General features: G+C 42.7%; 6 protein-coding genes across 14 annotated transcripts in view; 3 read left to right on the top strand and 3 right to left on the bottom strand.

The window, feature by feature from the left end:
- Positions 1 to 37,548: 37,548 nt before the first annotated feature.
- On the bottom strand, positions 37,549 to 39,541 carry LOC115158130 (protein FAM43A). The gene has a single exon (XM_029706704.1). It carries the CDS (start codon positions 39,296 to 39,298, stop codon positions 38,264 to 38,266), a length of 1,035 nt encoding a protein of 344 aa, XP_029562564.1. The 5' UTR covers positions 39,299 to 39,541; the 3' UTR covers positions 37,549 to 38,263.
- A 1,214-nt stretch (positions 39,542 to 40,755) lies between these two features.
- On the top strand, positions 40,756 to 47,988 carry lsg1 (large 60S subunit nuclear export GTPase 1). The gene is made up of 14 exons (XM_029706703.1): positions 40,756 to 40,954; positions 42,661 to 42,787; positions 42,897 to 43,017; positions 43,166 to 43,252; positions 43,948 to 44,034; positions 44,128 to 44,188; positions 44,344 to 44,520; positions 44,643 to 45,038; positions 45,161 to 45,262; positions 45,380 to 45,523; positions 45,767 to 45,890; positions 46,019 to 46,098; positions 46,267 to 46,437; positions 46,599 to 47,988. The coding sequence occupies exons 1-14, from the start codon at positions 40,862 to 40,864 to the stop codon at positions 46,788 to 46,790; spliced, it is 1,962 nt and encodes a 653-aa protein (XP_029562563.1). The 5' UTR covers positions 40,756 to 40,861; the 3' UTR covers positions 46,791 to 47,988.
- Positions 47,989 to 49,133: 1,145 nt separating this feature from the next.
- tmem44 (transmembrane protein 44) lies at positions 49,134 to 53,866 on the top strand. Of its 2 annotated transcripts, none has more exons than XM_029706702.1 (10): positions 49,134 to 49,339; positions 49,433 to 49,562; positions 49,678 to 49,765; positions 50,068 to 50,231; positions 50,338 to 50,424; positions 50,614 to 50,781; positions 50,917 to 51,057; positions 51,300 to 51,401; positions 51,521 to 51,667; positions 53,567 to 53,866. In XM_029706702.1, the coding sequence occupies exons 1-10, from the start codon at positions 49,161 to 49,163 to the stop codon at positions 53,699 to 53,701; spliced, it is 1,341 nt and encodes a 446-aa protein (XP_029562562.1). In that variant the 5' UTR covers positions 49,134 to 49,160; the 3' UTR covers positions 53,702 to 53,866. The 2 variants fall into 2 exon arrangements, with proteins under 2 accessions (XP_029562562.1, XP_029562561.1); XM_029706701.1 differs by having other exon boundaries at positions 51,297 to 51,401.
- Positions 53,867 to 63,697: 9,831 nt separating this feature from the next.
- LOC115158127 (probable cation-transporting ATPase 13A3) lies at positions 63,698 to 115,213 on the top strand. Of its 5 annotated transcripts, none has more exons than XM_029706698.1 (32): positions 63,698 to 63,895; positions 77,884 to 77,964; positions 93,204 to 93,288; positions 94,336 to 94,509; positions 97,851 to 98,030; positions 98,230 to 98,300; positions 99,856 to 99,939; positions 100,401 to 100,470; positions 102,092 to 102,226; positions 102,798 to 102,870; positions 103,196 to 103,327; positions 103,525 to 103,701; positions 103,866 to 104,023; positions 104,305 to 104,493; positions 104,682 to 104,894; positions 105,188 to 105,307; positions 105,497 to 105,514; positions 105,616 to 105,769; positions 106,042 to 106,287; positions 107,128 to 107,300; positions 109,945 to 110,073; positions 110,161 to 110,240; positions 110,381 to 110,423; positions 110,539 to 110,648; positions 110,781 to 110,877; positions 110,986 to 111,058; positions 111,488 to 111,665; positions 111,983 to 112,161; positions 112,335 to 112,423; positions 112,588 to 112,668; positions 113,652 to 113,744; positions 114,524 to 115,213. In XM_029706698.1, the coding sequence occupies exons 3-32, from the start codon at positions 93,238 to 93,240 to the stop codon at positions 114,734 to 114,736; spliced, it is 3,783 nt and encodes a 1,260-aa protein (XP_029562558.1). In that variant the 5' UTR covers positions 63,698 to 63,895; positions 77,884 to 77,964; positions 93,204 to 93,237; the 3' UTR covers positions 114,737 to 115,213. The 5 variants fall into 5 exon arrangements, with proteins under 5 accessions (XP_029562558.1, XP_029562556.1, XP_029562560.1 ...); XM_029706696.1 differs by having other exon boundaries at positions 103,193 to 103,327; XM_029706697.1 differs by lacking the exon at positions 63,698 to 63,895 and adding an exon at positions 64,012 to 64,112 and having other exon boundaries at positions 103,193 to 103,327.
- Positions 115,214 to 129,006: 13,793 nt separating this feature from the next.
- LOC115158951 (small conductance calcium-activated potassium channel protein 1-like) lies at positions 129,007 to 134,644 on the bottom strand. Its single transcript, XM_029708388.1, has 9 exons — positions 134,472 to 134,644; positions 133,001 to 133,577; positions 132,763 to 132,858; positions 132,228 to 132,646; positions 131,822 to 131,963; positions 131,335 to 131,445; positions 129,597 to 129,724; positions 129,400 to 129,469; positions 129,007 to 129,288 (listed from the first exon to the last, which is right to left on the bottom strand). The coding sequence occupies exons 1-9, from the start codon at positions 134,642 to 134,644 to the stop codon at positions 129,007 to 129,009; spliced, it is 1,998 nt and encodes a 665-aa protein (XP_029564248.1).
- Positions 134,645 to 138,980: 4,336 nt separating this feature from the next.
- Positions 138,981 to 144,179, bottom strand: part of LOC115158126 (coiled-coil domain-containing protein 124) — an 8,668-nt gene continuing 3,469 nt past the window's right edge. The window contains exons 2-7 of one of the 4 annotated variants that reach the window (XM_029706693.1): positions 143,918 to 144,047; positions 143,447 to 143,473; positions 143,158 to 143,341; positions 142,755 to 142,965; positions 142,545 to 142,650; positions 138,981 to 140,903 (exon numbers count right to left, since the gene is read on the bottom strand). In XM_029706693.1, the coding sequence (XP_029562553.1) occupies positions 140,702 to 140,903; positions 142,545 to 142,650; positions 142,755 to 142,965; positions 143,158 to 143,316 (678 nt within the window). In that variant the 5' untranslated portion in view covers positions 143,317 to 143,341; positions 143,447 to 143,473; positions 143,918 to 144,047 and the 3' untranslated portion in view covers positions 138,981 to 140,701. The remainder of the gene's footprint in view (positions 140,904 to 142,544; positions 142,651 to 142,754; positions 142,966 to 143,157; positions 143,342 to 143,446; positions 143,474 to 143,917; positions 144,048 to 144,179) is intronic. The other 3 variants (XM_029706692.1, XM_029706694.1, XM_029706691.1) reach the window with 3 other exon arrangements.

Genomic DNA, 144,179 nt, shown 5'->3' with positions numbered 1-144,179 from the left:
ACTGTATTACAAGGAACAACAAACAGGTCTATTTCGCTCCAGCAGCTAGCATAAACTGTCCGTACGCAATTCACCTGAGGGAACATGGCGGCTCTCAACACCTAACAAAATAAAGAGCTGGCTGTTACTAACCAAGAGATTGTTTGTGGAGAAAATTACCTCTGCCCTTGACTTGCAATTAAAACCAGTAAATTAATATCTTAATCTGCTAACTTCTGAAATGGATACCTACTCAACTAAAGTGGAAAGTTTGGAGACAGAGGCCAATGTAACAGAGCGGCGACTTCATGACCTGGAAACTGCGCAAACTAAACTATTACTGAACAAAAATATAAATGCAACAATTTCAATGATTTTACTGACTTATAGTTCATATAAGGAAATCAGTCAATTTAAATAAATTCATTAGGCCCAAATCTATGGATTTCACATGACTAGGCAGGGGTGCAGCCATGGATGGGCCTGGGAGGGCATAGGCTCCCCCACTTGGGAGACAGGCCCACCCACTGGGGAGCCAGGCCTAGCCAATCAGAATGTCATTTTCCCCACAAAAGGGCTTATTACAGACAGAAATACTCCTCAGTTTCATCAGCTGTCCGGGTGGCAGGTCTCAGACGATCCCGCAGGTGAAGAAGCCGGATGTGGAAGTCTTGGGCTGGCGTGGTTACACGTGGTCTGCGGTTGTGAGGCCAGTTGGATGTACTGCCAGATTTTCTAAAGCAAAGTTGGAGGTGGCTTATGGTAGAGAAATTAACTTTCAATTCTCTGGCAACAGCTCTGGTGGACATTCCTGCAGTCAGCATGCCATTTGCATGCTCCCTAAAAACTTGAGACATCTGTGGCATTGTGTTGTGTGACAAAACTGCACATTTTAGAGTGGCCTTTTATTGTCCGACGCACAAGGTGCACCTATGTAATAATCATGCTGTTTAATCAGCTTCTTGATATGCCACACCTGTCAGGTGGATGGATTATCTTGGTAAAGGAGAAATGCTCACTAACGGAGATGCAAACAAATTTGTGCACAAAATTTGAGAGAGGTAAGTTTTATAGAAAATTTCTGGGATCATTAATTTCAGCTCGTGAAACATGGGACCAACACTTTCCGTGCTATTTTTGTTCAGTATAGTACCACTCCCGTTTTGAGAAGACCGCCTGCGAGGGTGTGAACACAATTGGACAAGGAAGTAGGGCTCCCGTCAGGCTATAGTCTTTACAAAGCCAGGGAAAATTTGTCCAATCGCTCTATTGAACAAGGACAACCATATCTATAGGCTGCTAGAGTGATCGTGCAATCGGCCACAATGATTGCTGCAAAACTTAACTCCATTCATTTTTAGATCAGACAGCAGGCTCAATCAACCGATGACGTCATTGGTTGAACTCTGCCGGTGCGAAAAATTCAAAAATACCGCCTTGGTGCATAATTATGTCTCATCACTCATAATTAGGTAAGGAGACTTGAAAAAGGTTCCCTTTAAGGGATGTTTTTATTATGGTCTTTGTCCATGTAGGTGTCCCAGATAAAAGCAAGCAGCTTGTTACTTTTCCTGAAACTATATAGAGACCCACAGATATTCATGCATCCATAATAGTCTCTGAATTAGGTAACTACACAATCCATTATACCCGTAATGAATTACCGGTAGGTACCATAAAAAGAGCCATGCAAAACATTATTTGAAAATGTTCCTATTTATAGTTTCTTTGGGGAAATGCATCCCTCTGTACCAGATATGTTATATCACAGCTGTTGTGGTCATGTGCATTTTGTCCTGTTTTACCTTTATTTAACTAGGCAAGTCAGTTAAGAACAAATTCTTATTTTCAATGACAGCCTAGGAACAGTGGGTTAACTGCCTTGTTCAGGGGCAGAACAACAGATTTTTACCTTGTCGGCTCGGGGATTTGATCTTGCAACATTCCGGTTACCAGTCCAACGCTCTAACCACTAGGCTACCTGCCGCTGTAACTTATCCCAACTTGTGAGCCTGGGGAGACATCTATTAGTGTAACACCCTTAAATCTCTCTGTGTGTGTTTAATGAAAAGGTGTCGGTTCTGACACTCCTATGAAACAGATACTATATTCACTCAGCCGCGGGAATCACCCCCTGAAAAATCTGAACACAGAATCAGAAGATTATTCTTTTTTTTAAATATATATTTTTGCAAAAGTAGTGCACTGGGCCTTTAATAGTCTTGCATTAGTGGACCGATATAACCTTCTGTAGGACCAGCAAAATGTTTTCTCCAGCCTGAAAGCAATCAGATGTTAGCTATAAGAGTAGCATGTACTGTAAAGAACATTAGTCTTTCAAGAGATTTGATTCTGCATATTACAGTAAATGGTACAATTCTAACAGGAAAGAGAAAATGACAAATTCCTTGATTTTAAATTAACTCCAAGTGGCCATTCAGTCTCATCTGTGTGTAAGTGGTTTATGAGAACAGTGACAGGCCTCATCTGGCTCTTATGATATAATCTAGCTCTTAGTCCCAGAGAGAGGATGGGGGGGAACCTTTAGCCATGCTGTGCTAGGGGGTGATGGGCTCTGCTGAGAAGGGACCATGCTAGTCTGTAATCCCTGTGAAGTAGTTCAGCCTCCACGGCTGCTGCTTGCCTGCCACCCACTCCTCCTCCCCCACTGGTAACACAAACAAGCTCACTGTGAATGGAACTCAGGAACTCAAAGCAATGTTCTGAGGCACGGTTGTGCCAATAACACTTAAAATGACATTTTCTCTGGAAAGTCATGTAGAATTTCCCATCTCAGACTGAGTACTTGACTGAATTGGGGTTAGAAGTGCTGTTCTGGAGGAATGGGACAGCGAGCTTGTAAACTCCAGAGAATTCCAAACTGGGAATTGCTGGGAGATAGTCAGAGCACCTAGCAGCTGAGTACGTGTGTGTGTGTGTGTGTGTGTGTGTGTGTGTGTGTGTGTGTGTGTGTGTGTGTTATATGTCTGTCGAGGACATCTGTGTGAGTTCTTGGGAATGTAGCTTAAGCTAAGCATCTGCTGCGACTGTGTTGCTGGTGTATTGTACAGCTTGGGAAGTAAACAGCTCTGTTAGAAAGCTGCCACTCGAATGCAGCTAGCAATAGGCTACTAAACTGTATGTAGCTGAAAACCATACAAATCCTGTAATGAATTATAGAATCATTAATGCCAAAAACCCTGTTTATAGAGCTTTGTGACAGGATGTGGTACAGACAACCAACTCCTACATATTATATTCTGGTAAGAGCAGACTCTGTTTAGGTGCAGTGCAGTTCACCTGTTCAACTTCACATACAGTGCATTCTGAAAGTATTCAGACCCCTTGACTTTTCCACATTTTATGTTACAGCATTATTCTAAAATGGATTACATTGTTTTCCCCCCGCATCAATCTACACACAAAACTCCATAATGACAAAGGAAAAACAGGTTTTTAGAAATGTTGGCAAATTTAATAAAAAAAAAAAAAACTTAAATGACATTTACATAAGTATTCAGACCCTTTACTCAATACTTTGTTGAAGCACTTTTGGCAGCAATTACAGCCTTGAGTCTTCTTGGGTATGACGCTACAAGCTTGGCACAACTGTATTTGGGGAGTTTCTCCCATTCTTCTCTGCAGATCCTCTCAAGCTCTGTCTGGTTGGATAGGGAGCCTCGCTGCACAGCTATTTTCAGGTCTCTCCAGAGATGTTAGATCAGGTTCAAGTCCAGGCTCTGGCTGGGCCACTCAAGGACATTCAGAGACTTGTCCCGAAGCCACTGCTGTGTTGTCTTGGCAGTGTGCTTAGGGTCGTTGTCCTATTGGAAGGTGAGTGCTTTGGAGGTTTTCATCAAAGATCTCTCTGTACTTTCCTCTGTTCATCTTTCCCTTGATCCTGACTAGTCTCCTCGCTGAAAAACATCCCTACAGCATGATGCTGCCACCACCATGCTTCACCGTAGGGATGGTGCCAGGTTTCCACCAGACGGTGACTGGAGTCTCTGACAATTGTTTGGGCTTTCCTCTGACACCGCCTAGTATATAGGTCCTGGATGGAAGGAAGCTTGGCCCCAGTGATGTACTGGGCCATATGCACTACCCTCTGTAGCGCGTTACGGTCAGATGCCGAGCAGTTGCCATACCAGGCGGTGATGCAACCAGTCAGGATGCTCTTGATGGTGCAGCTGTAGGAATTTTTTGAGGATCTGGGGACCCATGCCAAATCTTTTCAGTCTCCTGAGGGGGAAAAGGTGTTGTCGTGCCCTCTTCACGACTGTCTTGGTATGTTTGGACCATGATAGTTTGTTGGTGATGTGGACACAAAGGAACTTGAAACTCTCAACCCGCTCCACTACAGCCCCGTCGATGTTAATGGGGGCCTGTTCGGACCGCCTTTTCCTGTCGTCCACGATCAGTTCCTTTGTCCGCTAGGGATTGCCTAAATAGGTATCCCCCCTGACATGGGCATGCTTTCATTGGGCATGCATTTGTTAGCCACTATAAATGCTTGATTACACAGTTTCTTCAGATTAGTCTCCAGTAGCAACATTTCCAAGCAAACAAAAACAGGGAGAAGGGAGAATCTGTAGACATGCTAAAAATAAAAAGGAACATACTCTTTGCCAGAATTCAGCCAGCCTTCACAAGACCATAACATATGCAAATATGTCCCCTTTGTGTTTTAAACCTCCAGCAGAGGAATGACATTTCTGAGTGCGTGTAATTCAGTTTCACTAGCATTTAGTATGTTATATGAATAGCCTTAAATTACAGTAATGTATGTCTGACATGATATGAACATGACTGGGCATTCAAACATATCTGTATCTATTTATCATCAGCAATAGCTTCTACCAGGTCTTCCTCACATCTCTGTTTTACATGTTTTGTGTCTAGAAAAGCCTCTATCAACCCTTGATACAGTTTGGAAGTCAACTTTGAAGGTTTGTCAGACTATAGCATCTGGCTTGTCCAGTGTTTGCTGCACAGAGAGAATAAAAATTCACCTCACCCCGTCACAGACTGGTCTTGCCTGGCAGCATGACCCTGCTGAGACCCCTGTCACCATCCGATCCTCCTAAAATGAGGCATCACAAAGAATTACCTTGGTGTACATTTGTACATTATCCAAGAATAGAATCAATGGTTCAATAATTTAAGGGGGGGGGGGGGGGGAATGCGGTCAGACAGACGTCTTTGGGGTGAAAATATTTTTGTTGTCCCACAAATCATTTGGAAACAATCCTCTTTTTGCTTTGTATGCAATTAGCCTACTTATTGTATTAAAAGCATATATTGTTTGCATTATTCACACAGAATTTGCTGCTTCAACTTCAGTAGCCTACCTCTCCTAGTTGGGCATGAGAGTTAATGCCCCTAGCACGTGTGGGCTCATTGAAAGAGATGGAGGCCTACATGGGAGGAGAATCACGTGACAGTTAACTAGCATATGAATTTAACTTAAATATTATTACACTGTAGTTGATGACAGTGTCTGAAAATAAATATTGATCATGGAAAGAAGTGGAGGGCGCTCAACCAACGTGAGTTGAAGTGCAATCAAAAAATGTAAATCATCATTGAAAAGGCACAACGCGCACATAGGTTAGGCTACTGTGGTGAGCGAGCATTGCACACTCAATTTTCAAAAAGTATTGATTACCCATTTATCTCTGCCTGCAAATCGTCCTCCTAAAAGCTATGCTATATCCTATAGGCCTATACAATGGTGATTTTAGCATGTAAATATTGGTGGGGCATGCCAGTAAAGCCACTAGACAACACAGCACAACACTAAACAATACATTAATTGCACTATAATGGTGACAAACGGTGCCCACAAACTGTTAGGGCCTACGAAGCTGTCCCAACAGCAGAGCTTTCTTTTCAGTTGTTACGCAGAGCGGAGCAGGTGATCCCAAGAGCAGACTCAGACGAGGAGACTGGGATAAGGTAACCAAGGTATTTATTGAAAAATATGGGGTGCAGGCCAGGGAAGCTTGGGCAGGTTGCAGGGAGCCAGGTTCCGAAGCTGAGGCTGGAACTAGGGGAGTTGGGGCTGGGTAAGCAGGTCCGGAGAGAAATCCAAGGAAGCAGTAGAGTGGGGGATCCAGGACAGAGTAGCAGGACTGACGAGATGTGGGACTGGACACAGGGACCAGAGTCAGAGCGGACAGAACTGCAGCGGAGAGGAAAACAGCGTCAGGCAAGGGAAAACAGGCACAACACAAAAACAGGATCTATGCAGGAACAAACAGTTAAAAACGCAGACTGACTGAGTAGAGGTTACGATCTGGCAGCGTGGAAGTGGCAGACCTGAATATTTGTAGAGGTCTTGATTATGGAACAGGTTGCAGCTGGTGGAGATTTGCTCTGCCTCCAGCACACCTGTCTCTGCCCACACAATCTCATACACACACACACACACACACACACACACACACACACACACACACACACACACACACACACACACAGACACACACACACACACACACACACACACACACAGAAAGAGGGAGAGAGCACTGGGGGAGTGGGGGCAGGGTAGGGAGACACAGGATGAGCAATAGAGGGTGTGGCATGGAGTGAATCCTTAACACTGCTACACCTGGCTATCAGCGGAGCCTTGTCTGGCAGCGAAACAGTTCATTCAGCCTCATTTACTGCCTTTAAAAAAACATAGCTGATATGGCTGACTTGCATAAATAAATGTGGTTTCCACTGACAATTGAAATGTACAAACTATGGCATAAGGGGATGACGAGCTGATAAGAGGCAATCCACAATTTTTATTAAGCAATTAATGTGCGAGCTAGGACGGACGTAGTCAATATAACTATTTGTTCAGCACTTTTGAAATGTACAGTGAAAGAATTCAGAATATGGGCCGTTCTTACAGTATGCTCCCTGTACACCAAGTCAGAACCGTAGGATAAATAAAGGTGGCATATAAGCAGACCATGAAAGCTCTTACAATACACGATGATGACATTTCTCTAAAACAGGCTATGGGCTACTTGTGCACCACCAAGTCAGAACAGTAGGCAAAATGATGTTTATTTATTTAACCTTTATTTAACTAGGCAAGTCAGTTAAGAACAAAATACAATGACTGCCTACCCCGGCCAAACCCGAAAGAGGCTGGACAAATTGTGCGCCGCCCTATGGGACTGTCAATCATGGCCGGATGTGATGCAGCCTGGATTCGAACCAGGTACTGCAGAGCCTCTTGTACTGAGATGCAGTGCAGTAGACCACCGCACCACTCGGGGTGAAAGGGACCAAATAATTAGGGTGAGGCACATGGGCTACAAACAGCTCACTACACAACAGACACTTAGAATTACTTCATTAACTACAGTATACATCGCCCCGGCATATTACAGTGGCTTGCGAAAGTATTCACCCCCTTCACATTTTTCCTATTTTGTTGCCTTACAACCTGAAATTAAAGCTAATACTTTGTAGAGACACCTTTTGCAGCAATTACAGCTGCAAGTATCTTGGGGTATGTCTCTATAAGCTTAGCACATCTAGCCATTGGGAGTTTTGCCCGTTCTTCAAGGCAAAACTGCTACAGCTCCTTCAAGTTGGATGGGTTCCACTGGTGTACAGCAATCTTTAAGTCATACCACAGATTCTCAATTGGATTGAGGTCTGGGCTTTGACTAGGCCATTCCAAGACATTTAAATGTTTCCCCTTAAACTACTCAAGTGTTGCTTCAGCAGTAGGGTCATGCTTAGGGTCATTGTCCTGCTGGAAGGTGAACGTCTGTCCCAGTCTCAAATCTCTGGAAGACAAACAGGTTTCCCTCAAGAATGTCCCTGTATTTAGCGCCATCCATCATTCCTTCAATTCTGACCAGTTTCAAAGTCCCTGCCGATGAAAAATATCCCCACAGAATGATGCTGCCACCACCACGCTTCACTGTGGGGATGTTGTTCTCGGGGTGATAGGTGTTGGGTTTGCGCCAGACATAGCGTTTTCCTTGATGACCAAAAAGCTAAATTTTTATCTCATCTGACCAGAGTACATTCTTCCATATGTTTGGGGAGTCTCCCACATGCCTTTTGGCCAACACCAAACGTATTTGCTTATTTGTTTCTTTAAGCAATGGCTTTTTTATGGCCAGTCTTCCGTAAAGCCCAGCTCTGTAGAGTGTACAGCTTAGTGGTCCTATGGACAGATACTCCAATCTCCGTTGTGGAGCTTTGCAGCTCCTTCAGGGTTATCTTTGGTCTCTTTGTTGCCTCTTTGATCAATGCCCTCCTTGCCTAGTCTGTGAGTTTTGGTGGGCGGCCCTCTCTTGGCAGGATTGTTGTGGTGCCATATTCTTTCCATTTTTTAATAATGGATTTAATGGGGCTCCGTGGGATGTCCAAAGTTTCAGATATTTTTTTATAACCCAACCCTGATCTGTACTTCTCCACAACTTTGTCCATGACCTTTTTGGAGAGCTCCTTGGTAGTCATGGTGCCGCTTGCTTGGTGGTGCCCCTTGCTTAGTGGTGTTGCAGACTTTGGGACCTTTCAGAACAGGTGTATATATACTGAGATCATGTGACACTTAGATTGCACACGTGGACGTTATTTAACAAATTAAATTACTTCTGAAGGTAATTGGTTGCACCAGATCTTATTTAGGGGCTTCATAGCAAAGGGGGTGAATACATATGCACACACCACTTCTCAGTTTTTTATTTTTAAGACATTTTTGAAACAATTTATTTTTATAATTTCACTACACCAATTTGGACTATTTTGTGTATATCCATTACATGAAATCCGAATAAAAATCTATTTACATTATAGGTTGTAATGCAACAAAATAGGAAAATGCCAAGGGGGATGAATACTTTTTGCAAGGCACTGTACATCATTTATGCATTAGCATACAATACATTTTTAGACTCACCTTGTTGTGCTGTGCTCACTTGAACAGGAAGGTGGTGCGGCAGTCCTTCGTGGGTGTCACGTCCTGACCAGTAAAGGGGTTATTTGTTATTGTAATTTGGTCAGGACGTGGCAGAGGGTGTTTGTTTTATGTGGTTGGGGTTTGTTGGGCTATGTGCTTATGTAAGAGGGGTGTTTGTTTTATGTGTTCCGGGGATTTTTGGTCTATGTTCTATGTAAGTGTATTTCTATGTTAGTTCTAGTCTTTCTATTTCTATGTTTAGTTAATGGGGTTGACCTTCAATTGGAAGCAGCTGCTCCTCGTTGCTTCTGATTGAAGGTCCTATGTATAGGGATGTTTTTGTAATGGGATTTGTGGGTAGTTGTCTCCTGTTTTGTGTCTGTGGACCTGACAGGACTGTTTAGTGTCGTTCATTGTTTTGTATACGTGATTTGTTTGTTTTTACTTCTTTTAAATTAATAAAGAAGATGAGTATACACGTTCCCGCTGCACCTTGGTCCAATCCTTACGACACCCATGACAGTGGGCACATTTTCTTATCAAAATTTGTCATCAAAGTCTGGCATCCTCTGAATTTATGGTCTTTTCAAGACAACTGGAATCATGACGTCAGTGATCTTCAGGTCGGAGCTCTAGAAAGAGGCCATAGTTCCCGACTTTGAATTCTGGGTTGGATGACCATTCAAAACATATGTTCCCAGTCGGAGCTCTTTTTCCCAGTTGTCCGAGATTTCCCAGTTCAGAGAACCAGTAAAAAGTTTGGACACACCTACTCATTCAAGGGTTTTTTATTTTTACTATTTTCTACATAGAATAATAGTAAAGACGTCAAAACTATGACATAATACATATGTAGTAATTAAAAAACGTGTTAAACAAATCAAAATATATTTGATATATTTGATATTCTTCAGTATGACAGCTTTGCACACTCTTGGCATTTGACATAAACACTTAAGAGGACCATTGGAAGACAACCTTCCATCACCCCCAGGTCCTATATCTGGCTCCTGTCCCTCTCCTTAGCCCAGTCTGCTCCCTGAAATAGCCTTCGCCGCCTCCTGGCTTAGGCACTGCTAGATTTGTCTCCCGTAACACTTCCTCGCCTCAGCTCATCGCAGTAATCAGCCAAGAGATAGAGGAGGAGGAAGTCGCAGGACAGGAGCCAGGAGTCAATAGCTTGGTCAGGACATGACAGGGTGGGCAGAGGAGAGGCAGACGACTGGAGGCGTAGGAGGGTTCGAGGGGAGGGGGTTTGGCTGTCTGACAACACAGGCTTGGCTCCTCTCCACTGGCCTGTCCAGACTCTTTCTATGTACGTTTTAAATTGGCTGGGGTTCTCTTAAAGTAACAATGTTAAGTCCATGTTTCTCAAAAAATGACAGATTATTTACGTATGTCATTAGAGACGTAGAAACGTATTCCTTGGATGTCATAATTGTTTAGACACCATTTGTTTAATTGTGTGTAAGAGGCATAGCAATCCAATATACTCAAAACAAAGCACTACTGTCTCATACTATTACCAGATATGCTATTGTTACTGTGTCTTAGCTTGGCTTAATTGTCTCTTCCTCAGAGTTTGCCTGGCAGGCATAGTAGCACTGTACAGTAACTCTCCATGGGCAGAAGAAGTCATATCTGTGTCCGGAGCAGCCAGCATGTCCAATTCTGACATTTTTCCCACTAATTTCTCTTTTAACCAATCACATCAGATCTTTTCACATTTTTTTAGGGCTGATCTGATCGTTCAAAAAAACTATTTGTGAAAAAAATATCCGAATTTGTCTGCCTGTCTAAACGCAGCATAGGAGGGTTGAAAGGTCAATACTGTGCTAAGGGTATTGCTGGTATTGATCAATATGCCTGTGCGCTTTCTTATTCTCTGAATTTCTTGAGATGATGCAGGAAAATGGGATGATGTTTCCCTATGGGAGTGTGCCGTCTCATGTGTAGCGTCGAGTGGGAATAGGTTGACAGAATGGGAACGTTACGGCAAAGTTTCCTTATAATTGGTATAGTATAGATTATTTGAAAAATGTTTTGTGCAATGCTCAGAAAATATTCCCGGAATAGTACGAATTTAGTTATGTCTTCTTGAAAATGTTTTTGGACATCTTTAGGCCTTCCTCTCCACACCATAGGTAAAAAATAAAGAGGGACACCCAAAATGTCTGTCCCCATTCTGTTTCTCCAGGGGAGTGTTGTTCTCTCACGTGCTGTGGTAATTAGAACTGAGGTGGATCAGAAAGGAGGGCCCTGAGACTGTTGACCAGCTTCTGGTTTACAGTGTGGGACAGATATTTATCTTAGCTGACATTGTCAGTGTGCTCACTACTCCTCCTTCTCATTAATTGTGTCTGAGACAGATGGGGAGAAATTGAGAGAGAGAGAAAGAGAAGCTGACTGGTAGAACTGCATTATTGTGTCACTGGCTTGTGAGTAGCTGACACACTCAGACTGAATCATCATCAAACTACTGTGAAAGTAACAGCAGATTTATTTTTTAGCAGACAGTTTCACAATACCGCAAAGCAAAGTTAAAACCGGTGTCATTCTGTAAAGAGGTTATGTGAACACTCAAGTACAATAATATATACACAATATTCTCAGGTGCTGCCACATTGTCATGTCACATTTTCAGGCATTGGAAAGTATCAACTGAATACATTGCTGTAGTATAACTCATAAAGAACTTTAACATTAGATGGCATACTGGATTGAACCAGTTCCAGTTTGGCGTATCAATAAGCAGTATCGTGCTGGAAAAGTACCAACAGAATGTTAAGTACGTCACCTAGAAAGTGGTCACCATTGTTCTTTTGCCTCACTCTGAAACAAAGTTGATGATAGTGGATGCCTTCCTTTTTTTATTATGGCTAAAATAAGAGGATAACCTTTACCGCTCCTGAATGATGTTGTTCCTTACATTTCCCTTGGCTTTTCTCCAACACTCTGTACTTTATCTTTGTGCTCTGTTCAAAGAATAGCTGAAACACTCCTTGTAAATTGGTTAATTATTTCCCAGGTCCATTGTTCAATCTCACTGGAAAGTATTGTTCTACATGGTGCCACAAATGAAACAGTGAATGTTATTTTGGATTCTTATGTCACTTCCTCCCAGTGTCTTCTTGGCCTGCAGGAAGTTCTAGTGCACACACGTGTGCAAATAGTCGCATACACTGCTGGTTATTTTTGGTCCACTGGAGTACAAAAGTAGACCTCATGGATTTAACAATAGGGAGAATCTGAGATCAAGAAGAGGAGACAGAGAGAGAATCTTGGCTCAAAACAAATATGGACTTTTTGTTCAACTACAGCATATCACCAGAGGCTCAGTTTAAACCAGGCTCACTGTTTCAATGATGAGCTAGAGATTGAATCGATCTGTGACTACTTTGAGTTTCGGGCAATTGAAGAAACTGGTAAAAAGCATATGCAGGCAAACTATTATCAAAAGTACATATCGATGTAGTCATGTTTCATGTAGTGCAACGGCGGACAAAAAAATAAACACTGCTTCCCTCTTAACGGCCCTTGTTCAGGGGAGAAGGAGGAATGGAAAGCATGGCCCATAAATCAGTAGCGCACACTCACAGGGGTCTGTCCTGTCTGTCCTGGCCCTGCTTCCATCCGCCATGACGCCTGTTTATCTTACACACTTCCTGCAGCTGGACACTGCTGGACATGTCTCAGAAACAGACGCGCACACGCGCACACACACACACACACACACACACACACACACACACACACACGTGCAGACCCACACACGTGCGCACCCTCACACACACAGAAACATTCCAGATGATAAATCATAGCATTGTGGACCTGTCAGAAGAGACCCAGGAGGCTATAGCATTAGCATGGTCAAACTGGAGGAACAACAAGACCAGCTGGGTTGCCTGTGGGTCTATGGCAGCAGCACACGCACACACACACAAACGATGGCTGCTCTCTCGATCACAGCAGCCCCATTATGCCTGCCTCCCTCCACAAGCCAGCGGCTCTGGGACAGGTCAAACACAACACAGCAAGCCTATATTTAGAAACCCTCTCCTGTTTTTCCTGAATATGCTTCATGTTTTGGTAGCGTGCTCAGGCATGTGTGATCCAGAGGATATACTCCCTGACTCTAAATTGAGCAAAGTACAGTAGAGTACATTGAGGGCAGTGGTGTAGTGGAGGGTATACGCAAGTATACGCTGTATACTCACTTATTTTTCAGTGGGAATTGCATATACTCACTTAATCCCCACTGATACGTATCAAGGTAGTGTAGCGGAGGTATACGCTTAAAGTGTTGATAAACTATTATTTCTTCACATTTAAGGCGCAGCAATGTACACATGGCAGTAGGCCTACACGTGAATGTTCCATAAATGCAATTTGCGGGATAACACAGTTCTAAAATGTGCACCACACATTCAAGCGGTTTCATGGACAGACAGAGGTGGAAATATCAGTTAAAAAGAGGGGGGATTTAAAGATGCAACAACTATCATGGCTTGCTAATATGATTAGGATATTGCCTTTGGTTGCAAGGCAATGAAAGAAAGTGGAAAGAGAACCAATCGAACAGGATACGCATATGAGTCTTTATAATAATAACTGTCTCCACGTTTTTATGGTGGGATTTTGGCTACAGGCGACTTTGAAGCAAGGTAAGACATGCCTCATAATATGAAGTAAAATGTCCAGGTTTCAAACAATTAAGGAACAGGAAAAATATAGCAATGATAATGATAGACCTAATTGTCTTCTGGTAGATGGAAAGGCTTTCCCAAAAACCTTCTCTATTAACGGTTAACTAGCAACAAAACAGTCCATGAGTACCTGTCAGAATGATATCATGATTGTTTGCATCAATCCAGTGGCCATTTCGTTTGCAAACTCTATCTCATGTGTTACAGAAACACCGCTAGTCTAACAGTAGTGCTAAGTGCCTGCACACTTGAATAAAAAACAATCAACATTTAATACATTTTTCCCAGACCTCAAAAGTGTTCTTGTGTGGTTTAAGCATTGTTATGGCCTCAGAGCATCCAATTTTGTTGTTTTTCTGAAGAACAAAAAGAAGTGTGACTTTGAGAACTAAAACCTGAAAAAATTGGGGGAAATCTTAAACCTGTGAATTTCTGATTCTGTTTATCTGTTTTAATAGTAGGACTACTATCAGCCTGGGTTGGCCTGACTGAAAGACCAGTATGTGATTTATAATTTTAGGCCATTCAGAGTTCATGTCACTGTTTCTCAACACAGTTTTCACACAGGGCACCTTTCCTTCGCCGGGCAGACCTAGAGTATACCCACTTCTCCAAGCACCACTACACCACTTATTGAGGGACACAGTCACTGCTGAAGACAGTCTCTGGGAACCTTTTCAATGACAGGACATCTTTATTTGGCATTCTTGCCTCAAAAGACAGTGTAATGGCCTCCCCCTTGCTCGGCACCTCCACCCTGACCTTGTGATAGCGTTGTTAACACTTGGTGAGACAACAACAGTCTCGGTGGACCTTAGTGCGCTCCTTGCTGATCGGAATCTAATTCCAGATTATTGTTGTTTTTCATCAGGTTAATGCATAAATACTTATCCCAGCTCAGCTTCTCTGACCTGTTTTTTTTAACCCTTCCCCCCCTCTCTCTTTCTCCTTCTCTCCCACAGGCACTCCACATGAAGGCCCCCTAGGGAAGAGAAAACTACAGGAAAGGGAGAGATGGAAAAGGAGGAGTTAAGTATACAGGCCCTGGGAGTGTACTTCTGAGGTATTTCAAAATACTGGTTTTGAAATGCTGAGAAATTGCATGGATTAAGGTCAGTGCCTGGAAGCCCTAGCCAGAGCCAGCTTGAGTTTGTCTACATGTTCTATATCTGGAATGATGAAGTAGGGCCCACCCAAATAGCTGGTGATAGTAGTGTGTTCACAGATACATTGTTGTGCTGCACTGTGCACGCCTGTACTGCCAAAGTCCCTTTGATAGCAGTCATAAAGATATATTGTGTTTTGTTTATAGCACCAGAACTACTCAGATAGAATAAAATGCCATTTTTATTACATAGCTTCACTTATTCTGAATACCTCACTAGCAGTTTTAAAGAGGAGATTGTCCTGATTTGAGCCATAATGAGATTAACTATATAGTGTACAGTACATACTAGTACATATACAGTACATACTAGTATTCGAACTAAGAGCTTACCATTCAGACCACTTGCTGTCAATAGTTATGAGCCAATGCCTCTCATTTATTCTCTATTCTCCTCTCTCTCTCCTGTATCTACCCACATGAAGAAGAAAAATAATACTATAGTATACTATGGTATTAATACTATAAATCATATCAAATCTAGTCCAATTTTATGGGTCACATACACATATTTAGTAGATGTTATTGCGGGTGTAGTGAAATGCTTGTATTCCTAGCTCCAGCAGTGCAGTAGTATCTAACAATTCACAAAAATACACACAAATCTAAAAGTAAAAAAATGTAATTAAGAAATACATAAATGTTAGATTGAGCAATGTCAGAGTGGCATTGACTAAAATACAGTAGAATACAGTATATACATATGAGATGAGCAAAGCAGCATGTAAACAGTATTTAAACATTATTAAAGTGGCCAGTGATTCCAAGTCTATGTATTTAAGGCAGCAGCCTCTAAGGTAGAGGGTTACGTAACCGGTTGGAACCCGGCTAGTGATGGCTAGTTAACAATTTGATGGACTTGAGATAGAAGCTGTTTGTCAGTCTCTCGGTCCCAGCTTTGATGCACCTGTACTGACCTCGCCTTCTGGATGGTAGCGGGTGAACAGGCAGTGGCTCGGGTGGTTGATGTCCTTGATGACCTTTTTGGCCTTCCTGTGACGGGTGCTGTAGGTGTCCTGGAGGGCAGGTAGTTTGCCCCCGGTGATGCGTTGGGTAAACCGCACCACCCTCTGGAGAGCCCTGCGGTTGCAGGTGGGGCAGTTGCTGTACCAGGCGGTGATACAGCCCGACAGGTAGTATTCACTGTAGTGTTTTTTCTGACTTTGCTGTAGTATTCACTGTAGTGTTGCGGACATGACTGTAGTATACTGTAGCTTTCTCCTTGAGGAAATCTACTGGACAAAATACTCAAAGAGCAAATGTTCCATAACCTGTAAGTGGTAGATACTGTAGTATAATATACTATAGTAATTACTGTAGTGCTTTTGTGGAATGTAGTGTTTTTGCGGTCATTACTGTAGTATTTAATGTCATGTTTTTGTGGTCTGTAGTATACTGTAGTATTTACTATAGTACTCTACAGTATACTACAAAATTATATAGTAAGTACTACACATGATCGGGGGATACTACAGTGTGTAGTATAGTATACTACAGTTTACTACAGAATTCTATAGTAAGTACTGTAGTATTCTATAGTAAACTGCAGTATTTTTTTGTGTGGATATATCTCCCTTTTACTCATCCTATGCATCTATCTGAATGAACAACAGTGTACAGACTTCTGTTTGACTATCAAGTGGACCTACAGTATCCAGGTGAGTGATCCACATGAAGGTACTCTGAGGCATTGCCAGTGATGAGCTATGCTGATAGCAGAGTGTGGGAGAGCTGAGCCGCCCAGAGCGAGAGATGTTTACCTGACCAGAGGGCAAGACAGGGTGTGGTCAGCAACAGTATACCACTTCCCTTTTTTCTCTCTCTCTTTCTCTCTCTCGACCCATTTATTCAGAAGTGTGAGTAAAGCTAGACTGAGTACATTGTTTGACACTGTTCAAATGGGTCTGATTCAACTTCACTATTTGCTGCTACCCATCTCTACATTTGTAATACTGTGCAATTGAGCTGGTTTCCCACGTCTATAAGGCGCCACTCTGTGTGATAGTATCTGTGCGTTAGTGAGATGATTCTGTTGAGATATGTTGACTCCTGTCTTGATAACATCTACCTGTAATTCAGCATGGCAATAATATCATATACTGATTTCAATGGGCATGCCTCACTAATCTCTGTAGGAGGGCACCTGCGCACGCGCGCACACACACACACACACACACACGCATGCAGACACACACACACACAAACAAACAAGCAAACACACGCACTGTGTACGAGGGACAAAACCAGTTGCTTGGGAGGCATCCAAGAGCCAGCATCTCTATTGTTGAGGAACAGTGTGTGTCTCCACCTGATGGATAGGGATGCATGCTCAGATTACAGATGCAGGTCATGAAACAACTACAGGCTGGGCATGTTCACTATAGAGACACGTGAACACAGCAGACCGAACATGTTGGTTACAGTGAGGCAAACCTGTCAATACAATGTAAATTACAATGTCTTAGTGTTAATTCCATGCGATGTGAAATGCATTCCATTACCCAGTATGCATGTGTGTGTTCATGTGTGTGTTCATGCATGCGTGCGTGCATGTATGCATGCGTGTCACGACTTCTGCCGAAGTGGGTGCCTCTCCTTGTTCTGGCGGCGTTCGGCAGTCGTCGTCGCCGGCTTTCTAGCTGCCACCGATCCACGTTTGTCGGGAGCTGGCCTGCAGGGACACCACCCTTACCCTCGACCAGCTGGTGGATTTATCCATCCGGCTGGATAACCTATTAGCCACCCGCGGATGTTCGGATCAGGGTCCGTCCATTCCATCCCCCAGCACCTCCGATCCTACACCTATGGAGCTCGGAGGTGCTGCTTTAAGGGTAACCGGAGGGGGGGCTGTTTCCTGCACTACCTGTGGCCGCAGAGGATACACTGCTGGTCGGTGCAGGGCACTGGTGGATCATCCCAGGTGAGTATGCACCCAACTCACCCAGAGCTTCCTGTTGCGCACATGTATATATCTATAGAATTTCCTGAGTTTTCCCCGCATTCCCAGCATAAGGCGCTAGTAGATTCAGGTGCAGCTGGGAACTTTATTGACCGTTCATTTGCTCGTAGATTAGGGATCCCTATTGTTCCTGTTGATGTGCCTTTCCCTGTACATTCCTTAGATAGTCGTCCTTTAGGGTCGGGTCTGATTAGGGAGGTCACAGCTCCCCTTTGTATGATTACGCAGGAGGGTCATGAGGAGAGAATTAGTCTCTTCCTGATAGATTCTCCTGCATTTCCTGTGGTGTTGGGGTTTCCCTGGTTGGCCCATCATAACCCCACTATTTCGTGGCAACAGAGGGCTCTCAAGGGATGGTCACGTCAGTGTTCAGGGAGGTGTATAGGTGTTTCCATAGGTGCAACTACGGTGCAAACCAGGTCTCCACCATGCACATCCCCCCTGAATATGCCGATTTGGCTCTCGCCTTCTGTAAAAAGAAGGCGACTCAACTACCACCCCATCAACAGGGGGATTGTGCAATAAATCTCCTGGTTGACGCAGCACTTCCCAAGAGTCAAGTGTATCCTCTGTCACAGGAGGAGACGGCGGCTATGGAAACATATGTCAGCGAATCTCTGGGACAGGGATACATTCGGCCTTCCACTTCACCTGCCTCCTCGAGTTTATTTTTTTGTGAAGAAGGATGGAGGTTTACGCCCGTGCATTGACTATAGAGGTTTAAATCAGATCACGGTGAAGTATAGTTACCCTCTGCCTCTCATAGCCAGTGTGACCGAGTCATTGCATGGGGCGACCTTCTTCACCAAATTGGATCTCAGGAGTGCTTACAACCTGGTGCGTATCCGGGAGGGGGATGAGTGGAAGACGGCATTTAGTACCACCTCTGGGCCCTATGAGTACCTCGTCATGCCGTACAGGTTAATGAATGCTCCATTCGTCTTCCAATCCTTTGTAGACAAGATTTTCAGGAACCTGCACGGGCAGGGTGTAGTGGTGTATATAGATGACATTCTAATATACTCCGCTACACGCACCAAGCATGTGTCTCTAGTGCGCAAGGTGATTGGTCGACTGTTGGAGCATGACCTGTACGTTAAGGCTGAGAAATGTCTGTTCTTCCAACAGTCCGTCTCCTTCCTAGAGTATCGCCTGTCCGAGTCAGGGGTGGAGATGGAGAATGACCGCATTTCAGCTGTGCGTAATTGGCCGACTCCAACCACGGTAAAGGAGGTGCAGCGGTTCTTAGGGTTTGCCAACTACTACCGGAGGTTTAACCGGGGCTTTGGTCAGGTAGCGGCTCCCATTACCTCACTGCTGAAGGGGGTACCGGTGCGACTGCAGTGGTCAGCTGGGGCGGACAGGGCTTTTGGTCACCTGAAGGCTCTGTTTCCCTTGGCTCCTGTGGTGGCTCATCCTGATCCCTCCTTAGCGTTCATAGTAGAGGTGGACGCGTCCGAGACTGGGATAGGAGCTGTGCTGTCTCAGCGCTCGGGTACGCCACCTAAACTCCGCCCCTGTGCGTTCTTTTCGAAGAAGCTCAGCCCGGTAAAGCGAAACTATGATGTGGGGGACCGGGAGCTGTTGGCTGTTGTCGGGCTCTGAAAGCATGGAGGCATTGGCTTGAGGGGGCTAAACACCCTTTTCTCATTTGGAATGACCACCCCAATCTGGAGTACATCCGGGCGGCGAGGAGAATGAATCCTCGCCAGGCAAGGTGGTCCATGTTTTTCACCCATTTTGTGTCCACTCTATCCTACAGACCAGGTTCCCAGAACGCTAAGGCAGACGCACTGTCTCAGATGTATGACACAGAGGAGCGGTCCACGGACCCCACTCCCATAATTCTGGCTTCTTGCCTGGTGGCACCGGTGGTATGGGAGGTTGACGCAGACATCGAGCGGGCGTTGCGTGCGGAGCCCATTCCCACCCAGTGTCCAGTTGGACGTAAGTACGTTCCGTCTGATGTTCGTGATCGATTGATCTGTTGGGCTCATACGTCACCTTCCTCTGGTCATCCTGGCATCGGTCGGACAGTGCGCTGTCTTAGTGGGAAGTACTGGTGGCCCACTTTAGCTAAGGACGTGAGGGTGTATGTTTCCTCCTGCTCAGTGTGCACCCAGTGCAAGACACCTAGACACCTGCCCAGAGGGAAATTACAACCCCTACCTGTTCAACAACGGCCGTGGTCATACCTATCAGTGGATTTCCTGACGGATCTCCCTCAGTCACAAAGAAACACCACGATTCTGGTCGTTGTGGATCGGTTTTCTAAGTCCTGCCGTCTCATTCCTTTGCCCGGTCTCCCTACGGCCCTACAGACTGCGGAGGCCCTGTTTACACACGTCTTCCGGCACTACGGGGTGCCTGAGGATATAGTGTCTGATCGGGGTCCCCAGTTCACATCAAGGGTCTGGAGGGCGTTCATGGAATGTCTGGGGGTCTCGGTCAGCCTGACCTCAGGGTTTCACCCCGAAAGTAATGGGCAGGTGGAGAGAGTTAACCAGGATGTAGGTAGGTTTCTGCGGTTTTATTGCCAGGACTGGCTGGGGGAGTGGTCGGCTTTCATCCCCTGGGCAGAGATGGCCCAAAACCCCCTCCGTCACTCCTCCACTAACCTGTCCCCATTTCAGTGTGTACTAGGTTATCAGCCGGTTCTGGCACCGTGGCATCAGAGCCAGATCGAGGCACCTGCGGTAGATGAATGTTTCGGCAGAAACCTGGGACGCTGCCCATGTATGCCTGCAATGGGCCATCAGGCAACAGAAGGCGAGCGCCGACCGCCACCGTAGTGAAGCCCCGGTATATGCACCGGGAGACCGGGTCTGGCTCTCGGGTCTGGCTCTCGACCCGAAACCTGCCCCTTCGCCTGCCGTGCCGGAAGCTGGGTCCGCGGTTTGTGGGGCCATTTAAAGTCCTGAGGAGACTGAATGAGGTATGTTATAGGTTACAGCTTCCCCCTGATTATCGTATTAACCCCTCGTTCCATGCGTCTCTCCTCAGGCCGGTGGTGGCTGGTCCGCTCCAGCAGTCTGAGGTGCAGGAGGTTCCTCCGCCCCCTCTGGGCATCGAGGGGGCCCCGGCGTATACTGTGCGAGCCATCATGGACTCAAGGCGTCGGGCGAGGGGCCTTCAGTATCTCGTGGAGTGGGAGGGGTACCGTCCGGAGGAGAGATGCTGGGTGCCAGTGGAGGACATACTGGACCCTTCCTTACTGCAGGAATTTCACCGTCTCCACCCAGATCGCCCTGCACCTCGTCCTCCGGGTCGTCCCCGAGGCCGGTGTCGGCGCGCTGCTGTCACGACTTCCGCCGAAGTGGGTGCCTCTCCTTGTTCGGGCGGCGTTCGGTGGTCGTCGTCGCCGGCTTTCTAGCTGCCACCGATCCATGTTTCTTTTTCCATTTGTTATGTCCCATTACGTTATTATTATTTCCCTATTTAACACTCTGGTTCTCATTATGTTTTGTGCGTTGTTGTTTCCTGGTTTTTGTGTTAGTCTTTTGTGTTAGGGTTTGTTATCCCTGCGTGGATATATTGGCTGATTATTTTTCAGAGTAAAGTACGTTATTTTACTCAGTTCTGTGTCCTGCACCTGACTCCGCCCTCACCTCTGCACAACTGACACTTGACAATGCGTGCATGTTGATAGTGTGCATGCGTTTGTGTGTGCGTGCCTGCATGCATCTGTGTGTGTTTGCTTGCGCAGATCAGATGTGTGTATTGTAATGGCTTGGGGTCAAGGCTCACCAGTGAATTGAAACAAACGAAACAGGAAGGAAGTGATGTGGGTTGCTCTCTATAACTGCCACTCTCCCTTTGTCATCACCATTTCTGGAAACTTATACATACCGTCTCTTTCTTTCTCCCTTCCTACCTCCCTCTCTTGTTTTTCTGTTTTGGTCACTGCAATAAGAGCTGTCCAATAGATTGGACACAGCAGAGTAGTCACACAACCAAACAGTGACCTCAGCCTCATGCTGAGTACCTTAGGGACCAGTGTGGGAGAAAGGGAGAGCAGAGAGGAACCCAAATATCACAAGATGATAGCTGCTGGGGCAGGAAATCACAGAGAAGACGCCACCACCATGGGCTAAAACAAAAACAAAAGCGGAATTCCACACAGAGGTTAAAAGTCATAATAGTTCTGTTGACCCGTATGTTTGGGGTCTACTCTCCCATGACTTGCATTCATCTATTCATTTATGCATTCCACAGAAGAGAGGAGAAAACAAACTATTCTTATCATAATTGGTAGATCTGAGCCTATCATGTTTTCCTCTCTGTTTTTGTTTCTCTTTGATTACAATGTCAATTGTGATGTCAATTCAAACCAATTAAATCGCTTATTCCTCATACCTCTGCAAATACAAAACAAGGAACCAAGTTTGCCCTCAGGCACATATCTGCCATAGTTTCTGCCATAACTCTCCTTGAGAACCAAAAATGTTTTTGTTGTGTGTCTGTAAGGCTATGGGTATGTACAGTGCCTTCAGAAAGTATTCTCACCCCTTGACTTTTTACACATTTTGTTGTGTTACCGCCTGAATTAAAAATGGATTAAATTGAGATTTTGTGTGACTGGCCTACACACAATACCCCATAATGCCAAAGTGGAATTATGTTTTTAGATATTTTTTTTAACAAATTAATAAAAAAATGTAAGCTGAAATGTCTTCAGTTAATAACTATTCAACCCTTTTGTTATGGCAAGTCTAAATAAGTTCAGGAGTAAAACAATTCTTAAGACACAAAATAAGTTGCATGGACTGGAATAAAAGTGTTTAACATGATTTTTGAATGACTACCTCATCTCTGTACCCCACACAGTAGCGACGCGTCATTCAGGGCGGCTGGGTGTCACGACTTCTACCGAAGGTGGCTCTCCCTGCTCGTCGTCACCAGCCTACTAGCTGCCACCGATCCCCTTTTCCCTTTTTGTTTGGTTTTGTCTGTCTTGTGTTGCACCTGTTTTGAGTTGAGTTCATTAGTGGGTTATTTAGTCTTGTTGTTCTAGGTTGGGTTTTGTGCAGGATTGTTTCGTGTTGGGTTTGGGGGTTACGTATTTCTCTTTATCTATTTGTGGACTGGCGTTTTATTCTGGACTGCGTTCCGGCCCTTTTTGGGGTGGACATTTTTGTCTGGTTGTGTTTTCCTTATTCATGCCTGTTATTGGTGGTTTGGACCCTGGAAATAAAATGCTCTACTATTGCACATTTGGTCTCCTGCGTCTGACTTCACCCCACCACTCCTAGTGAGTACTGACACTGGGGCTCTAGCAGAAAATAAATATATTATAAATAGTGTGCCTGTTTTGCATTAATGTGTTACATATCAGTTTGCAAACAATGTAAAAACAAATGACATTGAGTTCCTAAAGCCGCATACGAACATGGTCTCTTTTCTTTTTAAGTAAGGCAGCGCCAAAATGCAGGTGCTTCAGACGAATTCAAGCCCGTTGGGTGCTGCCATAGACTTACATTAGAAGTGCCCATCCAAGAAGGCTCAAGGTCATTGGCCACAGATAAAATGACGTCAAATCACGTTATATCTACCATAGCTTTGATTGGACTGATCATGTCAACATCATACTTTCAAAATCTTAGCTAAAAAGCTAGACAAGTAGTCATCATCATGAATCAAGTCGACAATCTGCTGGCAAATCCTTTTCAGTCCTTGTCATATGAAGAGAAATTATAGATAAAACGTATCGATGCTCATCGGCCATTGGACATAAACATTACACAACAAGTTGGAAATTGCTAATTCAACAATGAGTGCTGAGGCGCAATTGCAGCCTCGTGTTCAGTCCCAGGCTGAGTCACAGCCGGGCGTGACCGGGAGACCCATGGGATGGCACACAATTGGCCCAGCGTCATCCGAGTTAGGGGAGGGTTTGGCCAGCTGGGATTTTCTTGTCTCATCGTGCTCTAGCAACTCCTTGCGGCGGGCCGGGTGCCTGCAAGCGGACTTCGGTCATCAGTTCGACAGTGTTTCCTTTGACACATTGGTGTGGCTGGCTTCCGGGCAGTGTGTCAAGAAGCAGCTTGGTTCTCGACCTTCCCCGAGTCCGTAGGGGAGTTGCAGTGATTAGACAAGATTGTAACTTCTGGCTCATGGCATTGCATGTGAATGTTTATCCTTTTGTATTTTTTTACCCCCTTTTTCTCAACAATTTCATGATATCGAATTGGCCATGTTGTCAATCCAGCATGACTTCTGCCACGTTCAAAACAACTGGAAAATTGGAACTGGGAAATCTCAGACATCTGTGAGTTCAAGACAACTGGGAACTCAAAAAAAATAAACTATGTCAGACTGAAAAAATACAGAAAATAATTTTGAACTGTCATCCAAATCAGAATTCCAAGTCGAGAACAAGAAGGACCGTCACACCACATTCCTGTTCAAGTGAGCACAGCACAACAAGGTGAGTCCAAAAATGTATTGTATGCTGCTACATAAATTATGTAATATGCAAGGGAGATATGTATACTGTAGCCAAGAAAGTAATACTAAGTATATGTTGTGTAGTAAGCTGTTAGTAGCCCATGTTCCTCACCCTAATAACTTGGTCCCTTTCCCCCCTCATAATTTAGCCTACTGTTCTGACTTGGTGGTGCACATGTAGCCTATAGCCTGTTTTAGACAAATGTAATCATTAAATAATGTAAGAGCTTTCATTGTCTGCTTATATGCCCCCTTTATTTATCCTACGGTTCTGACTTGGTGTACAGGGAGACTACTGTTAGAATGGCCCATGTTCTGAATTATGTCGCTGTACATTTCAAAAGTGCTGAACAAATAGTTATATTGACTACGTCCGTCCTAATCGAAATTACGGATTGTCTCTTATCCGCTTGTCATCACATTTGTTTAAGCAAGTCTGCCATATCAGCTATGTTTTTTTAAAAGGCAGTAAATAAGGCTGAATGAACTGTTTCGCTGCCAGACAAGGCTCCGCTGATAACCAGGTGTAGCAGTGGTATGGTGCTGGGACTGCTGTTGGGACAGCTTTATGTAATTTGAAAGACTAACGTTACAGCATTGTTGCATTAGGTATTTGTTAAATTATATATTTTTCTTTATGATGATCGGGACCTATTAGTGGTAGTTTTGTGATAACTGCTCTGTGATTAAAATTTTGTGGGAAAAACACTGCTTTTCGGGTTCGTTTTTTTTCTCTAAACATTAACAATCCCAATTTAGTTTAAACATTCACACCCGTACAGACAGCACGAAAGGGCAAGAGATTACAGTAAATAGTAAACCATTAGATAGTATTGGTAGTCTAATATGGTCTTGTTGTGTCCAGAGGATTTTGGCCTCAGTCCTGAGTCTTTAAGAGGCTTTGAGTGGGTACCGAGTACCGACCATCTGTCTCCACCAGTCTCACATTCTGGACAGGGTCCTTCTGGGTATCTAGGCTAGTAGTGTAACTAGGGAGATTAGCCCCCGTAGAACCATAGGGCTAATTCATGTTGAACTAATATCTATTGCATACTACTTTATTATGTTCTATTCTAATAAACATGCATCACGATTTGTTGATTCAAAATCAAGCAAGCTGCTCGATTTCTCTGATGCCTCTTATTATTCATCATGGCTGCTGTTTATGTATGTAACTGCTTAGAGTAGATCTGTTGTGGAAATCATAGACAATAAGCACTCCTTCCTAGGTTTGTTTTGCAATACGAAAACATGGGGTGGTCACAATTTCAAACAAACAGAAAGGTGTAATGGAATCGCACGCATAAAGCTTACTTCATCATTCAATGTTTTCAATTATTTTCACTGCATCGGGGATAGCAATGTTCCCCGGGCGCCGAAGACGTGGATGTCGATTAAGGCAGGCCCCAGTACCTCTCATTAAGAAGACACACTTCAGTTGAATACATTCAGTTGGACAACTGACTAGGTATCCCCCTTTCCCATACACAGACGTTTTGGCTTTACAGCCTTCTTCAGTGTGAACCCATTATACATTTTTGTCTGTGTGAATTCACAGGGTTTACACACCGGCTAAGTTTCAGGGAGAGCGCGATGGTTCTGCTTAGAATGGTCACAATTTCACACATCCATCAACTGATGTGTCATCATCTCCCATAATGCCCCAGGGGAGTAAGGGATCATATGAGCTAGTTAGCCTAACCATTGACCAGTCTGCATGTAGCCTTCTGTGTAACTGGGGGTTTCTAATGATTCAAGCTGCTTTAGCTTATACAGTGCCTTGCAAAAATGTTCATCCCCTTGGTGTTTTCCTATTTTGTTGCATTACAACCTGTAATTTAAATGGATTTTTATTTGGATTTCATGTAATGGACATACACAAAATAGTCCAAATTGGTGAAGTGAAATGAAAAATATAACTATTGTCAAAAAATTCAAAAAAATAAAAAAACGGAAAAGTGGTGCGTTCACCCTTTGCTATGAAGCCCCTAAAAATGATATTGTGCAACCAATTACCTTCAGAAGTCACATAATTAGTTAAATAAAGTCTACCTGTGTGCGCAATCTAAGTGTCACATGATCTGTCACATGATCTCAGTATATATACACGCCTGTTCTGAAAGGCCCCAGAGTCTGCAACACCACTAAGCAAGGGGCACCATCAAGCAAGCTGTCACGTCCTGACCAGTATAAGGGGTTGTTTGTTATTGTAGTTTGGTCAGGGCGTGGCAGGGGGTGTTTGTTTTATGTGTTTATGTTCTATGTTAGTATATTTCTATGTTCATTCTAGTTTTTCTATTTCTACGTTTAGTTTATTGGGTTGACCTTCAATTGGAGGCAGCTGTTCCTCGTTGCCTCTAATTGAAGGTCCTATTTAGTAGGGGTGTTTTTTCATGGGTTTTTGTGGGTAGTTGTTCCATGTGTAGCTGTGTGCCTTACAGGACTGTTTCTCGTCGTTGTTTTTGTTTAAGTGTTTATTTTGGTTTTCTTCATAATAAAGAAGATGAGTATTCACATTCCCGCTGCGCCTTGGTCCCATCTTTACGACAGATGTGACACAAGCGGCACCATGAAGACCAAGGAGCACTCCAAACAGGTCAGGGACAAAGTTGTGGGGAAGTACAGATCAGGGTTGGGTTAAAAAAAAATATCAGAAACTCTGAACATCCCACAGAGTACCATTAAATCCATTATTAAAAAATGGAAAGAATATGGCAGCACAATAAATCTGCCAAGAGAGGGTGGCACCTCACCAACACTCACGGACCAGGCAAGGAGGGCATTAATCAGAGAGGCAACAAAGAGACCAAAGATAACCCTGAAGGAGCTGCAAAGCTCCACAGCGGAGATTGGAGTATCTGTCCATAGGACCACTTTAAGCCGTACCCTCCACAGAGCTGGGCTTTACGGAAGCGTGGCCAGAAAAAAGCTATTGCTTAAAGAAAAAAATAAGCAAACACGTTTGGTGTTCGCCAAAAGGCATGTGGGAGACTCCCCAAATATATGGAAGAAGGTACTCTGGTCAGATGAGACAACAATTTAGCTTTTGGCCATCAAGGAAAATGTCTGGTGCAAACCCACCATCCCCGAGAACACCATCATGCTGTGGGGATATTTTTCATCGGCAGGGACTTTGAAACTGGTCAGAATTGAAGGAATGATGGATGGCGCTAAATACAGGGAAATTCTTGAGGGAAACCTGTTTGTCTTCCAGAGATTTGAGGCTGGGACAGAGGTTCACCTTCCAGCAGGACAATGACCCTAAGCATACTGCTGAAGCAACACTTGAGTAGTTAAGGGGAAACATTTAAATGTCTTGGAATGGCCGAGTCAAAGCCCAGACCTCAATCCAATTGAGAATCTGTGGTATGACTTAAAGATTGCTGTACACCAGCGGAACCCATCCAACTTGAATGAGCTGTAGCAGTTTTGCCTTGAAGAATGGGCAAAAATCCCAATGGCTAGATGTGCCAAGTTTATAGAGACTTACCCCAAGAGACTTGCAGCTGTAATTGCTGCAAAAGGTGGCTCTACAAAGTATTGACTTTTGGCGGGTGAATAGTTATGCACGCTCAAGTTCAGTTTTTTTGTCTTATTTCTTGTTTGTTTCACAATAAAAAATATTTTGCATCTTCAAAGTGGTAGACATGTTGTGTAAATCAAATGATACAAACCCCACCCCAAAATCTATTTTAATTCCAGGTTGTAAGGCAACAAAATAGGAAAAATGCCAAGGGGGGTGAATACTTTCGCAAGCCACTGTAATGCTGTACTTAAGCAATAAGGCCCAAGGGGGTGTGCATAAGAACATCCCTTAGCCGTGGTATATTGGCCATATACCACAAACCCCAGAGGTGCCTTATTCTATTATAAACTGGTTACCAACGTAATTAGAGCAGTAAAAATAACTGTTTTGTCATACCCGTGGTATATGGTCTGGTATACCACGGCTGTCAGCCAATCAGCATTCAGAGCTCGAACCGCCCAGTTTCTAATATCCTATACTTCTCCAACCTTGATATTGATACATGTTATTGTAAACACAACAGACATATAGAAGAGACCTAGAAAAATGTCAGTCTGCTTCTCAGTATTGTCCGCTGCATGCCGCTGGATCAACATTGCTGGGATGTCTGTGGACAAAAGGCCCTGTTTTGTTTACATTCTCGTCTGAGACGACGCATGATATGGCTCCTTTGGTGTGCCAGCAGCACACAGTCCAGTACTGCAGCCGTGTGTTATTTCTCATATATATATATCTCATATCCGTTATGATTATAGAAAAGTTATTCTGTGGAATTGAATGAAAACTGCACTGCATGAAATTACATAGCAATTTTTGCATAGCAATTTTCTGATCACAGATTTAATCCACCGTGACAGTGACATTCTGAAGGACTGATAAGGGTAAGCGGGTGGAAAACGACATCCTCTCAGTTCAAGGCTTGTATCCAATCATTTCCATTGAGCCATTGTGAGAACCACGTCAGAACCAAAGTCAATATGGTTCCACATGGGCGCCAACTGTTGACACGTACATACGTTGGTGAAATAGCACAGATCGATGACAACAGCCCCAGTGCCCTACAGTATAGACCATCTTGGCTCGTCGGCCAGCATGGTAGTACATAACCATGTGTCAATACAACAATGAGGCCTGCCTATTATAAGGTATTTCCAATGGAATATTCAGCTCTGGTTATGTATAATCTAATCAATCATGAGAGTTCCTACAATCCCATAGTTACATAAAATAATCCCATAGCTAAAAACACTTAGGGATGGATTCCCAGATCCTGATTAAGCTTAGTCCTGGACTAAAATGCACTTTCAATGGAAATTCTCAATCTGGGTCCAGGAAACCTGACCGCGGTGGCAGATATACCCAGACTGTACAGTCCATAAAGATATGGTGGCATGTTTTCATCATCCCACGGTAATTGATGTGGCAAACCAGATAAACATATCCGTTCACAACAAATAATGAGTTTACAACTTCCACTAATGTTAAATAAGAGGGCACTGTACTGTTATGGGAAATGTTTTGTTACATCATGCAGCCAGCCAACAGAGAGACCTCCATATAGAAACAAATACATCTGTTTGGCTCAGTAGCAGACCTCCAAGGCGATCTCCCACAGTGGTGTGTATTCTTTACACATTAACACTATTCTCCTGTGTCAGCTCGACACACCAGTCGCCACTAGTCCTCATCTCAAATGATGAACTCTCACTCAGTCCCTCTGGGAGAGCAGAGTGGAGGCACTGTAGTGATGTAGCCGCTGCTTCAGTCTTCTGCCCATAAACATGCAGCTACTGAAGGAATTCATCTAGAGAGTACATGGGGACATTTTCTGAGAATCTAAGAGATATCTTCTAGGGTTTCGGGGTAAGTACTGCAATACGATAAGAAGATGCTGTACGTATTGTACAATTTTCACTGACTCCACTGTTTCCACATGGATGAACAGGTAGCATTTTGGGATATTAACATGGCCGCCGTATCCTGTTCTGAAAATGAAAGAGGTCGTGGACGGATTCTGTTTTGATGGGATCTCCCATACCATACAGACAAGCAGTATGTCAGTCAGTTCTGTGATTTTCCCTGCTCTCCTCCTGTTATTATTCAATTTACTCCCTGCTAACGGAAGGACAGAAATAACCATGCTGAAATCTATGACTCTCCTGGGGGAAAACATTTGTGTCAGAAGCAGTGGAAAACAAGAGCAACTGGCAGCCAAGTGGGGCTTTGGGGGCTCTAGTGTTTCACAGTCGCCCAGGGAGAGGGGCCACCACCACAGACATGGCTCATTACCGGGTGGCCATTATGGGGATAGGGCGAGATGTGCCTTTCCAAAAGAAGCTCCCTATGTCTCATACTGAAAAGTGGATGGTTCACATATTACACCTGAGAGCAAAGTGATGACAGATTTCGTCAGTGATATATCTATAATGTAGAAGTTGTGTAAGCCTGGTCCATTCTCAAGAGCGGCAATTGACTTTTGATAATAGAGTGTATTCTAGCTGATGCTGAAATCAGCTTGGCCTACCTTACTGTGTGTTTCATAAGATAAGCTTTATTCAATGAATGTGAATACTTGTTCATTAAACATGTCTGCCACCACGTTGATGTTTCTGTTCGCTCTCCATCAGAATGGCATAGCAAGCTCCTGTTCCTTTGACACCGAACCTCCAGAGACAACTCAAATCTACAAATGTGTTGACATGAAAGTGACTCAGTGCCATACACGATCTCTCTCTCTCTCTCTCTCTCTCACACACACACATACAATTTCCAGGCTAATGTCTCTCAGAGCTTATCTTCCCTCACACAGCCTACGAATGTCATCAGGAGTGTCAGATTAGATTGTCTTGTCTTTGACACCTGCCATGTCACTAAACCAGAACGAACAGATGTATTGTACCAGTGCCAGGGAGGGCCGCCAATGAGCAGCTGGATTACATTGAGTCAATATAGCCAAAGTTCGCCTTGATTTCAATCTAGCCTATACATACTATACTTCAAAATGTGCCATAATAGCAGCCTAGGATGAATTGTGGGAGGATCTGAAAAACAGAGTCAAAAGTTGATTACTGTAATTGAAGCTCCATTTGATTATAGATCTCCAGATTATAAATCAGACTCCAAAACAACTATAAAGTTATCTGCCCCCAGGCAAGCTCGTGCCTGCTGTCCAGGCTTCTATTGTCATAGTTCACCATCTGTGTGTGTCTGTGTAAAGGCGCATGCAGACGATGTGTGTTTTTGTGTATTGCCATTATTCAAAGGGTCACTGGTCTCTTCATAATGATCCAGGCCAATGTCGTCTCTCTGCTGTTGATGTAACAGGAGCTCGACCTAAAAGGCCACTGTTCCAAACATCACATGCATTATTTAACAACAGATTGATTTGCATGGCTCGAAACAAGTCCCAGCACTAGTTGTTCTGGTTCAACCTGTACTGTTATGTTCCACAAGCAGATGATTAGCAAACCTCTAGTTGTTCTGGTTCAACCTGTACTGTTAGGTTCCACAAGCAGATGATTAGCAAACCTCTTACGAGGTTAAATACAAGTAAGCAGTATTTATTGAGATCTTCCATGGAGCACACAAAAAATGTGTTTCTGAATTGCTGACGGCAGTGATGATTACAACATGGCAAAACCACTTGAGGAAAAATGTATGCAAGTCAAACATGAGAGGCGTTGAGATCTACAGTGAGCTCCAAAAGTATTGGGACAGTCACACATTTTTTGGATGTTTTGGCTCTGTACTCCAGCACTTTGGATTTTAAATGATACAACAACTATGAAGTTAAAGTGCTGTCAGCTTCTGTCAGATCTATAAATCGGGAGAACCGTTTAGAAATTAGAGCACTTTTTGTAATGAGTACCCCCATTTTAGGGGACCAAAAGTATTCGGACAAATGCACTTATATACAATACATTACCAAAAGTATGTGGATACCTGCTCGTCGAACATCTCACTCCAAAATCATGGGCATTAATATGGAGTTGGTCCCCCCTTTTCTGCTATAACAGCCTCCACTCTTCTGGGAAGGCTTTCCACTAGATGTTGGAACGTTGCTGCTGGGACTTCCATTCGGCCACAAGAGAATTAGTGAGGTCAGGCACTGATGTTGGGTGATTAGGCCTGGCTGGCAGTCGGCGTTCCAATTCATCCCTAAGGTGCTCGATGGGTTTGAGGTCAGGGCTCTGTGCAGGCCAGTCACGTTCTTCCACACAGATCTCGACAAACCATTTCTGTATGGGCCTCACTTTGTGCACGACTAAAGGCACCGACTAAATGATTACAATGTGCACTTCAATTATTTGGGGAAATGGGTCTGTGTTATAAAATAGATGTTCAATCTGCATTACTTGAACTTTGTACTGTTGAAAATACTGTAAATACAGTAAAGTACACACACTAAAGGGTACCATTTTTGTTGTTGTTGCAAAACAGGGTTTTTCAGGCAACTTCAAACTTCAAGAAGTAGGGCATTCAAGGAGTTGGTCTGACGGGGATTCGTAATGTCATCGGCCTCCCCCTTGCTTGAGAAACAATAGAGGAGCAATAAAGAACAACAGAGGAAAAGCCCCCCCCCCCCTATCATGAGGATACCCTGACCACCTATTGAGATGTGCCTTTTGTTAAGTAAATCAGGTGATACATTAGCTTAAAACGAGACTGGAGTAGGACTATAGTATATACAATTTGACAGGTTAGCGTGTTGTCTTGTTCAAACATGAGTGGTGTACTATTTAACAACCTGTTGATTCATATACCTTACAGTAGGTTAAACAAAAACTGTAAAAGGCCCAGTGCAGACAGAAATGTGATTTTTATATTCAGTGCATTTGGAAAGTATTCAGACCCCTTCCTCTTTTCCACATTTTATTACGTTACAGCCTTGTTCTAAAATATAAATGTTTTATTTTATTTTTTATTACAAATCCTCATCAATCTACACACAATAGCCCATAATGACAAAGCGAAGAAAAAAATGCTAATTTATAAAAAATAAAAAAAACATACCTTATTGACATAGGTATTCAGACCCTTTGCTAAGACACTCAAAATTGAGCTCAGGTGCATCCTGTTCCCATTGATCATCCTTGAGATGTTTCTACAACTTGATTGGAGTTCACCACTAGAAAATGTATTTAATTGGACATGATTTGGAAAAGCACACACCTGTCTATATAAGGTCCCACAGTGCATATCAGAGCAAAAACCAAGCTATGAGGTCGACAGAATTGTCCGTAGAGCTCCGATACAGAATTGTCTCGAAGCATAGATCTGGGAAAGAGTACCAAAATATTTCTGCAGCATTGAAGGTTCCAAAGAACACAGTGGCCCCATCATTCTTAAATAGAAGAAGTTTGGAACCACCAAGACACTTCCTATAGCTGGCCGCCCAGCCAAACTGCGCAATCGGGGGAGAAGGGCCTTGGTCAGGGAGGTGACCAAGAACCCGATGGTTACTCTGACAGATCTCCAGAGTTCTTCTGTGGGGATGGGAGAACCTTCCAGAAGGACAACCATCTCTGCAGCACTCCACCAATCAGGTCTTTATGGTGGACTGGCCAGACAGAAGCCACTCCTCAGTAAAAGGCACATCACAGCCCGTTTGGAGTTTGTCAAAAGGCACCAAAAGAGATCCATGATAAAGTCCTGAGCCCTCTGGAGCAGGTTCCCAGACTAGGGCGAAGGTTCACCTCCCAACAGAACAACGACACTAAGCACATAGCCAAGACAGCACAGGAGTGGCTTCGGGAAAAGTCTCTGAATATCCTTGAATGGCCCAGCTAAAGCCCGGACTTGAACCTGATCGAACATCTCTGGAGAGACCTGAAAATAGCTGTGCAGCAACGCTCCCCATCCAACCTGACAGAGCTTGAGAGGATCTGCAGAGAAGAATGGGAGAAACTCCCCAAATACACGTATGCCAAGCTTGTAGCGTCATACTCAAGAAGGCTCAAGGCTGTAATCACTGCCAAAGGTGCTTCAACAAAGTACTGAGTAAACGGTTTGAATACTTACGTAAATTGAATATTTCAGGTTTATATTTGTAATAAATGAACAACAAAAAAATTTAAAAAAAGGTTTTGCTTTGCATTATGGGGTATTGTGTGTAGATTGATGAGGGGAGGGAAAAAACGATGTAATATATTTTAGAATAAGGCTGTAACGTAACAAAATGTGGAAAAAGTCAAGGGGTCTGAATACTTTCCGAAGGCACTGTATATATTTACAAGAAAATATATATGGGGGATTGGAAATGATGCAGACAATTACATTGTTGGAAGCTACAATCGATCTGCAATATTAAAGCTGAGCTACCTGTCACGCCTGCTCCCGCTCTCCCTCTCTGACGCTCAAGGGCGTCAGGCTGCCTTTCATTACGCACACCTGTCACCATCATTACAAGAATCAGCGCTCATTTAACTCACCTGGACTCCTTCACGTTTTGATTGCCTTCCCTTTATCTGTCTGTTTCCTCTGATTCATCCCCGTGTCAGCATTATTGTTGTTCCGTTTCACCTGTCCAGACGCTGTCCTTATTCTGTTCCTGTCTGTGGTTATTAAAATGTTCACTCCCTGTACCTGCTTCTTGTCACCAGCGTCGATCCTTACATTACCCCCTCATTTTTTTTAAACATTAAAAAATATATACACATTTTGGTTATTTTTTTTTACCATTTTAATTGAAAACAATCACAGTAAGGTACTTAATTGTTACCCAGGAATGATTTGATATTGAAATACAAACTGCTGCATTGGACCTTTTAAGGTGAAGTTGTAGGTGACATTTGAATTTTAAAAGCCTATTTTATTCCTTTTATCAGTGAAAAAAGGTAGAGACAATAACATCTGCTCTCGCCCCACGAGGTTTGAATTAACGTATGTTTACATGCACTAAATGTCAACGCATCGTATTAAACTGTTAAATCAGACACACTCAATAAACACGGAGAGGATATTCAGGTTACCCTGAAAAACAAAAGAGGCAGGAACAAGGCTTGGCGGCCTTGTAAAGGCATCCGCATACTTGGTCCGGTTTGCTCCTAGCAGAACTCGGCTTGGCGAAGCTAACATCAGTGCCACGCATACTCCCTTAAAAAGACATTTGCTTAAAAAACTAGAAGAAAACGGAAATATTACTGTTTGTCCCTCTTGAGACGCTGTACAAAACAACCTACAGTAACACTTCCTAAAAATAGTCAGAATCAATCTAAGATAAATCATGAATCTGCCATTCATTTTGACATTTTTTCTGAGGTCTTAGTTGCCTGATTTTACATCTAACCAAGATGTTTGATGCAGCATTTCTCAAGTGAACAACATTGGCATGAAAACTAGTCATCTGTCGTTGAATGACAACAATCACTTAATTAAAGAATCCTTATTGTTGACCAATCACAGACTACCGAACTATGGCTTGCCTCAAGAAAGAAATGTGCGCTCAAGCAGCCGAACACCAAAACGAACAGAAACGTCACAAAATGTTATCATAATATATGCATTAACCGTTTTGACTAGGAAGCATATGGTAAGCTTAACAAAGAGTCCAAATGTAGCTTGCTGGAACTGAGGGAAAATATACAGTAGGTCACGGCTGCACTAGGGCGAAACTGTCTAGTGATTGCAAGGGGTACTTTAAAATAGAAGACTAATGGACAGTTTCCCTGTCTTTATGAGAGGTTTATAGACCTAGTTTGCAGTTGTCCACTAATAGCACATCCTGCTGGTTTATTATGTGGTGAGCATAGGCTGATGATGTCATACTGTCTGTGGTGTAATTATTGTATGGGAGACTTCAGTGAGACTGCAGCTAGTACAGATGGAAGCAGCACCACGTTGACAAGGGAAACTGTGTGGGTTGACACACTCTTGCTATTTCGATTCCCCCAGTAGTTTCCATCCACTCCCTGAAAGAAAGAAAGTGCAGCGAGTGACACAGCCTTGGTGTTGTGTCGTTTTGTCTTACTGTCCTAGTGACCACCATTGCATCAATTCAAAATGAGGAGATGTGTTGCTTTTTATAGGACCCATGAGAAATCATTGGCCCAAAGCACTGACTTCCCATTTCTAGAGCCATGGTGGGCCATCCAGGCTATATATGAAGTGTTGGAAAGGTCTGGGGGTGGTCAATGCTGATTTAGTACAATAGGCACTGTTCATATAACAAGACACCTTCACACATCACCTGGATTCTAAACAGGGAACAAGCTCACCTTTCTCGCCTCATCTCTAATTCAGTTCTTATTACTGAGCCGCAGCATAGGTAGAAGTGGCTGCCTCTGAAGTAGCATCTCTGCATGCTGTAGAGTGCTCTGGAGTAAAGCACTGGCAGACAGACTGAGGATAATGCTGGACTGAAGCAGCACTGAACTATCCCCAACTAGAATACTAATGTCCATATCAATACAGTAGTCCTCGCAGACAGACAGCCACAGAGAGTGGTGACTGCCCTCAGCTCCCTTCTCATGAAATCTGATCTTAAGAACACCATGCCCAGTAGTGTGACGACCCCGACAGAGCAGTGACCATGGTGGCACTACTGTGTTATTAATACCACTCAATGTGACAGGCAGGATCTGAATACAGTTGGTGGTATTCATGTGGGCCTGTTGCTATGCATGTTTGGTAGAGCATGGATGGGAAGCTTCCATGACAGTCCTTCTACTTATAGAAAAGCGGTAAAAGTAGCAGTGTGGCGGCAGTCTGTGAATGCAGATAGCATCCTAAGTGATACTGTAGGTCACACGTGTGTGTGTGTAACATAGAATTACGAATTGAATAGGATCTGTATGGAGCCTAATAAGAGCGTATTCTGTTTAGGCAAGACAACCCAGGCTGTAAGCAAGACTTTAAATATCAAACACGCTGGCAATTGGGCTAACATACAGACATGACTCAGATGTATTGATACATATTGTTATTTGTAAATTACGTACAGAACTTAAATCTGTTCCAATTCTGCAGTAACAAAATTGTAATAATAGATTAATAAGAATTAGCTTAGTAACTTGGGGCGGCAGGGTAGCCTAGTGGTTAGAGCGTTGGGCTAGTAACTGAAAGGTTGCAAGTTCAAATCCCCGACCTGACAAATCTGTCGTTCTACCCCTGAACAAGGCAGTTAACCCACTGTTCCTAGGCCGTCATTGAAAATAAGAATTTGTTCTTAACTGACTTGCCTAGTTAAATAAAGGGAAAATAAAAAAAACTCCTATAAATAGACTCCTTGGTCTTACATGAAATATTTTTTGGATGTAACACAATCTTTAATGATTTGAGCCCCTAGTGGTGTTGTGGTTTACCTGGGCATGTCCCTATGGTTGTACGACTACAATCATAATAACAATCATGAAACATTTCTAGTAATCCCCTAATTACAATGGTGACTGCAATACAGTGAGCCCACCTTTCAAAAACCGAGCTGGAGAGAATATAGAGGTGTTGTTTGAGGTGTGATTTGCACTGCAGGTGTCGACTCAACAAGTAATGGTCAACTACATGTAACACCCTCTTGAAACATTGTCACCAAAATAAACTGAGCAATGCAGAAATGTCTGTGTGAGAACTGACAGTTGACTAATGTACTAGAAATCATTAGAACAAGAGAGTATTTTTCCCTTTCCCAGAAAAAAAAAGTAGGCCATCAATTTTTTTTCAGTGTGAATGCTGATATGTTCCATTAACTCATTGCAATTCTAAACCCAGTGGTCCATGCGTCGTAATAATAATGATCTGACCTACATTTGGAGGGGGAAAGTTGAGGCATCAAATCACAATGGAAATGATACTGGATTCTTAGAAATAATGTACCAAATGAGTGCATGAACTATACAAAAGCCTGCATATTCTTTCTGTTTTTTATTGGTCTTTTTTTAGGTTCACATAAACAAACCACATTTTCTCCTTTAAAAAATAATGGATATCTGTATACACAACGCATTTACGATGTACATCTTAATACATTAGGGCATGTTTCTTTTGCACAGCAAAGATATGACATTATGTTTATGAGACCATATAGGCCTACGAGAAAACGATATTATACACATAGCCTAATAAACGTAATACTCGACTGAATTTAAACAACAGTTTTTAATTGTAGAAGAGAGTGAGGGACATCTAATTTAATCCATCGAGCCAAAAAGTAAACGTGCTTTTAAAATGTAAAGTTACATATTCGTGGACAATGTTGTTCAAGAAGAATGTCATTTCCACGAGGGAAATAGGTTGGGTAAACAAGCTCTAATACAAACCCTCTTATTGAAGAGTGGAAATCACTGTCCTGGTGCGCACTGCGAGTTTGGGGTTCAGTCTCAGCATGCAGTCCTCCCCTTTTCTGTAGACTATCCATGTTTCCCAGAATATCATTCAATAATAGCTGTTTTTTGTGCGTATTTTGTCCACAATCATTGTAACAACCCTCTTATATCCTTTCACGAGGAGCCGCAATACTACAGGCATTGCCTACACTCTCATTTAATGGACAGCGTGAAATAAACAGAAATTAAATTATTTGTGGAGGCAATTTTGGCTCCAGGAAAATGCAGATTTATTCATGTTATTTCCTGCATCTCCCCCCCTCGAATCCGTTTGAGAGCGAAATTGGCTCCTGGTTGCTTTCTATTGACGATTCGCTGCCCGTGCTCTCCCCGGAGAGGAGTCGGGTAACCCTAAAGTCCGCTTTTAGTGTTTGTACGTCGTTTCCAATGCACATCTCTCCAAGGTCACTGATAATCTGGGACAGCTCCTGTTTACCATTGCCCACACAATCGTCATTCGTGTCTAGAATGTCCTCACACTCAAAGAGCATTGCTTTCTCTTCCTCCTCCTCTCCGATCAAGTCCTCTGTGATAGAGCCCAATTTGGGTGCGCTCCTGCTGCGCTCCACCGGGGGTTTGTAATAACACTGTCCGTTTAGAAGCTTCCTGAGGGGCACAAGGGGTATGGTCTGTTCCCCTATCAGCTGCTGTTGCTGGTGCCTTGCATCGTCCCTCCTTTTAAGTCTTTTAAATTCAGCAAGCGCTGTCGCCGAGGTCTGGTACAAAAGTAGTGCCATGGCCTTTGCCTTCTCCGGCTTGGACACCAGCACCGCATGGCACCGCAGCATCACTGCCTTGTGCTTCATCTCATGCCTATATATCCAAGCGAAAATTTTGTGTAACCTTGGGTCGGCAACGCAATAGGTTATCCGGTGCAATAAATACAAATGTCCCGGTCTTCTCGCCTTGTCGTCCACATGCACCATCCGGATTCCCTGTGAGCTGATGGTCAGTTTCATCTTCGTGCCATTTTTGCCCATTTCGCTCTTGCCCCAAATCTTGCTCACAGCCACGTCCGTACAGCCTTCTCCTTTCGACTGGATGGTGGTGGCATTGCCCAGGTAGAGGACCGTGTATGTGGGGTCTTCGCTGGTAATTTTCACCTTTTTCCTTTTTGACTTGAACATGCTTCCAACCCTGTTCAAAGCACTCTCCGGACAAGACTTGGCAAAGGAGGTCAGCGCAGAGTAGTTCAAACTCACGGCATAACCCTTCTGCTTCGACTGTTTATCTTCATCTATCAGGTCGAACTTATTCTTCTTCCAAGGCAGCATTATATGGTTGTGTCACGTCCACAGAAAAAAATGTACAACTTCAGCGAACGTTTTACTGCAACTAAATCATATCTTTTTACTGACCTTTTTCATATAATAGCAACTCCAATACAACAAACGGTCAAGTTATCCTGTAATTCATTTGCTCATCCTCTGAAGACTTCTCCATAACCAAGACAAGTGCGCTATCCCATTCTGCGGTTACTGATTGCTGTGAGGTTGGTTCTGCTGTGAGTGGGATGGTCTACAGTGGATATATACTGGGTTGAACCATTTCAGTGTCTCTGCAGGGAACATAGAGGAGGAGACCAAAGTCAAACAGCTCTCCCTTGAGGATAAAATTGGCACTCAGAGCGCACTTACAAAGGTTTATTTATGAACTGAAATCATACGAATTTGGGAAATATAGGCTAATATACAAAACTGATAACAGCTTATATACATCCGACCTGTAAATTGCAACAATAATTCCGTTGTACCTACATTCACTCAGAACACAACGGGTATAACGTTTGTATCTAGTTCGTTTAAAAACAGAAACCTAAATGCAAGAGGGATACAAATCGAGCCTATACATAGCCTACCTAAAGTTTCATTATTTCAATCGTATAATACAAATTAACGCTGGTTTGCTGTCAATTATTCAATTCATGGCAATGCACCAAAATGTTGGTCCTCATCCTTTGTTTTATGCTGCCATCTGTTGGCAATGCAACAGAGTTTCCCCCTGTACTGATAACATGCGCTCAAGCCTCTTTCATTAGTCTGTAACAAGCTTAAAATAAAAATAACATTTAAGAATAAGAATGTTATAAGTAGGCTATACGTATAATTAGGCTAGAGTATAATTGGCTCTTCATGAAACACCCCCAAACAATAGTGTGGAATTTTCTGAAAATTATCCCCACAAAAAGGAAAAAATAACTCTATATATATATGCATGTGTGTGTGTATATATATATATATATATATATATATATATATATATATATATATATATATATATATATATATTTACTTATTTAAAGGCCTACAGTTATGAAAAATATAGTTTACAAATCTATCTGAACTAGTTCCTTGTGTTGCGCATGTATTGCAGAAATGTAATTATAAATATATTGACTAGGTTACATATTTAGAAAATAATACAATTTAGTATCGACATTTAGATGGTAGCACCTGTCACATGACCTTGTTTTTGGCGGAACTATTAATTGCCAAAGGATGTTTCCTTCAATGCATATTTGAGTGTTGGACACATCTTTTGGAATGTACCACAAATCCAAAGTCAATGCACAAATCATTACATTAAATCCTAATAAAAGCTATACAAATACACAGCGAGTTTGATTCAATAACCTCCAGGTTCAATAATCTCCAGAAATAAGTCTAATTATACATTAGAGAAAACATGATTAATCTCGATAGTTATTCGTCATTCTGCAATAAAGTTGGGAAGTTCCGTTTCACTTCCTCATGGGACAACAATTCTCACATGGGCTAAATTTTACAAAAACAGATTTGTGGTAACGTTAACAAGCAAGGCTAAACCCAAACCGAAAAATGGGTAAGAAGAAGTCTGCAATGGGGCTCGGGAGATCACTGATAAAGGAGAGACTCAACGCAGGCCGAGGCAACAAGAGGGGCGATACTTGGGTAACTTTAACTGTTACTATATGTTGATGATACATGTTTCAACAGCTAGCTAGCTAGTTAGCGAGCTAAACATATAACAGCAGACGCCTACCTCCAAGGGTTCTATCCAGTTCTACCTTACTATTTCGCTGAGGAACGTTAATTGGAGAAAAGCAGAATTTGGTGAATACTGACCTGTTGAAAATGAAGTAACTACAGTGCCCTTGGAAAGTATTCAGATCCCTTGACTTTTTCCAAATTTGGTTACGTTACAGCCTTATTCTAAAATGGGTAAAACAAAAAATGATCCTCGGCAATCTACACACAATACCCCATAATGACAAATCGAAAACAGGTTTTTAGATAAAACAACAGAAATATTTACATAAATATTCAGACCCATTGCTATGAGACTCGAAATTAAACTCAGTTGCATACTGTTTCCTATGATCATCCTTTAGTTGGTTCTACAACTTGATTTGAGTCCACCTGTGGTAAATTAAATTGATTGGACATGATTAGGGAAGGCACACGTCCCACAGTTGACAGTGCATGCCAGAGAAGAAACCAAGTCATGAGGTCGAAGGAATTGTCTGTAGATTGTGTCAAGGCAAAGATCTGGGGAAGGGTACCAAAACATTTCTGCAGCATTGAAGGTCCCCAAGAACACAGTGGCCTCCATCATTCTTAAATCGAAGAAGTTTGGATCCACCAAGACTCTTTCTAGAGTTGGCCACCCGGCCAAACTGAGCAATCGGGGGAGAAGGGCCTTGGTCAGTCTGACAGAGCTCCAGAGTTCCTCTGTGAAGATGGGAGAACCTTCCAGAAGGACAACCATCTCTGCAGCACTCCACCAATCAGGCCTTTATGGTAGAGTAGCCAGATGGAAGCCACTCCTCAGTAAATGGCACATGACAGCCCGCTTTGAGTTTGCCAAAAGGCACCAAAAGGACTCTCAGACCATGAGAAACAAGATTCTCTGGTCTGATGAAACCAAGATTGAACTCTTTGGCCTGAATGTCAAGCATCACATCTGGAGGAAATCTGGCACCATCCCTACGGTGAAGCATGGTGGTGGCAGCATCATGCTGTGGGGATATTTTTCAGCGGCAAGGACTAGGAGACTTGTCAGGATCGAAGCAAAGATGAACAGAGCAAAGTAGAGAGAGATCCTTGATGGAAACCTCCTCCAGAGGATTCAGGACCTCTGGGGCGAAGGTTCACCTTCCAACAGGACAACGACCCTAAGCACTCAGCCAAGACAACGCAGGAGTGGCTTCGGGACAAGTCTCTGAATGGTCCAGCCAGTGCCCGGACTTGAACCCGATCGAACATCTCTGGAGAGACCTGAAAATAGCTGTGCAACAACACTCCCTATCCAACCTGACAAAGCTTGAGAGGATCTGCAGAGAAGAATGAGAGTAACTCCCAAAATACAGGTGTGCCAAGCTTGTAGCGTCATACCCAAGAAGACTTGATGCTGTCTAAAAACCAGTTTTGTCAAATTGCTTTAATTATTTTTTCCCCCACTCAATCTGTGTGTAGATTGAAGGAGAAAAAAGAATTAAAGCAATTTTACAATAAGGAAGTAATGTAACAATGTGGAAAAAGTCAAGGGGTCTGAATACTTTCCGAAGGCACTGTACATGTTTTAATGGCTGTCTGTCTTATTAGCTGTAGCTAGCTAGACAATTTTCTGATGATTAAACTTGATCTCACATTGCCAGCTCCACACCAGTGAACTGAACGATGGCTACGACTGGGGTCGTCTCAACCTGCAGTCAGTGACTGAACAGAGTTCTATGGATGACTTCCTTGCAACTGCTGAAATGGCTGGGACAGAGTTCGTTGCAGGTAAATACTCTATTGCATTGACGTGACAAGTGATCCTTGAAAACGGTAATCTACAAGTACTTTAGACTGGATTCCCAGGATGCAACTGATGGATAAAATGTTTCCCCAGAAAAGCTCAACATCAAGTTTGTGCCAGCTGAAGCTCGGGCAGGATTACTGACAGCCGAGGAGACGGCAAAGCTGAAGAAGCTGCACGAGGAGAACAAACAACTCCTCAGAATTCCACGAAGGTGCAGTAAGCCCAGAGACTCCAAAGACATTACACTGTCAACATGTATTTTGTGTCTTCTTTCTAGTTGTCTTAGAAGTAGGAATTGTGCTAATGTTGCATTGCTTCTGATGTTCCATTACTGCCGCCTTTGTCCTGTCATATTTCAGGCCCCACTGGGATGAGGGCACCAGTCCAGAGGTCCTCCAGCAGACAGAGAGAGACAGCTTCCTGGAGTGGAGACGAGAACTGGCAGAGTATGACCCCCCCCCCCCCCCCCCCCCCCATTAATTGAATAGGATGTAATTGTTGCAAGTTCGAATCCCCGAGCTGACAAGGTACAAATCTGTCGTTCTGCCCCTGAACAAGGTAGTTAACCCACTGTTCCCTGGTAGGCCGTCATTGAAAATAAGAATTTGTTCTTAACTGACTTGCCTAGTTAAATAAAGGTAAAATAAAATCAAAAACAAAAACTGGCGAGCTCTATAATAGTAATAAAAAATGTAACTATCATATCTCAAAATGTAGTCTGAACCTGTGGAAACATGGAAGAACCGGGATCATTTGAAATGTAAGGGACATCGCACTATACACCACCTGAAAACGCATTCATTTCAATTTCATTTCATATTCACGTTTGGACATACAAGATTACAATCATTTGTCCTCATTTCATTTATTTAACTATGCTTACCTACCTATAAAAGCCATTGAAGCAGACCTAAAGTAATTTTTGTAATTCTATTATTCTATTATGGCATTGCTAGTATGACCCTCTTGACTTCTCAACCACCTGGTAGAGCGCTGTTACTTCCAAAATCATCAAGTTGGGGGGGAGAAAAAAAACAACTGGAAGTTCTTATGAGTTAGTAATAACCCTTTAATTCACCTTCAATTCCTAACACTGTTTTATGTCAGCAGTGCCTGGAAGTTTATCTATCTTGTTTTATAGGCTTGAAGAGGAGCAGAAAATGATTCTCACACCTTTTGAGAGGAATTTGGATTTCTGGAGACAGCTCTGGAGAGTGATTGAGAGGAGGTAGGAATCAGAGCTGCTTTGTCTTGTGACACTGGTTGTCAGCTTTTCGATGCCTTGTATGATGGTGGAAATGTTGTGAATTTTCCTCCGCAGTGACATTGTTGTTCAGATTGTTGATGCCAGAAACCCATTGCTATTTCGTTGCCCTGACCTGGTAAGTAAAGGGCCTAAGGCTGTCACATCAAACAATTGAGGCCAATTTTTCTTGAATGTGGGATGACATTGCCAGGTGGGGGAACCCACCCCACCAAACTGATAGAAGGGGAAACATTGCGGTATTTCACCCATTGATCTTCCTGGTTCCTGTAGGAGTGCTATGTAAAAGAGGTGTCCCGGTACAAGGTGAACTTGTTGCTGGTGAACAAGGCTGACCTGCTGACCCAGCAGCAACGGAGGATCTGGGCCAGATACTTCCAGAGAGAGGGCCTCCGCGCTGTGTTCTGGTCCGCACTGGTGGAGAACGAGAGGCTGGAGGCAGAGGAGAAGGTGAGGAGGCAGTCACATTTTAATTGGAAGGTCTTAGCCTGTTTAAAACCTGGTTACTTTTTTGACTGATGAAAGACAAGTTGCTAGGGTTCTTCTCTTCTGCCCTTGTTCATTCTCCACAGGGAATGGAAGTGGAGGAGCAGGAGGGTGAAAAGAGCGAAGCAGAGGATGAAGACGAGGGAATGCCAGACAACGACAATGTGAGCCAAAGACCGGAGGTAGAGGATAACAAGGAGAAGAATGAGGAAAAGAGCGAGGAGGAGGAAGAAGATGAGAGCGATATGGAAGGGGAGCAGTTTAAAGACTGCGTAGCAGAGGGAGATTGGCAGACGGCATCAGAGGGTGAAGAGGCATCAGAGGATGAGGAGGCAGACGACGAAGAGAGTATAGATGGCTCCACCCACGGCTCCTCCTTCCACAACTCCAGTCGCCTGCTGACCAAAGATGAGCTGCTGGCCATATTTAAGGCTGCTCACGATGGGCCAACGTTGAAAGAGGGCGAGCTCACAGTGGGGCTGGTGAGTACACACAGATACACACACTGGAAATCAATAGGCTCAAATGTTCCAGTAGGAGAACAGGTCTTGTGTTTGGAGTGACGTTTGTGGGATCTCAATTCTCCTATATACTCTCTGAACAGGTGGGGTATCCCAATGTGGGCAAAAGTTCAACCATCAACACCATTCTGAGAAATAAGAAGGTGTCCGTCTCAGTCACGCCTGGGCACACCAAGCACTTTCAGGTAAAGACCGGCTCTCTGATGTAGCCTGCTGGACCTCTAAAAAACGTGTTCCTTTGGTGACGATACATTATTTTCTTGTGGGGTCAAAGCATTCAAGTGTGCTTGTGTGTGTTCCAGACGCTGTACGTGGAGCCAGGTCTGTGTCTGTGTGACTGCCCTGGCCTGGTCATGCCCTCCTTTGTGTCCACTAAAGCTGAGATGATCTGCTGTGGGATCCTGCCCATCGACCAGATACGAGACCATGTGCCTGCCATCTCTCTCATATCCTTCAATTACCAACCCTACACACCACTCGTCTGTTAACTTGTGGGTGTAGAAGAGTCATGTTTATTGTCCCAATCAATAGATAATACTGGAGCAATCTCTTTCTGAAATACATTTGAGTCACGGCTAGATCTGTTTTAAGTTGGACGAAAATAGAGCTGCCCGTTTTACACCGGTAAAGGAGTTTTCAGATGTTTGATTGGGTGTTCAGTGTGGTTAAGGCCTTAACAGACCACTCACGTGTGTCAGACAATTCCTAGGGATGTGCTGGAGGGCACCTATGGCATCAACATCATCCGCCCGCGAGAGGACGAGGATCCCGACCGCATACCCAACTATGAGGAGCTACTGATGGCCTATGGATGTGAGACTATAAACCCTGTCCTTATTCAGTACAGCACAGTGTAGAACAACTGACATAGCACAACGTAAGCCATATGATATTGGAGTCCGAACAAGCCATTGGCACTGTTCTGATCGGTTCTCTTTCAGACATGAGGGGCTTCATGACAACACACGGACAACCTGACCAGTCGAGATCAGCCCGTTACATTCTCAAGGATTACGTCGTTGTAAGTTAACCCTCATCCTTCTCCTCCCGCCACCAAATACATGCTCTTGTTGTACAACTCTGGTTTATTAGGCAGAATAGTCTAAATATTGCTTAGTCTGTTTACCTAATTTCAGTAGTAGTAATGGGAGAGCAGCACCACTAACTGGTTCTGTCTGACCATCTCCAGGGAAAACTGCTGTACTGCCACCCTCCTCCCCACATCAGTGCTGCAGACTTCCAGCCCCAGCACAGCAAGTTCCAGACCGGAGATGCAGACGGTGAAGACTCCAAGATAGGCAACAAACCGAGCAAAGTCAAGAGGCACGAGAATCTGGTCGACAAGAACTTCTTCCATCAGGTACAGTAGAAGGCAACTCCATAGAAATTACATTAAAATGCTGAATTTGCAGAATTGACACCAAACTCAAGCCAGTCTAGGCAGATTACTTTATTACCATTGATTGTAGTGAAATGGGATAATTCAGATAGTAACCCCGTTGTTGTGTTTTTTTGTTCCAGGAGAATGTTCGGGCGCTCACCAAGGGGGTCCAGTCTTTCATGGGTTACAAGGAAGGCAGCGTAGGCCAGCGTGAACTGGTAAGTCAAGTGAAACCTGGCTTAGAACAGCCTGTGGGCAAACCCTGGAAGAAGCATGGCAACAGGAACAAGAAAGAGAAAGTACGCCGACTCACCAAGCACCTGGATGCCTGAAGAACATCTATAAACTGTTAGAAATCGCTGGTAGTTTGGATTGTTAACCCCCAAAGGACTTTCCAATGCAATTACACAGGAATTGGTATGTAGATACTGGTCAACAACAATAACCTCCATTGCACTTTGCAATATGGAGTAACGGGGAAAGGTTGCCTTTTGATATCAAACATAATTCAGGATATTCTGTGTAACTAATCATGCATTGCAGTGACAGTACATTCCACTATTACCAGAGCAGAGTTGGGGTCAACTCAATTCCAGGAATTTCTGCAACTGAAATTGAGCCTTACTCTGAACCAGAGGAAATTCATTGGATATCAATCAGTGAAGATCATTTTTTTTAAATAATGTTTGTTACAAGGTGCAGCCTATTGTACTTTACAGCAGGGATATTCAGCAGGGGGTCTGCAAAAGTATATAAAAAAAAATAAAATGCTTTTTTAAAATGTCAATGTTTTTATGAATATCGCAAGTAACAGAATATGTTTTACTTACATACCTACAGTAGAAAAGAGGAGAATCTATTTCTGATGATGTCAACTTTATTTATCAACTCCTAATATTGAGCAAATTACACTCACTGGAGTAACTGACATAGGAATTGAAAAGCACCCTTGAAAAGGCTACCAGTACAGCTGGTAAGCTTTCTTGACTTGGACATACATTTTTGCCAACACATGGCTAACCTTTCAGCGAAAACGTGTTTGGAGTTACCTTTTATAGTTAATAGGTTATGTTAGTTTACACTTCCACATCCAATTATAATGTGGCTGCTGGTAAGTTTTCTTGACTTGGGCATACATTTCTGCTAACCTTTGTTTAACCAGCTAAAGAGCTGCTCTTAGCGAAAATGTTTCGAGTTACCTTTCTAGTAATTATATTGCGGGGAGGTCCAAAAAAAATGGAACACTACCATATCTATTTCTTTTAAAATGAAGATTACTTCTCCTTGCCATTATCATTCACCTGATAAGACTAGACGTACTTTTTTTTTAATGGTATGATGGGGGACCCTGGGTCGCCGGTTTGCCCTGGGCAAGAAAAGATTGAAGACCCCTGCTTTACAGAGATAATGAACTAGTTGGATTCCCTATGATCTACAACCCGACTGCTACTTTGCTATACATTTATTTGAAGCAACAACAATTGTGTAATATCCCTGAATAAATCATTATATATGATGGTTTTCAAACGTTCATTTGTGGTGTTTTTGGCTCTCTTATGAGTGTTTGCAATATTTTCCCTGACTATGTGCTCAATGTACCATCGAACTGCCACAACAAACGCCTCAACGAGGTACTTGAAGCTGTAGCCAGAGAGGAAGAGGCGAAGAGAGGTTTTACTCCGCCCAAAATCTGGCCGCGAAAATAAACCCACGATGTGAGGAATTTTTGTATGGCGTTCAATGAGAGTCTGTCGAAATTGGGCAACAAAAACATAAATTACTAATTTGCTACGTGAGGCTTATTTGATCGAATAGAAGTTTCGTCATGGTTAGGTTGTTACAAATGCACTGATAAGTTGGCGCACGTGGCATTTCGGCAACGTACCCAGTAAACGACCACAGTATATCGGAGTTGTGCCTGTTGTCATAGAGCTAGATAGAGAACTCATCATGGGTATTGTCATTCAGTTTCCACCATTTTCATGTACTTAACTGGGTGGGCATTCCTATGAGTTGGGAGCATTCAGCAAATGAACAACAATTTACTTCTTTAAAATGGAGATAGCCTCAATGGCGCTGCCCATGCTGTCACAGACGATAATTGCACAGATACAAAGATGAATCCTCTATTTATCTCTATGGCCTGTTCATACGGGTATCTTCCCTCTCATTGGCTAGAATGGTCCCACCTGATCTCGCCTGCCTTCTATCTTTGAGGACAGGCATTTCCATTGTTTGAGCTGTCACTCGAATATCAATATAATAGACACTCTTTGCTATAGCTCACCTACATTTTTTTTCTCAAGAGAACTGCCTTTTATCTTTCAGTGTAGAGCAGAAATGTGTTCCTTGGTTTGCAATTGATTTGCTTTGTTGCACATGACTGGTGTACGCAATTATTCTTTAAAATGTGACTATCATATAAATTCAATTGACCGACTTTCTTATAACATCTACCTCCATTTTTTTTTTGTTTAGGAAAGGCATCAACATGCCCTGGGAAGATCATGCGTTTAAAATTGAACCAGTGGTCACCATTGGGCAGCGCTTTTGTGAAGTAAATTTGCATGTGATCAGGGCACAATTGCGCACATCTTTTACATACCTGTGCTGGGCACCACCTGTCGCTCGCGCCACTGACGCAGCTGGTCATATTTGCCATTCCATAGATTTGTTTTAGGTCAACGGCATAGTTAGAAGATATGGGGGTGGAAGCACAGAGTGTCATAAATGGACAAAGCAGAGCAGAAAGCCTTTCGTTTGACTTTACGTCTTGGTGGCGCCACGACATATCGACCTGTTTTTCAAACAGACAGAACGTTTGCATCTCGACCGGACTCGTCTGTTTGTCGGTGCTTCTTTTGTTAATATCATGTTTTATGTGAGTATGTGGGTAATTACGCATTTAAACCTGGAGTAAAGGCTACTTATTATAGTTGTTTTACTTAACTTTTGTCCGAAATGCTTGTTCAAGGGTGGTATGTCAGAGATGCAGAGGCCGGGACAGGAATTCCGGCAAGGAGGCAGCCTGTGTCCTCTACTGTTTCTTTGGAAATGTGTGCAGCACCGTCGGGGCATTTCTCTCTAATCAGCTGGCTCTTCAGGTGACAAAACGACATTCTATTTCCAGACGCTGTATGGGCCTATACTGTATAAGATCATGATTACCTACTACGTCCATCACTATATTCCATGTTTCTTCCATTGTGATTGTTTTAGGTCATAATGGGTGGTTTTATGGCAGCTGTAGAAGTTATTCATTTCATCTCCATCTTCCCGATATTTTTGTGTTGGAACACCAGAGCAGGTAAGCAAGAGGGTGGGTCCCTTTTACACATGTATCACTTTTGCCTTTTTTTCCAGAGTTGCTTGCAATATGCCTTTTGGTACAGCTTGTGCTTTGTATCCTGTCCTACAAGCCCTTATCGACACACGTGCACAATATGCATAGGCAAAACAGTAAAGAAATGTTTTATCTATAAAGCCGAGAGATACCAAACAAATGAGGCTGAAGAGAGGGCCTTGTGAAATATTTTTTTAATATTTCAATGGGCAACGTTCAGTCAGCAGAACTGCAATCCTTAACCTTCGCCCCCTTTTTCCCCTCAGAGAAGAGGCTGAGGATGATGAAGAGGAGGAGGAGGCAGAACTTCATGGCCGTGTCTCTGCTGTTGGTGGTGGGTGGAGGGAGCTACCTAACCTTCAGGACCAGCCATGGGCTTGTAGACAGACCTCTCACTGGGAGAAGACTTCTTCTCACTGACCTCCTGCATGTAAATGTGTAAATTCTCCTATGAAATCACTCTTCTATTACCTCCCATAAATTCCAGAGTGACCTTTTCAATGGCTCACTGACTATTACGCTGTCTTCTTGGGCAGGACCGTATGGAGGTCCTGGGATACATTCTTGGTCTGCTCTCTTTTGTGATTGCCTGGACCTCCAAGTTCCCTGACCTCTCCAGAGCAGTAAGTGACACCCCATCATAGTTCACGTCCATTCATGTCTGAGTTGCCCATACTTTGCTGTATTGTCACAACAGTCCCTCAAAGCCAACTGTTATGTAGTAAAAAAAAAACAGCGTTATACATAACATAATGCTCACTGCAATACTGCATAATGCCCATAGCACTTCAACCTCTACGTTGATCTTTTAGCACAGAGGGGAGAGTTCAAGGGCACACGTGTCCTCAGGGTTGCTGTGCTCTTTGGCCGGTGCCCTCTACACCTCGGCCATATTACTTTACGACACCCAGTATGAGTTTGTACTGAGAGCCATGCCGTGGCTCCTGGCGTCAACGTGCGGTGCAGCCCTGGATCTTGCTGTATCCTTCTCAAGCTTGTGAATATTAGTTCTACATTATGTGAATAGAATATCGGGTCATCTCCGTGAATGGACCGAGTTCTAATTGAATTGAACCGCAACCCCCCCTTCAGTTTTGTCTTAACTTTGTGGTCAGATCGTGGTCCTGTCCTGGTGTAGGAAGGGTACCCCTGAGCAGCAGCCTGGAGGGGGTTCTCCAGATACAGAGAGTCTCCTGGGTGGCTCCTCTCCCCCCACTCAGCACAACCCCAGTGGGAAGACAAAACAAAAACACCCAGTAAGTCTACAGTCCTGTCTTCATATTCCCGAGTTGAGGAGATGGACTCTGAATGTCTGATTAAATACTTACTTGTATAGAAAGTATTGGAATGAAAGACCAACTAAAGATCTTTAAGCTACAGAATGAAAGTCAAAATGGCAGTTTGAGAACTCTTTCATTCATATCCAGGCATTGCTTCACACAGTATTTGATAATCTTCTTTTTAAATAAACACCACTCTTATTTCCTCATGTGAGTTGGACTTGGATGGAGCTCCTCTCCAGGTTCTCTCCAGTAAAAATAATCTAAAGTTCGCTGATATGGGGCATTACATGGATGTCAACATTCAACCCGTGCGAAAGGTGAGGGTCAAAACTTCTTCAGAACGTCTGCCACGGGCAAATGTTTTTATTTTTTTTTTTAAACTTGACATACAACTCAGATTTGTACCTCCTTTACTTACATCAATGTATGATTTCAGGTGTGTCTGAAGGAGGTGACTCTCTCTAGGGAAGAGGGGGTTTCAGAGAGCCATCCCCTCAGGAGGACAGTAAGGGTAGTGCGAGTGGACGAACCCTGCACCTCCGAAACGTTCTCAGACTCCTCATCCCTCAACTCGGATCTGGAGGTCAGATGGAGACAAAAACTTTACTATTGTGTAAAATCATCTTCTACAGTGAGATATGGTCTAGGTCTTCTGAGTTCGTGAAGTGTAGTATGTGGTAGTCAAGAGATGTGAACTGTAAAACCACTTTCTGCCAAAAGGTGGTGATGGTGTTCAACCATCCTTCACACACTAGTTGCTTGGGATTTATCTACACGTCAAGGAAGCCAATCATTTTCTGTCAGAACACATTGCAGGCCTATTACCAAGTAATGAAGGTAAAATCAAGACCTTTACCTGCAAGCTCTTCTGAAGTGCTTTGCTTGCCAACTTAATATTTAACTTCATTATGCTCAGGTCTTCGCATGTGAACTTGCTATTCTGGTGCAGTGACAGTCCACTCATAACCAACCTGTCATCCTCATAATAAGGAAAAGTTTAGAATGATTAGGGTTAGCGTGCGATGTCTTTAATGCCTTATGGGAAATTAATTTTCTATTGGCACCCTATTTGGCCCTCACATCGTTCGAATAATGGTGCTCTCTGTGGTTTCGCAGAAAGCCAAGTCACAAAGGATGTCATTTAATCTGAAACAATTGCAAGTGGTGTGAGGGAAAACAATTGGAACTTTATACTATTCACCAAACAGGAAAAAGCAAATTATGTGAACCTCCCCTGGCTAAGTGCATTAAAGAGCAGTAGGGCCCAAACAAGGGTTCAGAACATTCTGTAGTTAACATGGCTGAATTGAGTCATTGTCATTTTGTCAGCAGTGGCATTCTATAGCTATGGGCTGTAGTTTGTACAGTATGAGGTTTTTCATCCGTTTACTTAACATCTCAAATGTTATTTGCCTTTGGTTAGCATTAACTATGGTCTGATAAAGGTCAGACATCCAGTTACTTAGTAATATATGATGGGGGGTTCAGTTCGTCCGTTTAGTTCCGTCGACACGTATTGCATAATCTTTGATCACTAACACTCAGACAAATCATCCATAAGTGGGGATGGGCTGGTAGCCTGGCACCTGGTACATGTGTTCCTTTAGGTCTGAAGGGCTGTTCTGGATTCTTTGAATGTAATGCCCCTCTACCTTCATTTCTATTATATAATACTAGACTGTCTAGGGCCATACAGCTGTAAAGTTGTTTGGTCTTATTTGGAGAACAAACGGGCTAAGTATTTAAAGCACTTAATTTACTACTGAATGATATTAAAATAATTAGCATAAACCATGATGTTGACAAACGCTTTAGGTCATTTTTGCATATCACTATTTGCTTTTATATTGAATTCTTATGAGGAAATAATAAAGGCATTTTGCAGTTTTCCGGCTGCATAAACTCACCACAGGGCTCTGTGTAAATGGTCTGTTTTTCTTGTTACTCTGAAAACAACCCCAGCCACAAGAAAGCTGATTGGAATTCCCATTAGTATTGTTTTTCTTGCTCATTTCTGCTGAGTGCTTGTTCGAGTTGGGTTGAGGTGAGGCGGAGGGTTTGAATTGTTCAAGATTTGCATTGTGGCCCCACTATTCTGCTTTAAAAAATCAAGGGTTGAATAGCAGGGCCATTCTGCCTCGGAAGCAGGCACAAAATGGTTGCCTAGTCTATAGGGGATTCGTCACTCAGCTCTGCTATTTTGGGAGCTGTTTACGGTCTCCTGTGTGTTGCCTGCTGGTCAGGGCTTGGCTCAACATTTTGTATGCTGCTCTCCAAGGACTGATTTATTTATTTTTAATTATTTTTTTTGGTTGAACGTGAACAAATTAACATTTTGTGTTTTTATTGCAGTGTAGAATATTTCCTTAGAGACCAAGAACACAATGTAATTAAGCGATAGACAATGTGTCAACCATAATGAATATGCATAATGGGTAAACGGTATCTCTGCCCAGTAACAACACAACTGTCTTCTCTCCAGTGGGATTTTGAAGACGCAAATGCACAGTGGAACAAACTGCCAAAAGAGCAAGAGAAAGTGGATGGGTTTCCCCTGCAAGAATGGCCAAAGAACCTGAGCCCAAAACCCATCTGCAGCTGTGGTGGCATCATTTGACAGGCTGGGAAGAGCGTATAAAGCAGAGTGGGTGAAGTGGTGTGATAATTTCAAACACTGGTGAATGACCTGGTAACACTTCCTCATTACATTACATTGTCAGATCTGTGTTTGGATTGTGAATATGAAAGATAATAAAAGTGCAAAAATGTATCTGCCATCAAACTTTGTTTTTGTCATGTCTTATACTCTCATTGGGTGTAATAAGTTATTGGTTTGTCTTCATAAGTGACCTGTGGAGTTGACATAACAATGTGGACATTGAGCCAGCTGGTTTTAGTTTCATGAAAGATTTAATTAATGGGTTCAATTACTAATGGATGCACTGTATGGCAGTGCATCTGACTCTCTTTGTAAGTTTGTCAACTACAGATGCTGTCATCGCTCCTCAGATGCTCAGCTAGCCTCAGACAGCTTTCCTGTAATGGGTTTGCACCACTCATTAAACGGATGACACCCAGACTCCTCATCAGCTTGGCTTTTGCATGGACTGCACTAAATAACGAGACCCATTCGGAATGGGTCACCGTAGACCACTCTTAATAAAACAATATCGCTCCATGTCCGCCTCGCAAGGTCAAGGGTTCACTTCCTAGATTTTCCTTGTCAGGCCAGGTTATCCGGGCTAAACTGGAAAAGGCCCAGCAGACCTGATTGGGGCCAGATTAGAGGACAAGGGGTCCTCCGTCCTTCCCAGTCGCTCCCAATACTCTGCCTGTCTGGCCCGTTTTTCTAACTAGCGGATAGTATGGTGCCAGAGTTCTTTTGACTGATGGGCATTCAAGTGACTTCCCTGGGTTCTGATAAAAGGACAATATACATGTTAGAGCCAAACGGTGAAGCACATTCTTCACATTACATATCCTTTGACATGCTGCTGAAGACATTGGTCTGTGACAAGAATGACAGGTAGCCAAGAAATGGATAATGTATAAACAAAAATATAAATGCAACAATTTCAATAATTTTAATGAGTTACAGTTCATAAGGAAATCAGGCAATTGAAATAAATTCATTAGGCCCTACGGATTTCACATGACTGGGCAGGGGTGCAGCCATTGGTGGGCCTGGAAGGGCATAGACCCAGACACTGGGGAACCAGGCCCAGCCAATCAGAATTAGTTTTACCCTACAAAGGGCTTTTACAGACAGGAATACTCCTCCAGTTTCATCAGCTGTCTGGGTGGCTGGTCTCAGATAATCCCGCAGGTAAAGAAGCTAGATGTGGAGGTCCTGGGTTGGCATGGTTACATATGGTCTGCAGTTGTGAGGCCGGTTGGATGTACTGCCAAATTCTCTGAAATGACATGGAGGTGGCCTATGGTCGAGAAATCAACATTACATTTTCTGGCAAAAGTTCTGGTGGACATTCCTGCAGTCAGCATGCCAATTGCACATTCCCTCAACTTGACATCTGTGGCATTATATTGTGTGACACAACTGCACATTTTTCGGACCTTTTATTGTCCCCAGCACAAAGTGCACCTATGTAATGATCATGCTGTTTAATCATCTTCTTGATATACCACACCTGTCAGGTGGATAGATTATCAAGGCAAACAAAATTTGAGAGAAATAAGCTTTTTTAGTATCTTTTATTTCAGCTCTTGAAACATGGGACCAACACTTTACATGTTGAGTTTATATGTTTATTTGTTCAGTACAAATGGTAGGCCAAATAAATGCTTCAGAGTTCAAGTAACAGACATCTCAAGATCAACTGTTCAGAGGAGACTGCGTGAATCAGGCCTTCATGGTCGAATTGCTGCAGCGAAACCACTACTAAAGGACACCAATAAGAAGAGATTTGCTTGGGCCAAGAAACACGAGCAATGGACATTTTAGATTTTTGGTTCCAACCACCGTCTCTTTGTGAAACGCAGAGTAAGTGAACGGATGATCTCTGCATGTGTGGTTCCCACCGTGAAGCATGGAGGAGGTGTGATGGTGGGGGGATACTTTGCTGGTGACACTCAGTGATTTATTTAGAATTCAAGGCACACTTAACCAGCATGGCTACCACAGTATTCTGCAGAGATTCACCATCCCATCTGGTTTGTGCTTAGCGGGACTACATTTGTTTTTCAACAGGACAATGACCCAACACACCTCCAGGCTGTGTAAGGGCTATTTGACCAAGAAGGAGAGTGATGGAGTGCTGCATAAGATGACCTGGCCTCCGCAATCACCCGACATCAACCCAATTGAGATGCTTTGGGATGCAGCCAACAAGTGCTCAGCATATGTGGGAACTCCTTCAAGACTGTTGGAAAATCATTCCAGGTGAAGCTAGTTGAGAGAATGCCAAGAGTGCAAAGCTGTCATCAAGGCAAAGCTTGGCTACTTTGAAAAATCTCAAATATATTTTGATTTGATTAACACTTTCTTGGTTACTACATGATTCCATATGTGTTATTTCATAGTTTGCCTTCACTATTATTCTACAATGTAGAAAATAGTAAAAAAAAAAACTCTTGAATGAGTAGGTAGGTGTGTCCAAACTTTTGACTGGTACTGTATTAACAAAAGTATGTGGACACCCCTTCAAATGAGTGGATTCGGTTATTTCAGCCACACCCGTTGCTGACAGGTGTATAAAATCGAGTACAAAGCCATGCAATCTCCATAGACAAACATTGGCAGTAGAATGGCCTTACTGAAGAGCTCAGTGACTTTCAACGTGGCACCATCATAGGATGCCACCTTTCCAGCAAGTCAGTTCGTCAAATTTCTGCCTCGCTGGAGCTGCCTCGGGCAACTGCAAGTGCTGTTATTGTGAAGTGGAAATGTTGAGGAGCAACAACGGCTCAGCCACAACGTGGTAGGCCACACAAGCTCACAGAACGGGACCGCTGAAGCACGTAGTGCGTAAAAATTGCCTGTCCTCAGTTGCAACACTCACTACCAAGTTCCAAACTGCCTCTGAAAGCAATGTCAGCACAAGAACTGTTCGTCGGGAGCTTAATGAAATGGGTTTCCATGACCAAGCAGCCGCACACAAGCCGAAGATCACAATGCCAATGCCAAACACACACACATCTAAGTAAAGGAATGGAATGGAGTTAAGTAAGAATATGGATGAGCAATGTCAGAGCGGCATAGGCTAAGATACAATATATAGTATAGAATACAGTATATACAGTCGTGGCCAAAAGTTGAGAATTACACAAATATTCATTTTCACAAAGTCTGCTGCCTCAGTGTCTTTAGATATTTTTGTCAGATGTTACTATGGAATACTGAAGTATAATTACAAGCATTTCATAAGTGTCAAAGGCTTTTATTGACAATTGCACGAAGTTGATGCATAGAGTCAATATTTGCAGTGTTGACCTTTCTTTTTCAAGACCTCTGCAATCCGCCCTGGCATGCTGTCAATTCACTTCTGGGCCACATCCTGACTGATGGCAGCCCATTCTTGCATAATCAATGCTTGGAGTTTGTCAGAATTTGTGGGTTTTTGTTTGTCCACCCACCTCTTGAGGATTGACCACAAGTTCTCAATGAGATTAAGTTCTGGGGAGTTTCCTGGCCATGGACCCAAAATATCGATGTTTTGTTCCCCAAGCCACTTAGTTATCACTTTTGCCTTATGGCAAGGTGCTCCATCATGCTGGAAAAGGCATTGTTCGTCACCAAACTGTTCCTGGATGGTTGGGAGAAGTTGCTCTCGGAGGATGTGTTGGTACCATTCTTTATTCATGGCTGTGTTCTTAGGCAAAATTGTGAGTGAGCCCACTCCCTTGGCCGAGAAGCAACCCCACAAATGAATGGTCTCAGGATGCTTTACTGTTGGCATGACACAGGACTGATGGTAGCGCTCACCTTGTATTCTCTGGACAAGCTTTTTTCCGGATGCCCCAAACAATTGGAATGGGGATTCATCAAAGAAAATGACTTTACCCTAGTCCTCAGCAGTCCAATCCCTGTACCTTTTGCAGAATATCAGTCTGTCCCTGATGTTTTTCCTGGAGAGAAGTGGCTTCTTTGCTGCCCTTCTTGACACCAGGCCATCCTCCAAAAGTCTTCTCCTCACTGTGCGTGCAGACGCACTCACACTTGCCAGCTGCCATTCCTGAGCAAGCTCTGTACTGGTGGTGCCCCGATCCCGCAGCTGAATCAACTTTAGGAGACGGTCCTGGCACTTGCTGAACTTTCTTGGGCGCCCTGAAGCCTTCTTCACAACAATTGAACCGCTCTCCTTGTTCTTGATGATCCGATAAATGGTTGATTTAGGTGCAATCTTACTGGCAGCAATATCCTTGCCTATGAAGCCCTTTTTGTGCAAAGCAATGAAGACGGCACGTGCTTCCTTGCAGGTAACCATGTTTGACAGAGGAAGAACAATGATTCCAAGCACCACCCTCCTTTTGAAGCTTCCAGTCTGTTATTCGAACTCAATCAGCATGACAGCGTGATCTCCAGCCTTGTCCTCGTCAACACTCACACCTGTGTTAACGAGAGAATCACTGACATGATGTCAGCTGGTCCTTTGTGGCAGGGCTGAAATGCAGTGGAAATATTTTGGGGGGATTCAGTTCATTTGCATGGCAAAGAGGGACTTTGCAATTAATTGCAATTCATCTGATCACTCTTCATAACATTCTGGAGTATATGCAAATTGCCATCATACAAACTGAGGCAGCAGACTTTGTGAAAATGTATATTTCTGTCATTCTCAAAACTTTTGGCCACAACTGTACATATGAGATGAGTAATGCAAGATATGTAAACATTGTTAAAGTGGCATTATTACAGTGGCTAGTGTTCCATTTAAATGATTTCAAGTCTGTATATAGGCAGCAGCCTCTCTGTGCTAGTGATGGCTGTTTAACAGTCTGATGGCCTTGAGATAGAAGCTGTTTTTCAGTCTCTCAGTTCCAGCTTTGATGCACCTGTACTGACCTTGCCTTCTGGATGATAGCGGGTTGAACAGGCAGTGGCCTTCTGTGACATCGGGTGCTGTAGGTGTCCTGGAGGGCAGGTAGTTTGTCCCTGATGATGCGTTGTGCAGACCGCACCACCCTCTGGAGAGCCCTGCGGTTGTGGGCAGTGCAGTTGCCGTACCAGGTGGTGATACAGCCCGACAGGATGCTCTCAATTGTGCATCTGTAAAAGTTTGTGGGTGTTTTAGGTGACGAAACACATTTCTTCAGCCTCCTGAGGTTGAAGAGATGCTGTTGCGACTTCTTCACCACACTGTCTGTGTGGGTGGAACATTTCAGTTTGTCACTGATATGTACGCCGAGGAACTTAAAACTTTCCACCTTCTCCAATGCTGTCCCGTCGATGTGGATAGGGGGGTGCTCCCTCTGCTGTCTCCTGAAATCCACGATCATGTCCTTTGTTTTGTTGACATTGAGTGAGAGGTTATTTTCCTGACACCACACTCCAAGAGCCCTCACCTCCTCCCTGTAGGCTGTCTCGTCGTTGTTTGTAATCAAGCCTACTACTGTTGTGTCGTCTGCAAACTTCATGATTGAGTTGGAGGTGTGCATGGCCACGCAGTCATGGGTGAACAGGGAGTACAGGAGGGGGCTGAGCCCGCACCCTTGTGGGGCCCTAGTGTTGAGGATCAGCGAAGTGGAATGTTGTTTCCTACCTTCTCCACCTGGGGGCGGCCCGTCAAGCCTTGCGAGGGTTAACACGTTTAAATGTCTTACTCACGTCGGCCACAGAGAAGGAGAGCCCACAGTCCTTGGTTGCTGGCCGTGTCAGTGGCACTGTGTTATCCTCAAAGTGGGCAAAGAATGTGTTTAGCTTGTCTGGCAGCAAGACGTCGGTGTCCGCGACATGGCTGGTTTTCCTTTTGTAATCCGTGATTGTCTGTAAACCCTGCCACATACGTCTTGTGTCTGAGCTGACATTTTTCCTATTTGATTGCCTTGCGGAGGGAACGACTACTCTGTTTATATTCTGCCATATTCCCCGTCACCTTGCCATGGTTAAATTCGGTGGTTCGTGCTTTCAGTTTTGCGCAAATGCTGCCATCTATCCACAGTTTCTAGTTAGGGTAGGTTTTAATAGTCACAGTGGGTACAACATCTCCTATAAACTTCTTGATAAACTCAGTGACCTTTTGTACACGTCCATATTATTCTTAGTGGCTATCCGGAACATATTCCCAGTCCGCGTGATCAAAACAATTTTGAAGCGTGGATTCTGATTGGTCAGACCAGCGTTGAATAGTCCTTAGCATGGGTGCTTCCTGTTTGAGTTTCTGCCTATAGGAAGGGAGGAGCAAAATGGAGTCGTGGTCAGATTCGCCGAAACACTAACTGCGAGCCACGCCTAATCGCCAAACATCAGTGCCCGACCTCACTAATGCTCTTGTGGCTGAATGGAAGCAAGTCCCCTCAGCAATGTTCCAACATCTAGTGGAAAGCCTTCACAGAAGAGTGGAGGCTGTTATAGCATTAAAGTGTGGACCAACTCCATATTAATGCCCATGATTTTGGAGTGAGATGTTCGATGAACAGGTGTCCACACACTTTTGGTAATGTAGTGTATCAACATGAATTATCCTTAAGACATTGGCATTTCCTTTCATATTGCACATCTATAAAGACGTATTACCATAGTCGTCTCAAACTCCTTTGACATGCTGAGAACAAAGAGAAGGTGCCAGGCATACAGAAACCAGCACAGCACACATGCATATTGTAAATGCAGGTCCTGAAACCAAGTCACTGCCAGTGCCTTGTATTCATTCTGATGTCGTCTGAGTGCTGAGCTGGCGTTCCCCAGCCTGTGGGCTGTGAGGGGCCAGGGCCTGAGATTTATTATTTTCCCTTCTGAGACTGGGGCAAATGACAACAAACTGTCTTGTCCATATAAATATGTGGAATTCTGTTTGCACAACTGACTGGGAGCAAGGATTAAAACATCTGAAGCAGCAGCCCTGAATGGGCTTTCTTGTTTTTCTTTAGGATTGTGAGTACGTCATAGAAGCCCATGCTTTGAGGGAAGATAGATATGGGATGTATTCAAGCTGGTCTAAGCTATTAGAGCTTTTGCTCACCATAGACTATGCATATGCTACAGTGCCTTCAGAAAGCATTCAAATCCCTTGACCTTTTCCACATTTTGCTGTGTTTACAGCCTGAATTTAAAATAGATTAAATTGATATTTTGTGTTACTGGCCTACACACAATATCCCATAATGTCAAAGTGGAATTATGTTATTTATTTATTTTTACAAATAATAAAAAACTGAAATGTCTTGAATCAAGTATTTAACCCCTTTGTTATGGCAAGCCTAAATAATTTCAGTATTTTGGGGAGGACTTAAGTCACATAAGTTCTATGGACTCTGTGTGTAATAATACAAAGCACTAAAGTAATACTGCAAAGCAATTCACTTTTTGTCCTGAACACAAAGTGTTATGTTTGGGGCAAATCCAATGCAACACACTACTGAGTACCACTCTCCATATTTTCAAGCATAGTGGTGGCTGCATCATGTTATGGGTATGCTTATAATGGTTAAGGACCAGAGTTTTTCAGGATAAAATAGAAACGAAATGGAGCTAAGTACAGGCAAAATCGTAGAGGAAAGCTGGTTCAGTCTAATGTCCACCAGACACTGGGAGATTACCCTTTCAGCTGGACAATAACCTAAAACACAAGGCCAAATCTACACTGGAGTTGCTATCCAAGAAGACAGTGAATGCTCCTGAGTGGCCGCGTTACAGTTTTGACTTAAATCTACTTGAAAATCTATGGCAAGACCTGAAAATGGTTGTCTAGCAATGATCAACAACTAATTTTACAGAACTTGAATAATTTAGAAAATAATAAATGGGCAATATTTGCACTATCCACATGTGGAAAGCTATTTTATACAATGGGTGTGTCTTATCCTGAATGCTGATTGGTTAAAAGCGCATTTCATTCAGTGTCTATTCTACAAGTTACCACTGGCTAAATTTATGACGTAAAAATGCCTATTTACTCTGTTTCATCTGACTGCGCAATCCACTGTTTCATCAGCCCAGCCAAGCAATTAATAAACTTGATCTGCACTATAAAAAACATATAGACATTATCTCACATTACTTTTAGACTAACATTACGTTTTCAACAATAGAGATTTGTATAAACCTTGCTGTCTGTCTCCAACATTTGCAACATTGTTTCAATATTAAAATTCGATTTCCAGCTGTCCCATTGTAATGAACGTGTCGGGAGTCGGGAGGAAACAGACAGGCAGGCAGCGTTTCTCAATCAGTCGAAATCATGAATCAGCTGGCATCATTTTTATGGCTATTTCAAAGAAATGTACATTGAAAAAAGATACAATGAAACGAAGTGCAGCTAGTTGCAGTCTTTCCAGCTTCAGTTTGAAGTGATTGTGTTAGCTGTGTTGTTGGCTAGCTCCTCTGAACAAGTGTCCTGAGGAGTGAGAAATGTTCTATGCCAGGTGAAATTGTGCTTCATTAGCTCATTGTTATGGATGTATCCAAATAAATGTCACTAGAAAACAACTTAAACAAATGCACTGGGGAGAATGTCTCCCCCACATTCTGAAATTGCATTTTTGTCCCCCCAAGTTTTATAATTGGAATGTGATACAGAACGAGGTAACGGTGTGCTTTAGGACAATGCAGACGCCTCCAATCGGTCGGATAGGCTGTTTGGAGTGTTTATGCGACTGGATAAAAAAATATATATATTTAGGTCCTCCCACTTCTAAAACCAAAGTTGCGCCCCTGTGCAACCGAACCGATAGAATGAACGACCAGCCGGCTTGGGTAGCAACCCTAGATTTGTGTCGGGACTATTTATTGTGGAAGGATTAAATAGTATGAATAAATTCAGCAAAATAACGTTTTTAATTAAAATATGTCAATCATTATTTGAATATGTTGGTAACCTGTTGATAAAGTGATAATGCCCTCGAAGCCGGTGTTTGGAGCATATATTGGCACAGTTTGCCGACCCTCGATTTAGTCTCGGACCTAACAATCCCCATTCCAATATATCCTCTAAACACCAGCTTTGAGGGCATTATCACTTAGAGATTTTCCCAGAAAGAATCATAGCTGTAATCTAATCGCTGCCGAAAGTGCTTGTACAAAGTATTGACTCGGGTGTGAATACTTATGTAAATGAGATATTTCTGTATTTAATTTTCAATACATTTGCTTTAATTTCTAAAAACGTTTTATTTTTGTCATTATGGGGTTTTGTGTGTAGATGGGTGAGAAAAAATATCAATTTAATCTGTTTTGAATTCAGGTTGTAATACAACATGTGGAATAAGTCAAGGGCTATGAATACTTTCTGAAGGAACTCAAATTCTTGGATGCATTCAGATTCAGTTCTCAAATTCAGTTCTCTAAATTCAGATTCAAAACCAGAGAAATCCTGGTCTTTGCCAGCCAGGAATGGTAGAGAACAGATAGAATAACACGCTCTCTGTGGTAAACATAAGCTTCTGGCAATTTCTGAAGCCAATGTGGCATGTTTAAATGTATTTTCTTCATATAAATGTGTCCAGCGTTTGAACCGTTTTGGCTATAAGCTATTATGACCCCATTCCTAAAAGCTTAGTATCTTGAAAATGGACGTGCCTTCTGTCCCCTCTATGATGACTACAGGCCGCACACATTTTGAGTTTAGGGTGTGTAATATCTATAAATGTTACCACTTTTGAGGTAAAATATTTTTTAACAACCATCCATTTCATAAATGGGAGACATTAGAGATGTGAAAAAACATGGTTGTGTTTTGTTCTACCTCGGGTAGGGGTATCTCAAAAACTAAAGCCCTTTTTGAGGATTGGCCACTAGCCTTTTCATGCTGTGGCTATGCATGCAAAGTACAAGCATGAATGAAATGTAACGCTAGATTGTAATGTTTAAAGACAACAAATGTGACCCAACGAAGTGAATGAATAGAAGATATCATAAGGGAAGAATGTGTGCCATTTCACCTTGCGTAGGTTCTCTCGTGATCTCATATCCTGTGACAAACATCCTCTTGGTAAGTGAGCCAGTTTTAGGCAGTTCATTCGACGGCTCATTCGCTCGCTCTTCCACTGAGCTGTCAAACACGTTAGATATTAAAATATAGATGGCCAGCTAGCTAAGGAACTATATGACTCTTCAACAACGTTTTCCCATTTAACAATAGCTGTTCTCGTCTTACTATGACTCTCAGGTGATCTTCAGAAAGTCCAGGTGGTTCTGGTAAGTGTCTTTATTAATTTCATTTGAGCCCTCCACATCACCCCATGTAGTGTTGGAGCGTGCTATATGGGCTAGCTAGCTGTTTATAAGAAAGCAACCGAGCCACAGTGCCAGTCATCCTCAGCCATGAGTAGACCTGGTCGGATTGCGTTCCCATGTGTATAATCAAATGGGGGGGATTCCTCATGTCGGTTGTTTGCCGTCTCTCCTGACCCAAGTAAGTAGTTTCACATTGACGGCTGAAAGAGTAGAGCTAGTGAGATACACTCATGATATTATCTGAAGAAAACAAGCTAATTTAGCTAAGCTTTGCTAGCTGGTATTGTATGCCGTTTATGACAGAGTTGGCTGGCTAAAATAACCAAGACGACAAAACAACACGACTATTTGCTTTTGCTACTAGCTAGCGTATCATCGCTGTCTGGTTCTGTATCTAATTAGTGGCTACTGCACTGCTCTCAGGCGGGCAGGTCTGTCGGTTTTGACTAGCAGAAGTGACTTCGTACAAGGTTAGGAGAATTCACGCAGCAGGTTAGGGGAATTAGTTTTAAGGTTTTAAAGCTTGGAATCCTTAGTTACTACATCCATCTTTGGACGTATAAATTAAAGATATACCCATTGATTCTTGACCATAACAATTAAATGCCTTATGAGTTTCAACTGTTGTACCCCATCAGAAACCAAAATATAAGCTTGTTTTACTCCAATGTTTGTAAACAAACACTGTATAGCCTCAAAACATGGTTAAAACTATAATTGTTATATCATGGATAGTCAGTCCTTGCATCCATAGCTCTGTCTATGGATTTGAATGGTTACATTTATCCAGGCCCATCACTCAGTTTATCCAGTAAAAAGCTATCTCAGATGGCTGGTTAGGGACTGTCAATAAATTTCACAATGTTAATTAGGCAATATTTTAATGTTGCACACCTTTTAGTTCTCATTACATGCTTTCAATATTTGTATATACATTTCTACAGTGTATAGTATGTTTGAGGTTTTTAAGTCATTGAAATTTGGAGCTATTGGAATTTTAACATATTGTCCCATGTACATTGTGTAATTTACAAATGTACCCAAACTAGCCCGATAGGGATATCCAAAGTCAAACCAAATTATGCTTGGGTTGCGTGCTTCTAGACTCTGAATTGATGATCACTTGGGTGCTGCCAGCTGTGAGCATGTGGGCATGTGTGAAACAAGCCCAACCTTCATTGACGTTGTGATGCAGTCACAACCACAAGTCTCACAACTCTGTTTTAGACGTGACTGACATCATGACCCAAATTATCCTATTTACAGGTAGTAGTACATTTTGACAATAAATGATTAACTCATATTGATGCCACACAGGCTATTTCCTAAATGAGAAGTTGAGTTTTAGTGGCAGTTGCTCTTTGAGGAAATTAGGGCTTTGTCCAAATCAAAGAAATTAAGTAAACCTCAGGATACAAGTGATCAGCCTGATCATATCACATTTTATTTGTCACATACTTGGTAAACAACAGGTGTAGACTAACAGTGAAATGCTTACTTACAGGCCCTTCCCAACAATGCTAAGAAAATATCAAAATAATAACACAAGGAATAAATACATAACGAGTAACGATAACTTGACTATATGCACAAGGTACCAGTACTGAGTGCAGGGGTACGAGGTAATTGAGGTAGAGAGATATGTATATGTTTTTATATAAGTGGTGCGCTGGTCAGCTGTTTGTTGACCCGCACCCGCCCGCAATTGCTAATAACCCATTCGCAACCGCCCAACTATATGTGAAAATCTGAGACTCGCACCCGACCATTACTCGCTAATATAGAAAATGCGCTGGAGGCTACAGTCAGACTGCGGAAAGATTTTGTTGACAGGGGGTGAATGATTTTTTTTTTGTGCATGATTTAGATGCGTTTCTGCTTATAATTTCCGACATATTGGTACTTTTTTGTTGTTAGTCATCTCTATAATTAGATGCATGCAGCTTCTCTTCTGTCATTATATGTTGTCCTAGAAGACTAAATAAACCCTTGCTCACCAGAATGTCATAAATCGTTTCAATCTAGTTGACATCGGGGAAAGTTTTCTGTCATCCCTTCTTCTTTTGTGGAGCAAAGGCGTTTAGGGACTGGGGAGAAAATGTAGTAACAAAAGACAACTGGGGAAGTTTACAAATGACATTCGCATTCTCTCAAGATGCTGAAAGAAATTATATTTCTTAACACCTGTTCTCAAGTTAACATTTTGCCTACATTTGGTGTATAATTTTCTGCAGGAGTTAATATTAAAGCTTTATGAGGTTATAGGTCTACAGTCAGTCAAGATTTCAGTTTCCATTTAACCCATCTGAACAGTAGGCTACAGTTTCCATGATGTGCCATCGGCCTATTGGAAGTCCCTAGCTGTGTTCAATTACCCGTACTACATACTTAATGAGTATATACTACATACTATTAGTTCATTTGTAAACGAACGGTATCCTTTCAGTTGAGCGTACTAGAGGTCGACCGATTAATCGGAATGGCCGATTTCAAGTTTTCATAACAATCGGTATTTTTGGACACCGATTCTGGCCGATGTTTTATTTAATTTTAGAATTTTTTTAACACCTTTATTTAAGGTTTATTTAGGCAAGTCAGTTAAGAACACATTCTTATTTTCAATGACGGCCTAGGAACGGTGGGTTAACTGCCTTGTTCAGGGGCAGAACGACAGATTTTTACCTTGTCAGCTCGGGGATTCGTTTTTGCAACCTTCCGGTTGCTAGTCCAATGCTCTAACCACCTGCCTTACATTGCACTCCATGAGGATCCTGCGTGGCAGGCTGACTACCTGTTATGCGAGGGCAGCCATGATTTGTATCCCATTGATAATGTACATTCCATTTTTGGGATGAATTGATTAGGATAATTAAACATTTCAGATGTGAAGATAAGTACCTCGTTACTTTTTTTGCATCTGGCTGCAGTGTTCAGGATCACAGTACAGTTAGAGCCCCTCTTTCTGACCTTGCCCTGTTGACCACCGAACTCTGCTTTCTGGAAAGCTCAAGTTAGTACAGGGTGTTCTTGCCAAACTGGCGATTTGGAGGTGGTTATGGAGGGCTTGAGAAGCGCGGCACCAGTCTCCCCCAGGCCTTTGAGTCGAAGCCTGGGTACTTTTCACAGGTGAGCTCAAAGACTGTAACAGGTCTGCCCGTGTTGATCCGGAGTTGGGGCGAGAAATATCCTGACATGGTGCAAGTCCCTTCAGTAGCCCGGCACTGTTTGCACTCCAAGCCCACGGGCCGCGGCACATAGAGGGAGGCCTTTCTAGTCCCTGCCCTGCGGTTTACCTCCCAAGGCCAAGACAAACCAGCAACCCCCATCACTGAAAGCGTAATGAAGTGCTTTAGATTAAAATAGAAACAAATGTGAAATTTTACGCAACGGAGTGAACTAGAGAATCAAGTTTTTCTGCCGAAATGGGGAGTCCGAACTGGTACCCTCGAAGACTGAACATCGTTGACGTGAAATGGCATGCTGAAATGATATCTAGTGAAATCATTCACTTAAACCTTAACTAAATCTTGTAATAAATAATGTAGAAATTGAGCAAGTTGAGGAGACTAAACTAGACGTCGACCGATTTATGATTTTTCCAAGCCGATACCGATTATTTGAGGTCGAAAAAGCCGATGCCGATTAATCGGACGATTTATTTAAAAATAAAAAAATAAAATAAATATATATATTTTTTAATAATAATAAAAAAATACGTTTTATTTGTAATAATGACAATTACAACAATACTGAATGAACACTTATTTTAACTTAATATAATACATCAATAAAATCAATTTAGCCTCAAATAAATCATGAGACATGTTCAATTTGGTTTAAATAATGCAAAAACAAAGTGTTGGAGAAGAAAGTAAAAGTGCAATATCTGCCATGTAAAAAAGCTAACGTTTAAGGTCCTTGCTCAGAACATGAGAACATATGAAAGCTGGTGGTTCCTTAACATGAGTCTTCAATATTCCCAGGTTAGACGTTTTAGGTTGTAGTTATTATAGGACTATTTCTCTCTCTACGATTTGTATTTCATATACCTTTGACTATTGGATGTTCTTATAGGCACTTTAGTATTGCCAGTGTAATACAGCTTCCGTCCCTCGCTCCTACCTGGGCTCGAACCAGTAACACATCGACAGCAGCCACCCTCGAAGCAGCGTTACCCATGTAGAGCAAGGGGAACAACTACTCCAAGTCTCAGAGCGAGTGACGTTTGAAACGCTATTAGCGTGCACCCGCTAACTAGCTAGCCATTTCACATTGGTTACACCAGCCTAATCTTGGGAGTTGACAGGCTTGAAGTCATAAACAGCGCAATGCATTGCGAAGAGCTGCTGGCAAAACGCACGAAAGTGCTGTTTTGAATATATGCTTACGAGCCTGCTGGTGCCTACCATCGCTCAGTCAGACTGCTCTATCAAATCATAGACTTAATTATAATATAATAAACACACAGAAATACGAACCATAGGTCATTAATATGGTCGAATCCGGAAACTGTCATCTCGAAAACAAAACGTTTTTTTCTTTCAGTGAAATACGGAACCGGTCCGTATTTTATCTAATGGGTGGCATCCCTAAGTCTAAATATTCCTGTTACATTGCACAACCTTCAATGGTATGTCATAATTACGTAAAATTCTGGCAAATTAGTTTGCAACGAGCCAGGCAATGAACGCAAGAGCAGTGACACAATTTCATGTTAGCAGGCAATATTAACTAAATATGCAGGTTTAAAAATATATACTTGTGTATTGATTTTAAAGAAAGGCATTGATGTTTATGGTTAGGTACATTGGTGCAACGACAGTGCTTTTTTCGCAAATGCGCTTGTTAAATCATCACCCGTTTGTCGAAGTAGGCTGTGATTCGATGAAAAATGAACAGGCACAGCATCGATTATATGCAACGCAGGACACGTTAGATGAACTAGTAATATCATCAACCATGTGTAGTTAACTAGTGATTATGTTAGTTTTTTATAAGATAAGTTTAATGCTAGCTAGCAACTTACCTTGGTTTCTTGCTGCCCTCGCGTAACAGGTAGTCAGCCTGCCATGCAGGCTCCTCGTGGAGCGCAATGTAAGGCAGGTGGTTAGAGCGTTGGACTAGTAACCAGAAGGTTGCAAAAACGAATCCCCGAATCCCCCCCGAACAAGGCAGTTAACCCCCGTTCCTAGGCCGTCATTGAAAATAAGAATGTGTTCTTAATCTGACTTGCCGAGTTAAATAAAGGTGTAAAAATAAATAAAAAAATTGGTGGCCAAAAATACAGATTGTTATGAAAACTTGAAATCGTCCCTAATTAATCGGCCATTCCGAATCGGTCGACCTCTCTTCACTGTGCCCTCTCTTCACAGTGCCCAAGTCCAGAACAGACTATGGGAGGCACACAGTACTAAATAGAGCCATGACTACATGGAAATCTATTCCACATCAAGTAACTCATGCCAGCAGTAAAATGTTGATAAAAAAACAGAAGAAAATACAGCTAATGGAACAGCGGGGACTGTGAAGCAACGCAAGCATAGACAAATGCATACAAACGAACGATAACATACCCATTATACACACGTACACATAGATTTTGTGTTAAAGGTCAAATCAAATGTTATTGGCCACATACACATGGTTAGCAGATGTTAATGCGAGTGTAGGGAAATGCTTGTGCTTCTAGTTCTGACCATGCAGTAATATCTAACAAGTAATCAACACATTTCACGACTACTACCTTATACACACAAGTGTAAGGAATTAATAATAATATGTACATATAAATATATGGATGAGCGGTGGCCGAACGGCATAGGCAAGATGCAGTATATGGTATAGAGTACAGTATATACATATGAGATGAGTAATGTATAAAGTGGCATTGTTTAATGTGACTAGTGATACATTTATTACATCCAATTTTTAATTATTAAAGTGGCTAGAGATTTGAGTCAGTATGTTGGCAGCAGCCACTCAATGTTAGTGATGGCTGTTTAACAGTCTGATGGCCTTGAGATAGAAGCTGTTTTTCAGTCTCTCGGTCCCAGCTTTGATGCACCTGTACTGACCTCGCCTTCTGGATGATAACGGGGTGAACAGGCAGTGGCTCGGGTGGTTGTTGTCCTTGATGATCTTTTTGGCCTTCCTGTGACATCGGGTGGTTTGTCTTGGAGGGCAGGTAGTTTGCCCCCGGTGATGCGTTGTGCAGACCTCACTACTAGAGGCCGACCGATTATGATTTTTCATAGCCGATGCCGATTATCGGAGGACCCAATAAAAAGCCGATAACGATTAATAGGCAGATTTTTTTTTTTTTTTTTTTATTTTTTATATATATATATTTGTTATAATGACAATTACAACAATACTGAATGAACAATGAACACTTTATTTTAACTTAATATAAGACATCAATAAAATCAATTTAGTCTCAAATAATGAAAAATGTTCAATTTGGTTTAATTAATGCGAAAACAGTGTTGGAGAAGAAAGTAAAAGTGCAATATGTGCCATGTAAAAAGCTAACGTTTAAGTTCCTTGCTCAAAACATGAGAACATATGAAAGCTGGTGGTTCCTTTTAACATGAGTCTTCAATATTCCCAGGTAATAAGTTTTAGGTTATAGTTATTATATGACTATTTCTCTCTCTACCATTTGTATTTCATAAACCTTTTATTGGATGTTCTAATAGGTACTTTAGTATTGCCAGCCTAATCTCGGGAGTTGATAGGCTTGAAGTCATAAACATGAAGAGCTGCTGGCAAATGCTGTAAAGTGCTGTTTGAATGCTGCTGCCTACCACCGCTCAGTCAGACTGCTCTATCAAATCATAGACTTAATTATAATATAATAACACACAAATACGAGCCTTAGTTTCCGGATTTGACCATATCAATGACCTATCATTTCGAAAACAAAACGTTTATTCTTTCAGTGAAATATGGAACCGTTCCTTATTTTGTCTAACGGGTGGCGTCCATAAGTCTAAATATTGCTGTTACATTGCACAACCTTCAATGTTATGTCATAATTACGTAAAATTCTGGCAAATTAGTTCGCAACGAGCCAGGCGGCCCAAACTGCTGCATATACTCTGACTCTGTTGCACAGAACGCAAGTGAAGTGACACAATTTCCCTAGTTAAATTAATGTCAGCAGGCAATATTAACTAAATATGCAGGTTTTAAAAAATGTAATTGTGTATTGATTTTAAGAAAGGCATTGATGTTTATGGTTAGGTACACATTGGTGCAACGACAGTGCTTTTTTCGCGAATGCGCCTGTTAAATCACCCGTTTGGCGACGTAGGCTGTGATTCAATGATAAATTAACAGGCACCGCATCGATTATATGCAATGCTGGACAAGCTAGATAAACTAGTAATATCATCAACCATGTGTAGTTAACTAGTGATTATGTTAAGATTGATTGTGTTTGATAAGATGCGTTTAATGCTAGCTAGCATCTTACCTTGGCTCCTTGCTGCACTCGTGTAACAGGTAGCCAGCCTGCCACGCAGTCTCCTCGTGGAGTGCAATGTAATCGGCCATGATCGGTGTCCAAAAATGCCGATTACCGATTGTTATGAAAACTTGAAATAGGCCCTAATTACTCGGTCGACCTCTACTCACTACCCTCTGGAGTGCCTTGAGGTTGTGGGCGGAGCAGTTGCCGTACCAGGCGGTGATACAGCCCGACAGGATGCTCTCGATTGTGCATCTGTAAAAGTTTGTGTTTTTGGTGACAAGCCAAATTTCTTCAGCCTCCTGAGGTTGAAGAGGCGCTGTTGCACCGCCTTCACCACGCTGTCTGTGTGGGTGGACCTTTTCAGTTTGTCCGTGATGTGTACACCGAGGAACATAAAACTTTCCACCTTCTCCACTACTGTGTCGTCGATGTGGATAAGGGAGTGCTCCCTCTGCTGTTTCCTGAAGTCCACAATCAATGAAGTCCACAATCATCTCTTTTGTTTTGTTGAGTGTGAGGTTGTTTTCCTGACACCACACTCCGAGCGACCTCGCCTCCTCCCTGTAGGCCGTCTCGACGTTGTTGGTAATCAAGCCTACCACTGTTGTGTCGTCGCAGCCTTGCGATGGTTAACACGTTTAAATGTTTTACTCACATTGGCTGCGGTGAAGGAGTCCGCAGGTTTTGGTAGCGGGCCATGTCGGTGGCACTGTATTGTCCTCAAAGCGAGCGAAGAAGTTTAGTTTATCTGGGAGCAAGACATCGGGGTCCGCGACGGGGCTGGTTTTCATTTTGGAGTCCGTGATTGACTGTAGACCCTGCCACATTCCTCTCGTGTCTGAGCCGTTGAATTGCGACTCTACTTTGTCTCTATACTGACGCTTAGCTTGTTTGAATGCCTTGCGGAGGGAATAGCTACACTGTATTCGGTCATGTTTCTGGTTGCCTTACCCTCATTAAAAGCAGTGGTTCACGCTTTCAATTTTGTGCAAATGCTGCCATCAATCCACGGTTTCTGGTTGGGGAAGGTTTTAATAGTCGCTGTTGGTACATCACCACCAATGCACTTGCTAATAAACTTGCTCACCGTATACATCAATGTTGTTGTTTGACGCTATCCGGAACATATCCCAGTCCACGTGATCAAAGCGATCTTGATGCGTGGAATCAGATTGGTCGGACCAGCATTGAACAGACCTGTGCATGGGACATTTCCTGTTTTAGTTTCTGTCTATAGGCTGGGAGCAACAAAATTGAGTTGTGGTCAGATTTCCCGAAAGGAGGGCGACGGATGGCTTTGTATGCGTCGTGGACGTTACAGTAACAATGATCCAGAATTTTTGTGAAATCTGTTATGAATGTATTGCAATGTTTTGAAAAATGTATAACTGCGTTAATTTTGCTGGATGCCAGGAAGAGTAGCTGCTGCCGGGGATCCATAATAAAAAACATACTTTTTGGGACAAGTCACTCACTCAACGCTAAACCTCGTTTAGATCTATTATTGAATAATGTGGCTATTGAGCAAGTTGAGGAGACTAAACTGCTGGGTGTAACCCTAGATGGCAAGCTTTCATGGTCAAAACATATAGACTCAATGGTTGCTAAAATGGGGAGAAGTCTGTCCATAATAAAGCGCTGCTCTACATTCTTAACAGCACTATCAACAAGGCAGGTCCTACAGGCCCTAGTGTTGTCGCACCTGGACTACTGACCAGCTATGTTGTCATGTGCAGCAAAGAAGGACGTTGGTAAATTTGCAGTTGGTCCAGAACAGCGCAGCACGTATCGCACTTAGATGTACGCGAATGGAAAGTGTCAGTAACATGCATGTCAGTCTCTCCTGGCTCAAAGTTGAGGAGAGATTGACTGAATCACTATTGGTCTTTGTGCAAGGTATTGTTGTTGAAGGTACCAAACTCTGTTCGAGCAAATGGTACACAGTTCGGACACTCATCTGGTACAACACAAGACGGACAACCAGAGTTCTCCTCACAGTCCCCAGGTCCAGAACAGAGGCTGGAAAACGCACCGTATTAAATAAAGCCATGACTACATGGAACTCTCTGCCACCCCAGGTAGCTCAAGCTAGCAGAAAAACAGTTTAAAAAAAACTGAAAATAATATTTACTGTGAAAAGACCCAGCCATTTTATTAATCTTGTATTGCACTGTACTATGTATTAGACCTAGATATTGTGTATGTACTGATATTTAGGCTGTGTGATATTTTAAATGTATGTTTGTCCTTGACTAATAATGTTCTGTACTATGTATTATTTCATGTGGACCCCAAGAAGAGTAGCTGATGCTTTTGCAGTGGCTATAGGGGATCCTAATAAATACCAATATTTATTGTTCCTCACAGGTATACTAGTGCTGGAAATTGCCAGGGACCTTGCGATACGATATTATCACTTAGGTACCAATACGATATCTATTGCGATTCTCAAAATTCTATATGTATTGCGATTCGATACTGTGATTTTATTGCAATTCAAAGTTCCAAACATATTGTTGCAAAGAGACGAGCCATGAGAACTAGTTTTGATCCTTTGGAAATAAAATTGCTGAAAACAAATTTGTCTCCCTATTTGAAAATATTGAGAACAAGCTATGAAGGAAAAATACTGGAGTTTTGGTGCAGGTACAGCCAACTATTGTCAAAAATATCCCTGTGTGTGTGTGTGTGTGTGTGTGTGTGTGTGTGTATATATATATCTATATCTCATCACTGGGGTCAAGGTTCCCGCCATCCAGGACCTCTATATCAGACGGTGTCAGGAAGTCCCTAAAAATTGTCAAAGTCTCCAGCCACCCTAGTTATAGACTGTTCTTTCTGCTACTGCACGGCTAGCGGTATCGTAGCGCCAAGTCTAGGTCCAAAAGGCTTCTTAACAGCTTCTACCCCCAAGCCATAAGACTCCTGAACAGCTAATCAAAGGGCTACCCAGACCCCTCTTTTACGCTGCTGCTACTCTGTTTATTATCTATGCATGGTCACTTTAACTCTACCTACATGTACATATTACCTTGACTAACCGGTGCCCCCGCACATCAATTCTGTACCGGTACCCCCTGTATATAGCCTCGCTTGTTATTTTACTACTGCTGTTTAATTATTTGTTACTTTTATTTTATTTTAATTATCAATTTTTTTACTTAACACGTTTTTTCTTAACTTAAAGCATTGTTGGTTAATGGCTTGTAAGTAAGCATTTTGCTGTAAGGTTGTTGTATTCGGCGAATGTGACAAATACAATTTTGATTTGATAACTGTATTGTTTTTTTTTTTTTTTTCCCCCCATCACTAATGTATACTCACTAAGGCCAGTGGGTTTTATAACTGTTGCATATGGACATTGACTTTGTGGACCTCCTTCCACTTTGAAGTCCTTATCCAGCATCTTTCTCTTTGAAAGGCACTTAGCTAGAGATTTTGCTAGTTAGTTCAGGATCAGAGGGAAGTCATGACCTCCCTCTTCTTCTTTGTATTACGACATTCATAAAGAGGGCCTCGGTTTGTTTCGAGCTAGTGCAAACGATCAGAATGGTCATCTGCAGTAGCCTAGTAGGTCTATTCAGTGCCAAAAAGCGTCTCTTATGTAAAAAAAATATTGCTTAATCTCTGGTAGGGTGTTATCAGCCGTTTTTCCCAGGCTGTAGGTCCATGCCACGGCTAATCCAGGAGCATGTGGCCTGACTTAGGGCTCCACGGCCGTTTGATCTCTACATTTTGTTTTTCTCTCCTCCATCAGTCCCTCTCTCTCTCTCGGCCTCCGGAGCTAGCCTACACGCATTTTATCTAGGGCTCTCCTTAACCTCCCTATCTGATTTCATCTCGTTTCCCCCCTCTCCCTTCTGGTCGGTGGATGAATGCCATCTCTAACGTCAGCTCCGTGGTCTTGTCTGTTATGAGGTATAACGTTTGTGCGGTCTCCACTCAGGATGACTTGAGTCCCTCATCTTGACGCTGCGGTTTTGGTAATAGCGGGCTCTGAGATTGAGTGAGACTTGACTGACTACTGCTTTAGACTATCGCTTAGAGATAGGGACTCCTACCGCAGCTTAAGGTGAGTTTGACTGGGTGAGTCATGTTGTTTTGACAGGTTGGGATTGAACCAAACGCTGCTCATAAAATAAATGGAAATGGCAAGGAGCTCTCTATTTGCCGTTTGTAAAAAGCTTGGTTTTATTAACACATTCCTGCCATTTGTTTTGGTTGTACAAACCTCCTTTTTACTTCACCTCTAGCTAACTTGGGTCTTTTTTCACTTGTGTATAATCAATTCACTTCAATTCAACTTTATTTGCATCTGTTTAACAAATGAAAGCTCATTTGAATGAATCTAATACCACAAAATGTACAGTCGAGAGGGACACATGAATCTCAGCCATGGTTTACAGTGCCATGTCTGGTACTTGGCTCAGCAGAAGCTCTATCAAGAGGGGGGTTCACACGCACTAGAACAAAAGCAGATGCAGGGGGTCCAGGGTCCTGACCTGAAAGCAGAGGGGCAGGTGACCACGGACTAAGCCCAAGGTCGCTGGCGGGGGTGATATACGACTAAATGTCAGCACGGCCGGGGACAAAGCCCAGCAACAATGCACTGTGAGTAGGAGGGGAAGTGATAAAGAAAGCATATTGAGCTGAGAGCACGACTGCAACAAACACTTCTCCTCCGAATTCTTCCATGAATTATGACAGCCCGTCATTAGGTCATGGGGTATTGTTAGCTTTTCTCTCCCAGTGTCCAAGAACAGGCGAGGGGGGGGGGGGGGAGAGAAGGACCGGAGTCTGTCTCATCCAAATTGCTGAGTTACAGGTTTTTGAATGCTTGTTTATCCTGAAGTCGAGTCTTTCATTCAGGTTGTTGTGAAACGTATGCAGTCAACTATGTGGGTGCCTGAATTGCTGCTGCCGACGAAGGCCTCCTTGATTCCAAAGAGATTGCTCAACCTCAGTGGTGTCTAAAAGCCTGACTGTCCACCGTCAACTGTTTTCATCCTGAGAGCAAACTTGCTCTGTGACATTTAAGAGAAAAGTGTTAAAGATGAAACAAACCTGCTACTCACTAATGCTTAGTTTTTTTCCAGTGGACCCTGGAACATGTCTTTTGATAGCTGGTTTCAACCCCAGAGTTTAGGCCAATTCCATTTTATATTACTGTCAATTTAGGGCTCATGGACAAAATTACAGTTAAGAAATGACCCATATGTACACTACAGGGTCAGTCTGTATGCTCTAGGCAGAAAGGTCAGTTGATGTATTTCTGTGTGACTGGCTGTGTTGTCTCCCATTTCACAGGTTAGAGTGGTTTGGTTTTGTGGGTAGTGCCTGGAGAAGTGGGTGGGTAGCCTTCAGTAGCCGAGTGAACTCTCATCTTGTGGTCTCTTCTTGCCTCCAGGCTGGGAAATGTCATCGGGTGTTTCAATTATACGGCAGCATCTTCTCTGAAGGCCTTCCATGTGTTTGATCAGGTGCTTTGTGAGACCTGGCCAAACTGGTGAACCGTATTCCAGGACAGGCCTGAGGAATGTCACACATATTTGTGTTATAACATTGCCCCAGACAGCTTTGTGAACTGATTTCACTCAGACAATTGTTAGAACACCAAGCTTTTTTTGAGCCCCTTGTAGAAAGGGCTTCTTGAAGTACGGCTACAAACTGCCTGTGGGACTGTGTGATTTATTGGCCTGTTATACAACATTGACTGTGGTGCAGGTTTGTCGTGATGTGCGGAAGTTGCTTAACCTTAACCCCGCCTGCCTACCAGTCTCACATGTTAACAGGAAAAGTTTGGCACGGGCAAATTCTTATTCTTCTCTCCAAACCGCATGTGGTGGTGCCAACTGTGGTCAAATGATGGCCTTGTTCTCGTTCTCTACATAGCATAACCACGAACCAGAGACGATGCTAGGTAATCAAATGAAGACCAACAATGCAGGGTTTACCCGGCTGTCGAGAAGTCTAATAATATCTGTGGTCATATCTGATTGAGGCCTACCAGGGGGTTCTGAACAGTAGCGTAGCTCACAAATAAATAAAGATTCTGTCAACCATGATGGTTCCTGCTGCGACGCTTTGAGCATTCAGAAACCGATTGCACGTTTTCAAGAGTGCACAGACAAGTGTTATTTTTATTTTGACAATTGACAAGAATCTGAATCCAGGGATGTCTCACACCTAAACTTTCAAAATGACTGTCGAAATGCTCAACATTTGTTCCTTCTGTTTTCAGTCTAAAGTCTCTTGTTTGACACACTTCTTGATTTTCTTCAACAGGTCAAACTTTTCAATGTTCCCAACTACTCATGCTATCAGCCAGTTTCCCTCTAGTCCCCCCTGGGTGTATATATATATATATATATATATATATATATATATATATATACACACGTGGTAAGATTTTAGAGAAAGGGTTCAGGGCCTTTGATCGAAGTGTCTAATGATGGTTCTCCTGTCTGTCTCCCAGGGGTCCAGGTTCGTGTCGTGAGAGGGCGAGCTACAGAGGGGAGGAGGAACGTCTGGGGGCGTCGCTGCCCGGGTTCTCAAGGTAAAACCTGGATCTCTTCTGATATCTGTCATGGCTCTCTAGAGTATGTGTGCCAGTCTGTCTGGCCATTAAGGCTCTATGTAAATCTGTCTGACCATTGAGACTTTAGTTATGTCACTGTTTGTACAACTCCCCCCACACTCTCACCTACCCACTCTGAAGTTATACAGTGCCTTCAGAAAGTAGTCATAACCCTTAACTTTTTCCACACAAGTTCTTTTACAAGCCTGAGGTAAAATGTATTCATATTGAGATTTTGGCACTGGCCAACACACAATGCCCCATAATGTCAAAGTGGATTTTGTTTTTAGAAATGTGTACGAATAAAAAAAAAAAAAATGAAATGCTGAAATGTCTTGAGTGAATAAGTATTCAACCCCTTTATTATGGCAAGCCTAAATATGTTCAGGAGTAAACATTTGCTTAACGAGTCACAAATTGCATGGACTCACTCTGAGCATTAATGGTGTTTAACATAATTTTTTATGACTACCTCTCTGACCCCGCACATACACTAATCTGTAAGGTCCCTCAGTCGAGTCGTGAATTTCAAACACAAAGACCAGTGAGGTTTTCCAACCCCTCACAAAGAAAGGCACCTATTGGAAAGATGAGCGTGTAAAAAAATAAATAGATAAATAGCCAGATCTTCATGCAAATATTCTAAAGAAAATATGCACAGTTTCCACCAAATGGACTTTCCACCACAAAATCAGTGCGTGATGACGTAGTGCACAGAAAATGTACTTTTCACTTAAGTTTTTGTGTACTAAATACCAAACTAAAGTTCAATGTGTGTCCATTTGCCTTTTCAACTCTATTGATAGTTTTGTCTAAAAAAAACAATTGCGTTTAAATAGCAAATGTGCCGATTCTGGTTTTGGCACCTGCACTCAAGCCAACAGCTCGCAGGAACAGTGCGGTGGGCTGTGCGGTTTGTCTCATCTACACAATGAGATTATTATGGATAAGTGAGAGAATATTTTTTGGGGTCAAGTGGCAGTCAAGCATCGATCATGTCACCAGATTAAGACCCTCGATATTTGTTGGAAAGGAGCATCAAGTTCATCACCGTGCACTTTCACCACCCTCTGAAGTTCATCACTTATTTCATCTGTAGCCTAATAAACTGCATGGTTTACCGAGTTGTAGTGGGAGGACCACACACCATATAATTGACTCCAAACTTACTTTGATATGGTTATTATATCAATTATTGGCGCATAAAGGCATTTCCACAGCCATTTCAACATAATACATTTTACAGATACAAAAAGATCCCACCGTGTCAAACGAACACCGACACTTCCTGTTTCCATCACCGCTGTCGTGATTATTATTTATTTTGAATACAATATGACTTTACTTACATAAAAACTGAGGATGGATACATGGTTATTGAATATCCCTTTGAGCATGGTGAAGTTATTAATTACACTTTGTGATGGGTGTATCAATACACCCAGTCCTTCCTAACTCAGTTTCTGGAGTGGAAGGGAACCGCTCTGGGATTTCACCATGAGGCCAATGGGGACTTTAAAACAGTTTAATGGCTGTGATCGGAGCAAACTGAGGATGGATCAACAACATTGTAGTTACTCCACAATATTAACCTAAATGTTAGTGAAAAGAAGGAAGCATGTACAGAATAAAAATATTCCATAATGTGCATCCTGTTAGCAATAAGGCACTAAAGTAAAACTGCAAAAAATGTGGTAAAGAAATGAACTTTGTCCTGAATACAAAGCGTTATGTTTGGGGAAAACACAACACATCATAGAGTACCACTGTTCATATTTTCAAGCATGGTGGTGGCTGCAGTATGTCATCGGCAAGGACTAGGGAGTTTAGAATATAAAAAAACCAGAATAGAATAGCACAGGCTAAATCCTAGAGGAAAGGCTGGTTGTCTGCTTTCCAACACACTGGGAGACAAGTGGAGGTCACAGTTCAGTTTGTACACTTGTTTACATGGCTGACTTACTGCAAATTGAGAAATTATGTGACTAAACTCAACAGAAAGAAGAAACTATTATGAATCCAAGATCAATGATATAAAGAATCCATATTTTCTTGGAGTACTTTAAATAAAATTATGGGCAGAAAAATGAATTCAACTCGATCTTTGTTGAATCAGATGGCTTATTCATCACAACCATGATGCTGCCAATTATTTACATTTCTTAATTGGCAAAATGGGCAAACTTGGGCAGTAAATACCAATAACGAACAGTTAGCCATCGTACTCATGTATAAAAATAATAATAATAATGAAAGAAAAGCATTGCAAGTTTGAATTTTGTAAAGTTAGTGTGGGAGAGTTGGAAAAATTGTTATTGACCAATAATGACAAACCTCATGGCATTGACAACTGAGGATGGTAACTGACTCTCTAGCCACTCCTTTATGTCATATATTTAATCTGAGCCTAGAGGACAGTCTGTCCTCAGGCATAGAGGGATTCCAAAGTCATTCTGCTACTCGAGTGGTAAAGCGGCATTTACCGTTTCTAACGGAAGACCAAATACAATGCTACTTTTCTGTAAACAAATTAACAGACTTTCAGTCTGCTTATAGAGACAAATTACTGATAATTGGTTGAAAGAAATTGATAATACGAAGATAGTGGGAGCTGTACTGTTAGATTTCAGTGCAGCCTTTGATATTATTGAGCATAACCTGTTATGTTAACTTATGTGTTATGGCTTTTCAACATCTGCCACATTGAGTGTATGTAAACTTCTGACCCACTGGGAATGTGATGAAAGAAATAAAACCTGAAATAAATCATTCTCTCCTATTATTCTGACATTACACATTCTTAAAATAAAGTGGCGATCCTAACTGATTTAAGACAGGGAATTTTTACTAGGATTAAATGTCAGGAATTGTGAAACTGAGTTTTTAATGTATTTGGCTAAGGTGTATGTAAACTTACACCTTCAACTGTACAAGGTATCTGGATACTGCTTCAAATTAGTGGATTCAGCTATTTCAGCCACACCCTTTGCTGACAGGTGTATAAAATTGAGCACACAGCCATGCACTCTCCATAGACAAATGTTGGCAGTATAATGGCCTATTGAAGAGCTCAGTGACTTTCAACATGGCAACGTCATAGGATGCCACCTTTCCAACAAGTCAGTTTGTCAATTTCTGCCCTGCTAGAGATGCCCCGGTCAACTGCAAGTGCTGTTCTTGTGAAGTGGAAACATCTAGGAGTAACAATGGCTTAGCTGCGAAGTGGTAGGCCACACAAGCTCACAGAACGGGACCGCTGAAGTACGTAAAAATCATCTGTCATCGGTTGCAACACTCACTGCAGAGTTCCAAACTGCCTCTGAAAGCAACTTCAGCACAAGAACTGTTAGTCTGGAGCTTCATGAAATGGGTTTCCATGGCCGAGCAGCCGCACACAAGCTGAAGATCACCATGCGCAATGCCATATGTCGACTGGAGTGGTGTAAAGCTTGCCGCCATTGCACTCTGGAGCAGTGAAAACGCTTTCTCTGGAATTATGAATCATGCTTAACCATCTGGCAGTCTGACAGATGAATCTGGGTTTGGCGGATACCATGAGAAGCTACCTGCCCCAATGCATGGTGCCAACTATAAAGTTTGGAGGAGGAATAATGGTCTGAGGCTGTTTTTTTTCATGGTCCGGGCTTGGCCCCTTAGTTCCAGTTAAGGGAAATATTAACGCTATAGCATACAATAACATTCTAGACTATTCTGTGCTTCCAACTTTGTGGCAACAATTTGGGGTTAGGCCCTTTCCTGTTTCAGCATGACAATGTCCTCACTAACACGCTTCTGGCTGAATGGAAGCAAGTCCCTGCAGCAATGTTCCAACATCTAGTGGAAAGCCTTCCCAGAAGAGTGGAGGCTGTTATAGCAGCAAAGGGGGACCTACTCCATATTAATGCCCATGATTTTGGAATGAATTGTTCGATGAGTAGGTATCCACATACTTTTGGTAATGTAGTTAATTTCATGGGAAAATGTTTATCAGTTAGGTCTGCTTACCAGACTTTTCTCACATCTTTAAACTCTGTATTTCACCACTGCTTTCCCTTAGTTAAACCACGTAAGAGAGCAGTAGATGGGTTCTGAAAATCTTGGTTTACAACCGGTCTCAAAAAATCCTCAGTTAAAAAAATGTAATTGAAGTTGTATAAAAAGTTGCTCACAAATCCCTCTCCCCTGAATTCAGCAAATTACAAAAAGTATTACACATTTTACTCGCCTACTTCGAATTTCCCCCCCAAAAATATTTTACTAACAAATTCCAAGAATCCTTAAAAAATATAAAGTCAACTTGGAAAATCATCAATCAACTGTTGAATTAGAAAAAGTAATCGACAACTATTCCATCTCAATTTATTGTTGGAAATAAGACAGTGTTCCTACTGTTATTGCATGTGAATTTAATACTTATGTTTGTGAATGTGGGTTCCTCTGTCAAAGAAAATGGAGAACTGATGTAAAGCCCTTGGATTACATTAAGGGACATGTCCCTTCTTTGCTTCAGTTTGATCCTCCTGGTGTAATGGAGGTAATTGGTAACTTAAAGATGTCATCTCATGATGAGATTGGTGCCTCTTTGTTGAAATCTGTGTCTTCCATGATTACTGAGCCTCTAACATATATCTTCACCAAATCAATGCAAGCTGGTATTGTTCCTGAAGATGAGAAAATTGCCAAAGTTATCCTACCTCTATAAATCTGGGGATCCCAGTTCTTTTAGAAATTATCGGCCAATATCTGTACTACCATGTTTTTCTAAAATCCTAGACAAATTGGTGTATAAGAGAATGTTGAAACATTTAAATGAACACTATCCTATATGAGCACCAATATGGTTTTCGTTAAAACTACTCCACAGTTGTGGCTCTTTTGCAACATGTGGATAAAATCTTTAGAGCCCTGAACAATGAATACTCACGCCCTTGAAATCTTTTTAGATTTATCCAAAGCGTTTGACATGGGTGATCATGAAATATTACTTTCTAAATGGTATTATTACGGCTTTCGGGTTTATACATATAATTGGCTATATAGTTATGTTTATGGTAGAGAATGTGTTTATGTAAACGGCTGTGCATTTACCAGAGCCAAGATATCCTGCGGCGTACCACAGGGTTACCTTTGTTATGGTTAATCTATATCAATGACCTAGCTGGTTGATTGTTTGGTCTTTAGGCTGTTGGTCGTCCGAGATCATGTTAGTCGAACAGTAAAAAGAGATTTATATATATATATATATATATATATATATATATATATATATATATATATACATATACATATACATATACATATACATATACATATACATATACACACACACACACACACACACACAGTGCCTTCGGAAATTATTCAGGCCCCTTGACTTTTTCAACATTTTGTTACGTTACAGCCTTATTCTAAAATGTATTAAATGCACACAATGCCCCATAATGTAATATTTTTAGCAAATTCATAAAAAATGAATTGAAATACCTTATTTATTTGGGGTATTGTGTGTAGATTGCTGAGAATTAATATTTTTAAAATCCATTTTAGAATAAGGCTGTAACGTAACAAAATGTGGAAAGAGTCAAGGGGTCTGAATACTTTCCGAAGGCCCTGTATATCACAAGTAGTACATTTACCAATAATTTCTCATCTACAATTTTTGTTACTTTGGTTATGGTAATTTATTTTAATGCATTCAATATTATTATTCCATTCTTCCAGTTGTCATTGTCAGAGTGGACACACTGTTTGCAGAGTGCACAACCTATGCTACACTTGTGAGAAACAAGTTTTGGTTTATTTAATTCCATTTATGAGTTCTGTCAATTTAGTCATTGTCTTTTGTTTGGAGCGCTCCTGTCAATGTTGATTAAGGACGCGCACGCATAGAAGTAGGCCTATAGGCTACCTGGCCTGCACACAATGTAGGCATACAAAAGTTCCCATTTGGGGATCTGATAGTATTTCTGATTGCCTTAACGCACCATCACTAATGACCTGTGGAGCTTCTCAAAGTAATGTTTTCTTCACCTCAATCAGAAAACAATCGTCTGTTTTTACATCCATTGAGAATTACAATAGTTCTGTATTTGAAAAATCTTTCCAGCTCTTTCCGTTTCGATAATCACTCCGCATGAAAGGGAAACATGTCATGCTCTGATCCAGTGGAAACGTCATAAAATAGGCCTACCTGATTACTTCTTATCAGTGCTTGACTTGGACTGAAATAGGTTCCGCTACTCATTTTGAGTGCTGGTACTGTTTTATATTTAGGTGCAGGAGCTCCACAATACTTTTGAGCTAATATTCTACATAACAGGAACAGAAGCTCAAGCAGTAGAAAATGTGGTGCCGGTACTTAGCTCAGGTGAGCTCCTGCAAGTTGAGCACTGCTTCTTATCCCTTACGCAAATAGTCTACAGCTGTGTCTGTCCCGAGCTCACTGGCTCGGGATATAAAGTTTGCTAGCGCAAGCTTCAGGCCGGACCCAAGTTAATAGTTGATGCAATGTTTCAAGTTCGTTGTAGACAGGCCATGAGTAGCCAATGTGATTTCTAGGATATTTATTTTGATCAGGTTATTTTCAACCTGCAGGCTGCGATGTTTTTATTTGTTGGCCTTTTACATTAGTTTTTAGGTTTATCATTTTCATTTAGATTTTGATAGTTTTGATTAACCACATGACAATGATTTTGAGATATGAAGAAGTTATTATGAATTAAATTAAACAGTTTCACAAAAATGTGCATATGAAAACTAACTGGCACGCAGATCGGTAGAAATGGTAAGATAAATTGTGCCGACTCCTTGTTTGGCCTATTACCGGCAACTTCAGGAGAGTAACAGGCTGACTACACCGCTCTCTTCATGTGCGCGAGCATTGCACAATAAATTTTGAAATCTAGATTATTCAATTATTGCACCCACACTGCTCGCGCGTGCCAACTAGCGTCTGCGTTGCCATGAGCTAAAATAGAAATCAGTTCTATTTCTGACGCAGATCGCGCTGCAAGTCCTGTCTCTCCCATCTCCTCATTGGTTTGTAGAAGCAGGTACCCATGTGCCATCTCCTCATTGGTTATACCCACGTGGGTGACTGAAAGACGAACGAGGTCAGTGGCGGTAATGCACCTAATTTATGAAAGTTGCCAATTGCAATATAAAGTCAAGAGAAGAAAAGGCCTGGAAGGAAGAAGGATGACTAGAAACGATTCGGTTGACCGTTTTATGTGTGGATTAACCGTTTTACCGGTTTATGTGCGGAGCACAACAAAATGTGGAATAAGTCAGTGTATGAATAGATTCTGAAGGCACTATGCTTACCAAACATGCCAAAGAAACATTAACCGCTCTATTCCTGTTTAGCTTGACTTAAAAGGTGAGGTATTGATGTTTTAGTCACAAGCAGAGATTTTATTTTCCCTTTATTTAACTAGGCAAGTCAGTTAAGAACAAAGTCTTATTTACAATGACGGCCTAGGAACAGTGGGTTAACTGCCTTGTTCAGGGGCAGAACGAAAGATTTTTACCTTGTCAGCTCGGGGATTCGATCATACCTTTCAGTTACTGGCCCAACGCTCTAACCACCTACCTGCCGCCCCATAAATGTGTTGGGTTGGTTAGACCATAGTCACGCCTCTGTTTTATTAGTGCTGAAATATAGATGAAATGGATGTATCTGTTCTGTATCCAGATAAATAATCCCCACATTATATGGCTGGTAATATTAACATTTTTTTATGGTGACAAAATTAATGGATGATGATACCTTAAGTTACCTCAGTTTCTGCATTGACTCCATTGCCAACCATCCAGCAATGTTTAACAATGAATGGCCTCAAAAGTCCCACACTGGTTTTTTTGTATACACTGTCTGGGACTGTTATGAACTGTCTGTTTGTCTTTAATACACTGCTCATGTCATTTCCACACACCATAGGGTGGCCTGCACAGCGGCCCGTCGCCCGCCCTGGACTCCTGACCTGCTGTAAAATAGTAGGAAGGGCTTGGTCCCAAGCTAAATATCCTGCTGTGTGCCAGGGAAAGAAAGGGCTGAGTGCTGTGGGCAGATAAGATCAGGGCCGGGGCCAGTGGCACAGTGCAGGGGAGCGCGGCAGCAGGGCGGCCCAACCCAGCGCCAGCCCTGACAGCCAGCCAGGGTTAGCCCTGCTGCCGAGTCCCCTTCTTTTCTCCCTCTCTCCCCTTTCACACTGCTCTTTCTCTGCGTCTCTCTCTCAATCTCTTTTCCCTTGTCGCTCCATTGTTGTTACAACAATGTCCTGCCAAAAGCCCCTCTATATCGCTGCTGGCCGGCCTGCCTCCCTCATGCATCCTTTTTTTCTCCACCTTTGGGCCTTGAGAAAAGCCAGTCCCCTGAAAGCACAGGCAAAGTGTCTGCTCAGAGGCCTTGTTGGGGTAGGAATGGTTTCTGTAGTCTGTACCATGGCGAGCTACCCACACTCCATATGTGTAAGCAGACGGCACCTGCTGTTTGTAGTGCACTTCAATGGGGCTCGACCTACATGAGGGGGAAAATATGTTGCTGCAGTCAAATATTTGGTGTGTGTAAAGAGGACGAACCTAATAAAAGGTAAGAGAGGCTTTGATGATTATAGTAACCACTGGCAACATTGATGGCCAAAAAGCTTCTCTGTTTTCAGTGACAAGTCTAATCCTGTAAAAGCGACTGAGCATTAGAGCTTTTTGTCCTTGAGAGTGCTGTCTGTCTGTGCGCACAGCCCCCCCCCCCCCCCCCGCTACAGATATGGTGTACATTAATTTATCGCGATTCTCTCCAGCATGATATCTGACACCAGCCCAGCGATGGCGAAAGCCGGCCTGTTGTTTTTGTTGGGGGTGTGTGTTTTAAACGCGTGTGTTATCCCCCCTGCTGCAGCTAATCGCAGACATGCATGGGCTAGCCCGTTTCCTACCATAGCCCCAGACCTCAGCAGTGAGCCCAGCTAAATCTGGCCTTCCAGTGCCACACAACTGGCACATGTACAAAGAGAGGATGGACCTCCCTCGGGGTCAGCCAGGCCTGCTATTTTTTTAATCTTTTAATAAAGGTATTTGTTATTTTCATTGCTGCCTAGTGCCCCTGGCACAATGGCCTTTCAATGTGGGGGCATTCAACCTGCTGCCATCATGCTCTGGTGGGCATCATGGAATCTGGTTGAAATTCCAAGCCTTCCGTAGTGTGACTCTGGGGACCGTCCCTATCATGTTGTCAGGATGTGAGAAAACATTCCATGGGTTAGGGCCTCCCGTGTGGCGCAGCAGTCTAAGGCGTTACTAAAGACCCGGGTTCATTTCCCGGGCTGTGCCACAACCGGCCATGGCCAGGAGCCCCATAGGACGGCACACAATTGGCCCAGCATCGTCCGGGTTAGAGGAGGGTTTGGCCGGTGGGGCTCATCGTGCTCTAGCGACTCCTTTTAGCAGGCCGGGTGCCTGCGGGCTGACCCCAGTCGCCATTAGAACGGTGTTTCCTCCGACACATTGGTGCGGATGGTTTCCTGGTTAAAACCTGTTGCATCTAGGCGTTCCGCTAGCTGAACGCCCAGCCAATATCCAATGGAACAGCGTGGCGCGAAATACAAAAACCTCAAAAATGCAATAATTACAATTTTTCAAACATACCACTATTTTACACCATTTTAAAGAAGACTCTCGTTAACCTAACCACATTGTCCGATTTCAAAAAGGCTTTACAGTGAAAGCAAAACATTAGATTATGTTAGGAGAGTACATAGACCAAAATAATCACACAGCCATTTTCCAAGCAAGCATATATGTCACAAAAACCCAAAACACAGCTAAATGAAGCACAAACCTTTGATCTTCATCAGATGACACTCCTAGGACATTATGTTATACAATACATGTATGTTTTGTTCAATCAAGTTCATATTTATATCCAGAAACAGCATTTTACATTGGCGTGTGATGTTCAGAACATGCATTCCCACCAAAAACTTCCGGTGAATTTACAAAATTACTCATAAACGTTGACAAAATACATAATTATTTTAAGAATTATAGATACAGCACTCCTTTATGCAATCGCTATGTCAGATTTTAAAATAGCTTTTCGGCGAAAGCACATTTTTCAATATTCTGAGTACATAGCTCAGCCATCACGGCTAGCTATTTTGACACCCGCCAAATTCGGGGCAAACTAAACTCAGAATTAGTATTAGAAATATTGTATTACCTTTGCTGATCTTTGTCAGAATGCACTCCCAGGACTGCTACTTCCACAAGAAATGTTGTTTTTGTTCCAAATAATCCATAGTTATGTCCAAATACCTCAGTTTGTTCGTGCGTTCAGGTCACTAGCCAAAGGGTAGTGCGCGAGCGCATTTCGAGACAAAAAAAGTCAATGTTCCATTACCGTACTTAGAAGCATGTCAAACGCTGTTTAAAATACATTTTTATGGTATTTTTCTCGTAAAATAGCGCTAATATTCCAACCGGACAATAGTGTATTCATTCAAAGAGGAAAAGAAAAAACAGCATGCACGCGGGAATGCGCATATCCAATCTCTTTGTCCCCAGGCAGACCACTGAGAAACTAAGCTACTATACTCTGCCCAGTGACAGGAGACGGCTCAATCCGCTTTCTGAAGGCTTTAGACAGCCAATGGAAGCCTTAGAGTGCAACGTAACCCCACAGATACTGTAGTTTTGATAGAGAATCAAAAGAACTACAAATTCTCAGACAGGCCACTTCCTGCTTGGAATTGTCTCAGGTTTTTGCCTGCCATATGAGTTCTGTTAAACTCACAGACACAATTCAGAGTGTTTTCTATCCAAATCTACTAATAATATGCATATTCTCATTTCTGGGCAAGAGTAGTAACCAGTTTAAATCGGGTATGTTTTTTTATCCGGCCGTGAAAATACTGCCCCCTATAGCGAAGAGGGTTAAGCTTGCGGGTGTTAAGGAGCGCGGTTGGGCAGGCCATGTTTCGGAGGACTCATGACTTCACCTTCGCCTCTCCCGAGCCTGTTGGGAAATTGCAGCGATGACGCAGTAAATAACATTCCATGGTTTATTTGGTTTGATTTCATGTTTGGGGCTGATGTTGGAAGTTATGATTGCGTTCCATTACGTTGTCGTCTTTGTCACTTTGTCCATAACATTGAGAGTAATCTGGCCCTTAGGAAGTTAGCTAATTGTTTTGAAACAGACTTGCTGTAGACGTTACACATTGTTGATTGAATAGATGCTTGTTTTTTAGCCAGATGCATGTTGAAGTTTTGTAGCGTCTCTTGCTGCATCTTTGATTCTCTTTCAGCTTTGGCTGTACTGGTTGATTCCAACTGCCTTTTGACCCTGACATTCCCCTTCAAACCCTTTCCTCTTTTGTACAGAGAGGTCAGGTTCCACTCAAAAAGGTCATTGCAGAACACACACACAGACACACACTCCCACTGAGTCCTGAGTCATCAGATGGGTGTTATTCAATACCCCCCATGGCTCTTCTCTCTCCCTCTCAGCTGTCCTCCAGGGATGGCCAGCTGTTGGGAAAGGAGCTTGTCACTGTCTGTGGGAGTGTTCCATACCGGTTGTCACAGCTGCACCACTCATGCTTTGTTTCAGGTGTTCTCCGGTCAACCGGCTGTCTGATCTTGTAGGGACCTACAGTCATATGGCAAACGCAATGTCATACAGTAGGGCTACATACTCAATGCATGTAACTTACTCAATGGGTGTAACTTTTGTTGACAATTTTGATACCTTTTGGAAACAAAACACGTTTTATAAGGAGGATGGGATCCACCCAAATCATTTGGGTTCCTGGATCCTTTCACAGCATTATAAGGCTGCGTTGGGACAGTGACTTATCAATGACCCAAACCCAGCTCAGTTAATCCCTACCATTGTGACGCTGAGTTGTCATAATGCTTCAGCAAATCTACATTATACCACGGGCATTGGTAGACACAATGTAAGTAACTTAATATATGTCCCTCTAGCTGCCCTGAATGTGTCTATTGATCTTACAGCTATTGTATGCAGCAATCATGTGCCTATGAAACAGATTTATACTGTTAGCACTGAGGCGGTGTGCCCTAGTAGGAAGACACTGTGTGCAGCTCATCCTGCACTAAGATAAATACCATGAGCATATCTACTTCTGCTAAGCTTCCCAGTAGAGCAGTGAAAACAAGTAGGCATCCTAGACAAGTGCTCAAAATTGCCCAAGTTAACATATGTAGCTTAAGAAACAAGGTTCATGAAATCAATAATTTGCTAATAACAGATGAGTCATATTCTGACTATCTCTGAAACTCACTTAAATAATACCTTTTTATACAGCGGTATCAATAAAATGTTATAACATTGACATAAAAGACAGAAATGCTATTGGACGTGTTGCTGTTTATATTCAGAACCACATTCCTGTAAGTCTTAGACGATCTCATGTTATTAACTGTAGTAGTAATATGCCTACAGGTTCATCTGCCTCACCTAAAGCCCATTCTTGAGGGAAGCTGCTATAGACCACCAAGTGCTAACAATCAGTATCTGGATAACGTGTGAAATGTATGTGATATCAACAGAGGTATATTTTCTTCTGGGTGATTTTTAAATATTGACTGGCTTTCATCAAGCTGCCCTCTCAAGAAAGCTTCAAAATGTAACCAGTGCCTCCAACCTTGTTCAGGTAATCAGTCAACCTACCAGGGTAGTTACAAACAGCACAGGAATGAAATCATCAACATGTATTGATCACATCTTTACTAATGCTGCAGAAATTAGCTTGAAAGCAGTATCCATATCCATCGCATGTAGTTATCACATTATAGTAGCCATATCAAGGAAAACTCAAGTTCCAAAGGCGGTGCCTAATATAAGAGGTCATACAATACGTTTTGTAGTGATTCCTATGTTAATGTAAATAATATTTGTTGGTCCATGGTGTGTAATAAGGAGCGAACAGATGCTGCACTTGACACATTTATGAAATTGCTTATTCCAGTTACTTGAACAATTGTATGGTTGAGAGGGATGAGGCAAAAGGAATGGCAAATAAGTCTGGCTGTACGACCGATTGGCTAACGTATTGCAAATTGAGAAATCATGGGACTAAACTGAATAAAAAGAAGAAACTACACTATGAAACAAAGATTAAGAATGATAGTAAAAAGCTTTGGAGCACCTTAAATTACGTTTTGTGAAAAAAGGCAAACTCGGCTCCATCGTTCATTGAATCAGATGGCTCATTCATCACAAAACCCACTGATATTGCCAACTACTTTCATGATTTTTTTCATTGGCAAGATTTGCAAACTTAGGCATGCCAGCAACAAACGCTGACACTACACATCCAAGTATATCTAACCCAAATTATGAAAGACAAGCATTGTAATTTTGAATTCTGTAAAGTTAGTGTGGAAGAGGTGGCTTTTTTGTCTATCAACAATGACAAGCCATTGGGGTCTGACAACTTGGATGGAAAATGACTGAGTATAATAGTGGACGATATTGGCCATATTTTCAATTTAAGCCTACTAGAAAGTGTGTGCCCCCAGGCCTGGAGGGAAGCAAAATTCAATCCTCTACCCGAGAATAGTAAAGCCCCCTTTACTGGCTCAAATCAGCCTGTTACCAACCCTTAGTAAACTTTTTGAAAAAATTGTGTTTGACCAGATACGATGCTATTTTACAGTAAACAAATTGACAAGACTTTCAGCACGCTTATAGGGAAGGACATTCAACAAGCACACCACTAACACAAATGACTGATTGGCTGTAAGAAATTGATGATAAAAAGATTGGGGGGGCTGTTTTGTTAGACTTGACTTCAGTGTGGCTTTTGACATTATCGATCGTAGTCTGCTGCTGGAAAAACTTGTTTTGGCTTTACACCTCCTACTATAATGTGGATAAAGAGTTACCTGCCTAACAGAACAGAGGGTGTTCTTTAATGGAATCCTCTCCAACATAATCCAGGTTGAATCAGGAATTCCCAAGGGTAGTTGTTTAGGCCCCTTGCTTATTTCAATCTTTACTTAACGACATGTTACTGGCTTTGAGTAAGGCCAGGGTGTGTATGTATGCGGAGGACTCAACACTACACGTCAGCTACTACAGCGACTGAAATGACTGCAACACTTAACAAAGAGCTGCAGTTAGTTTGAGTGGGTGGCAAGGAATGTTAGTCCTAAATATTTCTAAAACTAAAAGCATTATATTTGGGACAAATCATTAACTAAACCCTAAACCTCAACTAAAGCTTGTAATAAATCATGTGGAAATTGAGCAAGTTGAGGAGAATAAACTGCTTGGAGTAACCCTGGATTGTAAACTGTCATGGTCAAAACATGGGGAGAAGTCTGTCCATAATAATGCTCAACTCTACCTTCTTCACAGCACTATCATCAAGGCAGGTCCTACAGGCCCTAGTTTTGTCGCACCTGAACTACTGTTCAGTCGTGTGGTCAGGTGCCACAAAAAGGGACTTGCAAATGGCTCAGAACAGGGCAGCACGGCTGGCCCTTGGATGTACACAGAGTTAACATTAATAATATGCACGTCGAAGAGGAGACGAGATTGACTTCATCATTACTTGTCAATACCTCTCACAAATACATGTTGAATGCACAGGTTGAAGCGGACACCCATGCATAAACCACAAGACATGCCACAAGAGGTCTCTTCACAGTCCCCAAAGTCCAGACTATGGGAGGCGCACAGTACTACATAGAGCCATGACTACATGAAACTCTATTCCACATGAGGCAGGAAAATTTGATTAAAAAAAATTTAAAAAAACATAGAAATACACCTAATGGAACTGTGAACCAATACAAAGATGGGCACAGACACATGCGTGCACACACACGATAACATACGCACTATACACACAAGAATACATGGATTTTGTACTGTAGATATGTGGTAGTAGAGGAGTAGAGGCCTGAGGGCACACAGTGTGTTAAACTTGTGAATGTATTGTAATGTCCAGTCTATTCTAGTTAATCATTCATTCAGTTGTCCAACTGTGTGTATATGGCTCTGGTTTCAGTCACTGCACGGGTGGTGTGGTTGATCTCATTGGTCTCACTTGAAGGTTCAGTGTGGTTGAGTCATGTTCTGGTATGCAATGTGTTGGACACCCACTCTGAGATATACTCATGCCCTCGTACTGGGGTAGACTCACGTTCTCATGTAGTGGTGTCATTGTGCTCTTGTTTCAATGAAGCGGTGCTCAGTGGGCTTGGTGACTCATCTGCAGAATGGAGAAAGAAGACCTGAAGATCGTGAACAAGGATGAGGAGGATGAGATGGTGTGTTCCCTCATTTTATTACCTCTTTCTACCTTACCCCCCCCTTTCCTTCACTCACTCACACTCGCACGGCCCTGCTACACTACAGCCAGCAGGCGTCCGACATTGCCATCAGCCATTGAGGGAATGCTTCCTTTGAAATCATTAAAAGCCGCTATCCTGCCCGTGTTGCGCTCACATTGTGTCACGTCCAATGGCAGCGTCCATCTCAAGAATCGCCAAGGTTTAATTCTCGATGGCTGAATTAAAGTAATGACAAATAGTTGATTTTGGTTGCATATGGCCTCCAAGAAGCTACTAGCTAGCAGAAACTCTAGCTAGCTACATTGACTGACTATTTTCACAATGTAAACAAAAGCTACTTGTGTAATTAGAGGATCATTTAGTACAACCACTAGCAACATTTTAATGAGTACTTGCGATAAACTGGACCAAAGCTATTGTACTTACGCGTAATCGATGAATATGGTACAGTAGGGGAAAATAGAATGGACACTTCCCCTCTGCTGTCAAAACAGCGCACTCTGTGTAGCAGGTAGTGTCACATTGACGCGACGCTGATGGCAAAGTAACTTGACTCATATAGTGGAGCTGAAGTGTCTCTTGCTCTCTGTCTCGCTCTCTTGCTCTCTCACACTGTGTCACAGCTACACCACTCAGGCTCCGCTCTCAGGTCAACCGGCTGTCTGAGCCTGTAGGGAAGCAAACCCAGAGTCATATGGCAAACCCAATGTCATACAGTAGGGATACATAGACTACATTTGGCCAACTTGAGTAGGACAGCATGTTTGAGAGTATCCCAGTCTATTCTAGTTTCATTAATTCAGTTGTCCAACTGTGCGTCTCTCGCTCAACTGTCCCTCATTCTCGCTGTCTCTCCGTCCCTCATTCTCGCTGTCTCTCCGTCGCTCTCTATCCTCTCAATCCGTATATGACGTGACACACATTTGACAGAAGTACCGAGAAAGTACAGGTTCGGTATTCCGTGCAACACTAATATGAACTACAGCTTTAACCATCCTCTCTCCCGTCCATGGCCCCCTCTAGGAGCTCCAGGGGTACCGTGTGTGTCGGTGGCGCGTGGCGGTGGTGGGTCTTTGGGTGCTCTGTACGGGGGGCTTCCTGCTGCTGCTGCTCTACTGGATGCCAGAATGGTGTGTGAAGGCCACCTGTAGCCGGACCACCGTCAGAGAGGCTGAAGTGGTGCTGCTCCAATCCACCGTAAGTCATTGTTCTCGTTACTATGGCAGCAACCACTCTGGATATTTCAGTAACACTTTATTTTATTTTCAGCCACCAATTTGTAGTTAAAAATAAATAAATATAGTAGGCCTTAATTAAGTGTTTTCTTTTTCCAACATTAAGTCACTAGCAGTACCCTGCCCTTACATGCGGTAAATCATTGGAAATTAATCATTCTAGATAATACAATTCCCCTCTCCTGCAAGTAAAAAATGTATCTGAGTCGTTCCACCAATTCATTGCCCTTTGAGATGTGTAACATGGTGTTTTTTTGGGGGGGTGGGCCTAATTTTTAAGATTCGGTCATAAAGAACACATGTTCAACTTAATAAAAAACGTGTTTTTTTTCCCCCCAACTCAAGAGGTTAAATAATGTCTCTCTGTAATTTTTTTTGAGTAGTTTTAGTAGTTCTGAAAGCAGCAACCAAGAGCCAAATGGGGTCCCTGAAGGTTGTGTACTATGTTATCACGTAATTGCTGTCAAGCCCCTGCAACTGTGCACATAGACATGCACGTGCTTGGGCTCACCCCACAAACTCATTTAAACTTGCAACCTCATTGGACATCATTCCACCTACCAGTCAACATTGCTGGCTAATTCCTTGTTGTACAGACTAGTATGTTACATGCTATATGTTTGTTGTTGTGATTCGCCCTAACCCTAACCCTTAGACATTTTTAATATATTGAACAATAAACTAACTAAATACACCAGTGACGCCATTGAGGAGATACAGGTTGTGAGCATAGTGTTTCTGATCGGTTTGAGAAATGTCTTCTAATGTATTTGTCAGGCTAAAATGGCATGTTTAGGGAACATAATTTTCTGCTTGGTTTCCAAAGAAATGGAGCCTATTGACAGCGAAATGAAACCAGGCCTAATAGATGATGTATTATGCATGTACGAGACACACATTAACACATTGGTTCCAAAACGGGCGGGTTAAAAAATAACGATGCTTTCATCCTCTGGAACGCCTCTAAGTGCCAAATAAAGTAACAAGGTTGACCGTAACAACCATTAATCCCCTTGTGACAGGGCAAATGGAAACTGTTGCAGACAAGGGAGGGGCAATTAAATGTAAGCTTCACAAAAAAGTGTCATTGTTCAAACATTTCTAGCCTGTCTGTCTATGGGTAACAAGGTTGACCTGTTATGCTTGACCCCCTCAGTTCTGTTACAAAACACCAGAAAATGGCCAAAAATAGTAGAATCAGCTGACCTGCTTTTACTCTATGATTTGACTATTAGATGTTAAACGTTTTTCTTTAGCAATTTTTAAAATAAAATGCAATCGTTTCAATATGTTAAAACGAGAGTTCAGTTCACGTAACAGGTTGACCTTAAAATGAGGGACATGCTGAATTTTGGCACTAGCAAGACTTTAGTCATATAAAAATCTAATTTATTGAATTGTCCGTGTGGTCTATATTAAAGGGCACTTAATTGAATGTAACAGGCTTTTAAAATTCACTATTGGTGCACAATTTGTACTTAAAATATTAAAAGGCACTCATTTTCTGGAATGACTCATCTGTTCAGCTTTTTTGGTCTCTGGATAGACTATAATACCCATATTCTCAACGCCGGAGCGTAACAAACTCACATAGGCCTATTTCCTGTGGGATCATGGCACTTGCTTTCTCTTTAAAATGCAATGTTAGCCTACAATGAACCTATGTTATCCATATATAGGCAACTGCCAACATGATGGAGACACTTGAGTAAATGAGGGATACACAGTACAGTATATTGAAATCAGGTGCTTCCACAAAGGTGTGGTTCCTGAGTTCATTAAGCAATTATATCCCATCATGCTTAGGAACATGTATAAACATTCTGGGCAGGCCATTATCTTGGCTATGCCCCCATAGGATGACAATGTCCCCATCCACAAGGCAGGTTTGGTTACTGAATGGTTTGATGAGCATGAAAACGACGTAAACCATATGCCATGACCATCACCAGATCTCAACCCAATTGAACACTTATGGGAGAATCTGGAGCAGCGCCTGAGACAAATTTTTCCATCACCACCAACAAAACGCCAAATGATGGCATTTCTCATGGAAGAATGGTGTTGCATCCCTCCAATAGAGTTCCACTTGTAGAATCTATGCCATGGTGCATTGAAGTTGTTCTGGCTCGTGGTGGCCCAATGGGCCAGAAGGAGCCCTATTAAGACACTTTTTATGTTGGTATTTCCTTTTCTTGGGCAGTTACCTGTACTGTGTTTTAAAAAACAGTATGGCTTCAGACTAACTTTTTGGCACTGGTGCCGCTGCCACTAACATTTTCAGTAGGTGGCACCAGCCCATGATTTTGTTACGGCGTCACACAATAGAAAACATTTGGAATAATGTTATATAGTAATTTTCAGTGCTATTGAGATGGTATGATTCAAGAAATAAGTCGTTTCGTCTAACATGTCCAAGCTGGAATGCATGATAAATATATTTTGACGTGCAATACCTAAACCAGTGATTGGCATGAATTTGGGTTGCCGATTAGGCTATTGTTGCTACAATTTTGCTGTCAAGATAGGGCTCTGGAATTGCAAAATGTATTTTGTTCAATACAAATTGATTTGCTTATCTTTTTTGTGAACAAATAGCACAGGCTAATTGACTTTGGGCAACTTGAAACCAAAACCACAACCTAGTTTTTTTCCAGGAATCAGGATGCTAATGTTTGACCAAATCATGGTTTTAGCTCCCCCAAAAATAGAACGTTTTGAGTGAAGTGAACAGGTAGAATTTGTAGCTCGCAATGATGCGACCACATCCAAGCGTAGAGGTGTAGTTTACACCTCTCTAGTGTGTCTACCAGCTTACGTTTGTAGCCTATGTTTTAACCTAGTGCTTATTTGACTCATTATATACCTTTTTATTTGAAAGGATTTGAGAGTTAGTTTAAGAGTTTGGGAAAACAGGGCAGCGGGTCATCATGAGATTTTACGCACGGGCCCGCCATAGACTATAAGCGCAGCAGTGCAGTTGATATTGTACCGGGGATAATATTCTATATATATATTATATTCTATTGTGATGAATAATTATCATGGTAAATTGGAATGTCCCGTCAATGAGCATAGTGGATAGAAAAATACAAAACCAGGATAATGCATCAAAATCTACAAGAGCAGACTCTCCCTCAATGAATCTGAAGCTGTTCACATACATTTTTGCTTCACTAAGTAACGGGAATACAAGACAACCTGTCACCGCTGATGCTATGTGTGTGTGTGTGTGTGTGTGTGTGTGTGTGTGTGTGTGTGTGTGTGTGTGTGTGTGTGTGTGTGTGTGTGTGTTTTTCTCAGGATGAGTTTAAGCGCTGGTTCCTAGCCAAGGTGCGTGTGATGCTGGCCCCCGGGAGGAACCCCTTTGACAGCCTGGAGACCCAGACCACTCCCCCCATGGCCAACGGACACTCCCCCCACTCCTCGAACAGCCCCACCCAGGAGTTCAACAGGAAGTACGCAGAGTACCAGCCCACTCAGGTAATAACACGTGACGGCACACACAGTAACATACATGGATGGTCTTTTTACTTATTTTACCTGTCTTTCTCTCACACAGTCACAAAAATATAAACTTTCATGGTCAATTGGAGGGGTGCATAAAAAGGTTTCTGCCTTCTGCTGATAATTGTGTTCTGTTGACATTGTTTTATTCTTTTTTTTTCCCTTCTCGTTTCAGATTCGCTATTTTACACTCCATAGCACGAAGTACTACTGGAACGACGAGGTCCAGAATTTTGAGGTGTTAATGTAAGCAATTTAACGGACCATAATTATATTTAATGACCTGGAAACTTTTCTGAAGTTACAGTGCATTCAAAAGGATTCAGGCGCCTTCAATTTTTCCACATTTTGTTACGTTACAGCCTTATTCTAAAATGATATGTATGCATTTAATCCAATCTACACACAATACCCCATGACAAAGCAAAAACAGGTTTTTAGAAAATGTTTACAAATGTATAAAAAAATAAATATACCTTATTTATATACCTTATACCTTATAAGTATTCAGACCCTTTGCTAAGAGACTCGAAATTGAGCTCAGGTGCATCCTGTTTCCATTGATCATCCTTGAGATGTTTCTACAACTTGATTGGAGTCCACCTGTGGTAAATTCAATTGATTGGACATGATTTGGAAAGGCACACACCTGTCTATATAAGGTCCCACAGTTGACCATGCATGTCAGCGCAAAAACCAAGCCATGAATTTGAGGGAATTGTCCGTAGAGCTCCGAGACAGGATTGTGTCGAGGCACAGATCTGGGGAAGAGTACCAAAACATTTCTGCAGCATTGAAGTTCCCCAAGAACACAGTGGCCTCCATCATTCTTAAATGGAGGTTTGGAACCACTAAGACTCTTCCTAGAGCTGGCTGCCCGACCAAACTGAACAATCGGGGAAGAAGGACCTTGGTCAGGGAGGTGACCAAGAACCCAATGGTCACTCTGACAGAACTCTAGAGTTCCTCTGTGGAGATGGGAGAACCTTCCAGAAGGACAACCATCTCTGCAGCACTCCACCAAACAGGCCTTTATGGTAGAGTGGCCAGACAGAAGCTACTCCTCAGTAAAAGGCACATGACAGCCCGCTTGGAGTTTGCCAAAAGGCACCTAAAGGACTCTGACCATGAGAAACAAGATTCTCTGGTCTGATAAAACCAAGGTTGAACTCTTTGGCTTGAACACAAAGCATCACGTCTGGAGGAAACCTGGCACCATCCCTACAGTGAAGCATCGTGCTGTGGGGATGTTTTTCAGCGGCAGGGACTAGGACTAGTCAGGATCGAAGGAAAGATGAATGGAGAAAAGTAGAGAGAGATCTTTGATGACTTGCTCCAGAGCCCTCAGGACCTCAGACTGGGGTAAAGGTTCACCTTCCAACAGGACAACGACCCTAAGCACACATCCAAGACAACACATAAGTGGCTTCGGGAAAGTCTCTGAATGTCCTTGAGTGGCCCAGCCAGAGCTCGGAATTGAACCCGATCAAACATCTCTGGAGAGACCTGAAAATAGCTGTGCAGTGACGCTCCCCATCCAACCTGACAGAGCCAGAGAGGATCCGCAGAGAAGAATGGAAGAAATTCCCCAAATACAGGTGTGCCAAGCTTGTAGCGTCATACCCGAGAAGACTCAAGGCTGTAATTGCTGCCAAAGGTCCTTCAACAAAGTACTGAGTAAAGGGTCTGAATACTTATGTAAATGTGATATTTCCATTTTTGTGTGTGTATCTAAGCAAATGTGTTCCAATGGAGGTTTCTGGTTTCCTCTTTTTCACGCATACCTGCGCACACACCACAGGGGCTTGGAAGACCTAGAGGTGACCTGTTCCAACATCCACTCAGAGCACAGCACGGGGCTCACCAGCAACCAGCAGGAGTACAGGTACAGACTATTCTATTGCACTTTACCCTCGACTGGACTCCGGACTACAGCTACTACTGCAGCTTATTGAATAACCCTGGGGTTTGCCCTTTCCTATGGTAGATTCACCACCCCCGTCCCCCAGTGCTATACTTCATAACTGCCGGCCACAGCAGCATCTCGTCGCCTTAGACGACCGGACATCTAATAGCCCAGTCACCTAACAAAGCCCTGACAACACCTGATAATAGCCCTGCTGTCAGTCTGCTCAGATCTGGCCTAGTGCTCCCTGTGTGTCACATACCCAGCGTCTAGTGTGTGTGTTGAGTGTGACTCTGACCTACTTAATGCAGCACTATCAGTGTCGGCACCTTATCAAGGGTTTTATTACAAACCTCTTACAACGGTTTGTTGTAAAGTGGAATGAGCTGTTAGTGTTTGAACTGTAAATGTTGAACCATTTCTCTCATTCTTTCCCACAGGAGACTGTTTTTTGGAGTGAATGAAATTGCAGTGAAAGTGCCTTCAGTTTTCAAGCTGCTAATCAAAGAGGTAGGAGAGGTTTTGGGGTGTAAATGGGAATAAGGTATTCATATCCACTACTTAAAGAATTCTTGATGTTCTTGCCATGGATCCTTTTTCATTGTCTCTGAGAAGTAATTGATATCATTAGCCTACAGTGAGTGAACAAAACATTAGGAACACCTGCTCTTTCCATGACATACTGACCAGGTGAAAGCTATTCTCCCTTATTGATATCACCTGTTAAACTCACTTCAATCAGTGTAGATGAAGGGGAGAAGACATGATAAATAAGGATTTTTAAACCTTGAGACAATTGAGACATGGATTGTGCATGTGTGCAATTCAGAGGGTGAATGGGAAAGACAAAATATTTAAGTGCCTGAGTGTTTCAAGAACTGCAACGCTGCTGGGTTTTTCACGCTCAACAGTTTTCGGTGTGTATCAAGAATGGTCCAACACCCAAAGGACATACAGCCATCTTGATACAACTGTGGGAAGCATTGGAGTCAACATGGGCCAGCATCCTTATGGAACGCTTGTAGAGTCCATGCCCCAATAAATGGAGGCTGTTCTGAGGGCAAAAGGGAGTCCAACTCAATATTAGGAAGGGGTTCCTTATGTTTTGTACACGTGTGTGTGTGTGTGTGTATATATGTGTATCTATATATGTGTGTGTATATATGTGTATCTATATATATGTGTGTGTGTGTGTGTGTGTATGTATATATATATATATATATATATATATATATATATATATATGTGTGTGTGTGTGTGTGTGTGTGTGTGTGTGTGTGTGTGTGTGTGTGTATATATATATGTGTGTGTGTGATATATGTGTATATATGTATATGTGTGTGTATAAGGTGCATATGAAAATCAATAGCCATTTTATCTGTGATCCTGATACAGATGTAGGATCTGTTTGCTACAGATGGAAAATAATCCTTCAGCAACAGGAAATGTGAATTTTAATTAATGGACATTTTTGTAGCGGTTGATACATTTTTTCAGAAGGAAAAATCAAGTCTGAAATTTCAGTCGAAATTACAAACTTCAGAAGCACTTTCAAACCTCAAATACACTGTACGTTTTACATTTACAGCTCTCCTGCATCAGGGTGATCCAAATAATGAGAATCATATCCAAGAGCTGTGCGTGGCATTCTAATGAAAACATTCTGTTGAATGGAAGCCAACGGCTTTTAAAAAAAATGACCGGACATAATGATTCGGAGTTGTTGCAGGGAGGTTGTCTTTAGTCTAATGAGTGAACAGGGCCAACAATGGCAGTACAAACAGCATTTTCCACCTCCGCAGTTCCTCTCAGCTCCTTATTGTCTTTCTATCTCTCTGACGTCTCTCTCGCTCTTTCTGACCTCACTCTCTCTGCGACAGTCTCCATCTCGCTCTCTTGCTCTCTCTGTTGTGCGCTCTGTATAAAGAAACACATTGAACCATATATGTCAATCAAGGGGTATTTGGCGTTCATTTATACCATCTTCACACTTACGCCAAACCATGACTGGTTAAGTCTGGCTTAATCAGGCATTATTCTAGTAGTATGTCAAAATGGATGTCTTTTGTTGCAGCTTGTTGTTTTGAAGAAGTTGGCTGAACTACCTGTCACCCGGTCTCTCCTCCTGCAGGTCCTCAACCCTTTCTACATCTTCCAGCTCTTCAGTGTGATCCTGTGGAGCGCCGACGAGTACTACTACTACGCCGTAGCCATCGTCTTCATGTCGGTCATATCCATAGCTACCTCTCTGTACACCATTAAAAAGGTACGTCTGCCCTCCTCACGTTCCCTTCTTTTTCTTCCTCCCCTTTCTCAACTCCTCCTCTTCCGTCCTTCCTTCCTTCCTCCATTTTTACAACATTTTATGAAATAATCAAAAGTAAAAGGTGAATCTGGGGCCTTGCTGAACCAGCCTGAGCTCAACAAAGCTGGACTAAGCCAGAGTTAACTGCGATAGCCCCCTCCCCACTCTAATCCCAGAACCATTCAGGCCTGCATGAAAGGGCCAATCTCTGTATGGTCTGCTGCCCCCGAGGCCCTGGGTTCACCCCCTTACAATCACACCGCATAGGTAGGGAGATGGAGGAGGGGTGGAGACTTCTGCCGGGGCCCTGGGTTTACCCAAAGCCCCCTTTTAGAATCACACTGCATTTGTGAAGAGAAGGATATGTAGAGGAAGGGCATGGATGGAGAAAGTGGAAGGAGAGGGAGGGGGTGAAGGCTTCTCTCTAACCCCGAGGGAAATTAGAAGCTGTTAGCTAGAGGCCTGTTTTTCTAGCACCTGATGTGTGGTTCTGCTTATTTTCTGTTTTCTGAAACTATTCTCTACTTTTCAGCAATACGTCATGCTTCACGACTTGGTGGCAGCACACAGTATTGTCCGTGTTTCAGTCTGCAGAGCCAACAACGGTTTGTCTAACATACCTCATTTCGATTTTATCCACTTTGGCTAGTGTTCAATTAGCTGCTAGAAGGTCACACTTTTTTTTGTGCGTGTCTGCGGCAGTGGGCTCAGGCTGTGAATATGATGCCTCAGCGTTTTTCCCCTGCTGCCTAGAGTAATGAGAGATGTCCTGAACAAGAAAGATGCTCGGAATACCTCTCGTTTTCTCTCTCTCCCTTACCTCCCTCCTCTACTTTCCCTTCCTTTCTCTCTTTCCTCTGCTCTCCCCCTCTCCCCCCCTGTCTCCACACCTACTGCCTCTCTCCTCTCCTTTGTGTTGGATCATAGCAGACATCGAGGAGGCCCTGTCCACTGACCTGGTGCCTGGCGATGTCATGGTCATCCCTAGCAACGGGACCATCATGCCGTGCGATGCGGTGCTGGTCAGCGGCACCTGCATTGTCAACGAGAGCATGCTGACAGGTGAGACCTGGATATTCTGCCTTGTCTGTCTCACTACCCAAATACAAAATGTATATTTTACATTTGTGCAAAGCAGCACAACACTACACTCTGTAAATGCTGTATACTTATGCATCAAAGCACCCAGACTCAACCTCAGTCTCCCCTCCTCGCTCCCCCTTCCTGTCCCTGTCTCTCCCCCTTCTTCCTCCCCCAAGGCGAGAGTGTGCCCGTCACCAAGACCAACCTCCCCAACCCGGGTGAGGGGGACAAGGAGGGTGACGGAGCCTACAGCATGGAGGAGCACAAGAGACACACCCTCTTCTGTGGCACGCACATCATCCAGACCCGTTTCTACTCAGGGGAACTGGTCAAGGCAGTGGTGGTCCGCACAGGTTAGTGTGTATGTGTCCTCAGTCACAACACGCGCGCACACACACTACCTATTTCATTTTTGTTCGATCATGATCTGCCCTCAGATTTCTTTTAGGACCAGTTGTCACATTCTGAATTCTGCTTTCATCTAAATATGCTCGTCCGTGTCCCCCTCCCCCACCAGGCTTCAGCACAGCTAAGGGCCAGCTGGTGCGCTCCATCCTCTACCCCAAGCCCACGGACTTCAAGCTGTACCGCGACGCCTACCTCTTCCTGCTGTGCCTGGTGGCTATAGCCGGTATCGGCTTTGTCTACTCCATCGTCCTCAGCATCATGAACAAGGTACTGTACTGGACTGAACAGAGCAGGACGCTCTCTCACGGGGCTACTGCCGGGCTGGGGAGAAAGAGAAGGGAAGAAGTGAGTCAGGGAAGAGGGAGAGTGACTAGTCCTTTTTAGATGGTGTACAAGGTGTCTAGGTCAGTGGTAATGTGGTCAGGGCATTTCATTGGAAAATGGAGTTGAACTGAAAAAGACTGGCTATTTATCTTCATGTTCAATTCCTACATGAGCTCCTATTGTATTGGACTTGTTTTCTTGCCCTCTCCTCTACTGGGGCCCAGGTGCCAGCCAAGACCATCATCATCGAGTCCCTGGACATCATCACCATCACCGTGCCCCCCGCGCTGCCCGCTGCCATGACGGCGGGCATTGTGTACGCCCAGCGCCGCCTCAAACGCATCGGCATCTTCTGCATCAGCCCCCAGAGGATCAACATCTGTGGCCAGCTCAACCTGGTCTGCTTCGACAAGGTGGACACACACACACACACACACACACACTAGTAGAGGAGAGGCTGTGCTTGGGAAACTAGTTGTATTGTATTGTGGTCTGGTGATCTGATATGGGAATCGCCATGCTCAACAGTTACTTCTCTATATTTACTTTGAAGAAAGGGTTATTCTCACCCTATTCACCATCTCTGTTACTCTCTCCTCAGACGGGTACACTCACAGAGGATGGACTGGACTTATGGGGTGTCCAGAGAGTGGAGAATGGCACTTTCCACCTGTCAGAGGAGAATGCCTACAAGGAGAGTCTGGTCAAGTCCCAGTTTGTAGCCTGCATGGCCACCTGCCACTCTCTTACCAAGATCGATGGCCAGCTGTCCGGAGACCCTCTGGACCTGAAGATGTTTGAGGCCACAGGTTGGGTGAGTGACCGAAACTGGACCTTTAACCTCTGTCCTTCACTCTTTCTTCACCCATCCAGTGTGTTTCGTGCAGAGATATGTGGAAAGTGTGGTGGACAAGTTGCTTTGAGAGATTTTCCGGCTTACTATTTCTTACATCTTAATGTTCTTTTCGGAACAAGTATTCGCTTTCCCCTGACTTTCAATGATGTGCAGATCACACTTATTGGTCCATTTTGAGATGTTGGTCAGTTGAAATGTCCACTTTTGATGCAGCTTAGCATTTCTTTCATGTTCTTTCACGTTCATGTCAGATCCTGGAGGAGGCCACTGAGGAGGAGACCTCCCTCCACGACCGCATCATGCCCACCGTGGTGCGGCCCCCCAAGCAGCTGATGCCCCCAGAGCCCGTCATGTCACCCGAACAGGACATGGTACGAATAGTTTACACCCCCCCCCCCCCCAGAGAGCAAGGCACTGATGTAAAATATTAAGATTAAGCTCTGTCACATATTCACCTGTCACATATTCATTCACCTGTCACATATTCAGTTGTCACATATTTTTTGAAATGCACTTTTTGATTGTACATTCACTCTGTTTACTTCACTTTCACACCGTAGGAGCTGTATGACTTGTCGGTAAGTAGTGCTATCTCTCTTTTTAATATTTCTCGTAGTTTGACTTGGAGGCGAAAGGTCCAGAGGTGAAAGGTAATCCTGTGTGTTGTGTCCCCATACAGTTGGCCTATGAGATTGGTATTGTGCGTCAGTTCCCGTTCTCCTCGGCGCTGCAGAGGATGTGTGTGGTGGCCCGTCTGCTGGGGGAGAAGCGCATGGATGCCTACCTCAAGGGAGCGCCAGAGGTGGTGGCCAGCCTCTGCAAGAAAGACACTGGTTGGTCTCTAAACTGTTTACTCTGAATTTGACAGTATGTTTTGCAGACGCTCCTATTGAGAAGAAGTTATGGCCAGTATAGTAACGAACGAACGCTCTGCTATTCAGTCGTAGCCTTGGTCTAACCAAGTGTGATAATCATGGTCACTTCATACGAATGGTGTATTGAAATGATGCCAATGCCATGATAAAGACGAGCAGTTTAAGTAAAATGTTTTGCTCCCTGGAATTGTTCATTTTGAAGATGTTTTCGAAACCATCTGTCCGTGTAGTTCCAGAGGATTTTGCGGAGGTTCTGGAGGACTACACCAAGCAGGGCTTCCGGGTCATCGCCCTGGCCCACCGCCGCCTCGAGTCCAAACTCACCTGGCACAAAGTCCAGAACATCAACAGGGACCAGATGGAGGCCAACATGGAGTTTCTGGGGCTGATCATCATGCAGAACAAGCTGAAGGCTGAGACTGCCGGGGTACTGGAGGACCTCCGCAGGGCACACATCCGCACCGTCATGGTCACTGGTGAGAAAGCGGACACACCAACATGTTTATCATATCAACATACACACTAAAACATCACTGATCTGACTTGACTGGATCTGTGAAAGCCATTCAGTGGACTTGGATGCCAATGGTGTTGAATCAGTGATGAGTTACCTCAAGGTATATGCCATTTAGCAGAAGCTTTTTTTCCCCAAAGCGACATATAATCAGGCATGCATACATTCTACATATGGGTGGCCACAATACTGGCGTTTACAAGCGCCATGCTCTACCAACCGAGCCACACAGGATCGCTATCAGACATGAGCGGTTGTCACTCTCTAATGACAACCACCAGTACCCACTCATACTGTAGCCGTGCCTCACACACACAGAATGTGATGTTGGCTGTGATGATCTTTGGGTTTTTCTTGTGGTTCTCAACGCTTTATGGAGGTATTCCTGGAATCCAGACTAATAAAGTTCTGGGCCGTGCAGCTTAACGGGCAGAAAGAGCCAAAGTCCAGCCCGCTGTCTCTCTCTCTCTCCTTTTCTCCCTCTGTCGCTTTCAGCACTGTAAATATAATCACACAATTATATGGTTTCACCACCCACCAACCCCTCTCACTAACCCGTGGCCTGTCATGCGGACCGCTGGTCCAGAGCCAGTATGCCCAGGCCGCTCCATTCCAACCCCTACCCAGGTTTAGAGTTTCACAAAGAGCATAGCGCCAGGACAATACCCCCTTGTACCTCAGGGAATAGGAGGCAATCACCTCTTGGGCAATGATCTGAGATCTGTTTTGTGTTCCCCCCCCCTTCCATAATGGTTGTGAGTAGGTCTGTGCCTAAAGGCAACATTTAACATCTTTCCTCCAGGTGACAACATGTTGACGGCCATCTCAGTGGCCAGGGACTGTGGCATGATCCCCCCTCAGGACCGGGTCATCATCGCCGACGCGCTGCCCTCCAAAGATGGTCAGTCGGCCAAGATCAACTGGCGCTACGCAGATAAACCCAGCAAACATATGGGCAAAGCCCCACGCCTGGAGGTGAGAGATGGACCCCTGGTGGTGGGTGTGGCTAATTACAGCTCTGTCAGACAGACACACACACATACACACACACACACACTAGATGCTGGGTGAGTGAGACATGGAAAATAGAACCACCACACATGTGAGTGCCCTCTGTGGGCCAGTATGAGTCATGATTAAGCTAGTTGTTCTGATCCCCCTGAGTTTCAATGAGATCCATGCATGGTTACATCAGAACTCAGAAATAGCCCAGTGATCACACGCAGAAGGAATGGATGAATGAATGGGTGTGTTCTGGGTTCTAGACAATGGCAGCCAGTCATTGTGTCAGATTGCGTCTAGATGCTATCAGGAATATGTATATTTACTGGCATACCTTAAAGGGATAGTTTGGGATTTTGGCAATGAAGCCCTTTATCTACTTCCTCAGTCAGATTAACTTGTGGATACCATTTGTATGTGTTGTTCAGTTTGAAGGAAGTTGCTAAGTAGCGTTAGTGCAATTACTGGAAGTCTATGGGAACAGCTAGCATGCTAGCTTTCCTTGTAGAATTCGTCGTTACGCTAAAGCTAGTTAGCATTGGCTCACGAAACTTCCTCCAACTTCCTTCGTACTGGACGTTGAGACATAAAAATAGTATCCCTAGTTCATCTGACTCTGAGGAAGTAGATAAAGGGCTTCATTGCCAAATCCCTATAAGGTCTCCACATCAGTTTATATGGAAACCAGTGGTAATTTTGACAAAAATATTTTTCAGTGGCAATTGACGAGACTTTAACTAAATAGACCCAGAAAAAACTAACTAAACGAAAAAGCTTTTTCATTTCAGTCGACTAAAACGAGACAAGAATAAATGACCTCTGTGACTAAAATCTGACTGCTAAGTGGACTGGACAAAAGTTCTTGGAGAGATTGAGAGCTTTTCAGTGATGAGCACAATTAATATTAGCAGCACAGATGCGCAGCACAGTTCTGTTCAGCAGTGGGAAGGACACACCAAACCCGGCCTAGATCAGGTGAGCTGCGGGGGAGCAAGAGCTGAGGCAGACAGGCTCCGCCTCTGATTATACACATCACGTTGGCGACTCTCTCTTGCTTCCCGTAGATAACTAGTCACCACCAGCTTTCTCGTTGGCTATCCTTTACCTGGATAAGAAACACAAGCTGCTTTACGAAATGAAAAACAGTAGCTGCATTTGAGTTTAATAGTAAAACAAGTCTAGCTATGTTTTTCTCTCCCTTGAGTATAGAGAAGTAGGCTGTCTTTGAATTTGTAGTCTCGCTCAACCCTCCCACTTTCCCCACTGCATTTCATAGGCAGGTTCTGTATCCAAGTCTCCCTCTTTTCCTCAGAGAGACAGCTTGATTCTAGCCCTTACGGTTCAAACGATATGACCCATAATACCGTCACTACGTGTTTTTCTTTCTATCGTGCTTTAGCGGGCCGCATTTTGCAATCGTAAAGTGGCTCGTTCTAAAACTAGGCTACTTGCGGACCGGACTGTTAACTATTTGTTTAGGCGACAACTTATTCAGTCATAGCAAACAATTTATTGACTAAATTCCTCTTGCCACTACACTATCTGACTGGGTAAATAACTTTTATTTTGAGTTAATGGGGACTGAGACTTGAACACTTGGACCAGTTCTCGATCACTGATTTGGACTCTAGGTTTTTGTGACTCCACGACATCACTGGGCGAAAGTCATTAGCTCCCATTCTATTTTTGGACACCAATGTGGCTGTGGCGTCTGTGGAACGTTGACCACAATGCCAATGATGCGACCGAGGGACGGATGTGCAACCCTTCCTGCTTTGCCAATACTTTGCGGCACCATCTGGTGATTATGCTTCTCTCGCGCTCTCTCTCTCTCCACTTGTGTGTGTCTGTTCTGTATGTAATGTACACTATCAATGTAGGCTGAGTTAGGAATTTACATGGCCAGATAATTCTTAAATAGTGGGGAGAACAAGTATTTGATACACTGCCGATTTTGCAGGTTTTCCTACTTACAAAGCATGTAGAGGTCTGTAATTTTTATCATAGGTACACTTCAACTGTGAGACGGAATCTAAAACACAACGCGATTTTCTGGATTTGTGTTTTAGATTCCGTCTCTCTGTTGAAGTGTACCTATGATAAAAATTACAGACCTCTACATGCTTTGTAAGTAGGAAACACTGCCGATTTTGCAGGTTATCAAATACTTGTTCTCCCCACTGTATGTTTGTCATATTTCTGCTGCTGGGAAGAGAATAGGATGTTATGCAGACAAATATGTTGGTAGGACAACGCTATGTATGTTTGTGCTCAGAAGTCAGTGACTTATGTTTACTATAGGTTAATGAGGCAATACAAATGTAACGTGACTAAAATGAAAGGGCATTTAGTTGACTAAAATGGCCCACTGTTTTCGTCATTTTGAAAATAACTACACAATCTTTTTTTTCTTTTTTTATGTGAAACATTTCACTAAGTCTTAATGATATTTTAGTCAGAGTGCCAAAGATAACATTGATGGAAACTGAAGTTGTCAGTCGCTAGCTTTTACAACTGTTACTCTACATAAGCCATGTTGTATCAATCATTTGCAAGATGTCATTCTTCCCTTGCTCACCTGTACCTGCTTGCCCCCCGCCCCTTCCTGTCCCAACAGGAAGTAGAGATCAGTCTAGAGGATGTGTGTCACACTGACGAGCCCAAGTCTCAGGACCAGTACCACTTCGCCATGAGTGGCAAGTCCTTTGCTGTCATCACTGAGCACTTTCAGGATGTGTTGCAAAAGGTAATGGGGTCCATTCCCCAAACACATAGCTATTGCTGTTGTGATTTGGTTGTGTCTAATGCATTGTTGTCGGCCTATCTGGTGTAGTTGGTGCTGCATGGGACAGTGTTTGCCCGAATGGCCCCCGACCAGAAGACCCAGCTCATTGAAGCACTGCAGAGTGTGGAGTGAGTAGAGATGCTGTTGACCCGTGGGCACAAATAGCACAGTACACACTCACCCTCTTCATAGATCTGTTTAAATTGCATTCGTTACACATTTTGTAAATTACAGTTAAAAACAGTAAATTATCTTTCCTTATCTGTAGCTATTTTGTGGGCATGTGTGGAGATGGCGCAAATGATTGTGGTGTAAGTACAGACCTCTTTTGAAAGCATTTTTTATTGTCAAATGATTATGCAGATAGAAGTAAAGACACTATGTTATTGCTTCAACTTGCTCCCCTCCTCCAACCTCGCTTTCTAGGCTTTGAAGAGGGCTCATGGTGGGATCTCTCTCTCTGAGCTGGAGGCCTCTGTAGCCTCTCCCTTCACCTCCAGGACCCCCAACATCTCCTGTGTGCCAAGCCTCATCAGGTAGGCCTGCCCTGGGCCTCATGCACCAGAACACTACCCATCAGCTCAACATGGCTGATGGGTAGCCTTATAAAAGCACTTGCACACTGACTCGCTCAATTCTTTCCTAAAAAAAAAACGATCTATCCACAGAGAAGGGCGAGCGGCTCTCATCACCTCCTTCTGTGTGTTCAAGTTCATGGCCCTCTACAGCATCATCCAGTACATCAGTGTCACCCTGCTCTACTCTGTGAGTACAGTACCCCTCCCTTAGTCTCTGCACTCCTGTGAGGACATTACTAGTCTCTGGTGTATACAGTAGCTGACCTCTGACCTTATCGCTCTGTAACCATGTCAGATCCTCAGTAACCTGGGAGACTTCCAGTTCCTCTTTATCGACATCGCTATCATCCTCCTCATCGTCTTCACCAGTAAGTAGATCAACACTAGTTAGTTTGACACTTGTCCACAAGTGTCCAGACACTTTTATTGCAATTTAATTTAGTTTTTAGAAACTTACCCCACCAGCAATAGACTTCCTCATTGCTCGTTCTGCAGTATGGGAGTCACAGTATGGGACTCCAAAAACACCCAAATACTTTATTTTAGAAACTGCAAAGCTCTCAGTAGAGTGATGCAGGTCTTTAGATGTTGTTGGTAAGTTTCTATAAACCAGGTGAAATTTTAGAAAATTGAGATTTGGTAGAAATAAAAGTGAGCTTGTCCTTTTTAAATTAAATGTTTGATCTTCTACCAGCTTTGCTGGGTTTGTACCTCACTCTCTGTACCCATCCTACCTTCCGGTTCCTTATTTCTTTCCCTGTGTCTTTGTCACTGTCTCTCCCACCTTCTCTGTCCAGTGTCTCTGAACCCAGCGTGGAAGGAGCTGGTGTCGAGGCGTCCCCCCTCAGGTCTGATCTCAGGCCCTCTGCTATTCTCCGTGCTTACTCAGATCCTCATCTGTCTGGGCTTCCAGACCATCGCCTTCCTCTGGGTCCGACACCAGGCCTGGTACGACATCTGGACGCCAGAGTCAGAGTGAGTCCAAGTTCAACCCCCAAGCTAACTACAGGACCTATTCAAAACACACCATTGGGGGGACAGCAGTAAGAATGTAAAATCACCAATTCACACCAAAACTGTTCCAGTACTAACACACCTGTAACAATACACCAATGGACAAATGAGATGACACTACCAGACTCAAAACAAACCAATAAGCCATATACCGTGAATGTCTTATTGTGTATCATTACTGCAAACAGTAGGGACGTCGCCAGTCAGCTTTTGACTTGTAAAACTGCTTCCCGATATACATATGACTCTGTTTGCATCTCTGTTCTCTCCTCTCCCAGTGCCTGCAACTCGTCCCCCCATGCCAACTTCTCCCCGAAACACAACTCCTCTGAGGACGACCACAACATCAAGAACTACGAGAACACCTCCCTGTTCTACGTCTCCTCCTTCCAGTACCTCATCGTGGCCATCGTCTTCTCCAAGGGGAAGCCCTTCAGACAGCCCAGCTACAAAAACTGTGAGGACCACTACTAACACCAACGTTCCCACGTATTCGCCTGAAAATCAGATAACAGTATAAAAGTGTTGGTTCTAAAATCAAGTTAGGGTTTGAGATTGGTTGGAAATGCACAATTATTTTCTGTGTGACTGACCTATGTTTGATTAGTTGTTCTGTCCGTCTCTCTGCAGGGCCCTTCGTGGTGTCATGTATTGGCTTGTACATATTTCTGTTCTTCATCATGTTCTACCCTGTGTCTGCTATCGATGAATTCCTAGAGGTGAGTGGACATCAACCAGGAGAGACGAGCTTCATACTGATATTAGCCTCAAGCTTCGGTTGAATTGGGTCCTACAGTAATGACTTTGTGAATTAACGTGGCGTTGCTTCACTTGTTTTGTTTAAATGTGCTCTTGTGAATCTGTTCCTCTCCCTCCCGTCTAGATTGTGTGTGTTCCGTTTGAATGGAGAATCACTCTGTTCTTCATCATCGTAGTCAATGCAGCCGTGTCTGTCTTGGCGGAGGTAAGACACACACACTGAACTGTCCATTTTGCAGTATTCTGGGCTCTCTTTACACCATGTTACATAGGTCTTTCTCGCATGTACAGTTTTTGTTTTGTCGTCAGTGTTGACGTCATTAAGGTGCATAGGTTGTCACGTGGTGTTCGATTGTGCGTTGACTCTGACCTACTGTCGGAGAGTGTTAAAGGATGAAGTGGAGGGCTGAGCTGTGATGTACCATTTGACTACCTTTTCAGTATGAAAAAGACAGAAACTGCCTCGTCTTTCATTGACGTAACCGACTGAAAAAGCCCTCTTGTAAACTTGAGCGGGGACACGCACACAATTCCTCCCTTTAAACACAACCTGCCATCACCACAGTGACGGCCACGCTGTAAACCACTCGGCGTATTAAATCTAATGGGTGGTTGGTTACACACCCAGGCTCTGCTCTTTCTCAGTCTCCAAGCGTAGACAAGTGGCAGAACATGATGCCTTCGAGCTGTGTGGCCCAATGATAGAGATGGCTCACCGGTGATTTACTATTACAAAATGCCCCTGGCTTGCCCTGCGCAGTAGAGCAGTTCTCTCTCCCCGCTCTTGAGCCTCCCAAGCACACACACAGCTTAGCAGTGACACAAGATGGCGGTCTCGCCAAGGCTGCCAACCTCCCACACACCAACCAATGACGCTCAATGGATAATCACCAGGAACAGATCCCTGTCACACAAAATCCACTTTTGAAACGCACCATCCTGTTGTAGATGATGACACCCTCTTTCTCATTGTATTTATTGTCGTCATTTATGTTGAGAATAACCCCTTTTGCCTCTACTCACGACTAACGTACAGCGCTGAAATCACCTCAAACGTCTTTTCAGTAGTTTGACTATACAAAAAACAAATGAGGGTGGACAAAATCTGCTTGAGAAAAGCTGTGTGATCAAGTAGCCACTCTGCTCTTTGTAATTTTTTTCCCGCCCACTGCGCCTATTATTCCATAGACCCTCGTCCTTGACGTCGTCTTATGGAAGCTTGTGTTCAGCCGAGACAAGCAGGGCAGCTATGGCGCCACACCCGCCACCCCGACAACACAGGTGTGGAAATCTGACACTCCTCTTCCACTGTCGCTTTTAATCTCTCCTTTCTCTTTCTCTATCACCCAGCACTCTTATTATATAACCTACCCAAACCTTGCATGTGTGGACCTTATTGTTCTCTGACCCTCTTTCGCCCCCCCTGGTGGGTTGTCTGTGTTATTACTCTTCTCTGGGAGCACGATTCCTTCCTGTATTTAATACCCCCAGCAGTAGTACAGTATTGGCTCCAGTAAGCTCCTCCCGCTGCATGCGCCTCAAAGCGTCCCGTTAGCTCCTAACCGTGTGAGTGGAAACCGCATGGTCTAGATCAGGTACAGTACGTATCCACTGCAGGCTGGCTGAGAAGGGTGTGTCTCCCACCCATGGTGTCAAAAATTCTCCTAATTATCTTCTCTGTTGCACTGCATGTCTGCTTGTTTTGAGGTAATTCTCGGCATAAAAACGACAATCCCCCAAACGTATTGCCATGCTTGACTTGAATTTGAATTACCTAAGAACTTATTCTGTTGAAATTATAGAATTTTTCACAACAGTTAAAAACCATAATAAAACAATGTGTGTGCATGCTGCAATAGGGAACCAATCTGACTACCTTTAGGTTATATAGTGCATGTGGTGACACAAGCATGTGAGATCATTCTACCTTCTAAAGGCACAAAAATACAAAAGAGAATTGGGAAGACAATGAATGAGGAAACATATCCACAGAGGAAAAAAATATTCCTAAAGTTTTCTTTTCCCTTTCCCTCCTCTTGTTGTTATTGTGCGGTTTCCAGGGTGGCATAGACCTCTGGGGACCCAAGTGTCTGTCGTGGCTGTGCTGCCGGCAGAGGAAGGTACCCAAAGCACTCTACATGCACCTGGCCCAGGAGCTGAGCGTGGACCCCGACTGGCCCCCCAAACCCACCACCACCACTGAAGCCAATCCCCCGCCGCCCGGCAACACCCCAGAAAACTGCTCCTCCTACCAGATCATGGGCGACTCCTAGCACCCCCCCGCACCCGATCTTGCTAAAGCAGATAAACATACACGACCAAAAGGACAAAAAATAAACTGTTGTCTATGAAAAGGACGAGGCGAAAGACTATGAAAGATGGGGTGATGGTGAAAATGGTTTGTGGGATGGACAAATGGGAGTGTGGATCCTCCAGGTATCTGGTCTCTCCATGCTCTTTGCTGCTCAGATCAATCACAGTGTTAAGACCCTGGCTAGTCTACATAAGCCCCACCAACCAAACCCCTCAACCTGCCACCACCCCCAGGTCCACAAAGGTTTGTCTACTACACAAATACATCCCAAGGATAGATAGTGTACTCCAGCGATTCTCAACTGGTGGGTCACAACCCAAATTTGGGTCGCGGGTGGTTTTGAATGGGTCGTGGGTGTCTGGATATTTATTTATTTACTCAGTCTGAACTTAAACGACTAAAACCAGTTAGAAAGTGATTAAATAATTTAATCTGACCTATTTTTCTTCAATCACTGTATTTTCAATATAGAGCTATTAGCAGTGCTATGTTGGTTGATTTTGTGGTCTCAAACCAGTGAGTTTATGAACATACATTTTCCAGATTACATTTTTGCTAATTTTCTTTGCGATGCAAATACACTATATGACCAAAGGTATGTGGACACCTGCTTGTCAAACATCTCATTCCAAAATCATGGGCATTAATATGGAGTCGGTGCCCCCTTTGCTGCTATAACAGCCTCCGCTCTTCTGGGAAGGCTTTCCACTAGATATTGGAGCATTGCTGCAGTGATTTGCTCCCATTCATACACGAGCATTAGTGAGGTCAGGCACTGATGTTGGGCGATTAAGCCTGCATCACATAGGTGCTCAATGGGGTTGAGGTCAGGGCTCTATACAGGCCAGTCAAGTTCTTCCACACCAATCTCGACAAACCATTTCTGTATGGACCTTGATTTGTGCACAGGGGCATTATCATGCTATAACAGTGAAGGACCTTCCCCAAACTGTTGCCATAAAGTTGGAAGCACAGAATCATCTAGAATGTCGTGTGCTGTAATGTTATGATTTCCCTTCACTGGAACTAAGGGGCCTAGCCAGAACCATGAAAAACAGTCCCAGGCCATTATTCCTCTTCCACCAATCTTTACAGTTGGCACTATGCATTCGGGCAGGTAGCATTCTCCTGGCATTTTCCAAATCCAGATTTGTCCTTCAGACTGCCAGATGATGAAGCGTGATTAATCACTCCAGAAAACACGTTTCCACTGCTTCAGAGTCCAATGGCGGCGAGCTTTACACCACTTTAGCCGACGCTTGGCATTGCGCATGGTGATCTTAGGCTTGAGTGCGGCTGCTCGTCCATGGAAACCCATTTCATTAAGCTCCCGACGAACAGTTCTTGTGCTGACATTGCTTCCAATGGCAGTTTGGAACTCGGTAGTGAGTGTTGCAACCGAGGACAGACGGTTTTTACACGCTTCCGCACTCGGCGGTCCCGTTCTGTGAGCTTGTGTGGCCTGCCACTTCGCGGGTGAGCCTAGACGTTTCCACTTCAAAATAACAGCCCTTACAGTTGACCGAGGAAGCTCTAGCAGGGCATAATTTGACGAACTGACTTGTTGAAAAGGTGGCATCCTGTGACAGTGCCATGTTGAAGGTCACTGAGCTCTTCAGTAAGGCCATACTTCTGCCAATGTTTTCCTATGGAGATTACATGGCTGTGTGCTTGATTTTATACACCTGTCAGAAACGGGTGTGGCTAAAATTGCCGAATCCACTAATCTGATGGGGTGTCCACATACTTTTGTGTGTATATAGTGTATCAAGTTGCGACTGAGCCAACCTGGTTTAATTTGTGTCCTGGGCAAAACCAGTTGAGAATCACTGGTCTACTCTATATCCACCCCACTTCTCCTCCTCCGCCCTCACCTGGTCTACCTGCAGTCCAAGAGTCCTTGTTGTCGACAGGCTGGGTCCTGTGGCAGAGTCAGACCCCTGTGCTAAAATATGCAGCAAACGAACACACTCCAATCTTAGTTCTTATTTTTACAGTTGTAGTTGCTGCTGCCGTGATTCCTCCAGGAGCTCAAGATCTTCTCCCGTTGCTTTTGTTTGTAAGCAGCCACCAGACATCTCCACTAAGGTGGTTATCATCATACAGGAGACTCGACGCATGGATGTGCATGAACCCAGCTCCATATAGCCATTGTTACATGGTGGTTGGAACACTACTGCTTACCCAACAGTACTGTAATCTTATTATTGCTGAACCAGAACCTTTTTGTAGTATGAAACAGTATGTGCACACAAGAGGCAGCATGCAAACGGCTTGGAATCACGTGTAGCAGCAATCCCCCCCCTCCCCCCCGCATGTAGAAACCATCCATAGGCGAATAGACTTGCAAAATCGTGTCAAACTGGCCACACATGGGCTAGCATTGCTCCGCATAAAAACTGTCTTTGAAAAAAATAAAAATTGATCCTGTATTGCATTTCTTCCCATGGAAGAAGAATCAAGGTATGATAATGGCATTGTGAAATTCATTAGCTAGCTGTATGCTCTCTCCATACAGCCGTGCAACTGGCAACACATACTGTACTACCGATATACACACTGCGCTATAGCCATAATAGCATGCATGTATAACCACTGCACAGTCAAAAGTGAAATCAAAGGGCTAATACTCATTGTCCATCAGAGGAAGCTGCTGGGTGGAGATCTAGGATGACGGGCTCAAATCAAATACAATCTCATTTCATTTGTCACATGCTTCGTAAACAACCGGTGTAGACTGAGTGAAATTATTGCTTCCGGGTCCTTTTCCAACAATGCAAAAGATTAAAGATAAAAAAATGACAATAGAAATACTAACAAGGAATAAATACGAATAACAATAACAAGTAAAAAAACATTGCTATATTCAGGAAGTACTGGTACAGAGTACAAGGTAATTGAGGTCGATATGCACATCAAGTAGGGGTAAAGTGACTAGGCAACAGGATAGATAATACACAGTAGCAGCAGCATATGTGGTGAGTGTGAAAGTGTGTGTGGCATCAGTATGTGGGTGTGTGTGTTGAGGGTGTCAGTGAGTGTGTAGGTAGATTCCATTGTGTATGCATAGAGTCCGTACAAGAGTTGGTGCAAAAAAGGGTCAATGCTGGTAGTCCGGGTAGTCATTTCCTTATCTATTTACCAGTCTTGTTTAGCAGTAGTGCTAAGCGATTAGTGTTTTTTTGGAGGTTGTTTCGGTTCGATTATTAAAAAAGAATCACGGTTTTAGGTTGCGATTATTTGGGTTAAATGCTGCCCATTACTGCTGATCATTTATTCACATTACTTTAATATAAAATATAGTTCAGTGTATTACATTTGTTTTATTTGATGACTTTATTTCAAGTCACCATCTCATGTCTATAGAGATGCTGTCTGACAAAATCACTATTTTGTAGCTCTTCAAAGTAAATCATATTTTTATGACTGCTGAATAACAACGATCAATCACTTTGATCATGTATTTTCTGGTAGAGATACCTCGCGAAGCCACAGCTGCTCTGTCACCTCACGATCGTGCATTCTTGTCTCTTCCTATAGCAGGCATAAAAGAAACAGACCGGACAAGTAGATGCGCAATGGATTATGGCCATTGTAGTTAATTACCATGTTTTATGCGCTAAACTATGTAGAATACTGGCCTGTTGGAAACTACATCGCACAGGTTCAGGCTGGATCTGATTTGTCTCAAGAGAAACTGTACAATGTGCGCATTGAGCATACAGGAAAAAAACTGAACAGAATGGAATTCAAATAATTGAACCAACTTTAGCCAATTAGTTGCTTTAACAACAAAAAATAAACTTAATTGCTCAGCAATATTTAGCAGTCTTATGGCTTGGGGGTAGAAGCTGTCCAGGGTCCTGTTGGTTCCAGACTTGGTGCACACTGGCACTGCTTGCTGTGAGGTAGCAGAGAAAATAGTCTAAAACACGTGAGAGAAAAGTCTGAACGTGTTTGATACCATTTAATTCTAACCAGTACAATGAGCCAGTCCTATACCTCTGCCACCATTGTTGTCCATATACTCGAAGATACAGTACACAAACATGCGCGAACACACACACTCTGTCGCGATTAATATATTCTCAACAGCTAAATTGGTTCACATCATTTCACAACATAAAATGTACTGTGTGCATTGCTGTCCACCCTCATGTGTTGACCATATTGTAGATGTCATATTTTCTGCAGGTCAGTTGTGTACTACATAAGCCAGTCTTTCTCCTCATAGTAGCAGATCACATATCCTCAGAGATCCTAGTTTGTGTTCATCCAAAATGTGTTTCAGAATTGTCAGAAACACGGTACTGAGAGATACCGCTAGAATGCTAGTTCCAATCAAAAATACATGTTTAGACAGAATGACATGTTAAGGCAGTGTTAACTTATCTAGTTCTTTTCTGCATCAATCACTTTTGTTTATTTTTTAAGATTCACATTTAAATTTCAAGAATAACAAACGGTTGTTACTTACAATGTCCTAGTTATACATGATTACATGATCAACCCTTACAGATCTCTATTGTAATGTTAATGATTTCCTGTGTGTTGGTAATATGACAGGTCCTACAGGCCCTAGTTTTGTCGCACCAGGACTACTGCTCAGTCGTGGTCAGGTGCCACAAAAAAGGACGTAGGAAAATTGCAATTGGTTCAGAACAGGGCAGCACGGCTGGCCCTTGGATGTACACAGAGAGCTAATATTAATAATATGCATGTCAATCTCTCCTGGCTCAAAGTGGAGGAGCGCATGCTTGTATTTGAATGCACCAAGCTGTCTGTTTGAACTACTGGCGCACAGCTCGGATACCCATGCATACCCCACAAGACATGACACAAGAGGTCTCGTCACAGTCCCCAAGTCCAGAACAGGCTATGGAAGGCGCACAGTACTTAATAGAGCCATGACTACATGGAACTCTATTCTATGTCAAGCAACTCATGCAAGCAGTCAAATTAGATTAAAAAAAAACATTAAAAAAACACCTTATGGAACAGCGGGGACTGTGAAGCAACACAAACATAGGCGCATACACACGTACACATGGATTTTGTACTGTATATATGTGGTAGTGGTGGAGTAGGGGCCTGAGGGCACACAGTCTGAATGTATTGTAATGTTTTTAAAATTGTATAAACTGCCTTAATTTTGCTGGACCCCAGGAAGAGTAGCTGGCAGCAGCTAATGGGGATCCATAATAAATACAAAAATATGATAAAAGTGTATACAATGCACACTAAAGAGCATTTTCCAGAAATATCGGTCATTGATTGACGATATGACCAGGGGCAATAGTACATCCTTATGTGCCAATTCACGTGTCTAAACCAACTCTATGATTGAATCCATGACAGTTTTGCTTTTAGTAAGGGTATTTTTACTCAATGTTTCTGAAGAATTATTCATATTGGTGGTGTTTATTTTCTTCTGTTCAGGGGATCTTTCCTAAATATCTGTAGAAGACTCAGATTTTTATTTTTTTTAATGTGGCATTTAGTTCGATTCAAAATCAAATGTTAGTTTGAATGATTATATAAAACAAACCATATTTTGTCTTTCCCAAAGAGTAAAGAACATTTTAATCAATGTTCAAATGGTTGTAAACAAGTAATATCTGTTTCCAGATCGGTCCAAAAAGCCGAAATCCAAATCAGACTGGAATATTATGTGTGCATTTACAGTATTTGTGTGTTAAAATGTAGCTTAAATATTGTTTAGAGATGTGCTTGAAGTCTGAAGTCTGTATTTTTCATTCATCTAAGGGCTGTAGTGTTGCTTTCTACTCTCTTTTTGTGGTACTGTTTTGTCACGATCAGTTGTCTGTATACTTTTTTTTTTACCGGAACAGCAATGCTGTGTTCATCTTTCTGAATTAGACATGATTCTATTGGGCATTTCTATAATTATTATTTAAGCCAATGATGAGGTGCGATTGTCTTGGGCCAGAAGTTATTTCTGACCTTGTGACCTAACCAGGAAAAACTGGGCCCTAGTTATATTTCTAAAGCCTGGAATGTTGCTTGGTGAGGTGACAGTCAGGGAAAAACTCCTTGCCCTACGACCAATATCTAGTCATGTGAGGAATATATCTTCTCAGTACTCTGAAAACAGTTGCTATGAATCTAATGATTGAAATAAGGGATTCCATATAATATCCAATGCCTTCAGAAAGTCCCACCCCTTTACTTTTTCCACATTTAGTGAATTTAAAATGGATTACATTGAGATTGTCACTGATCTACACACAATACCCCATAATGTCAAATGTTGTTTTTAGAATTTATTTGACAAATTAATTAAAAATGAAAACCTGAAATGTCTTGAGTCAACTATTCAACCCATTTGATATGGCAAGCCTAAATAAGTACAGGAGTAAAAATGTGCTTAAGTTGCATGCAATAATAGTGGTTAACATTATTTTTGAATGACTACCCCACACATACAATTATCTGGAAGGTCCCTCAGTTCAAAAGTAATTTTCAAGCACAGATTCAACCACAAAGACCAGGGAGGTTTTCCAATGCCTCACAAAGAAGGGCACCTATTGGTAGAAAGAGAAAAAAAAAGCACATTGAATATCCCTTTGAGGGTGGTGAAGTTATTAATTACACTTTGGATGGTGTATCAATACACCCAGTCACGACAAAGATGCAGGTGTTCTTCCTATCTCTGTAGCCGGAGAGGAAGGGGACCGTTCAGGGATTTCGCCATGAGACCAATACTGATTTTTAAAACCGTTAGAGTTTAATGGCTGTGATGGGAGAAAACTGAGGATAGATCAACAACATTGTAGTTACTCAACAATACTAACTTAATTAACAGAGTGAAAAGGAAGCCTGTACAGAATAAAAACATACATCCTGTTTGCAACAAGGCACTGAAGCAATACTGCAAAACACTTGGTAAATAACTTTTTGACCTGTATACAAAGTGTTTTGTTTGATGCAAATCCAACACATCACTGAGTACCACTCTTCATATTTTCAAGCATGATGGTGGCTGCATCATGTTAGGGTATGCTTGTCATTGGTGAAGACTAGGGAGTTATTTAGGATCAAAATAAATGGACTAGAGCTAAGCACAGGCAAAATCCTAGAGGAAAACCTGATTTGCTTTCCTGGGAGACAAATTCACCTTTCAACAATAACCTAAAAAACAAAGCCAAATATACACTGCAGTTGCTTACCAAGACGACATTGAATGTTCCTGATTGGACTAGTTACAGTTTTGACTTAAATCTGCTTGAAAATCTATGGCAGGACTTAAATGGCTGTTTAGCAATCATCAACAACCAACTTGACAGACCTTGAAACATTTTTAATGGCATAATAGGCAAATATTGTACAATCCAGGTATTCAAAGCTCTTAGACCCCAAAATACTCACAGCTGTAATTGCTGCCAAAGGTGATTATAACACATATTGAATACTTATCTAATCAAGATATATTTGTGTTCTATTTTTCATAAATATATAATTTTTCTTCCACTTTGACAGTGGTGTGTGTGTGTGTGTGTGTGTGTGTGTGTGTGTGTGTGTGTGTGTGTGTGTGTGTGTGTGTGTGTGTGTGTGTGTGTGTGTGTGTGTGTGTGTGTGTGTGTGGATCGTTGACAAAAAGAAATCCCACTCCAACAAAAATGTGTAAAAAGTAAACGGGTGTGAATACTTTCTGAAGGCATTGTATTGGCACCTCAGTTTGACAAATATTGTTTCTCGGCAGAAATATTCTGACAATCTTTAGTTGAATGTTCGTTTTCACTAGCACCTGGCACCTAAAATATGTAAATGATGCTTTGAGTTTTTATACACAGTCTGTATGTAAAATCACAATGTACAGGCTGAAGAATGTGCATTTCTGTGGATATCACAACCCCTCTCTAGAGAGGATTGTTTTGCTGCTAGGGGAATGATTCTCTCAACTGTCATAACCATGCACCTTAATGCTTCAACTTTGAATCAATATTGATAACCCTAAAACTTGCAAATTGTTATTCTGCTAAATTATATTTTACCCAGATACGGCTATATCATAGCAATGAAGTGTATGCTGAAACTCTATGCTCTTAAAAGGTACATTATACCGGTTGTTGACATCTGTAATCACCTGTTTTTTTTATTAAGTGTTTGAAACGAACCATTTGAGGCATTTAGAACATATCAGCCACTGAGTCTGTAGAACTTCCAGTGGAATTGTTTCCTCAGGGAAATGTGTGTATTTGTAACGTATAGAGAATTATAATAAAGTTAACCTAACTGAATGGAAAACAAAGCCTGTTGGTAAACATTTTATTACAATTTTCTGTGTCTTAGTTTGTGTGTAGATTGTTTGTTGCCATAAAATCTAATCTCCCAACCCTCAGTAAGAGGCTTCTCTGGAAAAAGTTTTGTTGTTGTTGCAGAGATGTAGATTGCTTGTAATTTATATATTATTTTTTTTCTTTAAGGATTGTTTCTAATTTCTTTAGATTTCTTTTGATTGTCTTTTCAATAAATGTGGTCTTCAAAAAACGTTTGACTACTTTATAGTAAAAAAATATATATGGAAAATTTAGGCCGGGATTTAATCCAATCGCGCTTTGTCGACAATGTGCCATTTACAGATAGTTTGCGATTGAGCGGACATATGCAGCATTTACCATGAACGCAGACTGTTTTTATTATACCTCCGTGATGCGGATTTCGTGAATGCAGGAACACATGCGCCTTTTAAAAGGTGTATGTATGTTGCTGACAAGGCGCAATCACATTGAATCCCGGCCATAATAGAGCCCCACAGTGGCGGTGTCAGAATACCCATAAAACCTAGTGGTCTAACAGGGAAATGGTTCCAATCGTTTTACCAACATTCATTTTTCCCATGCAAAACTGCAAATCCCTGCAAGCAGGTATTGTCAATGTAAAACTTGCACAAGACAGTTTACAGAATTGTCCGTTTTGAAAGAAATGTAGCCTATTTATTCATTAATACATTTAGCTAACATTAGACAGTTAATCCAGAGATTCTAACCTTTGCCTCAATTCGGCAGTCTCGTCCAGATCATCATGGCATTTGTAGTTCTTTTATAAAGCTACGTTCGCAGCTAATTGGTGTTTAATTTGGGGGAGGTAAATACAGGTGAATATATTGATAAGTCACCTTGTCCTAGAGAGATTTACATGGTTGTCAAAATGTCACGCCAGGGTAAGCCTGCATGAAACACAGCCCTAATTTTAAGTGTTTCTCAAATCCTCTATGGGAAAAATTAGTGGTGGAAAAAACGATTGGAACCATGTCCATGTTTGACCACTAGGTTTTATGGGTATTATGACTCGTTGTACTCTCAAGATTCAATCAGTTCAGCGGTAACCCACATTTAGCTGACAAATGCATACATGGCTTTTCATTGCTTTTGTTTAGGCGGTGTCAGAGGTGTAATGTCAGACCTGTCAAATCTACAAGCGGCTGCTGACGTCATCTATCGCCATGGAATGAACTGAGTCGCATTAGTATAAATTCCATGCAACCGTGTTACAAGTTCAAACACTGGAATGTGTGATGTAATGTACACTGATTTAGTCGGATAAATCCTTGATATTTAATCATTTTCAATGTAACTGTCATTATTTCTATATAGCCTGCAGTTTCTCGTTCTAAACTTCTAAAGCGGGTGTGGTTTCATGACTACAAAGGCAGCTCACTGATTCGACAGCTATAATGCAGGAGGTTACACCACAGACAAACGGGGAAACCCAGACACGTCACGGGGGTATAAATCTGAAGCATCGTTTAGAACTTAATGAGACAGCCCCAAGTTTTGCCAAAGTATGTCGTCTGGTTTTTGGCGTCCCAACGTAGGTAACGTAGCGGGCAATAGCTAGGGTGGCTAATACGGGAGCAGCATTAGCCACCCTAGCACGATGGTGTAATGGGATTTTATTAAGACTGGCATTTTTCCCTTTTGGGGGGGGCTGCACACCAGGTAAATTGGCTTGAAAAACATGTGTCCCTAAAGTTTTTTCATTGGTGTTACCACCTTTAAAATATCTTATTACAAATATATACAAGGACCTTCCCTCCTTTGGCAAACTGTTAGGGATCTATATTAAGGAAAATTGAGCTAATTACACCCTTTTAGTATGTCATAAATTTGAGGATTCCATTAATAATTTGGTGTCATTGGTGTTGCAAAAAGCAATTGGTGTAAGTTCATTTCAATGTGCTATATTCCATTTCCTGGTTGCTAAAATGTTAATAGTTCAGCTAATTTCAGTTTGTGACACAACAAGCATAGTGTAGAGAATCATTGTACCATCCAAGCCACTGTGAAATATAATTTCAATAACCAAAACTATTGTATTGTCAGCTGTTTGAAGCTGGTGTATAAAACCAAAAGTAAGATGCAAAAAATCCATTTAAGAACAAGAAGCATAGAACAGATCTACGGCTTCTTAGATTTGCTTTCAATGAGTGACAGATCTAGTTCTATGTGAATTTGGTCAGATTGCCCAAAAAGTTACATATTGCAGCTTTAACTGAAGAGAAATTACACTGAGTATACCAAACATTAGCAACACCTTTCTAATATTTAGTTCCAATATTTAGTTGCTTTCCCCATACAAGGTGGGGAAAGCAGGGATGCTGGCCCATGTTCACTCCAGTGCTTCCCACATTTGTGTCAAATTGGCTGGATGTCCTGGACCAGTCATGGTATACACAGGAAATTGTTGAGCATGAAAAACCCAGCAGCATTGCAACTCTTGACACAAACCGGTGCGCCTGTCACCTACTACCGTACCCCATTCAAAGGCACTTAAATATTTTGTCTTGCCCATTCACCCTCTGAATGGCACACACACACAATCCATGTCTCTTCCCATTCATCAACACTGATTTGAAGTGGATTTAACAAGTGACATCAATAAGGGATCATAACTTATCTGGATTCACCTGGTCAGTCTACAGTGCAATCGGAAAGAATTCAGAGCCCTTGACTTTTTCCTCATTTTGTAACGTTACAGCCTTATTCTAAAATGTATTAAATTGATTAGGGGGGGAAAAAAACTATCTACACACACTGCCCCATAATGACAACGCAAAAACAGATTGACATTTTTGCAAATGTATATCAAACAAAAGGCATTTTGACATTTACGTAATTATTCTGCCCCTTTTACTCAGTACTTTGAAGCACCTTTGGCAGCGATAACAGCCTTGAGTCTTCTTGGGTATGACACTACAAGCTTGGAACACCTGTATTTGAGGAGTTTCTCCCGTTCTTCTCTTCAGATCCACTCAAGCTCTGTCAGGTTGGATGGGGAGCGTCGCTGCACAGCTATTTTCCCGGACTCTCCAGAGATGTTGAATCGGGTTCGCCCTGAGCTCTCTGGAGCAGGTTTTCATGTACTTTACTCCGTTCATCATTCCCTCCCAGTCCCTGCCGCTGAAAAACATCCCCACAGCATTATGCTGCCCTCACCATGCTTCACCATAGGGATGGTGGCAGGTTTCCCACAGACATGACGCTTGGCATTCAGGCCAAAGAGTTCAATCTTGGTTTCATCAGACCAGAGAATCTTTGGCAAACTCCAAGCGGGCTGTCTTGTGCCTTTTACTGAGGAGTGGCGTCCGTCTGGCCACTCTACCATAAAGGCCGGATTGGTGGAGTGCTGCAGAGATGATTGTCCTTCTGGAAGGTTCTTCCTCCACGAAGGAACTGTGGAGCTCTGTCAGAATGACCATCGGGTTCTTGGTCACCTCCCTAACCAAGGCCCTTCCCCCCGATTGCTCAGTTTAGCTGGGCGGCCAGCTCTAGGAAGAGTCTTGGTGGTTCCAAACTTCTTCCATTGAAGAATGATGGAGGCCATGCACTGTCAACTGTGGACCTTATATAGACAGGTGTGTACCTTTCCAAATCATGTCCAATCAATTGAATTTACCACAGGTGGACTCCAATCAAGTTGTAGAAACATCAAGGATGATCAATGGAAACAGGATGCACCTGAGCTCAATGTAGTCTCATAGCAAAGGGTTTGAAGACTTATGTAAATAAGGTATATTTTTTATTTTTAATACATTTGCAAAAAAATCTAAAAAACTGTTTTGTTTTGTCATTATGGGGTATTGTGGGTAGATTGATGAAGAACAATAATTGTATCAATTTTAGAATAAGGCTGTAGCGTAACAAAATGTGGGAAAAGTCTAGGGGTCTGAATACTTTCTGAATACACTGTAGGTCATGGAAATAGCAAGTGTTCTTAAAGTTGTATACTCAGTGTACACAATTAATGATATCACTAGTAAAATATTTTTTTAAGATTAATGACCTTAGACTTGAGCATATGTGGCCCACAATTGAAAGAAATCCTCAATTACCTACAATTTGTCATTAGTTTTACCATCATTGGTGTTACTACTCCTACTGGTGGCACAATGTTATTATAATGGTACAAATGATTGACTAATTAAGCTACCATATTTGTTGATTAAGAATGGGACGATGTACAGTACCAGTCAGAAGTTTGGACACACCTACATCCCGGATTTTTCTTTTCTTTTTACTATTTTCTACATTGTAGAATAATAGTGAAGACATCAAAACTATAAAACAACACACGGAATCATGTAGTAACCAAAAAAGTGTTAAACAAAATATATTTTACATTTGAGATTCTTCAAAGTAGCCACCCTTTGCCTTGATGACAGCTTTGCACACTCTTGGCATTCTCTCAACCAGCTTCAGGACGTAGTCACCTGGAATGCATTTCAATTAACAGGTGTGCCTTGTAAAAAGTACATTTGGGGAATTTCTTTCCTTAATGCGTTTGAGCCAATCAGCTGTGATGTGGCAAGGTAGTGGTGGTATATAGAAGATAACCCTATTTGGTAAAAGACCAAGTCCATATTATGGCAAGAACAGCTCAAATAAGCAAAGAGAAATGACAGTCCATCATTACTTTAAGACATGAAGGTCAGTCAATCCAGAAAATGTCAATAACTTTTAAAGTTTCTTCAAGTGCAGTCGCAAAAACCATCAAGCACTATGATGAAACTGGCTCTCACGAGGACCACCACAGGAAAGGAAGACCCAGAGTTTCCTCTGCTGCAGAGGATAAGTTCATTAGCGTTACCAGTCTCAGAAATTGTAGCCCAAATAAAGGACACCAATAAGAAGAGACTTGCTTGGCCCAAGAAACACGAGCAATAGACATTAGACCAGTGGAATTGTGTCCTTTGGTCTGATGAGTTCAAATTAGATTTTTGATTCCAAACGGCGTGTCTTTGTGAGACGCAGAGTAGGTGAACGAATGATCTCGGCATGTGTGGTTCCCACCGTGAAGCATGGAGGAGGAGGTGTGATGGTGTGGAGGTGCTTTGACACTGATTTATTTAGAATTCAAGGCTCACTTAACCAGCATGGCTACCACAGCATGCCGCAGCGATATGCCATCCCATCTGATTTGCACTATCATTTGTTTTTCAACAGGACAATGACCCAAAACACACCTCCAGGCTGAGTAAGGGCTAATTGACAAAGGAGAGTGCTGCATCAGATGACCTGGCCTCCACAATCACCCGACATCAACCCATCTGAGATGGTTTGGGATGAGTTGGACTGCAGAGTGAAGGAAAAGCAGCCAACAAGTGCTCAGCATATGTGGAAACTCCTTCAAGACTGTTGGAAAAGCATTCCAGGTGAAGCTGGTGGAGAGAATGCCAAGAGTGTGCAAAACTGTCATCAAGGCAAAGTGTGGCTACTTTGAAGAATCTCAAATATGAAATATATTTTGATTTGTTTAACACTTTTTTGGTTACTACATGATTCCATATGTGTTATTTCATAGTTTTGATGTCTTCACTATTATTCTACGATGTAGAAAATAGTACAAATAAAGAAAAACCCTTGAATGAGTAGGTGTGTCCAAACTTTTGACTGGTACAGTACCAACATACATCTAAATAAATATAAAATCTAGAAAAAAAGTTACTTTTTCCCAAAATGCCATGCCTAAATGCCACCGCAATTTAAGAATGGCCTAAATTCACAGACTGGCAATCCAGGATTTGGAAAGCAACAAACCGGCCACCCGCTACTTCTTTTAGTAAACAGCTGAGGGATGGGGCTGGAGAGATATAACCATGCTCAAATTCATTGTCAGAGGATAAAATATCCCTGTCCCTGGGGTAGTATGAGATACACTATTAAATACATAATTTAAGGTCACAATAGTGGCAATGTGGCTAGGCTGTCAGCTGTAAGGTATGGTTTGTGGTGCAGTGGAAAGGGACCGTTGGCACCTAGCGGGAACCCAGTGAAGCTCAGATTCCGACGAGGCTTTCCGTACACGGTGGGCCAAGCCATCCAGGAAGTCCTTGTGCTGCTGTGTGACCGCCTGGGAGAGCAGGCTGGGTAGGGCCTGCAGATTGACTAGGATGGAGTCCAGTTTGTCGTCCAAACTACCAATCCTCCTATCCAGCTCCTCGCTGCGCAGCTGCAGGTCAGACACCAGGTCGTACATCATGTTCTGAGTCTGTGGCGCAAAAACGGTGTGTCAAACTTGTGCTCAGGGTTTAGAATGAAATATATGAATTAAATATGATGATAATGAAGGTGCTTAATGAAGGTGATCATGAAGGTGCACCTTGGCTAGATCCACAAGTGTGTTAGCCTGGTCGGTGAGTTTCATCTGTTCCAGTTTGACTCTGCGCAGTCTAGGGGAAAGTGAAGTGGAAGTGAGTTATGGAGGGCAAAGGGGTAATTTAGGCTGCATAACATACTCACAGATATACACACATCAACTATTTATTTAACAATGGTTTGAAAAGGCACACTACTTACTGGTGAATGGCTTGCAGAAATTTCCGCTGATGTTTGCGTACCCTGGCGTGATCGATCTTCTTGACTAACTTGGTGTGTTTGTAGATAAGCCATGTCTCTCTGAGTACATTGGCAGCTGTGTTTTTCACCTGTAGGGAACAGTCCAGAAAACAGAGAAATGTTTTGGTACAGTACTATGATGGTAGGTATTCTGGTTAGAGCCAGTTTGCGCTGTTCTGTGAAGGGAGTAGTACACAGCGTTGTACCAGATCTTCAGTTTTTTGGCAATTTCTCGCTTGGAATAGCCTTCATTTCTCAGAACAAGAATAGACTGACGAGTTTCAGAAGAAAGTTATTTGTGTCTGGCCATTTTGAGCCTGTAATCGAACCCACAAATGCTGATGCTCCAGATACTCAACTAGTCTAAAGAAGGCCAGTTTTATTGCTTCTTTAATTAGCATAACAGTTTTCAGCTGTGCTAACATAATTGCAAAAGGGTTTTCTAATGATCAATTAGTCTTTTAAAATGATAAACTTGGATTAGCTAACACAACGTGCCATTTGAACACAGGAGTGATGGTTGCTGATAATGGGCCTCTGTATGCCTTTGTAGATATTCCATAAAGAAATCAGCCGTTTCTAGCTACAATAGTTATTTACAACATTAACAATGTCTACACTGTATTTCTGATCAATTTGATGTTATTTTAATGGACAAAAAAAAAGGTTTTCTTTCAAAAACAAGGACATTTCTAAGTGACCCCAAACTTTTGAACGGTAGTGTATATAAAACGGTAGTGTATATAAAATATACATATACACACACAGTACAATTCAAAAGTTGTCATGATTATTAAGTTGTCATGATTATGATCCAGGCCTACAGTTAATAACATGACAGCCAAACCCAGTGAGCACCGATTGACGCAGGACATCTATGGACGTTTATTATTGGTTGACATTTGGTCCATCCACCCTGGCCTTGGGCGTGTTTGAGCGGATCACTTTTGTCAAGTCGGTGACCATCACAGATTTAGTCTTGTCTGGACCGGCCTTGATTTGCCCAATAATACTAGTCTATTTAAAAGGCTGTCCTTGTTTGGGGGCAGAGCTCATTAGAATTATACTCTGTGTACTTTGCAAGGGTTCAGTTGCTGTAACTGTTACTGAGAATGTTGTTGTAGTTAAAATATTCTGTTGGTTGTGTCAGTAAACTTCAAACATGATCACTGCCAGTTCTGAAGCTTTTGGAAAGTCTGACATAAGTGAAAGTGACAGATAGAAACAATAATGAGTAATCGATACTTTAATCTCCATTTTGCCCCATTTCGCTATTTTATTGGGACATAATAACTTGGCATAATGTTTTCTTCATTGATATTTTGCCGTAGAAACAACAACCAAAATAGACGTCTTTTCAACTAAAACTGGATGTCAATAGGAGGTCCGGCAGAGTCTTTCCAACTACCGACAGAGTCGTCTTTTCAACATCTGTTAAAAGACGCCTTGATAATGTCTTAAAATGCGTCTTGAAAACTAAAGTAGCTTCAATGTCAGCCAAAGACGCATCTTCAACGTCTTGTCAACAACATTTTGCTTACTAGGTTGCTGATTGGGGAGCATTGTCTTTATTTATAATGTCTCTTCAAAAAACATTTTGATTATCCGATACGTATCAGGTTAGGGTCATAAATCCACGGGTTCAGTTTGGGTCAGACCCAACATTTTGGAGCCATGAAGACCTCTAATGTCCACTTACTCGTTTATAGAGCTGAGTGTCCATCATGAAGTTGTGAACATGCTTCTCAGCTCTGGTCAACTCAGACTTCCTGGCAACTACAGCAACCACCAGGGCAGTGCAGCCAGCCCCCTGGGGAGAAAAGACAAAGGCAGTAATACTTTTTCATGAGTAAAAGTGTTGTCTTTATATCTCATTAGATATTATTTATTCAAGTGTATGGCCCGTATCACTTAGTGTCGTGCCTAGCAGTAAAGATACAATGTTTGTACAGATGTGTCGGAGGAGACTCAGCCTAGGAGGAAGGGTTAAATATCCGTGTTTGTGTGAAAAGGTTTTTGTCTAATGCAGCTGTATTGATCCTCTGGGAAGAATAAACTTGGTTAAGCTTTCATAGTGTCTGTTGAGTTTTTATTCTGAGAAATTAGAACTTAACAACACCTTAGAGCTGCCTCATCCTGAATGTCATAGATCTCTTTTGACACTTGCGGATATATAGGAAACATACCATGATTCCAGTCAGCAGACACACACCCTTTCCACAGTAAGTGTGAGGGACCATGTCTCCATAACCAATGGAGAGAAAGGTGATAGAGATGAGCCACATTGCCCCAAGGAAGTTACTGGTCACTTCCTGTGCGTCATGATACCTGGAGGAACAAAAAATATACATATATTATAATAAACACGTATCTATTTTTTACAGTATAACATCTTATACTGTATACCATACATTTATGTATGTTTCATTATATATCAAGCAAAGAAGCATAGTAGAAGTCCATATCAACATCTTGAGCTAACCCTAATCAAGAGAGGCATTAATCTTACATAAGGATCTTCTTCACTGAGAAATGTACTGGGTTGTAGGGATGCAGTGTTGATGGAATGCCTACTGTGTCTGGGGCCTGTACCTCTCACATACACGCACCGTCCACGCCGCGATGATCCAACAAGAGACACTGAAGACCAGCAGCACCGTGCCGGGGCAGATGGTCATGAGTGTCTTCATGACGAACCGCGTGTTGAAGTTGATCTTATTGAGGGCGCCGATGCTGCGCGACGAGGCGTCCGTGAAAAGCTTGCTGTGCAGCAGCATGACGCGACCGATTAGGTAGAGCCTGAGGAACATGGGGATGGAGAGGACGAGGTCCACGTCGGCATTGGTCAATGAGGGTGTGTAGGTGAAGGCCAGCCGGGCTGTCCAGGTGAAGATGTACTGGCCCGGAATGGGGTGGATGGCACAGACCAGCAGCTCCAGCACAACCAGAAAGATCCGCTCATACGTCATAGCAATCCTCCAGTCATCAGCTGCATTGTCCACCATGAAGAGCTGTGTGTGTAGATGTAAGGAGAGAAGGGCAAACAAGGAGATTTAGATGTGGGGGAAAAGAGAACAAGGGGAAAATCTGTAATATTAATGTAGAGATGGTGATGGTGGCATATCACCTGTATTTCCCGTGCATGGTACATCACAATGAGGCCGAGCAATACAGCAGTTGAAAGGCTGACAAGGCATTTCAGAGCGAATGAGTATGAGGATTCCTGCAGAGAAGATAGACAATTAAGATCCCCTCTTTTAAAACATATTGTCTTACTAATACTCTAGGCCTGATGTTCATGGTAGACCTCTAATGCTGCATGACATTATGACGGGTCAATCCACTGCAATAGAGACATTTCTTACCTTCGTGTAAACCCCCCAGGACAGTTCCGTCTCCGTCACCATGACAACAATCCCAAACATCCCAAAGATCAAAGCATAGTCGCTCAACTGTTTGCGCTTTCCAAATAGTGCTCTACGCTGGCCCAATCTGTAGCCAATGTCCTTAGTCCTCTTCTGTGGCGCGTCTCCTCCTCCCTCGCTGTTGGCCTTACTATTGTCCTCACTGAGGCCTTTGGAGAACACCTCCTCCAGGACGGACCTGTGGAGAGTCTGGAGGGGCTCTTGTCTCGCTGAGTCCAGCTCTGAAAGGTTGGGTGGCGAAGCTCCTAGGCTGCTCAGGGGTCTCCCAACATCCCCATTGTATTTAGCGCTGGTCACAACTGTGTCGGGAGGGAGTGGGCTACTGCTCTTGGACAGGGAAGGCGTTGAACCAACATGGCCAACCTTTTTGGTATGAGGATGTACCTGTTGCTCCCCTCGTCGTTGCCCTTCTCCCTCTAGTTGATGGTTCTCCGGCCACCGCTGGCTACTGGAAGAGGAGTGAACACTGCTTTTGTCGCTAGTAGCCGGGAATGAATTCTTCACTCGCGGGCTGCTGCTGGATGGGTAGAGAGAACACTGATGGCATTTTAGGGTTCTAAGATGTTCACAACAATGCTGCCTTTGAGGGTGTTGCTGTAGTTGCTGGTTTAAGTAAGGTTGTTGGCTTCCACAATGTACTCCACACTCATTGGCACAGCAGCTAGGTAAACCGTTTCCTAGGATCCATTGGTGTTGCGTATCTAAGGGAAGTTGCTGTTGGTCCTGAGATTGAGACAAAACCAAGAGCTGCCTAACTTTACTTGACTCATTGCTATTCAGAGGTATATTGAGCGAAGGTTCTGTTCTTTCAGTAGTTGAGACTGGTGGTAGGTTATGCTCTTTAATCTTGAAATGATTATGGGTCTGCTGCTGCCATTGATTATACTCCTTCAGCCCGTCTTCTCCCCTGCATCGGGATGTGAAATTATCCTTCTCGTGATTGACAGTCTCTGTTGAGGGATCCTCTTGACTTGGTTTCTGCCTGAAAAACCGGGATGACGATGACACCAGGGAGTTCTGAGGATAGGAGTGGGTATACTGTAGAGAAGGAGGAGTTCCCTTTTTTGAGAATGTGGAGAGGCAGTCCTTCAAGAAGCCCTGCTTTGATTGTGGCTGGAAACCGGCCACCTCTGATCCATGTTTTGTACTAGGAGAATAGCAAACAGAGCCACAGTCGTCATCGGGACGTCCGATCGTGGTCCCATGCCACTCGGCCAACAGTGGGCTTTCGCGCTGCAGTTCAAGAGTACCACCCACCTGGCTACAAAAAAGGAGGAGATCTTGATTGCTCAGTTTTGACAGTGTAGTTTTTAATGGTGGAGATTTCCTTGGTGGAGCGACTCCATTTGGAGTAGCCTGTGGCGGAGAAGTGGAAGTGGAAATGCTGTTATTGCTCTGCTCTGGTATTGACGTTTGGGGCTGGAGGGCAGTTCCAGAGTAGCGATACTGCATGACCTCAGGGGCTTTGTCTGGTAGGGACTGCCCTCGTGAGTTGCAGTGATCCGGGTCTTGGTCGTTGCAAGCGTCTCCTGTTGAATCGAGCCGACGCGTTGCATTGGTGGGTTTGACCAGAACCAGCCTCATAATGTATGATGATAATTATTTATTTCATTTCCTGTGTACTATGGCAGCTAAAAGCTGAATTGCAGTAACACATACAAGGAACCAAATTTCAATGAACATAACGAGATACAAGAAAATCAAAAATCAGGGAGTTGAAGCAAGAATGGAGGTAGAACAGTGAGCGGTGGAGGGATGGGGGGAGCATTTTGGTCACAGTAAGGGAGGTCGGTGGTCATATCAGAGTCAGTCAGAGACTGGTCCGGAGCCTTTACCACACCTCGCGGTCCCCGACGTCCTCAGCCTCTCCTTACGGACTCTGTAAGTAGCTGGCTAGCTACTCCTCCGTACTACCAATGTGTAGCACCGACTTGGGTGATGCCCCGGAATCCGATGGCAGCTTAACTTAATGGTTCCTGTACATGTTGTATATTTTATTCATATTTTGTTGTTTTTAACTGTCTTTTTAATCAACTTTTAGTTTTTGTTAGTTAACTAAGAATTGTTTAATTTTATGAATTTTGAAAAAACGGTGATGCTGGCAAGTTAGTTGAACATGAACTTAATGGGAAAATCTTGTCACTTGTAACACTGTTTACATTGATGAACTGAAAAGACTTTGCTTGGAAGGATTCCAGATTCAAATGAAAATGTTTCGCATTTTCAACCCAACTGCTTATGTTGGTATAACCATGTGCAATAGCCAATGCATTGTTGATCATAACTGGGGGGAAAAAATCAGATTCAGTCCATAATATTATTAATAACCTATTTCATCAGGTTATTCAGGTTGCTGTGTCCATATTCATGGTGTATTACAGTCATCCAGCTAAAAGAGCGTTGGGTTCACACAAAAATAATCTGTAAGAAAGCAGAGAAAACATGAAGGAATACTATACAAAGACATTGACAGTACTCCCTCTTAAAAGCTGTAAAGTATCTGATCAATAAGATATCATTTTAAGTGAACTACATGCTCTACATTTTACAGCAAAAGCTAACAAAGATCTAAATCAAACATAGGACTTCTAACAGATAAAACATTTTTAGGAGACCTGTGTATAACTGTCTCCCAAAGTGAGACTGGAGAGCTCCTGTCGAAACCAGATGAGCCCCTCTGATAGGAATCTTCCTCAAACAGGGATATCACCATTGCTACGGATGTAGGGACTAAGGACATATATAAACCTATATTGTCAACCATAACTGGGTTATCAATGTTGAATACACCATATAAAAAACCCTTGTGTGTACGCTAACCTTTGTCATTATTTAGCCTTGTGTATCTTCCATCTGAGCTTGTAGAATGTGGTGATGGTAAAACATCCACAGTACTATTTATTTTAGAAAATTATTAGAATCACATATTATTCAATTGATTTTACATTTCCGTCTAACAGTGTCCTAATGCACCGCAGATACTTGCCCCCGGGACAAGAAACCTAGCCTAATTTATCAAACGACTACATAATATTCAAGAAACTCCACAAGGAACTGGTTAAATGCAGTTCACAATATTGTGCACTGAACAACTATCAGACCCTCTCTTTGCTTGCTTAACAAACGTATGAATTGTATGACTCTTTAGGGAGAAGAAAATCGCCCATTTATTACCTTTCTCTGCTCTATCAACCCAAAGCATGAGAAATAACTGACTAGACCCCCGTAGCCCAGAGACTCTTACCTTATTCCTTCAGATACGTTTCGCTCACTCTCCTTGTAGAAAGCCACACACAACTTGGAGGTGATCTTGGCCAGTGCCGGGGCAGGGCACCGCTCGAAAGGCTTTTGAAGTGGGAGCCAGACAGCAGACTTCCTAGTGCTCAACACTTGAGATAGGGCCGCTTTCCTTTGAAAGTGATCATTAGGATTCAAACTGAAGAAAGGGCAGCTGCTGGGCTTATTAAAGGCCTGGCATGCAAATACAATGGGGGACAAAGCATTAGGTCTGTGCGGGATACAGAAAATGATGTGACATCAGATCTAAGCAATAAGGACCAATTCACACTTCACACATCCATAAATGGACTCAAAGCAGCCCCATAGATAGCTAAAAGAACCGTTGGTTGTATGGGGTGTCGGCCGGTGCTTTCAAAGCAGAATAGTCAATTAGGGGTCAGAGAAACTTGTCATTGATGTTTCGTGGTTCAAAAGCCTACACAGAGCCTCTTATCTCCTCCGCCACAAGGACCAAACAAAGCCTCTTTCTCATTCATCTTTCCTTGCATCCTCTCTCCTTTTAAAAACGCACCGGAGAAAAAGGTCTCGTGTAGGACCTTGGGTCTTCTCCAATACGCTTGAGAAAGAGTTGAGGAAATAATATGCAAGGAATCATAAAGACAAACCGTGAAGGGGCCAACGTTTCTTTAATCTGCACACGAGTGAGATCACCTGAACATAATACATCACGTCAAATCTGTCACACACTAGACAACTGACTTGTTGTTCTCAATGTATGTTATATATCCTCCTGACACACAGGTTGTCATTCATTCTTGAATCATAAACAGGGGAAGTTTTTAGGTTTGTAATAGCAATCCAAGCTTTCTGCTCCAAACCAACTTCCCCATTTAAGGGGTGCTTGGGACACTTCTACATTATATACAGCTATTAATTAAGTGTCTATCGTATATACAGTTGTCATAAATTATAAAACTTGCATCAGCCTATTGTCCAAAAGTGGCATTGGCTTTTGCCATAGCAAGTAATCATAAAACATTGGATTTAATAATGCATTTGACAACATACACAGTGCTTAATGTGGTCATTAGGCCATTTACTTATGTATACATAATTAAACCTATAGGCTTAAGAAAAGTGTTATATTACGCTTCATGTAGTTATTTACTATAGTTGAGGGCTTAATCACATTGGATACCAAGGATTGTCTCTCACCACTCTGAAGGTTCAAAAACATGTGGAGTTATGACATTTGAATGAACAATCATATATAAACTGAACAAAAATATAAACGCAACATGTAAAGTGTTGGTCCCATGTTTCATGAGCTGAAATAAAAAATAAAATGTTCCATACACACAAAAAGCTTATTTCTCTAAAAGGTGTGGCATATGAAGAAGCTGATTAAACAGCATAATCATTACACAGATGGACATTGTGCTGGGGACAATAAAAGGCCACTCTAAAATGTGCACTTTTGTCACACAACACAATGCCACAGATGTCTCAAGTTTTGAGGGAGCATGCAATTGGCATGCTGACTGCAGGAATGTCCACCGGAGCTGTTGCAAGAGAATTTAATGTTCATTTCTCTACCATAAGCCAAATTTTAGAGAATTTGGCAGTACGTCTAAACGGCCTTAACCGCAGACCACATGTATGGCATCGTGTGGGCGAGCGGTTTGACGTCCGCGTCGTGAACCCAGTACCCCATGGTGGAGGTGGGGTTATAGTATGGGCAGGCATAAGCTACGGACAATGAACACAGTTGCATTTTATCGATGGCAATTTGAATGCAAAGAGATAAAGTGACAAGATCATGAGGGCCAGATTTCGTGCCATTCATCTGCCGCCATCACCTCATGTTTCAGCATGATAATGCACGGCTCCATGTCACAAAGATCTGTACATGATTACTGGAAGCTGAAAATGTCCCAGTTCTTCCATGGCCTGCATAGTCACCAGAAATGTCACCCATTGAGTATGTTTTGGATGCTCTGGATCGACGTGTACGACAGCTTGTTCCAGTTCCCACCAATAACCAGCAACTTTGCACAGCCATTGAAGAGTGGGACAACATTCCACAGGCCACAATCAACAGCCTGTTCAACTTTATGCAAAAGAGATGTGCCACGCTGTATGAGGTAAATGGTGGTCAGACTAGATACTGACTGGTTTTCTGAGCCACGCCCCTACCTTTTTTAAGGTATCTGTGACCAACAAATGCATATGTGTATTCCCAGTCATGTGAAATCATAGATTAGAACCTAATGCATTTATTTCAATTGACTGATTTCCTCATATTAGCTCTAACTCAGTAAAATCTTTGAAATTGTTGCATTTATATTTTTGTTCAGTATAATTAAACAATCATTAATTCTGACACCCAGCTACTTTCAAAAAGCCATTGAGGTGAAGCTGTAAACATTTCCTGTTAGTAATACAATGTTACGCTCTTTCAAACTGGTGGCAGGCAAAGTTACAAAGACCACTGCGTGCTTGGTCAGCAGGCTGCTGTTTGAATGCTGCTGTGCTTTAAAAAAACAATGTAAAGAAAGGCAGCACAGGACACTGTCATAAACCAAATAAATATTTGCCGAGCTTCAAAGGTCAATGTATATTGTGTTCAAGTGAATTGTAATATAAATGTGGCATAAATTAAAAACAAAAAGACAGTTGATTTAACAGCAAATACGGTAATGATATTTATTGGTCGTCCTCTCAGTTACAACTTTAATTTGAACACTACCTATGCAGATTTACTTGGATAAGAGGATTTTGACTAATATATTCCACAGTTACTTCTTACACCTGAATGGTATTGGCATCTATAACAGTATTGTAGCAGAGTAAAAGGCATGCCTACACAATACTGTATTCCTGTATAAATGCCAACAGCCGATTCCACCTTATAAATATTAAATTGATAAGATATCTTATAGATCAGCAATTAACTAAATGGATGAGGATGTGCGCATAGTCTGAGGAGTGTCATCCAGTGGCATAGCATGAGTCAAATTCAGGAGCCACTGGGAACAAAAGATGAGTCACATGGATGAATTCCAATTCCCTTCCTTTTTTACTGTAAGTGTGCACTTGTTGACTCCATCATGTGTTTAAAAGCACTGGATTTGTGCAAGTATTCCTTACACTAGTCTATTCATTTTAAATCTATGAAAGGGAGTGAACATGTGTGCACTTCAAATCAGAAGTTACAGCAGTGCAGTAAATGCCTTGGGGAGGAGAAGGACAGAGAACCAGAACACAGCTTTCAGTATCCTCTTCAGATGGAAACCTGGCTGAAAACGAGCACTAGTGTAAGGCATGCACACGGCTGAAAGTCTATTTAAGTGGCTAAATGAGTGTAGATCAAAATGCAGTGAATTTTAAAAACCCACTTGTGCTAAATGATTGCGCTGTTGAAACAGAAGTGGTGGGTGTTAGGAGACACTTCAAAGCTGCAGCTCCGAAAACACGACTGACAAGAGATGTGAGCTGTATGCTTTCAATAAACGAGACGGCCTTTTTACATAAACTCTCGAAATCATGAAGGTGAGAAAATGGTACGTAAACCCGCATTACATTGTTTGGGGGGGTATTTAGATTTACATGAATTTGATATCTGAAATATTTTTTTGTAGTCTTTTCAAATTTCACTTACAAAAAAGCAATAACAATCTACATACAATTCAATGTAACCTGAAAGCAGATGCAGGCCTAATATTGCATGGTACCAGGATTAGCAACAACAGTATTGATGTATTGAGTAGGTGCACCTAATAAGGCCTTGTTAGGATGGGGAACAGGTGCCACGAGACACTTTACCATAGAGAAAGGGGTAGTCATTTCCAATGGTGCTCAAAATGGCAGTTTATAACAAGCCAGTATTCTTACAAGTCAACAACTGGTTCTGGCCATGATATTTTCTTATGTGGGTTATTATTATCATCGTCATCGTCGGTTAATGGAGGCGATTACGATAGGCAAGAGTGCAGATCACATACCTGTAGTCTCATTCTCAGAAAGAATTAGATATGTTAGTGTATTGTGAACTGAAATAAATTACTTTAATCCCTTTTCAACATAAGTGCCAAAAACTGGCAGTGGGAATAAAATCCAGAAACTGCCGAGATGCTTCACAAGTGGACATGCACAGTAAAATAAAACCATCAGGAACATTGGTTGGGGGAGGGGGTTTGCTTTCCCTTGTCAAAACGGAACGAAACAAGCGGATGTCCCAAGGTGATTCCTTGCATCGGAGGTCCTTCCTAGGGAATGAGTGCAGCTTTTCCAGCAACACATTCATAAATGGGGGAATAATTATAGGTTGGGGGCATCTTCCATTGTAAGGTCCAATGTGCATAGGTAGACAGTTTTGTATTAGCTGCTGCTGGAGTTGGTTCACTTTGTGTTGTAGTTGGCAAAGCGCTGGTTCAGGGGGTTCTCTGGCGACTTCATCCACTCCTTTTTCAGTTGCTGCTTGAGCTGCGACAGCCGCATGTTGGGGTTCTCTTTTTTAAGGAGGGGCATGTTCAGATCCTCGAACGCGGCGAACGCTGCCTTCACCCTGCGCTCTGGGTGGCGGTCGAGCTCTTCAGCCGTGCTGGGAAAGAAACACACAAGAAGACGGGTTGAAATTTGGCCATCTCGACTTCTCTCACTTTAGCTACTCTATGGAACCTCATACTTATGATACCTGCCATGCCTGCTTCATCTTTTATATAGCCTAGAGTATGAGAAGTAACTGATGTTATACAGTGCCTTCAGAAAGTATTCACACCCGTTGAATTTTTCCACATTTGTTGTGTTACAAAGTGGGATTAAAATGGATTAAATTTACATTTTTTGTTAACAATCTACACAAAATACTATGTCAAAGTGGAAGAAAGTCTAAGAGCTTTGCACAGCTGGATTGCAAAACATTTGCACATTATTCTTTTAAAAAAATTGTTCAAGCTCTGTCAAGTTGGTTGTTGATCATTGCTAGACAGACATGTAAGTCTTTCCATAGACTTCCAAGCCAATTTAAGTCAAAACTGTAACTAGGCCACTCAAGAATATTCAATGTCGTCTTGGTAAGCAACTGCAGTGTATATTTGGCCTTGGGTTTCAAGTAATTGTCCTGCTGAAAAGGTGAATTTGTCTCCAAATGTCTGTTGGAAAGCAGACTGAACCAGGTTTTCCTATAAGATTTTGCATGTGCTTAGCTCTATTCCATTTATTTTTTATCCTGAAAAACTCCCTTGCCAATAACAAGTATACCCATAAAATGATGCAGCCACCACCAAAATATGGATTTTCCCCCAAACATAACACTTTGTATTCAGGACAAAAAGTGAATTTATTTAGTGCCTTATTGCAAACAGGATGCATGTTTTGGAATATTTTGTAATCTGTACAGGTTTACGTCTTTTCACGCTTTCATTTGGGTTAGTATTATGGAGTAACTACAATGTTGATTCATCGTCAATTACCTCCCATCTCAGCCATTACACTAATGGTTTTAAAATCACCATTGGCCTCATGGTGAAATCCCTGAGCGGTTTCCTTCATCTCCGGCAACCGAGTTAGGAAGGGTGCCTGTATCTTTGTAGTGACTGGGTGTATTGATACACCATCCAAAGTGTAATTAATAACTTCACCTTTCTCAAAGAGATATTAAATGTCAACTACCAATAGGTGACCTTCTTTGCGAAACATTGGAAAACCTCCCTGTTCTTTGTGGTTGAATCTGTGCATGAAATTCATTGCTTGACTGAGGGACCTTACAGATAATTGTGTGTGTGGGGTATACAGATTGGGTTGTCATTTAAAAATAATTTTAAACACTATTATTGCATACAGTGAATCCATGCAAATTGTGACTTATTAAACACATTTTTACTCCTGAACTTACTTAGACTTGCCATAACAAAAGGGTTGAATACATATTGACTCAAGACACTTCAGATTTTCATTTTTAATTAATTTCTAAAAACACAATTCCACTTCGACATGATGGGGTATTGTGTGTAGATCAGTGACACAAAATCAACATTTTATACATTTTAAATTTAGACTAACAACAATATGTGAAAAAAAGTAAAGGATTGTTAATACTTTCTGAAGGCACACCAAACCCACTTTGTTGATAACGGTATGGTACACCAATGGAAAGGCTCCCCTGGTTCTCGCCTGTAATCTTAACATTGTTACCCCCTACAAAAGCAACATTGAGAGGTTAAGCCTATACAGTATTCTGTACCTGAGCATGGCAATGGCATCCTCTATGGTTCTAGCCTCCACAACACCTTCCTCAGGGATGATGCGATTTACATTCTCCTCCAGGGGCGTCTCCAGGTGACTCTTCTCTGTGGACACGAACAGAGGAGAGGGAGACCATAAGAATACAACAGAACCCGGAGAGGAAAGAGAGCCTGGTTAATGATTCAAGGTATATTGGTGAGGTCATTGCCTTTCTCTTTGGGTTGCTCCTGCTGTTGTAGCTGCTGCTCAACACGCAGCGTCTCCTCAATCTGGGCCCGAGTCACTTTGCCTGCCACCACAGCAGCAGCAGCAGCAGCCTCCTTGGCCTTGCCCTTAATCTTTGCAGCCTCCTCATCTAAGAGCCGCTGGTTCTCCTTCTTTCGCTCCAGGGCCTCAAGGCGCTTTTTCTCCTTGTCATCCTGCAGGTTCCGAAAGGGGACATTTAAAGTCAAGCCTAAATAATCAGGTTCACTTCAACATTCAGTAGATTCTAGAGTGTGGTGTCTGTACATACATAGCCAGATACTGGATTGTGATATAGCCCAATATAATACTACTGCAGACTATTTGACCCCGTGTGAGAATAGGAAACGGAATGCGATAGGTCTCACCTTCCTCTGTTCTTTCTTCAGGACATGTTTGTCGTTCTCCTGCCATAGTGCATCCTCCAGCTCTTTCTTCTTGCGGGCGTCTTCCACTGCTTTGGCCTCTGCCTTGCGGGCCTTGGCAGTGACCGCCTTGGAGTTCTCACCCTGGAACTTCTTCGGCATCCCTAAGACGAGGCCTGTTCTTCAGCTGACAGAATCAATGTATTATTTTGACATTATCTTTTTGACTAACAACCTAACTATACATAGAGCCATTCTATCATGAACCAAACTAGGTGGCAAGTTAACTCACCATCGAATTGACACAGACCAAAGTGCTCTGAAATCGGAATAGATAGCCAGAGTGAATTTACGAATGCACCCCCAGTAGTTAGCTAGCAAGCTAGCCAACTTTGGGAAAAGGAAAGGGGGATACCTAGTCAGTTAGCCAACAATGTATTCACCTGAAATGTGTCTTCTGCATTTAACCTAAATGGACATCAACGTCTTTAGTGCCCGGGGAACAGTGGGTTAACTGCCTTGCTCAGGGGCAGAACAACATATTTTTACCTTGTCAGCTCGGGGATTCGATCCAGCAATCTTTCCCAAAAATGGAAAAATGGCGCCGAAGAACATGGCTGACGTTTCACATTCTCCCAACCAATTGTGCTATTTAGTTATTTTTTTGAGTAACTTATTTTTTAAGTATTGTGTCGATAATGTTGCTGCTACCGTCTCTTATGACCGAAAATAACTTATGGACATCAGAAAAGCGAGTACTCACCACGGACTGGAAGAAACTTTTTCCTTTAACGGGTCCGACGAGAAGGATATCCTGCTTTCATTGGAACAGGCCCAGATCCACACTTTTTGCGTGAAGACGCCGAAAAAGGGGATGCAGATCGGGGATCCTTCTGAGAATCCAGAGGCGAGCGAGTAAACTCACAATGCCTTCCATTCTTCTTGTTAACGTGCAATCATTGGAAAATAAAATAGATAATCTACTATTAAGATTATCCTACCAACGGGACATTAAAAACTGTAAC

The sequence above is a fragment of the Salmo trutta genome, chromosome 22 (genome assembly GCF_901001165.1).
Source record: "Salmo trutta chromosome 22, fSalTru1.1, whole genome shotgun sequence".
Lineage (NCBI taxonomy): Eukaryota > Metazoa > Chordata > Actinopteri > Salmoniformes > Salmonidae > Salmo > Salmo trutta.
Note: the sequence above shows the minus strand (reverse complement) of the source record. Positions and strands in the feature narration are given on the sequence as shown.

Excerpts from the sequence above, each read along its gene's own strand:
- LOC115158130 (XM_029706704.1), bottom strand. The coding sequence starts at position 39,298 with ATGCTGCCTTGGAAGAAGAATAAGTTCGACCTGATAGATGAAGATAAA.
- tmem44 (XM_029706701.1), top strand. The coding sequence starts at position 49,161 with ATGGGGGTGGAAGCACAGAGTGTCATAAATGGACAAAGCAGAGCAGAA. Across the intron at positions 49,340-49,432 it reads TTGTTAATATCATGTTTTAT|GGTGGTATGTCAGAGATGCA; the intron begins GTGAGTATGTGG and ends TGCTTGTTCAAG. Across the intron at positions 50,425-50,613 it reads TCCCTGACCTCTCCAGAGCA|CACAGAGGGGAGAGTTCAAG; the intron begins GTAAGTGACACC and ends TTGATCTTTTAG.
- LOC115158951 (XM_029708388.1), bottom strand. The coding sequence starts at position 134,644 with ATGAGGCTGGTTCTGGTCAAACCCACCAATGCAACGCGTCGGCTCGAT. Across the intron at positions 132,859-133,000 it reads CCTGGGGGGTTTACACGAAG|GAATCCTCATACTCATTCGC; the intron begins GTAAGAAATGTC and ends TCTTCTCTGCAG. Across the intron at positions 129,470-129,596 it reads TTTCTGCAAGCCATTCACCA|ACTGCGCAGAGTCAAACTGG; the intron begins GTAAGTAGTGTG and ends ACTTTCCCCTAG.
- lsg1 (XM_029706703.1), top strand. The coding sequence starts at position 40,862 with ATGGGTAAGAAGAAGTCTGCAATGGGGCTCGGGAGATCACTGATAAAG. Across the intron at positions 40,955-42,660 it reads ACAAGAGGGGCGATACTTGG|CTCCACACCAGTGAACTGAA; the intron begins GTAACTTTAACT and ends TCACATTGCCAG. Across the intron at positions 42,788-42,896 it reads TGGGACAGAGTTCGTTGCAG|AAAAGCTCAACATCAAGTTT; the intron begins GTAAATACTCTA and ends ATGTTTCCCCAG.
- LOC115158127 (XM_029706696.1), top strand. The coding sequence starts at position 93,238 with ATGGAGAAAGAAGACCTGAAGATCGTGAACAAGGATGAGGAGGATGAG. Across the intron at positions 110,074-110,160 it reads TTCAGGATGTGTTGCAAAAG|TTGGTGCTGCATGGGACAGT; the intron begins GTAATGGGGTCC and ends TATCTGGTGTAG. Across the intron at positions 112,162-112,334 it reads ACAGCCCAGCTACAAAAACT|GGCCCTTCGTGGTGTCATGT; the intron begins GTGAGGACCACT and ends GTCTCTCTGCAG.